Genomic DNA, 143,303 nt, shown 5'->3' on the forward strand with positions numbered 1-143,303 from the left:
TTCACAGTCCAACTCTCACATCCATACGTGACCACTGGAAAAACCATAGCCTTGACTAGACGGACCTTAGTCGGCAAAGTAATGTCTCTGCTTTTCAATATGCTATCTAGGTTGGTCATAACTTTTCTTCCAAGGAGTAAGTGTCTTTTAATTTCATGGCTGCAGTCACCATCTGCAGTGGTTTTGGAGCCCAAAAAATAAAGTCTGACACTGTTTCCACTGTTTCCCCATCTATTTCCCATGAAGTGATGGGACCAGATGCCATGATCTTTGTTTTCTGAATGTTGAGCTTTAAGCCAATTTTTTCACCCTCCTCTTTCACTTTCATCAAGAGGCTTTTTAGTTCCTCTTCACTTTCTGCCATAAGGGTGGTGTCATCTGCATATCTCAGGTTATTGATATTTCTCCCAGCAATCTTGATTCCAGTGTGCTTCTTCCAGCCCAGCGTTTCTCACAATGTACTCTGCATATAAGTTAAATAAGCAGGGTGACAGTATACAGCCTTGACGTACTCCTTTTCCTATTTGGAACCAACCTGTTGTTCCATGTCCAGGTTGAACTGTTGTCTCCTGACATGCATATAGGTTTCTCAAGAGGCAGGTCAGGTGGTCTGGTATTCCCATCTCTGGAAGAATAGAAATTGATAAGAGGCCAGACCAGGAATTCAGGCAAGGCTTTACTGGGACACAAGGGAGAGAAAACAAGTAGTAGATTCCCTTGCTCACTCTCTGAAGGGGGCCGAGCTTGTCCCTTAAATGGGGTGAGGGTAGGGGCAGATTAGTGGGTGGTGGGTGGAAGGGGAGGGGGTGGCTTAGGTGGTTGGCTCACCCCTCTGGTGGTGCTGTTGCAAGGATCATGTAGTACCTGCTTTTGTTTCTGGCACCTCCTGCCAGTTTTGGTCTTACTGTATCTTGTTGTTCATATGGAACCCTGTACCAAGGTCACTGGATAACAATCTCTGGAAATGACCAAACCCCATAGCAACTGTTGCCATCAGCCTCCAGATCTAAACCAGCCAGTTCTCTGACCCCATATTATGTAATATGTGCACCCTATTAACCAGTCTATAGCATCGTAACCAACCACCTAATGCCACCATTCCAGTGTGAATTTTCTCTGTCTTGAGGCTATAAAAGTTGGCTGCTAAGCTGTAAAAGGGTTCGGTTCTCCCTTGAGCCAGCCCACTGTTCTCACAGCGTCTCCCACTCTAATAAACTTTATTCTCCTCTCATTCTGCCTCCTCATATCTGGAAATTCTTTTCCAACCCATGCACGGACCATAATTTGCCCAGCAGTTCATAATTTGCCCAAAGTGCCCAAACATGCAGTTATGTTTAGTCCCTTCTAGTCTCTGTGCATTCTGCTGCTCGGGGAGACATCTGTCCAGGTCTAGGCACTACAGTTAAGGGTCCAGGTCCCAGCCTATCTCAGTACTGATTGCATTCTGATATATATTGTTTACTTATGATGTTTAGTGTCGGCTTCTCCTTGTAAACTGTAAGTTCAATGATGACAGACCTTTGTTTCGTTCACTAACATAGCCTCAAGTCTTACAATGCAACTCTTTGATGTCCCCTGAACACTGCAAACTTAACATTGCCCCAAATTGGAATCTTTTGTCCATTGAAACTCCTTCTCCACTAACAGCCTCCCAGTTGCCTAATTACAAAATCCACATATCATCCCTAAGTCCTCCTTGCTCTCCCTACATCCAGTCATTCATCAAGTCTCTGGAGTCCAAGAAACACATATCTTTCATCTTAATCTCTGCTCCATCAAAGTTCAAGCCCCATCTTCTCTCTCCAACTATTTTGAGGACAGTTTCCCATCTCTCTCTCTCCATCCAATCCCATGTGACAGTTTAAGTAATGTATCTAAAACATATATTTGATTATATTACTCTCTTGCCTACCATCTTTCCATTTCATTTTATAAGGTACTGTGATTTTAATCAGCTTAAGGTGAGGCCCTGTGGGCTTTTAGACTTTGGTTACATGAATTAGTCTTGCAACACAGAAAAACAGATTGAAGGGAGTTTCATGGAGAACTCATGTACCCACGATTTAGTTTCATCTTACCTGGGGTTTCAGTCAGCTCAGTTCAGTCGCTCAGTCGTGTCTGACTCTTTGCGACCCCATGAACCGCAGCACGCCAGGCCTCCCTGTCCAACACGAACTCCCAGAGCCAACCCAAACTCATGTCCATTGAGTTGGTGATGCCAAACCTGATGTTTGGTCCTGCTTAAAACTCTTGTCCTAAAGGAAATCAACACTGAATATTCATTGGCAGGGCTGATGTTGAAGCTGAAGTTCCAATACTTTGGCCACCTGATGTAAAGAACGAACTCAATAGAAAAGACCCAGATGCTGGGAAAGACTGAAGGCAGGAGGAGCAGGGGATGACAGAGGATGAGATGGTTGGATGGCATCACCAACTCAATGGACATGAGTTTAAGCAAACTCTGGGAGATGGTGAAGGACAGGGAAGCCTGGAGTGCTGCAGTCCATGGGGTCACAGAGTCGGACACAAGAGCCACTGAACAAGAGTAACAAAAACTCTTGTCAACTTGTAACTTCATATCTCTACTTGCATCCTGCTTTTGGCCAGAAAACACAAAGTTAAGAGTTTTAGCACTCCCTCGCTTCCCTGTTACAAGGATCCTGTAAGAAACATTCCCTTCTTTCAATTTTAAATTCCACAGAGGAAATGCTTTCAAGATAAAATCAAGGATTCTGGCATAGAATAAAAATTCCCTCATCATTTGGCACCTAAATTCCCTTTGGATTTCAGCCTCCTATTCAGTCACTTGACTACTTTGAAACCTTTTTTGGAGCTTTTTTGAAGCTCCCTGGCCTGTCTGTTCTTCAGGTTTAACAAGCATCCATTAAACACCAACAACGTGGCCCATACTGCGAATAATGAAGACAAGGTGGATGAGGTTCTACCCCAAAGACAGAGAGGCGGAAGAATTCCAGTCCAGAGTAAGAGACAGATGTGTCTGATGTAATGTTGCTGTTCTCTAGACACACCTGGAGCCTCATCCAGTTCCCCCAGTCTGATCCAGGTGCCCAACCAGAAACAGTATGGACAAATGGACAGTGGCCAGACCAAATAAAAGAATTCTCACCCACAACCTCTGCACTAGTCGGCCTGAAATGGTCAGGACTTGACCAATTACTTCTCAATTGTTTGTCCCTGCTTCCAACTCAGGACCAACCACAGAAAGCCAAATATACTCCCCAAACCGGTCACACAAGACACCCCCACTTCTAGTTAGCTTGCTTCCATCCCCTTGCCAACCTCCTACCATCAGAGCAAAATGATGATTTTTTTTTTTTTTTTTTTTTGGACTATAAAGTCTTCCCACTCCCTGCCTGCCTGAGTTTCAGCCACATGCCAGTGATGGGGGCTAAGGCCCTCGCTATAGCAAGCTCTGAATAAAAAGCCTCATTTGCTTTTTTTTATTCCGGTGGACTTTTCTATTTCCACAAACCTCATTACTTCAATCTTGTTTACTGGTTTCTCTCATCCTGAACTTTATGCTAATTATCCTTTGTCTGACTCTTCACCTCACCTTGAACCCCTCAAGGTCAGGCACTGTGTCTAAACAGGGCACCTGGCACAGTACTTGCCACGTAACACGTCTCCAGTACTTTTTATTGAATACCAAGGCTTGAAATAAGAGACTGTATTGGAACTTATAGACCACGGATAGGCAGTCACTTGGCCTCCACCCTGACACATAAAGCACTTTTTCGTAACCTACTAAAATGTTTCCAACACTCTGTTGTAACAAGCTGACCTCCTCCTACTAGTGTAGAAGTTTGCTTGTCTTGTTTATCATTGTATTTCCAGACCTAGCATTTAGGAGGCACTTACGAAATAATAACTGGGGACTCTTTATCCCTTCTCAGTGTCTATCCTGAGAGATTTGTACTTTCCTTTTCTTTAATAAATCCTATTCACTTGCTACCATGGGTGTCTGCGTGTTCATGACGTTCATTTTTCAGCTCTGTGAACAAGAACTCGGATTCTCCTTTCATCTTTTGGGGGCTCATCCAGGATCCTTCAACACCTATGTAAGATCTGAAAAGTCAAGTCTAGGCAATGGCTGATTCCACTCCTCCTTTCGGGACCATCTTATGGAACTGGGTATCAACTTTCACCTGGTAGAAACCCCTGGTCCTGAATGGAAGTCTTATTTTGCTCATATTGTTTTCTGGCCCTTGTATTCTAAATTGTCTCTCTCGCTTTGTAATGTCTCACATTGAAGCTATCAAGCTTCAGATGGTTACAGAAATAGAGCCTAAGATGACATACCGAGGTTCACTAGATCTTCCCTTCATGATGCCCCTACACAGCTTGGAGAAGCCAGATTGGTCACTGCCCCTTTCTCCATAATGGCATTGAGAGTCTCCATCTCTAGAGGTGGGGATTGAGGTAGAAACTGCCAGGCCGTCAGTGTAGGGCTCTGACACCTCGGTCTTGTTTTCAATAAACATCTCACTCCGTTAGCCTAAATTCTGTCCTGAATTCTTGGAATGCGTCCTTTTGTTGTTCAGTCGCTCAGGCATGTCTCTTTGTGACCCCATGGACTGCAGCACTCCAGGCTTCCCTGTCCTTCACCATCTCCCATAGTTTGCCCAAACTCATGTCCATTGAGTTGGTGATGCCTTCCAACCATCTCATCCTCTGTCATTCCCTTCTCCTCCTGCGTTCAGGGTCTTTTTCAGTGAGTCGGTTCTTGGCATCACGTGGCCAAAGTACTGGACCTTCCAGCTTCAGCATCAGTCCTTCCAATAAATATTCAGGGTTGATTTCCTTTAGGATTGACTGGTTTGATCTCTTTGCTTTCCAAGAGACTCTCAAGAGTCTTCTCCAGCACCACAGTTCAAAGGCATCAATTCTTCAGAACTAAGCCTTTTTTATTGTCTAACTCTCACATCTGTACATGACTACTGGAAAGGCCATAGCCTTGACTATATGGACCTTTGTAGGCAAAGTGATTTCTCTGCTTTTTAGTACGCTGTCTAGGGTTGTCACTGCTTTTCAATGTGTCTTTGGCCTGATAAATGATCAGCAATCAGATCCAGGGAAGCAACCAAAAATGTAATTAATACTAGTAAAGATATAAAACTGCTATAATCCCCACCTTTTGGGGGACTCTTTACCCCCCTCAGTGTCCATGCTGAGAGCTTTGTACTTTCCTTCTCTTTAATAAATTCCTATTCACTTGTCAAAAAATTTAAAAAGAAAAAGAAAGAAACAATTATTGAATGGCTAAGGCCACTGAGAAGAGACTCTTGAGAGTCCCCTGGACTGCAAGGAGATCCAACCAGTCAATCCTAAAGCAAATAAGTCCTAAATATTCATTGGAAGGACTGATGCTGAAGCTGAAACTCCAATACTTTGGCCACCTGATGTGAAAAACTGACTCACTGGAAAAGACCCTGATGCTGGGAAAGACTGAAGGCAGGAGGAGAAGGGGACAGCAGAGGATGAGATGGTTGGATGGCATCATGGACTTGATGAAAATGAGTTTGAGTAAACTCCGGGAGTTGGTGATGGACAGGGAAGCCTGGTGTGCTACAGTCCATGGGGTCACAAAGAGTCAGACACGACTGAGCGACTGAACTGAAGGCCACTGAAGCCTCACATTAAATGCCAAGCTTTTTACAATGCCAATCATCATGAAACTCCAGCTCTTAAGTAAATCTTTTCCCTAACACCTGCAGACTCCAAATATCTCACCTCTTACTTCTAAGTGAAACTTGGACTCCCCACCGCTCACCTGCAGCCTGTCAAGCAAAGCCTTGCCTCACATCCAACAGGCACACGGGCCACAGGGGTCATTCCCACTGTTCACCCCACCCTGGCCTAGCAGGTTCTGCAGCACCATCTTCTCTCATCCTCAGGCCGCCTCTCCTGGCTCTTCCTTTCCTCCTCGCAGAACTAACCTGAGACTCTCTGCCAAGAAGCTCCTGCCAGGATGAATGAGCAGAGAGGGCGCGGCAGCCAAGTTTTCTGTGCTTCTGTTTCTTTCATGTCTCTGCTTCCCTGTCACCTCCACATGGAACCCAGTCCAGGCAGTTCTGCTGAAGAACTGACTATGTGGTCATCAGCCTTCACAACTCAGCTACTAGATGCCACTATTTTCCTCATTACAGACTGAAGTCAGAGAGATGCTAAGTCAGTTCCTGAGAGGACAGAGTAGACGGAGAATTACTCTCCCAGGTTTCGCTCTATAAACTTCTATGTGGCTTGAATTTTAACAACTTTAATGATAAAATAAGGAATCTCCTTTGCCCTCTTGGCTTTCTACCATTCACACCCTGACAACCTTCCACTGCGGGTTCATCCAGCATAGCTCTTCTTTTTGACCCTAAGCTACAGAGACTGCTGGACAAGGTCAGGAAGTGGAGCAACTACTCTGGTCTCCAGCATGGTTCCACAACCTTCCCTTGAGCTCTAACTTCCCCTCACAGCTGTTACAAAAGCTCCCTAACTCCTACTCTGCGCCTCAAAAGACCTCACCTCCCACTCATTTTCTCCGTGTCTGTTTTGCTTTTCCGACTCGAGCCCAGGCTTCTCTATATGCTGGCACTGGTATTTCCCTTCATCCTGGTTTCCCCCTCACCCAATCATATACACATCCTCACATCACTTCCGTCTGTGACCCTCTTTCTCATTTCCTTCAGGGACCACCTTCTTGAAGAGTGGGGCTCCCCCACAGCTCACTGGGCTCCCACCCAGTCCTCAGCCCCTACAGACTGGCTGCCATTCTGCACAACTGGCTCTCGAAGGTCATGACCTCAAATTTGCCCTACTGTCAAATGCAGAGGCCTCTTCTCTGTTGTGTGCACCACTGGCTGCCCCCAAAGTTCTCTCCTCCTGTTCCATCTGATCCCCAGTTGGCTTCTGTCATCTCTTGCTTCTTCTACAAAAGATCTTAAGGCTCTCCTGTGACCTCCATCCTTCTCAGGCCACACGAGTACCCTTGTTAACCTTCTTGAACTGACCCTCAGCTCTAAGGAAAGCTCCCAAATCCATGTCTGCAAGCCTGCACTGGCAGTGAGCTTCCTGACTGTTGTCCTCCTGCTTAGGTACAGGTACCCCATGGAACCTGCTCAGTTCCCCGACTTTCTACCTCAAGGGCAAGGTGGGCATGGCTTCCTCGACCTCTCAGCTGCCAGGCCTCAGCCATCCTCAGCCCCTCCCCAGCTGTGTTTCCACACAGCCAGTCAGCTGACATCCATCACCATGGTGACCCTCCCATCTCCCCTCCTTTCCACTTCCAAGGCTGTTTCTAGTTCTGTGGCTTCTTTTCTCAACAACTGCCAACAGCATTTTCCCTTTTCTATTAATCTCAGTGAATGTCCACTCACATGCAGGCTGTGATGTCTGCCCAGCCCAGCCCTTCTTGTACTCCAGCCCCTCACAGACACTGACTTATAGGAAATGGCCTGTGTGGATACCACCTTGGCTCCCAGCCAGTGCCTGCCATCAAATGGCTTTCCCCACCCCACCGTGGGCGACTCAGTGACTTCAGGCAGACAAGAGTAAAGAGCGCATGGCTGCCCTCCTCCCAGCCCCGCTCCTTGTAAGTAGACCCACCTGGCCAACTCAACACGTCTCACACAGTGCCTTCACAAAGAGCTCAGTTACTTTCGGTGAAAGAATCTTTCCAGCCAAATAAAGATGACAGCACAAAGTGATGAACAGCTTTATTTCCGTGTCCTGGTTTCTTCGAGGTTTCGCTAACAACTTTGATCCCTGTACTGATGAGCATGTCAATAGTCACAAATGCATCACCTTGGGGAGGAAACAAGCAGGTTGTTTTTATTTTTTTTTCCTATAACCCACTGGACACACCAGGAAGGTGGCCAGCTCCCTGATCCTGTCTCTCCTTTTTCTCCTGGTGTCTCTGTCCCACGGGAAGGGTCCAATCGGGAGGCTAAATTCGAGCACTACTCTCCTGTTACTTCCTCCTCAGCCCTGGATCCCTCTTGGGGAAAAAAGAAGAATAATAATTCCCTTTTCCTGGTTCTCAAATGGAGGATCTTAACTGCAGCCAGTGTTTCAAAACCAAAACCAAACCAAATAAAACATCTGCAAGGCAGTGCTGGGCCTGGCTGTCTCCCACTGGCTCTCATTTTCTCTGCCACACTGTCGTTTCGGGAGGTCTTCCCTAAAGTGCCACTGTGACTTGTCTCATCTTTCAAAATGGGGATCAGATAGAAGAATTAACCAAAACTAGCAGAGAACAAAATCGAACTTCGTGAAAACTGCCTTAGACTGAACTCCAGTGAGATGGACATCAATAGTACTCGCATCCCAACCACCCAATTCCTGTGCCCAGTCCCAATCTCTGCCCACACCTCTGTCTGCAATGCTCAGGCATCACAGTCCCTTTGGGGCAAAGCTCCATGTAGAAGGAGGCTGGACGCTTTAGGAGGGCTGCACCTGCTTGGGCTCTTCTGCTGACAACCTGGGCTGGCACTGGGGGCACCACCACGTGAGCCTCTGGAAGCCCCCTGGGGGCCCCAGGGACTCTTTCACCACCTGGTGCCCAGCAGGGCACTGCTCCTTCTGGTAGATCTGCGTGTGCTGCTGTGTGCCCTGGAATTTGCCCTGCAGCCAGTCTGCACTGAAGGCCACCACATGGTCCACGAGGGCCTCGAGGCGTGGAAGACCCAGGAGGGAGCCTGGAGAAAGCGGGTGGATCCTGGCTCTGAACAGGGCCTCGTTCTTAATGATGTTCCCTGCAAGAAGGTGGGGAGGGGACGAGGGAAGGCAAAAGGACACGTCCATAAGAAAAGCTGGCCACAGAATTAATAAAACGGAGCAAAGCTAGCATAAGGAGCGCCTCAGGAGGAACCATGCGTCCTTGGGGCTCTCAAGGGAGTCCCTGCACTGAGCTGGTCACCCCATTTGCAAAGGATCTGCTAACACCCATCTGGTGGATCACAGTCCACAGAGTTGCAAAGAGCTAGACACAATTGAGGACTTAGCATGCACATACCCCAGAGGTGGTTGTAAAGATGAAGTGACATAAAACTCACATGTGGCCCATGTTATAGCAAAGAGATTAACAAAAGGGGCTTGGATCTGAGTGCCTGGCTGGGAATCCTGGCCCAACCAGACCCAGCTACCTGACCCTACCGAGTTCCCTGCCCTCCTTCAGCTTCTGTCTCCTTCTCTCTAAAATGGGGGTGGGTTACCTGGTTTTCGTGGGCATAAAATGGACACATGCAAACAAATGCTGAGCACTATGCTGGTATGTGGAGAGTAATAATAAATACTAGCTGCTATTATTATTTAAAATGTCAAGCTTAATGCCTGAAATATAGAAAGTGTTCAGAAGGTGTTATTTTTTGCAATTTTAAAAAATATTTACTTATTTTTAATTGATGACTGCTTTACAATATTGATTAGAAGGTGTTATTTCATTATTTTTCTACTCCTGTCTCATCTGCTGTGAAGTCAACTTTGACCTTTCCTTTCAGAATCAGTAAGTTTCTTCAAAATGTCCCAACAGTGTATTTTCTTTAACCTCCACTAGGCATTTATCGCAGTCTATCTTAAGTTCCAGGAAGTTGAGTCCCAGTCTGCTGGGTTATTAACACTCTCCTCCAGGAGAGACAGTGGCTTAGTGGCGGGCAGACGTTTAGCATGTGTGGAGCGATGGATGGGTGAAAAGACTGCTCTTTCCAAGCACTTCACAGTCAGACAAAATTTCTAATTCACCGGTGGACTACCTGATTCATATCTCAGCTGAGCCCTTAGAGCAAAGGGTCTTTTGCTTTAATTTTTTCATCTGAATGAAGGAAAAACTGGTAAGTGGCCATCCTGCAGAACAGCAGTAAGGATGGACCCGTGTGCCCGGCAAGGTGGAGTCAGTCACCTGAAAAACGTCAGCTGTTATGATTACTGTCCGCACTAGCAGCTAGCTGTAGAGTATTTCTCTTGCTAAATCACCCTAAACACTGCTCTTAGAAGTCCGTGACAATTAAAAACTAAAATTTTTTTTTTAAAAAAAGGATGGAGATGCGACCCCTGCTCTCTAGAAGGTCATACTCCAGGAGGCTGCCAGGCCAACTATGACTAACAATATAATCAGGTAGGAGACAGGTCAGAAAAGCCTGATCTACTCCCTCATTTTAAAAAACAGGGAAGGGACTTTCTGTGGTTGCCCAGTGGTTAAGATGCTGCACTTCCAATGCGGGGGACATGGGTTCAATCCCTGGTCAGACAACTACGACACCACATGCCACAAGGCAAAAAAAGAGAGGGAAGCAGGGCCAAGGAGCCCTGACAGGTGCTGTGGGTCCCAGTGTCCCACCTCCCAGACAAGGGACTTTCTCACTAGTTCCGTCAGGCGGCCCACCCTCTGCCATCAGCCGTACCTAAGCCTGAGAAGTATCGCTGGTCCAACAGCGTATAGCAGACAGGCAGCTCCCGGCCCAGAGCCTCCAGGGCCTGTCCTCGGTGGAACTTTTCCGATAAGATGTCAGAGGTGGGACTGACCACAGGGGAAGAGAAGCGCCATGCCATCTGACAGTTATAGAAGGCCAGGAAGCCGCTCCCGCTGAAATGCAGGACCAGCCTGGGAAGAGAGCAGAGGCCACAGTGCACAGGGTGATGCCAGAAGCATCTGGTCCTACGTGCACACATGGCTCCCACTCCACGCAGGACAAACCTGGGGAAGCTCAGGTCCCTCAGGACAAAAGGGATGGCTCTGCCAGAACCGTCAAACTCTCACAGCCAAATGGAGTAATTAAAAGAAAACATATATACTCTTTTTCCTGATCAAAACAATACTTAGACGACAACTTGGGACTTACAGAAGAGTCTCAAGTTCAGGAGGCGTGGCTACGGCACAAAGCAGGGCTTGTTAGGAAGGAGGGCAGAGAGCCGATGCTAAGGAGGCACCTCTCCCATCCTGGGCAAGATCACACTCACTCCCCTGGGCTTCCTGAATTGCAGGCACAGAGGAGAAACCTCCATGAACCCCGATAAGCAACAGTGGGTCACTCTGTGAGGGGAGAGACTCAGCCTGCAGCTGGACTCCAAGTCTCATGCATCTTATGTGAAAGTTAAGGGACAATTTGAGAGGAACAGGACTCAGAAAAACACCTATGCATGGTATCTGAGGTAATTACTCAAGGAAAAATACATCCCCAATGGAAATGAAATCAGCAGGATTCAAGGTGGAGGAAGATGGAAAGGATGGATGAAGAGATCAGCACAGGACCCTGCAACATCTCCTGTGTGATCTGAGGCCTAGAGGCATGCAGAGCACCTGAGAATGTGAACCAAACGTGAGGCAAGGAGGCGCCCAACAAAGGACACCCTTCATACGTTTTTAATATCACTTAATTATACATAACAATTGAGTTAATTAGCAATCTGGAACTAAAATTCTAAACTAGCTCAGCAGACACAGAAGATGGGGTAGAAATGACAGAAAAAGATAGAAGTAGAAATACCAATATTTTAAAAGTCTCAACTAGGAGGGAGGGGTGGCAAGAGAGTGAGTGAAACACCAGTGTTAATAAGGGAGAAGATTATTAATTTAATGCTATCAAAAAAATTGATAGCTATTAACCCGGGGGGGGAAAACAGATATCATTTAAAGATAAGATTACCACCAATAGGATGAAGATGAATAGCAGTACTTCCAAATTAACAGGGGCTTAAAAAAAAAGGGGGGGAAGAAAAGAAACATGATAAATCCTGATAAATCCAACAGAAGAAAACAAGAGACAGTAAGACTGCAAATGAAAGAAAATCCAAACAGCCTAGTTACCCAATTTCAAAACAAGGAGTTTCAGTTTGAGTTTAAAGAGATACAAAAGCCTACTATTCACTGTTGATAACAAACATACCTAAAAAAAGTGAAAAAAAAAAAAAGAACTTATAAACAAGTGGAAAAAAAAAGTACAGGGAGTGAGCCAACCAAACATGGAACAGCACTGTTAATATCAAGAGAAACAGAATTAGGGCTAAAGGCAGACAGAGGGAACAGGATTATTTAATAATGAAGCTCCAAAGAAACTGTGAGAGTCAGGGACCCTGATGCCCGCGACCCAGGGCAGCAAAACAAAGCCACTAAAGTGCTTAGAAAGACAAAGAGAAACTATAAACACACAACTACTGTTAGGGATTTCAATGCTCCTCTTCCCAAGTTTGGCATATTAAATAAGCAAAAAATAAGCAATAACGGAGAAAATCTGAGCGATCAAAACAACTACCTGTTCTTAACATTTACAGGGTGTTTTACTTTTTTTGTTTGGTTGGTTTTTATCAGAATGTTTTACTTTTAGTGAACATTTTTTCTTCATTTATGTATATATAATGTAAGCAAAGATCAATTATGTGTTTGGCTGCAAACTTTGATGCCAAAAGTAGAAAACGTACAGGCTGTTGTCCTGATCATAATCCAACAAAAAAATTAAAAACAATGACCCCAAACACTCAAAGAAAGTAGATATAACTCAGGCCATGTTCGTTGGGAAAATTATCCCTGCTCTCCAAGCTGCCAGGTGGTTCCCGTCCCTCTCCTGGTGTAGACCACAGTCTCCCTGCCATCACAGTGGCCAGGGAAGTGGGTTCTCTCTCCCAGAAATGGGCTGCCAGAGGGCAGGTGGAAACCACCGAGCGTGCCTGCAGAGCCTGGCCCAGGCAAAGCCCAGAGGCCCTGCACAGTCACAGACAGTCACAGCCCATGGCCTGCTCGACTATGCCTCACCTGGGAACAGGGTCCCTCCAGTCACCCCTCTTGTTTGCCTTCTTCGCTCTGGAGAACTCGTTCACCCAAATGCTGCCAAACAAACCAAAGCTGACCTGCAGCCACCTCTCAGCACCTCCTGCAGGGGTGTCTCCCCCCAAACACTGCAGACCATCGTCTCCACTGGGGACAGCACTGTCTCCTCCCGGGGACCGGGAGGACGGGTCAGAGGCTTCCTGGTGGTGCCTGGCTTTGTCCTTTTGCTCTCCTTTTCGCAGAGGCTCTGACAGTGGGGAACTGCGGAGGGACAAAGTTTCTTCATCTGGATCAAATCTAAGGAATAATTTCTTTCCCTGGACCTAGAAAAAGATGAACATGATCTAAGGCTTGGTATAGAATTATCTGTGTCTTCCCAAAACTCATTATGTTGAATTCTACCCTCAATATGATAGTGTCTGGAGGTGGGGCCTCCAGGAGATGATCAGGTCATGGGGATAGAGCCCTCCTACATGGGATTAGTGCCCGTATAAAAGAGACTGCAGAGGGCTCCCCCACCCCTTCCTCCACATGAGGACACAGCAAGACAGCTGTCTACAAACCAGGAAGTTGGTCCTCACTAGACAGTGAATCTGCTGACACCTTGACCTTGGACTTCCCAAGCTCCAGACTGTGAGAAATAAATGTCTGTTGCTTATAAGCCACCTGCTATGAGGTGTTCTGTTACTGCAGTCCACAAAGACTGAGCCTTTTAGACCCAGAGAGGGGAAGACAGGAAGAGGTGCATCCAGCCATTTATCCTAATATAAATGTCTCCCCTCCTGCCTCTTCTATGAAGCTTTCGCAGCTTGAGTATTCGGGACTTGCCTTTTGCTTTTTGCTCCAGTCATATGAGCACTTAGTATACAGTTTTCAAAATGAATAGAAGCAAGCGGAACAATCGTATCAGCAATGAAAGAGATGCACGCTGGATGCAGAGCCACTCTAGAATGCCCAAGAGGAAATGCTTCCAATTTTTTCATGGATGAGCCAGTCTTCTGAGTCTGTTATGAAAAATTATTTTCTATGAGCCAGCTCTGTGACAGCAGGTGCTAAGATGCAGGCCTCGGGGATCCAGAGACAAAGGGACATTCATCGTGTCCTCCAAACTTTGCAGGACAGTGTGGACAAAGAGTACAGGTGCTCTCGTGCAGACCTGGAGGTTAGAGGGCCTGGGCTCCAGTCTCTGCCCCTTGCCAGCCTATGTCAGCTTGGGCTAACCACTCTCCCTTCCCTGAGCGCCTCCTGCAAATGCAGAAAACACATGCGAAGGCCTAGCAGACCTCTCACAGACATCTTTCGGTTCTAACTGAGGTTTTATAGCCTGGGATGTGTGTGTGAGACAGAGAAAGGAAAGAGAGAGAGAAGGGCAAGGTGGAAGATAGACAACTAGTATTTACTGAGCGCCTATTATGTGCCAGGCATAAAATCTACTTAACTCAATTTTAACTGGTAGGTGGTTTACCCCATTTTACAACTCAAGCAGACACTGGAGCTGAGATGTTGAGTACCTTGCTTAGGAGCACACAGGTAAGAAGCAGCAGAGCTCATCAGTTTCTCTACCATCAATGACTATAAGTCTCCTAAGTACCAGACACTCAGTTAAGTGCTAGGAATACAATAATGCTGAGGCCACAGCCCCTGTCCTGTTTGTTTGTCCCCTCCAATCAAAAGGCAGGACAAATTCAGGAATGAGGGGCCAACAGGAGGACATATAAGGTCCCCTGGAAGCACATCAGGGTCTCTCGCCCAACCCAGACCAGGTAGAAAAGGAGGTTAGAGGGCTTGGGCTCCAAAGGATGTGATGGCAAGGCTGAATCCAAAGGAGACTAGGAATTACCATGGTAACCTGAAGGTACAGGAATGGGGGTGGAGTAGGGAGAAAAAGGAAGATCAGCATGTCAAACCATGAGCAAGAAGGGCTGTGAAAGGAGCTCCAAATAGCTCAACATGACTGGGGAGAAATCTAAGGCAGGATGAGCTGCAGGCCAGAGGGGAAGGCATGAATCAGACTGGCAAGCAGCCACATGAGCACTTTAGGGAATACTGACTGATGTTGAGGGCAAAGATGAGCCAGGCTGAAACCCAGAACAAAAGGCTACGCTCAATTCTCCACCAATTAAAAAGTAAATTAAAAAAAAATTTTTTTAAGACTATGCTCTTTCCTCACCCCCTTGCTGGTCCCAGAGAATTACATACTGATCCCAACCAAAGGTGCACAGTGGACTCAGCTAGAGTCACCAGAATCACTTCAGACCCTGAATGTGAATATTCAGCTCATGCACAGTTCCATGGGCCACTGCCGCTGACCTGAGGCTGAGAAACGTCAGAGGCGGAGTTGCATGGAGTCCCAGCGTGGCTGCCCTCAGGAAAAAGGAAACAACAGCATGGAAAGTCCTAAGAGAAACTGAGGGGAGGGACAAGCTGTGTTGATGGAGCTGGCTCACTGTGGTGAGGTGTGGAATGAACCTGCTGGAAGACAGTGAACTCACCTGGGTATCCTGCAGCCAGAGGGACTGGAAACTTGTGGGGTTTAGCTTCTTGCTGCTGCCTCCTGTCTTGACCACCTGCTGCCCCACAAAGGGGGAGACCAGATGGTGAAACTTCCTCACCAACGGCCCCTCTGGCATCCCTGCAGGCAGAAACAGGGAAAGAGGCTGCTGGCTTAGCTGTTTCCTCCATCATTTCTGGTGGGTTCCAAGCTTTCAAGTCGCCACTGTTTTTGCCATCAACTTTACGAGCATATACAGCCAAAAAGGGAATGTGGTTGGGGAGGGAGGTGGTCAGATGAAAGAGAAACCCCAGGAATTCCCTGGTGGTGCAGTGGATAAGAATCCCCCTGCCAATGCAGGGAACATGGGTTTGATCCCTGGTCTGGGAGGCTCCCATAGGCCACGGAGCATATGTGAATCCCGTGAATCACAACTACTGAGCCCCAGAGCTGCAACTACTAATGTACAAGTGCCTAGAACCTGTACTCTGTAACAAGAGAAGCTCCGGCTCACTGCAAATAGAGAAAGCCCACGCAGAGCAAGGACCCAGCACAGCCAAAAAAATAATAAAAATAAATAATATGTCCCCAAAAAATTTTTAAAAAGAAAGTCCAGCTGCAGCAGGGTGTAAGCCAGTTTCCCAAGGATGGTTGCCTCAACCAGACTCTCACCTTTCTCCAAGCAGCACCAACAACATGCCAGGCACCACACGACAAGCGCCCTCCGCTGTGACCCTGCAGCCTGAACAGGAGCCAGCCCTTGTTAACTTTTTTCCTGGACTGCGGCCCTAACTCCTCTCCACATTTCCTCTGTCCTCCTCCGTCTGCCCTCCCAAATCATCCCAGCCCACTGCTGGTACTTTGTCTCCCCTCTTTCAGTGGAGAGATGGCTGGGACAGAGAAAGCTGTAAGCGACACAGACATAGATGCCGATTCAGCCTGCCCGGACCGTCCTGCTGGCAGGAGCACTGTGTATGCGACCACCACGCAGAAAAGTGACAAGGAAAGTGACAAGTCTCAGGGTCATGTCAGGTCAGATCAGGGAGAGGCCACATCCAGCTTAACTAGAGAAAATTACCCCTGGTAACTGAGAAACAGTTGGGGTTTCATGTTAACCCTGATGTAGCTCACCTGGGACCCCCATCTCTTCCTGCCCCAAATCATCGCACTCCACTGGGGCCTTGTGTGGGGGGCATTCACATGTTTGAGTCCAAGTGCTCAGCACCTCAGCTTCTAAGACACTGAAGGCATCCCCCCCACTATTATACTACTTATTCACCGGCTTCCTCAACTGCACAAGCCTGCAAATGATGATGAAAACCCAAGGAACTAAGCAGCTTCCTGGCATGGTGGTAGCTACTGCATTTCAGTAACTCTGAAAAGAATTTTAAAAAATCTCAGAATGGGCGTGCCTCTTACAATCCATGTTTTCTCGCTGTTTAATTAGTACCACATTCCAAAACATTAACGTGTATTGTTATTTTGATGGTGCTTTAGACTCACTAAAATGTAGTGTGGTTGCCCCTAATCAGACCTTCAAGACACTCGACAGAGTATCCTGACAAACCTGCACGACTGCAGGGAGACCGGCCGCAGTTAAGTCGACCTGAACTTCTGCCAGCTCTCAGCCCTAGTCCTCTCCAACAGACGAAGCTTCTGGAAAAGCTCCCACCTGAAATGCATCTGATCCTTAAGATCTTGCGACACAAGGGCATGTGTTTTTTAGGTTTACTTATGGAGATGGAGCTTCCCTGGTGGCTCAGACGGTAAAGCGTCTGCCTGCAGTGCAGGAGACCCGGGTTCGATCCCTGGGTTGGGAAGATCCCCTGGAGAAGGAAATGGCAACCCACTCCAGTACTCTTGCCTGGAAAATTCCATGTACTGAGGAGCCTGGTAGGCTACAGTCCATGGGATCGCAAAGAGTCGGACACGACTGAGCGACTTCACTTCACTTTATGGAGATGGAAAGCTGAGCCCAGTTACAGCCTTAAGAGACAAGAAGCCAAAGGGACACCGGTTCGAGGGGACACCCCGCCCACCCTCAGCCCCTCCCCCGAACGGTGAACCGCGCGGCTTGTGGACCACAAAGAAAGGAGGAGAGGAAGGAGCGTCGCCGGCGTCCCCTTTCCTCTGCAGATCGACCCGCCCCCACTCCCCAGAAGTCTAAAATGGCTGCCTTCCCCAACGCCTCCTCCGGCTGATGTGCGGGAGAGGCGGGTGCAAAGACGCAGCCGAGGGTCACTGCAGGAGCGTGAGGGTGGGGGGTGGGGTGGGGTGGGGGGAGGGGGTAGGTTAAAAAGTGGTAAACAGCCGAAAAGGAAGAAAAATTCGACCCGGGGTACGGGTTTTCATGAGGTATGCTTCTAAAATGTTCAGTAACTGAGTTTTCATGCGGTTAACAGGTGATGAGAGTAAAGCTGGGAAAGCCCTGCATTTCCAACTGGGGGTGGGGAGGCCGCTACCCGCGCAGGTCCTGCGACGCCGCTGGTGGGGCTCGCGGCTGGACTCACCGGCTCTGGGCCCCGAGACCCTCAAAGGCCCGCAGCGCAGCCTCTGGGAGAGGCGGACGCGAGGCGGGGGACCAGGACGCGTAGGGCGAGGCTCCGCCCTCGGGGGTGGAGTCGCTCGGGGCTCCGCCCCCTGCTGAGCGTAGGAGGCGGGGCTCATGCCTGGGGTGGTTAGGGTTCCGGGCTCCTCAGTCCAAACGGGTGCAGTGAAAGAGCTGGGGCTCCTGAACCACATCGAGGAGGTTCCATGTGTCTCCAGGGGCACCTGGGAAACCTGGAGGGCGGAGAGTGAGGCTCCAGGCAGGGGCCTCTTCCTGTTGTCCCTGTCTTTGGACTTGAGCCGTCGACAGTGAGCCGTATTCCCCAGTGGTTCTAGGACCTCCTCTCATCGTGTCTCAGTTGCAGAATTTGGAACCAAGGATTCTCCCCCGCTTTTGAAGAGAAGTTGAAAGACTTCATCTTGGAGTGGTACCTAGACCCAGGTTGTGCGGGGTTTCCAGCTCTTAGGTTTCCACTCTTTGGGAGTGGCGGGGGTGGGCTGTAATCAATGTCCAGATTCTGGAGTCAGATTTGAATCCTGGTTCTGCCTGTAGTAGTTCTGTACTGAGCAAGCTACTTAAAATCCTTGGGCTGAGGAATTCCAAGGCTGGCCGTCCAGCCTTATGCGGTGCGGGTTCGATCCCTGCTCAGGGAGTTAAGATCCCACATGCCTCGCAGCCAAAAAGCCATAACATAAAATAGAAACAATATATTGTAACAAATTCAATAAAGTGTTTTAAAATGATCCATGTTAAAAATATATATATGTAAGAAAGTCCATCTCTATCTTCTTCATGTGTAAAACGTACTTATAAGGATTTCGGAAAACTTGAATAAGTATATACAGCTGCTAGAGTGTCTGACGTGCAGGACTGCTCAATAAGTGGCAGGTACTTTTTAAAGTCGAATTTCTGGGCTGGTCTCAGATGGCATGTTCGAAAATCAGGCTGTTGCATCCTGGAGGCCACAAGAGAGAGAACGCTGGCGCCCCCACATGGTGAGTATGTTAACTGCAAGGGCGGTAACCTTTATGCCTACTGAGAGTGGGTGCTCAGGAAGCACCCCTCTTCATGCCGGCTCTGTGACCTTGGGTGAGTTTTTTTTTTTTTGATGATGGTGGGACAAAAAGGTTTGCACCAAATGATCTCTCAGATCCCCTCATGATCTGTAAGTGCATCAGACATGGTCTCCCAATCCAGGTATCCTTGTTTCTAGCTGGGTTGTTTTCCTTCCATTTGACTCTCCCTAACCAAACTTCACTTTCACTTTTCACTTTCACGCACTGGAGAAGGAAATGGCAACCCACTCCAGTATTCTTGCCTGGAGAATCCCAGGGACGGGGGAGCCTGGTGGGCTGCCGTCTATGGGGTCGCACAGAGTCGGACACGACTGAAGTGACTTAGTAGCAGCAGCAACCAAATTACTTTGGCCACCTCATGCGAAGAGTTGACTCACTGGGAAAGACCCTGATGCTGGGAGGGATTGGGGGCAGGAGGAGAAGGGGACAACAGAGGATGCGATGGCTTGATGGCATCACCGACTCGATGCACATGAGTTTGGGTGAACTCCGGGTGTTGGTGATGGACAGGGGAGGCCTGGCGTGCTGCGATTCATGGGGTTGCAGAGTCGGACACGACTGAGTGACTGAACTGAACTGAACCAGCTACTGGAAGGAAACCTTAGCTATACTATCCCTATTCTTTAGCAGCTTGTGTCTTGTACTCCCACAGACCCCAGACTCTAATCCTCCTAGTAAGGAAGGGGCTACCAGGAATTCCTCACACTTCCCCTTGTGTGATCTGGTAGTACTTGTCAGCAGAGGTGAGCAGTTATGCTTTTTGTTCTTTAAAAATTGAAGTGTAATTTATATGTGGTTATGGTTTTGATCTAAAGTGAGGAGAAACCCAATAACTATGCAGGCAAAATAATTTCAAAACATGGGCACTATTGCAGTGGTAGGGTGGAATGAGGAACTAGCTGTGGTCAGGCTGGAAGCCACATTAAGGAATTCTGCAAGGATGTCATTGAGGGGGGCTGGACCAGAAGACTTCCTGAAAGTGTTTCCAGGTCACATCCCTACAGCAAAGTCTGGGGATTCTTTGAATAACGAAGCGACAACGTTACATTCTAAAGCACATTAGCTGGCATCACTCATCGCTTTGTTCAGCAGAGAACAACAATCTTATTTAGGATTCTGTTATTTCAGTCTTACCGTTTTTGTCCAGCATCCCCGCCCCAAAGTCTTAAGAACCGTACAAGTAATGAAATTTTCATTTCATGAGTTGTAAAGGAAAGGGACAGAGGAATGAAAAATCTAAATGTTTCACATCTCTAATTACAACCCATTTCATTGGACTAAATCTTTTTTAGCAGGGACTAAACCTATCTTAAAGAGAAGCAGCACCAGAGACTACAGTATCTTTGTGGTGAGAGGGGTCTATTTGTATTGTCCACTGGTATCATTTACTAGTATTGAACTTCATCTGGATGAACTCCTTGCTGTCAGAGATTCAGTGATTTGGAAACTGAAACCACCCAGTGATTTGAAGTTCAGGTGCATCTGGTTAGAAATCTATGCGGTCATGTTTATTGCTCAGGTGAAGCATGGCCACCACAGCTGTAAGACAGAAGGCAGTCACCACACAGCTCGGGGATGCAGTGTGAGTGTGTGTTGTGGGGGGCGATGGGGATTCTCTTTTATCAGCCTTCACTGGAGATGCCATCTCTTTGGATCCTTCTGAAGACCTCCTGACACCACCTCTAAGTCAGGGCCTAAGAGCACCAGCAGGCACCTTACAGGATTTTTCTGTGTCCTCTGTTCCTGTGAACCCAGAGCACAGCTGTATGTGGTTGCCCCTCTCTCTGTACAGCTGAGCCCACAATTTCCCAGGCTTCAGCCAGTGTTCTAGCCATGCACAGACCCAAAGAAAACTGGACTTTGAGAACCTCGGTCTGCTTTAGTGCCATCTTGGCACTCCTTGTCACTGATGCCTTTTTTTTTTTTTTACTTTATTTTACTTTACAATACTGTATAGGTTTTGCCATACATTGACATGAATCCAGCACGGGTGTATATGCGTTCCCAAACATGAACCCCCGTCACTGATGCCTTTTTGCAAATTGGACTGCCGCAGCTACTGGAGGGGAGATAATAATCGCACAGGAGCCAGGGTGGCACAGAGCAGCTGTGCTCCCAGGAGGCTACGAACAGAGGCTCAGTTACTGAACAGAAAGGAACAGTGTCCAGGGCCCGGAGTCCCCAGGAGCACAGATTCCACTTCCCGGGCTACACTTGGAAGCTCTGAGCCTCGTCCTTGGTTCTGCAAAGATACCTATTTGTGTTGTTAAGGATGGAGGCCTGTTTGTGTTCCAGCTTCAAGCAAAGCAAGGATGCAATCTGAAGAGTAGTCTCCAATGTCAGAAAATGATTTTTAAAACTGAAAACCAGTCACCTCCACTCCACCAGCAGCTTGCCAAATGACCGAATTTCTCGTGCACTAGAGTCCACATCAGTAAGTTCTGGGGGCTTGGAAGAGGGGGCATCAAATAACCCCCAGCCCAGGTCTAATTGGTGCACGTACAGTGAATATAAACTCATGTTCACTACTCTCATCCCAAGCCAAACATCTGGGGTGAAGCACAAAACAATGGCTAAATCTGCTGCTGCTGCTGCTGCTAAGTTGCTTCAGTCGTGTCCAACTCTGTGCAGCCCCACAGACGGCAGCCCACCGGGCTCCCCCATCCCTGGGATTCTCTAGGCAAGAATACTGTAGTGGGTTGCCATTTCCTTCTCCAATCCATGAAAGTGAAAAGTCAAAGTGAAGTCTCTCAGTCATGTCTCTTTACCCCCTAAAGGTATCGAAAAGTCAAATATTAAGGACTGATGCTCCTGAGTGTTAAAATGATTTGATCTGCACTTCAAAATTTTTGTCATAGTGAGGGGTGAGCCTGAAAGGGACCGTGAGGGATGTCTCAGCCTGAACAAACACCCCCCAGGGGCTGCACTCACCATATTAGGGCAGAGACTTATTCTAAGGACGCCATCGTCGTGAGTCCATCTCCCACCCCCACCTCCCCATCCTTCTTCTAGCCACTTTCCAACCATCTGGGAACTGCCTCCTTTCAAATATCCTGACTGGTAGCAACTTGACCTCCTCTTGACCTCCTGGGGCCTCCCTGGTGGCTCAGATGGTAAAAGAACCTGCCTGCAATGCAGGAGACCCAGGTTGGGAAGATCCCCTGGAGAAGGGAATGGCAACCCACTCCAGTACTCTTGCCTGGAGAATTCTATGGACAGAGGAGCCTGACAGGCTACAGACATTGGGGTCACAAAAAGTCGGACACAACTGAGCAACTAACATTATTATTGACCTCTTCTAAGGATACATTTGATTTGAAAAATCAACCCAGTCTGGTGAGCAAGGAGGATGAAATAAAGCTGGATTTTACCATCTGGGGTGAAGCACAAGTTATGACCATATAAGGAATGAGGTCAATCTTCTGGAACTGTGTGTGAAGGTATATATATATATCCATCCTCTGAAAGCCATTCCTAAAGGGAAGTGGCAAATGTGTTTTCAGCTAAGACTTCATCATCAGAAAACACATCTTCCCCAAGGCTAATATAAATCCTGGTAGGTTTATTTTTGCTTCTGAATCGTTTTTGCTACTCTTTGCCAGAGTTATCAATTACTCATCTTTCTGGATGGTAGATGCATTGAATAGCTTTGGCTATTTCATAGCCAGTTTAAAGGCTTTTCCAATTTTATATCGAATGCTTGTTATAGTTTTTTATCCTCACTTGCTCAAAAAATAACGCGGGTGCTGTGAAGGGTCAAAGACCTTCAGTTACCAACTGGGTATAAGCCATCTGAGAGGCAGGAAGCTGTTGCCAACAGTTCTGAGTGGGAGCGGATTTGCCTGTCTGGGTTCTTTTCCACAAACCTTAGAGTCACCCCCCTCAACCCCACTCCAGAGTCACCCCCCTCAACCCCACTCCACTTTTAAGATGAAGCAAGTAAGCAAGTCTGTAAGCCTAAGTGAAGACAAAATGGACAAAGGAAAGGTTTTTCCCCTCCTCTCCTACTGGTATGGAACCCTTGGGGGGCTTGTTTGGATTAAACCTTAATGGAGAAGATGGCAAACAACTCAGTGTGACCCTCCAGTACATAGTGTAAAAAAAGGTGGACTGGTGAGTACTACCTCGAAGCTCTCCTTCACACTTCAGCTACCAGTGATTGCCAGCAGCTCTAGAAACGGCCCCCTTCCTGGGGCAGCAACTTCTAAAAGGCCACAGAACTTCAGTTAAGGGCTGGTTCAACCCGCCCTAGGAAACCAAACCTAGAGATTACCTGTCGAGTCACAGACTAGTCAGTAGCAGGGCTCGGATGCATGTCCTTGTCACTAACCCCCGGCACCTACAGAGGAAGTCTCGGCCAACTGCCAAAAGGAATGGACAGAGAAGTGATTCAGCAAAGGGGCCTCGGTGGCTCAGGATTGCTTTGCAAGGGGCAGCAGTGAACCTCTTAGAAAACACCGCGGAGGGAGGAGGAGAAGGGAAAGAGGAATACAGATAAATTTATTAGTTAAATACTGATTTTACAGCCATTTCACCTTAAGACAACGTTAGCAGTTTTGTGGGTTAGGGAAGGGTATACAAGGGGTGGAGGGCGGCTTTCGTAAAAGAAAGCCGATGTAAATGATGATTAAAACAGATCTTGGGTTTAAAGATAACCCTGCTACCGCCGGGAGGATTGCGGGGCGGGGGCTGGGTGTTTGTGGAGTAGCACAGAGGAAGGCCAGTCAGCTACACTCTGCGGGCAGCCAGGGCACGGAAGGCAGCAACTTCGCGAGCCCCGGGTCACGGGGAGAAGAGTAGAGATAGGAACGCCGAGAGGAGGCCGATTGCCGAATCGAGGGAGCGGCAGGCGCCCCCTCGCGCCTTTGTATCTTCTCTCATCGCTCGTCGTCTTTCTTCCATGAGTTGTGTTGTGTTTGTTTAAATATATATTGGAAAATCACTAGCATTTTTGCCTCCTGGACAGACGCCTTTCTGCTGGAGAAAGGACGCGGGTGCAGGCAGCGCGCGCCCCTCAGATGGACTCGGCCCGCAGCCCAGGCAACAAGTGCGTTTCCAGGGAACCACAGCGCATCCCCAAGTTCCAGGCCAACAACTCCGCCCCACGCAGCGCAGCCCCAGCCTGGTTGGGGGAGGCCGTCCACCAGACAACCTGTCCAGAAGGATCTCAAGTCTTAGATGACTGCTAGTCAAATTCGCTTCAGCAGCAGAACCTTTTTTGTTCTTAGGAACCCCCCTGAGCGTGATCGGGCGGAAGCAGGATTCGGGGACTAGTTCAAACTGCAGGCTGAGCAGAATCACCGAGAGCAGCGGAGGGGCGTTTCTTTGCAGAGGCCTCGAGGAGGGAGGGGGTGAAGAGAAGGAGCAATTTGAGCCGAGGAAGGAACTTGCAGGGAGACGAGGTTGCCAGGTAGCGAGTTTACGGAAGCCACTCTCCCCACGCAGCATCTGGTAACACTGGCCCTACACGCAGTGTTTCTGGAGTCAAGATTCAATATGAGGGATGCGGGCGCACTGAGCCCGAAGGGGAGTGTTGGCCGAGGGCAGGACCGGCCGCGGGGCGGTTCAACAACAGATGCCCGCTCTACCTGCCCTGGGATCCCCGGTGCCCGCAGCACCGTGGAAAGGCCACCAGCTTGGGTGCAGTGGTGGAAACGGGAGAAGGACTTCTCGTCTCTTGTCGGGGGTGACAGGGCAGGAAAATGAGAAAAGTCTGCAGCTCCGTGGGAGGGGATGAGGTGTGCTCCTAGTGAAGGGGGTGGTGGGCTCCTCCTGATCAGAGTCTGAGCTCTCCAGTCCCCCATCTTAAAAAGGTATGCGCTAAAATCCCCTAAGCAAATCATTGACTTCAAGTTTCTTCCCAGTTGTTGTCTGGAGTCATTCCCAGACAGAGCAGGCCGGCACCCTGGAGCCCAGAGCCTCATCTCTGCTGTCCCCCGTGTCCCCAAGTCCGGGCAGGAATCCGAAGAGGGAAGGGGTGATATTATGCAGTGATTATGTCCCCATGACTGTCAGCCAAGGCCAGGCTGTTCCAAGGGTCCTGCTTGGAGCTGGCCTGTGGTGACTGGCTGACAGAGGACGCGTAGCCTTGCGGGGAGAGCTTCAGAGCGGAGAGGACCGGGTGGATGGAGGACCCATGGCCAGACATCGCACTGACCGAGAACGTCTGAAAGTGAAAGGTATAAGATACTATCAGTGGGATCCTTCCTACCGGAGAGGGGAGCCCTACTCTGTAGCTGTGCCCAGGCTGACTCCCACCCCAGGAAGGGGACCAGAGGACAGGGTCAAAAGACAAGGGCGGGAGAGGTACCATGCCGCACTGCTGGCCCCCTGACCCCTGAGGTATGAGAGGCAAGGGATCCTCCTGACTGACCAGCAGCTTCTGAGCACTGACCCGGTAACTCTGTGACTATTCTGGTTTCTCAGACGCCTTTGATGACTGCATCAGACATTTTCTATAATCTTAGCACCATCAGTGTCTATTTTCCAAATAGAAGCCATTCCCCCCTGCCCAGAAGGGGCTCCTGGTTCTCTCGGTCCCACAGGACCAGTTTCTCTTCACTCAGACAGCAGAAAGCTCATTAGGACATGCTCACGTCAAGTACAGGAGGAGAAGAGATCAGTTAATGGGAGCCTATGACCAAGTTTGGAGGGATTCTGGTCCCAAATTGGGGAGCCACAGAGGGAAGAGGGTGGAGGAGTAGGGTTGCCATCATATCTGACAGAGGGACATGAGGGTCCCGCTGGCCCATCTCTGGACACGTGTGTGAAGCTGGACCTGCAGCCAGCTCTCATTACAATAGCATCCTGCCTGTGACCCCTCATCAACCCCAAGCCTCCCACCCTGCCCGCTGCAGCTTCCACAGGCCAGGAGGGACCTCATCCTCCTGTTAAAATCTACCTACCGTCAAGGTCAAGCCACCCTCACTGAGGAGAAAGACTTGCTTAGAAAGCCCCATTCTGCTTCCCACAGCCTGGGATGGGTTCGCCACTTCCCCCAGCGAGCCCACAGTCTAATTCAGGTTGCAGTCATGCTGTGTGCCAGCCCGTCTTCACTGGCCCTGGCACAGGTGTTGCTGTTTAGTCACTAAGTCGTGTGTGACTCTTAGCAACTCCTTGGACAGGCTCCTCTGTCCATGGGGATTTCCCAGGCAAGAGTACTGGAGTGGGTTGCCATTTCCTTCTCCAGGGGTTCTTCCCAACCTAGGGATCGAACCTGCATCTTCAGCACTGGCAGGCGTGTTCTTTACCATTAAGCTACCAGGGAAGCATGGCACAGAGTGTATCACGGTGTGTATCCAAATCGTTGCAGCTTGATCAGATATGCTGAAATATACCCCTGTGTGGACAGCCCCTTGCCTCAGCTGGGGGCCTGGCCACCTGGAGTCTACTTCCCCACGGGCAGTACCTGCGACAGGGAGCTGCTGGGCCCGTAGTGGGATGACAGCCCGGGCTCTGTTTTGATGGGGCGCATCTCCTCACTGCTGCTGGCGGCCACACTGCTGGAGCTGCTGGAAGCGCTGGTGGTGGGAGGGAGGCTCTCACTGCCGGAGGGACCTGGAACAAGGCAGAGTCAGGACACCCAGCCTAGGGCCCGGGACACATGGATGGTGGCCCTTGGAGCCAGCTGGGGCAGATCAGCGCTAATGGCTCTGTGTATACTTGCTGGGGAGAGAAGAAGCAGGGCCCTTCATCAGGGCAGGGTGGTCGTTCTCATGATGAAGCAGGAGCAGCAGAATTTCAAGGGAACTTCTTCAGATGACTGGCTCATCCCCCCTTATCCCAGATCCTTGGGGCCACATATGTCTCAGGATTCAAAACTTTTGGATTTTAAATGGGGCAAGACCTGTATATTATAGAATATCTGCGGCAGGGTCTGGGACAACACCCAGTAATTAAATACATTAATAGTTCTCCAGCAAAATGTGAATACTCACACATGGGATAAATAAAGATTATAAATAGCCTGTGTCAGTTCAGATTACCTCTTGCTGCCAAATCTAGCTCCCTGGGTTTGGAGTTTCTGATGGGGGATCGTACACCTGATCCTCCAGGACTCCACCATGTAAAGAGATGAAGTTCCCAGGGGAAGGTGCTGGACATACACACAGTGTGCAAGGAGGGGGAAAGGCCGAGGACCAGCTATGAGACACTGCACGTTCTAATAATACGTGACTGCCAGAAGGGGTAAGCCACTGTGGAATCTGGAAAAGGAGCACTTCGGTCACGTTCTCAGTAGTGGAACAGGGAAAGTCATCCGAACTTGTCAGGCCTTACATTAGAAGATAAAATTTCCATCAGGTCAGCTGACTTATTTTCTCTGCCCCTGCCACATTTTCCAGTAAAATCTTTGACAGTGGTACTGACTGAGAAGGAAGTGCTCTTTTTTTAGACTTTTTATTTCGTATTAGAGTTTAGTTGATTAACAATGTTGTGATAGTTTCAGATGGACAGCAAAGGGACTCAATCATACATATATATGTGTCCATTCTCCCCCAAACTTCCCTCCCATCCAGGCTGCCACATGACATTGAGCAGAGTCCCCTGTGCTACACAGTGGGTCCTTGTTGGTTACCCATTTTAAATATAGCTGTGTGTACATGTCAGTCAAGCAGGGAATGCTCTTGGTAGGGGACCCAAGTAGTCCTCATCTTGAAATCTAGAAATGGAGAGGCAGAATATATATTGAACAGAATATCCATATTTCCTAAGTGAAACCACAGGGGTTTTAATCCCAGCTATGTGACCCTTGTTAAGTCACTGCCCTCTCTGAGCCTCAGCTTGCTCATTAGTAAAATGGGGATCATAAATGGGGTCTAGTGAGGGTCTTTAAGGATCAAGGAGACAGTATTTGTGAAGGAGGTTTATAGAGCACAAAGTACACACAATGTCAATCATACACTAGCTTTCAAATCAATATCCAAATCTAACTGAACACAACTCAAGGCCCCTGTGTTTCTTGACCCCAAAGCGAACCAAAGCGAACCAGAAGGACTTGAGTTCTTGAGTAGCTGCTGCACTAAAGATGGAGGGACTGAGGAATTTTCCTTTTTCCTCTGAGACCAGTCTAGCTGGACCTCTTCGATCTTTGCAACTGGCAAAAATCAGGCCATGACAAGAACTGAGCTTGCTTTAAAAGCTCCCAATACGTTCCAATACAGTGTTACTTTTGCACTAAGTTATTCATCCTGTCCTCAAAGGCGAGAAATGGACGATGCTATCATTACACCTCTGCAGCCTGGGCTGGCCCACCTGAGCATACACGATGCTCATTCACTCTGAGGGCTACTGAGTTATTCATAGAATTACACAGAGATCTTTTTCTCACCTGCCGGTGTCTTTGATTTGTTAAGGTTCTTGGGCTTCCGTTTTCTGGTTTGAATCCCCTCTTTCCGCATTGCAAGAGGCCTGGGGACCTAGGAGGTTGCAAATCAACACACATGGTTTTCCAGTTGTACATGATCTGTGACAGTATTTACACAACACACACACACACACAAATACACACTAGGAAGGCCAGATCTGTACAATTCCTCTACAAACTCTGGGACTGAGTCTAAGTGAATCAGGCCTGGAATTCCTTTTGAGCAAGAAATCAATTCTATTAAAAAGATGAGTTGAACACTTACATTTTGGGATACCGTACTAGACCCTGGGGAAACAGACTTAAAGACACAGTTCCTTGCCTGTAGAGTTCACAGTGTGTTGGGAAAGACAGACAAATAGAAAATAACCAGATTTATAGGTGATGTGGGAAAACAGAAAAATAAAAACACAACTCTGCCTTGGATTGGGGGAGGGAAAGTGGCAGACTGGCAGGGTCCTCTTTCTAGTATTTTAAAATAGTGTGCCTTGCCTACATCTGGGTTCTTTCAGGCCTGGCCAACCAAATCGTTCAGTCCCTGGTCTATGCTAGTCTCTCCTATGGGACTAATACAGGCCACAGCTGCAAATACCAAAGGAAAAGCCACAACCACTTTTGAGATATGAACATGGAATTGTTAAAGAAAGAAGTGTGGGGGACTCCCTGACAGTCCAGTGGTCACGACTCTGCGCTCTCACTACCAAGGGCCCAGGTTCATTCTGTGGTCAGAGAACTAAGCCACCAGAGTGGCTGAGAAATAAAAGGGGGCAGCAGCATACGTGAACCTGAACTGCCTTCCAGTCAGCCTAGTCAGATGAGACAGCACCTCCACCTCTGGAGGAAAGCGTCCTTCCCTCCCAGCCCTCCTCCCCTCTGCCCACGTTGAGCCTTCTTGAACACCATCCTGACTTCAGAAGAATCCTGCCCTCATGTGCACCCCCACCCACATTAGTACTTTAAAAACACTGTCATAAAATGCACACCACATAAAACTTACCACCTTAAGCATTATTAAATGTTTAGTTCAACACTCAAGCATATTCACGCTGCTATGCAACCGTCTCCGCCATTCATCTCCAGAACACTTTCATCTTGCAAAACTGAACTCTCTGCTCATTAAACAGGAACTCCTCATTCTCCTCTCCCCTTACCCCCTGGTTGTACTTTCTTGGGGTATCTTTTCCCATATACTAATATGAGTCGGTATACAATCAAATATATCTTTTTCTTTTATGGCTTAAGAGTTCTGAAAATTTGCTGAAGAAGAGTTCTCCTCCCATCCCCAAGGTTATATAACCTCTCTCTCTACATTTTCTTCTAGTATTTTTACTGTCCCTTTTTAAAGAGGTTTTACATTTTATATCTTTAATACACCCAAGTTTATTTTTGGTTTTGGTAGGAGGTAGAGGCCAAGTTTCATTTTTGTGTTCCAGACTGTGTCAGTACAAGCATTCTTAAAAACCTATTCTTTATCCATTGAATTTTTACCTTTGTTATATATCATACTACCACATATACAGACTACTTTTGAGTCTCTCCATCGGTAAAACGGGAATTAGACTTATGTAGTATTAAAGATGGAAGTGATGTTCCCTAGCAATGTCTCTGCTATGGTCTGAATGTGTATCCTCCTCAAACTGATATGTTCACAAACCTATAATCCAAGGTGACTGTTTGGAAGATGATGAGGTCATGAGGTTGAGCCCTGATGAATGGGATTAGTGGCCTTATATAGGAGACCCCACAGCATCCTTGCCCCTTCCACCATGTAAGGACACAGTAAGAAGTCTGCCACCAGACAAGGGGTCCTCCCTTGATCTGGCCTCTGATCTCAGACCTCCAGCTTCTAGAACCACAGAAATTAATTCTTGTTGGTTAAGCTGCTCAGGAGGGCTTCCCTGGTGGCTCAGACAGTAAAGAATCCACTTGGAATGTAGGAGGCCTGGGTTAGATCTCTGGGTAGGGAAGATCCCCTGAAGAAGGGAATGGCTACCCACTCCAGAGAACTTGCCTGGAGAATTCTTGCCTGGAGAATCTCCCTTGGACAGAGGAGCCTGGCAGGCTCCAGTCCCTGGGGTTGCAAAGAGTCGGACGTGACTGAATGACTAACACACACACGTACACACGTGCGTACACACACACACACACACACACACACACACACACACACACACACACACACACACACACACACACACACACACACGCTGCCCTCTGGGCCTCCCGGGGGCTCAGTCAGTAAAGAATCCACCTGCAATGCAGGAGACCCCAGCTGCCCAGGCTATGGCATTGTTTCAGCAGCCTTAATAGATTGCTGTAAGACAGTCTCTGGACCTTCCAGATTGAAGTATATGTAAGAAGGAGACAATGAATTACAATCTGTGGGGAAGAAGAGGGATGAGACCCAAGCTGTGGAGTACAGGACGTGGTGTGGAGGGAGCCTTACGCCATGGAGCTTCATGTAGAGGCCGCAGGCATTACACACTGGCTCGCCCTCGGCGTTGCGGCGCCACAGCGTGGTGGTGGTGGTCTGGCAGTTGGCGCAGGAGAGGCCCACTCGGCGCGAGGCAGACTGCAACACAGGAGACAGACCCTTCAGGCCCAAGGCAGGTGCCGCGGCATCTGCTTCACCAGGAGCAACCGCGGGGCGGGGCCACGTGAGTCTCAGGCTCGCCGCCACCGCAAGGGATGCTCCGATGCTGCGATGCCCGGATGCTGGGAATCGGGTGCCCCAGCCTTTCACGGGTGCATGGGACCGAGGGCTGGGCTGCCCGAGACAGCAAATCCTGGTCATTCCTGCTGCGTCAGCGACATTATCAGTCACTCACGTCAGGGAAGAGCCCAGCAACCACTGGGCACGCAGTAAAACTTCTCCCCAAAGTGGAATTAACCTGGGCCTCAGGGGTGGGAGTTGACAATCACTGTATCCCAGAGACTTCAGACACTGACTTCAAGAGAGGGAAGCAAGCACCACGGTTTATTCCCCTCTGTTCTTCCTTCCCTAGTATATGTGAAAGCTATTGGTCAAAATTAAATCGTGGTGGAAATGACCAGGAAATTAGGAGCCAAAACTTGCTTCTATCTCCTCCCCAGCCACAGGGCCCAGCACACCCTCACATAATCTTTGGGTCTGTCAGCAGATCAACTGAAAACGGAGGAAGTCACAACATAAAAAGGAAGAGTCAGCCTTCCTCACGGGGTTGACGTGAGCACAGGAGACACACCACACAACGCCGGCAAGGCGCAGCCTCACTTTTCGCTTCTGCGTAATTAAGGGGTTGAACTAAACGGGCTGGACCATCCTCACAGCTCAAACTAACACTGAAGGTGGAAGAAACGCCTCTTTGCCACCCATCCAATCCTTCAACCTGCACCTTCTTTGAAATATAACTTGAAACCCCCAGATTGGAAACCAGGAGCTTCCCACCGAGGCTGAGCCCGAAGCCAGGAACTGAGAGAAGCAGAGACGCAAGCCCCCTGCCCCCTGCCCTGGCCACGCGGCACCAGGCCCTGGCTTACCAGGCGGCGCTGGGGCTTGATGAGGGGCCGGTTGATGCCGTTCATCTTGTGGTAGAGGCCGCAGGCGTTGCACAGGTAGTGTCCTGTCCCGTCCCGCCGCCACAGAGGGGTGGACATGGCCCCACAGTTGACACACTCTCTGCCTTCCGAGAAGTCATCAAGCATATCTACTGGGTGGGAAGCAACACAGAGGATTAGCTCTCCGCTTACGCCCGGAAATCTCACGTCGGACAACCCGGAGACCACAGCAACGATGGCCTTTCCTTGCAAGGAGGGGCAGACGCGTCACCTTGGGCTGCCATGTTCTTCCTCACTCTGCCCTCACCCTGGAGAACCGGCTCCAAGGCCTGTCCTGGGGAGTGGACATTTTACCGCCGACATCACAGACACAGCAGGGCTCTCCCCGGTTGTGACAACAGGAAGGGAGGGCGGCAGAAACCACCAGCACCTGGACCTCCCGCTCCTTCAGAGCTGGGGTCTCACCCGACACTGAGTTCCACTCAAGACCTTCTTTCTCTCTTTTTTCCCTTTCAGAATTGAGATTTCAGTTCCTTTTCAGTAAAAAGATAATAAATATTTACTTCAAGAAAGTTAAATGCTGAAATGTGTAAAAAGAATATAGGAAACACATGTAATTCTATAACTCAAAGATCACCATGTTATTAAGTTTGTTCTATTATTAAGTTTGTTCTATACTTTATATATTGACATAGGTTTGCCTACTTGAGGTCAGGCCATGTCATTTTGAGCCTGTCTTTTCAGTTCATATCAAAGCATTTTCCCATATTAGAAATTCTTCAGAAACTTTAGTGTATATTATTCCATCACAGAAATGCACCATCCTTTATTCTCATTGAATTTTTACTAAGCCATTACCCAGCTTCCGATTTTTGTAGACACAGCTCATTCGGTAAACCACTCTTAGCATTTCTGGTTATTTCTCAGGATATTCCCCTAGATATAGAATTACTGAGCCAAAGGGACTCTCTTTTTTGAAAGCTCTTGAAATTTTCAAACTTCCCTGCATGAGAAGGTTGTAATTCATTTTTCTCATTTCAATATCTGTATGATTATGCTATGTCCAAGTCTGACATTTTTCTTGCTTACTGGAACAAAGAAATAAAGGTGCATATTATGAGCAATGATGCCTTAGAGTGGAACCCATCCACAGGAACGTGGCCATCCCTGCCACTCCCCTGCACTCGATCACATGCCCCTCCCTCCCCCACATGCCCCTCCTTCCCCATCCCCTTTGTCTTCCATGGTCTATAGAAATTTTTTAATATTTACTTATCAATTGATTGATTGACTGATTTGGCCATACTGGGTCTTAGTTGTAGCATGTGGGATCTAGTTCATGGACCAGGGATCGAACTCAAGCTCCCTACATCGGGAGCTCAAAGTCTTAACCACTGGACCACCAAGGAAGTCCTAATATCTATAGAATGTAACAACTGACATATTTCACTCATGTCATCCTGCTGGGATAGGTTGGGCCAGTTTTCTTATTCCCGGATATCTATATAAAGCCTGGTTGAGAACTCCCAGAAGTCTCTCTGACTCCACAGTATTGCTTCCTATTATGACAAATTTTACATACTTTCTAATTTTCTGTCCCTAAATACAGCCACTCTGGTGTCCCGATTGTTCTCATCCTACTACGAGAAGCAAGAGTGGATTTTTCTCTAGTTCACGGGGAGACTTGAGGAGGAGGGTAACACCTTTCTCTGCCATCAGGACTTAGCCCCCTTGCCCTGGGGGTTAAGGTCTCACATTCTGCCAGTTCTGTGGGCCCACTACCTGCTCTAAGGGAACATGAGCTAAGAAAGAAAAGGATGGTGGGGGGCCCTCCCCTCAAGTCTGGGTACACAAACAGTCATTTGCACCTGCAAACAAGTAACTGTGAGTCAATAGTGTGCAGGTGTGAGGGGCTGTTTGCTCAGTCTGGGGAGCTGAGCACACACAGTCACAAGAGAGGCTATTTTTGCACCCAGGTCACACTGAGAACCCTCCAGCAAGGTCACTGGCCTTCAGAGCCCCACATGGCATGACGACTCCTGTACTCAGCTTTCTTTCCCAAACCTGGGGGAGGCGTCAACAACCTGCACGTCACCCTCCACCCACCACTGCCACCCCATGCTTACCTGTTTGCCCTGCTGCCCTGGCCCAGCCTTTTGGTGAGAGGGCTGGAAAGGCCAAGGGAGTTCATAAAAGGCCCTCAGACCAAGAAGAGGCGCTTGCAATGTCCTCATTTGTAGCGTGTTTGCAATCAACACTAGATGGCGCTACAGCCTCAAAATACATACTCGTCATTCGTGTCTAACTCTGGACAGAGGGCTTTCCACAACACCTTCCCATTCCAAACCCAGTACAACTCAATTCTTCTTCTTTTTTTTTTTCAGGCCCAAATGGGAAAACGAACTCTTATTTAATTACCATCCAGCTTTCAACATTTTGTGGCCAATCTTGTCTCATGTATATACCTCCACCCACTTTCCCTACCTGATTTTTTTTTTAAACAAACTCTCAGACTTTCTGCCATTTCACTCATAAATATTTCAGAATGTGCCTCTCACAGATAAAGATTCACAGTCTTGTCCTTTTAAAGATGAGCAAACCAACCTCTTTCCTATGTTCCGGTTCATCTAAAGAAGGCTGCACAGAGGTCTCTCAATCCATTCCTCTTTTTTTGGAGGGGACATTCCCTTTTCTCTTCACACTTACTGTTTTACATCCCAGACAAGGTCTCATCCTGGGACCCTCCCCAGCAGTTCCAGTCTCTCTGCTGGTTACTAGCCTGACGCGTTGAGAACCCAACACCAAGGTTTGTGTTAGAAACACCTTCTCACCTGCCACACAGGTTACACAGTCAAGCAACTATTTTACAGGCTGGGGAAAGGCACTGGAGGTCGGCAAGTATGTATTTGTCACTGACAAATATTTACTGAGTACCTGCTATTTAAGCACTCTGATAGAGGTCATAGGAGCTATGAACACCAATGCCCTGGTTGGGCAAACTGGGCCAGAGTACAGCAATGAATAACAGTATAAATGAACTCATTTGGGTGATGTATCTTTTAAAAAAAAAATGGGGGGGGGGCTGTGCTGGGTCTTCATCGCTGCACAAGGGCCTTCTCTAGTTGCGGCAAGTGGGGGCTACTCCCTAGTTGCAGTGCTCTGGGTATACAGGGGCTTCTCATCGCGGTGGCCTCTCTTGTTGCTGAACATGAGCTCAGTTGCTCCACGGCATGAGGTCGTCTCAGACCAGGGATGGAACCCGTGTCTCCTGCGTTGGCAGGTGGATTCTTTACCATGGGGCTACCAGGGAGGCCCTGGGACACATATCTTAAGCAAGTTGGGTATTATGGTGGCAGAGACTGCTTGTCTAAGGTAGAAGGCGCCGAAGTCTGACCCAGATTGAAGAGTCAGGGATTACAACAGCAGCCAAAAGAAAGCTGTTAAGGACGAGCTTCCTAAAAGCATCGTAAATGTACCGCGTCTGCCTACAACCTACCCCACCTCCAAATGGGTAAAGTCTTCAAGTCTTCTACCAGATCTTGTCACCTGACCTACTCAATGGAATGTTACACAAATGTAAATGATTATGACGAAGACAACCTAATGACAGAGAAAAATGCCTACCTCCCATGTTAAATAAAAAATGCAACCTGCAAAACATCCTATACACTGTGAGGGCAGCTGAGACCGCCAGGAAGGGGCTTCTTAAATTAGGCTAATAAATTGTGTGGCTTGTTCATTTTTCAAAGCATCATTCTGAAATGTTATAATTGCTTAGCTTTTAAATATGATAAAAAAAATAAGAAAACAAAAATTTTTGATCATTTGCAGCAACTCTCACTATGCCATGGGGGAAGAGACCTTTTATTCTCTTACATCTGACACAAGCAGGATCCTGATGGGCCGAAGAAGGGAAAGCAAGTTCAAACACTGCTGCTGAGCTCCCGCTCTGGGGGAGGTGGGAGGCGACAGGCTGGGAGCCCCAAACCAGCACTAACATCTGTGTGAACCTTGGTAACAACCGTCTCACTACATAGAGGAACTTCCCGAGGGCAAGTGGGCAGCAGCCTGATTTCTAATGAGGAAGGCCATGGCCATCAAAAGCCCCACCCACCCAGCGCCGGGCATCTTGGGATCTGGACCAACTACCTAGGCAATGGGAATCCAGCTCTCGAAGTGGGTCAGTGTTACCCCATATTCAGAGGAAAGACTTGTAATAAAGGTTGTAAAGTACTTTGCAAATAAAAGGAAAAAAAAACCCTCACAATGGCTGTAAAGAGGTCTGCAAACACCCAATGAGATAACAGTGATGGGTTATTGTCAGGGCTGGAGGGGTTGGGAGAGAGTGGGAACAACCAGGGAGAAACTGGGAGCTGGGATTTGGGGAGAGGGAACAGATAGAAGAGCTAGATTTGGAAATCTGACCTTTTCTCAATTGTAAGGTGTATCGCTCTCAGACTTGACCCAGTTTGAGACTCATAGGCAGAGTGAACTTGCAGGCAGGTTGACTGGTCTGGGGCTGCTCCTCACGGGAACTCTTAATTCATGATCATTTTAGCAACCAAAAGCAGAAAATGAATTGAGCCCTCACCCCAGGACTGGGGATTTAACTCCTCACTTCCATCCATGCCCAATTAAAAAAATCTTTTAAAGGAGGGGCACAAACCCAGCTTGGTTTGTTCTGTGTCCAATTTATTAATAGTACGGATATGCCTAGGAATTAAGGCAGACTACGCCCACCCAAGTGCCTGCAAGAAAAATGTGGGCCAGGAGGTTGAAGGATCCCACCCTGACTTCCCCCATGACTAGCTGACGCAAACACGGGCTGGGAGCTGACCTCTCCCAGCCGGCTCCATCAATCTTGGGGAACCCACCCACAGGCTGGCCAGCAAGTCAGGGCTGGGAGAGGGGCTGATGGGAGAGGAAGAGAGGGGAGGTGGTGGGGGAGAAGTGAGAGGACTCAGAGACCGGGATCACAGTTGGCAGCATCCACTGGGTACTGCGAGAAAGCTGTTTTGTCTCCCTACAGACAGAGAGCGCGAGCTCAGGCTGATGGACTTGGCCACGTTCATGCCAGCCGCTGGGTTGGAGCAGCAAAGCTGGCTCTGCTCTGCTGCAAAGGTGCCCCTCATGCCTTCCCTCTTTAGGGGAGCTACCACTTGCTGGGTCTTGAGCCAGAGCTGGGAGGGAAGAGACCCTCCTCTCCCCCAGTCCTCAGATGCTGAGTGCACCAGGTGCCTGTGCTTCTGGTGGGGGCACCAGAGCCCAGATACCTGCCGTGTGTGTGTCTGCTCTGCCTGCCTTTGAAGCAAGTGCTGGACATAGAGATATACTAGGCAAAGCATAAAACGTGTAAGTGTTAGTTGCTCAGTCGTTTCCAAGTCTTTGTGACCCCAAGAACTGTAGCCCACCAGGCTCTTCTGTCCATGGCAAGAATTCTCCAGGCAAGAATACTGGAGTGGGTTGCCATTCCCTTCTCCAGAGGATCTTTTCCACCCAGGTCTCTTGCATTGTAGACAGATTCTTTACTGTCTGAGCCACCAGGGAAGCCCATATTAGGCAAAACTGGGGCAAAAATCTCTGCCCTAAGTTGTCTTGATCTAGCTGGGGATGCACAACTCAAAGCAAATAATTTTATTAAATGCGGCAAATTGCCATGAAGCCTGGGCTTCATCACCAAGCCCCACCCCTCAAGCCCACCCCCAGCACATCCTCAGCTGTCCCAGGTCACTCTGCAGTCTATCTGGGGAGGGAAGACACACAAACACAATGGAAATTACCCATGCCCAGAGCACTAATTCAGTGGTGCAAAATCAAGGCCAGAGTGAGTGCAAGGCCAGGCCGGGTGAACAGAGTAGAGGGGCTGCCCAGAGATGGGACAGAGCCAAAGGGGCTTCAGGACGTCCAGCCCCACTCAGACGTCCCCTGCTGAAGCCCAGCCCCGAGTCCCATCCAAAGTTCAGCGGACACTGTGCTTGGATTTCCCGACAGGCCAGGCTCTGTCCCTGGGCTGGCGCCTCGGTTTGAGGCACGAGCAGCAAACAAATCCCAAGGTTTTTGGGCAGCGACTGAGCCTTCCGTCTTCTGGGCTTCGTCAGGCCCGGCCGGTGACAGGCAGCTGGGCGGGGAGGGCAGACACAGCTCAGGCAGCAACCGGCTGGCTGGCAGGATTAGAGCACCTATTTTGGAAGCTCCTGCTAAACAGAAGCGGTTCTTGCTGGGCCGGGCTGGAGCTGCCCTGCGGAGCGGGAGCTGGGGGCCTGCCTCTGAGCGCCTGGCAGGGCACGTGGGAGATGCACAGAGAGTACCCACTACATCCCAACCCTGACCCACGAGGGGTGGGATAGCTTTAGAAATTTACAAACAAGGAAGCTGAGAAGAATCTGCGTGAAACATGAGACCCACTACATTTCTTTTTCTTTCTTTCCTTTCTTCCTACTTTTTTTTGCCACACCATGTGGCTTATAGGATCTTAGCTCCTGGACCAGGGATCGAACCCATGTCCCCTGCAATGGAAGCACAGAGCCGTAACCACTGGACCCCCAGGGAAGTCCCTGAACTACATTTCTTAATATCGACTGAGCGATATGAGAGACCTTTAAACTTTTCTTCAGATGAATATTGTAATTGTACTGGAAATAGATGTCCACCAACACACATACACACTCCAGTAGCATTTACCGAGCAGCCTGGCTTTGGACTTGAGGTGAGAGTTAAAGAATGAGTCAGGTTAAGAAAATAATCACAAGTAAGCAAGGACATCCTAAAAGGACATCATGCTGCCAAGAATTAATACCACCTCATATGCTTTGGCCACCTGATGTGAAGAACTGACTAATTGGAAAAGACCCTGATGCTGGGAAAGATTGAAGGCAGGAGGAGAGGGGGATGACAAAGGATGAGATGGATGGAATCAGCGACTCGATGGACTTGAGTTTGAGCAAGCTCTGGGAGTTGGTGATGGACAGGGAGGCCTGGCATGCTGCAGTCCATGGGGTTGCAAAGGGTCAGACACAACTGAGGTACTGAACTGAATATGTTAAGAAAAATGACACGTCACACAGAGAAAGACTCCGTGGGGCAACCAGTGATGACACAGAAGCAGCTGTGGGAAGAAACAAGCCTTTCCATTCTGTGGACCAACTGATCCTTTCTTGAAGCTCCACAAGCTCCCAAGCATCTGCCTCCATTCCTGTTTGGTCTGCATTCACAGCAGGGACAGAGTGGGAGGGAGGCCCGAAAGAGGTATGTTAGTGGGGTTCAGAGAAGTTAAGTCTTGTCCAGTAAATAGAGGAGCTCAGATTTCAACCCAGACAGACTGGCCAGTCTCTTAACTGTGGGCCCAGAGTTCCACCAGGTCCTGCCAGCAGATGGATGGCTTGACCATCTTGCCGGGGGCCTGATTCTCCTCCCAGTAGCAGACAGTGATTTTTGAACATGAGCAATTCAAAAATCACTATGTGCAAGGCAGTTGTGACATGACATGTTAGCAGCAAGGACCACAAGAAGTCCAGCACCGACGTATGCCTGTTTACCCAGCTCACCTGCATCACAGAAGCATCTCAAGGCACGTGCATTTCAATGCCGTTCAGCACACCAGCTTGGGAAATGCCTCCTGGCCTGCCTCTTTGTGACCCTCAAGAGTCCCCAGGTATAGGGATATAATTAGAGTGTAAAGATTTCCCCATGACTGAAGGGGTAGTCACTGACGTGGGAGAAATTTCTGGGAGCGTTAGGTTTGTATTTGTTTACTTGGCTGTGTCTTTGCTGCTGTGCGAGTTTCCCTCTAGTTTCGGCGCGGGGGCTGCTGTCTAGTTGCAGTGCTCAGGGCTCTCACCGCGGCGGCTGCTCTGGTTTCGGAACACGGGCTCTAGGGCGCGAGGGCTCACCTAGCTGCGGTACACGGGCTCAGCAGTTGTCTCCTGGGCCCTGGAGCACAAGCTAAGTAGTTACAGCTCGTGGGCTCAGGTGCTCCATGGCCTGCGGGATCTTTCTGGATCAGGAATCAAACCTGCACCACCTGCACTGGCAGGTGGGTTCTTTACCACTGAACAACCAGGGAAGCCCTCTGGGTGCTTTAGAACTCACAGTTGATCCTTGGTGAGCATGATGTCCTGAGCCTCCCGCACTGTGCACGGTTAAGTCCATGAAGGATACAGACCGCCTCATGATTATCCGCGGCGTTAGGTTCTGAGCATATTACTTGGCTTGCTGTATCTATAAGCAAAACACATGTAGACTCCTGGGAGAGGGTCCCCATGGCCCCTTTCCACTTGTGATGCACGGGCTTGGGAAACTGTCTTCAAAGTAGACAAATAAACAAAGAAAGAGACACTCAAAAGATTGTGTTGTGTTTTTAATTTTGATTTTAAAACTCTTCCTAATGTTGATATTTTATCCTTCTAACAATAAATGTTTTTACAAACACTGTTTTGCCAAGTGGTCTCCTGGTCCTCTGTGGGCTCCCCCTTCCCACATCCTGTCCATTTGTACCCAGTGGGTGAGCTGCCCAGAGGCTTCCCCAAGGGGCCTGGGGAAGAACCCTGCAGACATGAGTGAGAATAACCTGGGTCTCTGTCAGCTGCGGCATCCAAGAGACACCCTGTCCTGCAGCCCCCCGCCTCTAAACCTGGAACCAGCGGCTCCTCCTCTTTGCACCACCCCCCCGCCCACTCCATTGGACTGGCTAGGATACCACATAACTCATCATTTACAGTAGAACACTTCTGAGGGAAAGGTGCTTGTTACTAATTATTCTGGGTTACTGTTTTGTTGTTGTTCAGTTGCTAAGTCATGTCCAGCTCTTCCCCACCCCATGGACTGCAGCACGCCAGGCCTCCCTGTCCCTCACTCTCTCCCGAGATTGTCCAGGTTCACGTCCACTGGATCAGTGATGCCATCCAACCATCTCATCCTCTGCCACCCTCTTCTTTCGTCTTCAGTCTTTCCCAGCATCAGCATCTTTTCCAATAAGTTGGCTGTTCACATCAGGTAACTGGCTCAGCATCAGACGTATGGCCACTCTTGGCAGAAGTCAGGTATAAGACCTACAACCCTGACACTTACTCCCCCGGGGGCCCCCGGACACTCGTTCCTCCCCAGTGTCACCACCTCCCAGACAAGGTGTATGCAGAATGCAAGGAGAGAGGTGCCCCAAACTGCTCTGAATGCTGGGTTCTCTAGTTGGCCACTGACGTCTCCCAGCTCCCCGGGTTCAGGCTGGGTTTAGCTTTTGGCTCAGCTACAGCCACAGGAGCCCTGGGTGGGCATCGGCCACAGAAAATATTTGCTGCTTTCTGGACTCTGGGTACTGAGCCCAAAACACACCCCCATTCCTTCTCTGTTTCTGGTAAGCTCTGAGCAGCCCCTCATCCTGGTGCTGGCTCCTGGAGGGTGGGCACACAAGTCTTGAAAACTAGAAGAGATGTCTGGGTGACTATGTGGACATTTGGTGGAGGAAACCAAGGTCCAAAGATGGTGAGTAAGTCATCTAAGTTTCCAGAACATTCTGTGACCTGATCTTTGCCCTCCCCAGCCCCATGCTGCTCTGAGGCCGGTTCACTTCATCTGCAGTGCTCCGCACACAACAGAAACTCAGAACATTTTGACTGAACAGATTTCAAAATCCAGCGCCCTAAAGCACTCAGTGAGGCAGCGGTCACACCAGTAGGACAGTGTACATCTGAAGGCTCCGCTCCTGCCCTGCCTGATTGCCTGGCCACTGAGATCCATGTTCCTGGACACACATCATAATTCAGGTGAGGGAATTATCTACACAGGGCCACAAGTTCTCCTAGCTATAAACACACATATACACATAGTGTACATATACACCCATCTGTGTGTGTGTGTATATATATATATATTATACACCCATCTGGGTGTGTGGATGGATGGATACGCGAAAGTACTCCATGAAATGCATTAAAAATCAGCCAACTCTAGTGATAAAATTGCTCTAATAATTCATTAAGATACATGAAAAAGACTCCCCAGAGACAGAGAGAGAGACAGACAAGGGAGAAATATTTATATGTTAGGTGTTAATGGCAAAACACTAGCAACAACTCAAATATTCACTGGTAGGGGAATGAGTAAGAAAACTAAGATACAGTAAAAAAATAAAAAAAGAAAATGAGTTGATTTTTTAAATGACAATTAGTAGACTATGTCAAGAATTTTCTCTTCCTATAACACAGTTCAAAATTCATTAAATCAGCAGCTAATTAAGCAAGCATCTTTGTATTTGGGGGAACGGCATTGGAGGCAGGGGGAACAGCAGTGTGAAATCCCTGAGCTCAGGGGAAATGGATGGTTAAAAATAACATTAATACTGTGAAAGAAGCCGGCCACAAAGATCAGAGGGCGTGGTTCCATTCATATGAAATGTTCAGAATCCACGGGCAAATCCACAGAGAGTAGATTAGCGGTTGCAAGGGGCTGGGGGAGAAGGAATGGGAATGTCTGTTGATAGGTACAGGGTTCTTCATGGAGTGATGCAAGTGTTCTCAAGTTGACTGTGAGACAGACACACAACTCTGTGAACACACTACCATCCACTGTCGTGTACACTTTCAATGAGTGAAATTTACAGCCTGTACATTACATATTACTTGCATAATGCATATTAATAAGGCTGTTGCAAAATAACTAATATCATGTTTAATTTTCAAAAGCATCTCTGCCTAGGCACCAGGGGATTGGAGATGTCGACTTCATTCCTTCGGTTTCCCAGGATCCTCCCATTCCAATGACCAAATGCCTTCTGCACACGGACCTCAGGGCTCAGATATCCCTCTCAGGACTCAGGTAGCCACTAAGGCACAGGCTAGTCTTCCCACCCCACAGAAGGGGGAGGAAGGTCCTTTCCACAGTGGGCAGGACCAGTAAGTGCAGGCATGTACGTGACAAGCTACTCAAAAGCTGCCTGCCAATCCCGCTGTGGACAAAGTCCGGCGCTGGTTCTGGCTCTGCAGAGTCCAGGCCTCCCACCAGCCTGCCTCAGTCACCTAATTGTGCCCTGGGAGAGGACTGTGGGTAAACACACAGACCGGACATTGATGGAGAGCAGCAGATGGGGACAGGGAGGTGGGCAATATGAGGATATCTTGGCAAGAGGATAAACACAAGTGCATCTGATCCAGAAACCCCACTTCCAGGAATTTACCCTGTGGATGCGCTGGCACTTTCATAAAATGCTGCACGTGCAAGCATAGTTAAAGTGGCATTTTTTTTTTCTGCAACAGCAGAGGATTCGGAAAACAACTTATGTGTTCATCAATATGGAACTGTTATTAACTCAATGAGGGTGTGCTGTGTAGCCATGAAGAATGAAAACCTTTTATACACTGATAAGGAATTCTTTCGGAGAAGGCACTGGTACCTTCTCAGTACCCACTCAGTACTCTTGCCTGGAAAATCCCATGGACGGAGGAGCCTGGTGGGCTGCAGTCCACGGGGTCACTAAGAGTCCAACACGACTGAGCGACTTCACTTTCACTTTTCACTTTCATGCATTGGAGAAGGAAATGGCAACCCACTCCGGTGTTCTTGCCTGGAGAATCCCAGGGACAGCGGAGCCTGGTGGGCTGCCATCTATGGGGTCGCATAGAGTCGGACATGATTGATGTGACTTAGCAGCAGCAGCAGCAAGGAATTCTTTACAAAATATGCTATGAAATATTAGAAGGTAAGAACAGGGTATAGAAGACTCTTTAAAAAAGAAGAGGCATCTGACACTGCTCTATCTAAAATGGATAACCAACAAGGACCTACTGTATAGTACAGGGAGCTATGCTCAGTGTTATGTGGCAGCCTGGATGGGAGGGGAGTCTGGGGGAGAATGGATACATGTATATGCAATGCAGAGGCCCTTCCCTGTTCACCTGAAACTATCACAACATTTGCTTGTACACACACCAAGTATCTCTAGGAGGACAGACAAGAAACTGATAATACTGACTGCTTCTAGGGAGACTATAATCTGGTGGCTCAGAAGTACTTTTCAACTGTATTCCCTTGCGAACCTTTTGAATAGTGAACTATGTTAACTTACCTCCTCATTCCAATTAAATAATTCTTTTATAGGTTAAATAAAGCAATAAAGCAAATAATAAGCCCCCACCAGTGTCACCACTGTTTCATGTAGTGATGTTTTTAATTTAGAGCAGGGAAGATTCCTTTTTCTGATTTCCCATCAGAGCATCTTATCTCCCACCACTTCCCAAGTAGGTTCTCAGTCTAACTGACCCACTGTCATCTCTCAGAGCACCCCAGTTCTTATCCCGAGGTGCCCCCAAGTCCAGTCTTCTCGACCAGCTCAGGTCCCAGCCTCTGGCGAATCCTGCTTGGTTTCTAATGCTAGGCTATACCCACGCACACTGCCTGTTTAGATCCTGTTCCTTTTATTAATTAGGAAGACTGAGAAGGTGCTATGGCCAGGCCCTTTATCAGGGCCGTTGGAGGAGACTTATACCAGGCCAGTCTGGGCCCGTTTGACTCTGCAACCTCTCTTCAAGTTTGTGACAGGTTGGAAGGACGGAAAGGAAATACTGAACAAATTGCCAGACCAGCTCCCTCAGGGATCCAGACAATGGGTCTGGAGGGAAAAGCCTTTTCCTTCCAGCCCAGTGGCGGTCAAAAGGAAACAACTTCCCTTTCACCTCCTGGAATGGCAGCAGCCAGCCAGCCAGCCGGGGAGATTTATGGAGATATAATGTGACCTCTTTATTGCTCTGAATGCTAGGGAGGCATTTCAAGGAGATTTACGCCTTTTGGAAGGGGAGGGGAGCTAAGGTGTAGCATTGTATACATGGGACTACTTTCCTCCTCTGGGGGTTTCTTAGGGATTATTTAATCAAACCCAGGTTAAATTCAATCACCAGCAGTTTACATTTTCTTCTGCCGCTAATCCACCTAGTTATCCTGCAAGCTTTTTGCATGAAACGTGGATTCTAAGGAGAGTCAGGAGGGCTCTGTTTAGCTTTACGTTCACTTAACATAAAACAAAAAGAAGGATGAAGATCACTTACAGTAGGGCCAGGAGACTGTTCCTCCCAGGCAATGGACCCGGAGAGCACACATTTTATGCACCTATGTTTAGGACCTTCTTCGTAAAATGGGAGTGTTAGACCACATATCAAGGTCCTTCCTAGTTCAAAAATTATCCAGATTAATATCAGATCAAATGTATAAATGACTGTCAGTGATTTTTCTGTCATTTGGGTTTTTTTAATTCGCATAACCCCTTCTTCAATGAAAATTTTATTTAGGATTGTGAAATAAAAAGACAGACAAGTGCAGCTGACTGAGTGAAAGGATGGCCCAGACTTTTCCCAAATCCCCCTTGATATATTTAAATTCACACAGTGGCCTTGCGGGGGTCCTCCAACCACCAGAGTACGCAGAAGTATAGCTGCAGGAGTGTTACCCAGGACTCTCTACCAATGATGTGAATGAGAGCCATCTACTGCTTCAATACCACAAACTACATTTACCAAACTTATATGCTGGGAGCAATGAGGACCAGCTCCAGAAGCGTTACAAGCCAAAACATTCACCAACAGCAGCTTTACCTCTCTTGCTTTGGTCTCCAAAACTCAAAAATAAAATATTTGGAAAAGATGATTTCAAACTCCCTAGGTTGTTTGTTGTTTTTTTTTTTAATGTGGACCACTTTTAAAGTCTTTATTGAGTTTGTTACAATATTGCTTCTGTTTTATATTTTGCTTTTTTGGCCACGAAGCATGTGGAATCTTTGCTCCCTGACCAGGCACTGAACCTGTACCCCAAGCACTGGAAGGTGAAGTCTTAACCACTGGGCCACCAGGGAAGCCCCTTGCACTCCCTACTTTTTGAATCATCTGACTTGGCACTACATTGGAACTCTTCCCATTCACGTATATATGTATTGCATTTATCCCTATATTTATGTTTAACTTGTATAAATCATTATCGCTTTAATACAAACAGTACAGAAAGATGGCATATGAAAGATAAAAGTCTCCACCATTACCACCATCCTGCTCCCTAGAAGCAACGGAGGTTAACAATTTTTCTATTTCCAGACATTTTCTATATTCTTAATTATAATTTTCATATTTAGAAATTACAAAAAGTATCAAAAATAACAACAATCCTTTTATTCTTTATCACCATCCCTTATCCAATCACGGTTTTGAATTCACTGTATATTCTTCCAATTCCTGTTTATCCCTTACACACATAGATATGCATCTCTGAATATTATAGGCATGGCTTTGTATAAATTGAAATTTTACTTTACATGAATACCCTCATACTGTACATCATGTTTACAAATTTGCTGTTTTAAAAATGCGGAATATTTCAGTAATTGAGAAGAAAAGACTATGACACCACTTTTGAAGCCGGCACCTGGGTTTGCTAAGTCTTAACATTTTATCATATTTCCTTCCCGTTTTTTAGAGAAATAAAGCGCTGCAGATTGTTAATTCCTATCATCCCAGTCTCCTCTTTCCCTCAGTGGATCTTGAATATGTTTACAATTCATGTGAATGCTTTTACTTTGGTAAATACATGTGCACAGTTTTTCAAAAAAGTACATAGTATTTTGGCATGTCTTAAGCTTCATAGAAATAACATGATATTTGTAGCTTTCTGTAAGTTTTATTTTTGCCTGTTACTATGTTTCTGAGTTTTAATTATGTTGACACATATGGAGCTACTTTATTTGAGTTGCTTTGTAGTTTTTCTTTATATTAACAAGGTATATTTAATTTGTCAATTTCATTATTGATGCATATTTAGGTAGTTTTCAATTTTTGCCACAATAATCACTGCAACAGGAATCTTTGTACTTATCTACAGGATGTATTGCTGCTAAGCCGCTTTAGTCATGTCTGACCTTGTGCGACCCCATAGACGGCAGCCTACCAGGCTCCCCTGTCCCTGGGAGTCTCCAGGCAAGAACACTGGAGTGGGTTGCCATTTCCTTCTCCAATGCATGAAAGTGAAAAGTGAAAGTGAAGGCGTTCAGTCGTGTCCGACTCTGTGCGACCCCATAGACGGCAGTCCACCAGGCTCTCCCGTCCATGGGATTTTCCAGGCAAGAGTACTGGAGTGGGGTGCGATTGCCTTCTCTGACAGGATGTATTAGGCTGGTTCAAAACTGTCTATCCCCTGTACTTATCCACTGCATGTGTCAGACCTCTAGAAATTAGCATGTTAAACTGAACCAACTTGATGGGAGTAACTTTCCACAGGACTTATTTTCCAAAGAAAACATTGCTTCAGTTCAGTTCAGTTCAGTTCAGTCGCTCAGTCCTGTCCAACTCTTTGAGACCCTATGAATCGCAGCACGCCAGGCCTCCCTGTCCATCACCAACTCCCAGAGTTCACTCAGACTCACGTCCATCGAGTCAGTGATGCCATCCAGCTATCTCATCCTCTGTCGTCCCCTTCTTCTCCTGCCCCCAATCCCTCCCAGCATCAGAGTCTTTTCCAATGAGTCAACTCTTCACATGAGGTGGCCAAAGTACTGGAGTTTCAGCTTTAGCACCATTCCTTCCAAAGAAATCCCAGAGCTGATCTCCTTCAGAATGGACTGGTTGGATCTCCTTGCAGTCCAAGGGACTCTCAAGAGCCTTCTCCAACACCACAGTTCAAAAGCATCAATTCTTCGGCGCTCAGCCTTCTTCACAGTCCAACTCCCACATCCATACATGACCACAGGAAAAACCATAGACTTGACTAGACAGAACTTTGTTGGCAAAGTAATGTCTCTGCTTTTGAATATGCTATCTAGGTTGGTCATAACTTTTTTTCCAAGGAGTAAGTGTTTTTTAATTTCATGGCTGCAATCACCATCTGCAGTGATTTTGGAGCCCACAAAAATAAAGTCTGACACTGTTTCCACTGTTTCCCCATCTATTTCCCATGAAGTCATGGGACCAGATGCCATGTCTTAGTTTTCTGAATGTTGAGCTTTAAGCCAACTTTTTCACTCTCCTCTTTCACTTTCATCAAGAGGCTTTTTAGCGCCTCTTCACTTTCTGCCATAAGGGTGGTGTCATCTGCATATCTCAGGTTATTGATATTTCTCCCGGCAATCTTGATTCCAGCTTCTACTTCTTCCAGCCCAGCGTTTCTCATGATGTACTCTGCACAGAAGTTAAATAAGTAGGGTGACAATATACAGCTTTGACGTACTCCTTTTCCTATTTGGAACCAGTCTGTTGTTCCATGTGCAGTTCTAACTGTTGCTTCCTGACCTGCATGCAGATTTCTCAAGAGGCTGGTCAGGTGGTCTGGTGTTCCCATCTCTTTCAGAATTTTCCACAGTTTATTGTTAGCCACACAGTCAAAGGCTTTGGCATAGTCAATAAAGCAGAAATAGATGTTTTTCTGGAACTCTCTTGTTTTTTCCATGATCCAGCGGATGTTGGCAATTTGATCTCTGGTTCCTCTGCCTTTTCTAAAACCATCTTGAACATCTGGAAGTTCACAGTTCACGTATTGCATGAAGCCTGGCTTGGAGAATTTTGAGCATTATTTTACTAGCGTGTGAGATGAGTGCAATTGTGCAGTAGTTTGAGCATTCTTTGGCATTGCCTTTCTTCGGGATTGGAATGAAAACTGCCCTTTTCCAGTCCTGTGGCCACTGCTGAGTTTTCCAAATTTGCTGGCATATTGAGTGCAGCACTTTCACAGCATCATCTTTCAGGATTTGAAATAGAGTAGCAAAATTATAAGCCTACTAAGGCACATTGTAAAACCTTTGAAAAGTAACCCAGCAAGTTTTGTGAATGGAAATGTAGTACTCAAATCACATCTGCTCTAAAAGTTGTAACAAATATAGATGCATTAAAGAGAAATATATATATTCAACAAACACTTATGTTTGGCTTGGGTGCTGTTTAACAATGTAGCAAACATCTTTTGCTAGGTGATGCTGTAATAAACAACCCCAGAGTCTCAGTGGTTTACTATGTTGAAGTGTTACTTTCTGATATTCACATTACATCTCAGTTGGCTGCAGTTCTGTTGTATGCGTGTGCTTCGATTCAGTCTGAGATCCAGGCTGACAGTGCAACCTCTACCTGAGTCACGCTGGTCTCATGGCAGGAGCAAAACAGTGATGCCAATGCTACATAATGACTCTTAAAACTTGTGCTTGGAATCTGCACAAGTGACTTGTAGTCACATGGCCTTGATCAAAGCAAGTCTCACAGGCAAGCCTATGTTATCAGGGTGGGAGATGTAATCCTCCCCCTGCAAGAACAGTGCCATCTGCCCTGAACACAAATGGGATCACACCATACAGACCTTTCTGCAGCCTAGTTTCTTCACGGAAGCACATGTATTTGGACACTCCCTCCACCCTCCCCCCAAAACAGGCCTAAAAATATTAGATCTTTATTGACATAGGATAGGAAAATGGACTGAAGTTCGCTTATGCCCAGGACTTTCTCCTATAATCAACAGTCTGGGGCTGATCACACTCAGATCCCCACTCCCCCAGAGGGACAATCCCTGCTGGAATCAATCTGCCCTTGTTATCAGAGCCAATTTGAGCACTGTCTGGTCTAAATTTTGGTTATAAAACTATGCCCCCTGAAAAATAAGGTTTTCAACAGTGTGGTCACAATATTCTTTAGACTCCAGAGAAAGCTTGAAAAAAATTCTCTTTAAGAATCCTTGCCCTGAGGAAATAACTCCTCCTGTGCTTTAAGAGGGGCTTCCCTGGCGGCTCAGACGGTAAAGAATCTGTCTGCAATGCGGGAGACATGCGTTCAGTCCCTGGGTCGGTCAGATCCCCTGGAGGAAGGCATGGCAACCTACTCCAGCATTCGTGCCTGCAGAATCCCCATGGACAGAGGAGACTTGTGGGCTACAGTCCATGGGGTTGCAAAGAGTCAGACACGACTGCCCAACTAAGCACACACCGTCAGCAAAGACCTATCTCACTCTTTGAAGAGTATTTATTAGTTTTACATGGTGAAAGTACATTTGCATTTTAATCCATAATCCCCACAGTTGTTTAGCTGCACTTGGATATCTGAAAGGATGCACTGCTCACTGCCAGTCTTTTTAGACCATGGGTTCCCCTTTCCCAATGCCTTGGCTGTCTTTCAGCAAGTAATTTTTCACTGCAAATACAGCAGGGCTGTAATGAACATCACGGCCTTAATTTCTGTGCCAGTACCTGTTTAATCTGTTTTGATTTCTGGCAGGACAAGTTCTCTCTTCTTATATCTTATTCATAAAAGCTATCTTGGCTATTCTTGCACAATAACTCATCCATATAAATTTTATAATCATCTTGATAAGTTGTATTTAAGAAATCCTGTTGGGATGTTTGCTGGGACCGCATTAAATTTATAGATTTTCTTTGAGGAGGAATCTGAAAGAAAGGATACTGCTAAGCTTTCCAATCCAAGAACACAATATCTTTTCCCATTTATTCATATCTTTTTTATATGTCTTTAAGTTTTATAGCTTTCTCCACAGTGATCTTACATGTTTGTTTACCAAAGCTGACCTTTCATCAAATAATGAAAATAATGAAAACGTTGCCTCTTCCCTTCCAATCTCATTTATTTTATTACCAAGTAAATAAATTTATACCGGCCAGAGATCTCAGGGGTATGGACCAGTTCTCAAAGTCTTTCCCTCAACGTGGTTTGAATTTCCATCATATTTGAGAGTATTTCTAAAGGTGGGGCAATGAGTTTTTTCCCACTTTTCACTACAGGTGAAGACATTTTGTTCCTAAACCAAGATATAAGCACATGGATATCAGACTATATTTTATATTCACTTATTGCATTAGTTTTCTTTTCTTTTTCCTTTTTTCACTCTCAGACTGTCTGCTGGGCCTCAGCGCCACCAATAAATGTCACAACTTCTTCCAAATGGCTCACCAACTGGACAGATTGGACATGGATGAGGATGGGGACCCAGGCTTCACATTCCTGCTCACTGCCTGTTGTCCTCAGACCCTAAGGAAAGGGAAAAAGACCCCTGCTTTTGCCACTAGCTGCATAAATCATCCTTCAGAGGTTCCTATTTTTTTCACTCTATTTCTATTTGTGCTAAAGTCATTAAAATCCACCCCCTCCTACACACACCCCAAGACTTCACCCTCACTGACTTTCAGAGGGTCAGAGCTGGACATGAGGCATATGGTTCCAATCCACTTGTTTTTACAAAGGAATCAGACGCTGAGGGAAGCCCGTATGGACAATGTAGTTTTCACCTTACAGACAGCCTGATCACCTCCTCTGAGAGGGACACCAAGGCCACACCACTCCCATAATAGAGACAGAGGTACAGAGAACCCTGGACCCCAATTCCAGCCCCCCAAACCAGTCAGAGGGAGGAATGTCCAGGAAGATGCATATATTGGGTTACTTAAATAAATTAAAAAAAAAAAAAAAACACAATTCCTCCTTTTCCTCATATTCTTATCCAAATCCACTGAGAATCCAGCAGCCACCATGGGATAGGTACACTTCCTGGCAGAAATCCACCATGCAGGCGACCTGCCCCCTGCTTTCTGGTGAACACAACTTAGCACCATGATGGTATGAACCAAGTGATGCTGGACTTGAACTCTAGGGAAGAGTCCACTGAAGAGGCTCAGTGAGGAAGGGGGTCTCACTTACTCCCAGATTCCCAGAGACAGACCCTGTCTGGGCCTCCTCAGGGCATGTGCTCTCTCCCTTTTGAAGTGCAACCCAAAGGGTTTCTTTGTTTTTCCCTTTTTTTCAGCTCTCGATGGAGGCAGACAACTGGCTTCAACTTCCTTAGAAGGATTTTTAAAACATTCCAAAGTTATGACGAGAGTCATTCTCCAAGTACCTACAACCCCAATTAACATCTGCATATGTACATACGTCTTCCCTGGTAGCTCAGTTGGTAAAGAATCCGCCTGCAGTGCAGGAGACCCTGGTTTGATTCCTGGGTCAGGAAGATCCCCTGGAGAAGGGATAGGCAACCCACTCCAGTATTCTTGGGCTTCCCTTGTGGCTCAGCTGGTTAAGAATTTGCCTGCAATGTGGCAGACCTGGGTTCAATCCCTGGGTTGGGAAGATCTCCTGGAGAAGGGAAAGGCTACCCACTCCAGTATTCTAGCCTGGAGAATTCCATGGACTGTATAGTCCATGGGGTCGCAAGAGTCAGACACGACTGAGCAACTTTCACTTCACTTCACTACATACATGTGCCCCCATATGTAGAAAAAAATCAGATGTTAAGCTGGATATGTCCAACTATATCCCTAAATGTACACTAATACTGAGAAAGAAGGTAACTCCTAACAAATATTTACAAAACCCCCATGTAATTCCACCTGGCAACCTAATCTTTCATTAGTAGAACTGAAAATTTCCTATTTGAAATAATATCTGCTTAGTGATAATAGTGAATATTTATTAATGGGTGACTGATCCCTAACACTTAAGGGTGCTATGCTTTTAAGAGCATTATTCCTGTTACTCTCAATAACCTGATGACGTGGCTTCTATGCACAATGGGCGTGAAAAGTGGAGAACACTGCAGTCAGCAGCGAAGAAGTGAAGTGAGTGAAGTCACTCAGTCGTGTCCGACTCTGCGACCCGTGGACTGTAGCCCACCAAGCTCCTCCGTCCATGGGATTCTCCAGGCAAGAATACTGGAGAGGATTGCCATTTCCTTCTCCATAGCAGTGAGCAGTAGAGCTGGAATTTTAAATCAGGTGTCTTGACTCCAGACTCGTGCCCTCAACCACAAGCCTCTTCTGCCGCTCTGTTATCAGCTGCCAAATAATAAAAAGATGGAGGTCCCAACACGAAATATAAGCAAGAGTTCCGAACATGCCAAAAAAAGGTCTGGCTAATGGGCTCTGCCTTCACCGGGAACAGCTGGTCAGACGGTGCATTCGGCCAGCTCTCCCTGGCCCAGCAGATCCGTCCTCCCAGTCCGTCTCCCCCCACTGCCCCTTCTGCTTTGTCTTGCGAAAAGGGTCCCCTTTATTAATGCCATTCCTGGAGATGTGTTTACACAGGGCAGGAAACTTAATATCAACATTCCCTGAAGGAGAGTGTCTTGTCACTTCTGTGAAGCACTTCAGGCAGGCAGAGACCAGCCTTCCAAATCAACAGGCACTTACGCCCTTTAAACAGAGTCTGATGGGAGAGTTTGTTTCTACAGAGAATCTTGGAGTTCCTGAGCCCGTTTGTTATGATGAGGTTGAGAGGCGGTTACCCGTATACACAAAACCCTCCTGGGTGCCTTAAGAGGCTCTCTAAAAAGGATCTCAAGGAATCTATTTGCAGTGAGGAGGAGGGAGAAGCACAGATTCAGACACTCAGTGAGTTGCAAAGGACAAGTCCGCCGAGGGAAATGCTGCCAGTCTCCATACGCTGGCAGGGGAGATGGTATGGTTCTGGCTCCAGGGCCCGAGTCCTGAGAGGTTGCGAAGGCTTGGTGTGCGGTGGGGCGGGGGGGGCGGCAGTTTAGAAAGTCAAAGAGGGCACCACCAGGGCCCAGCAGAGCATCACAAGATCAAGGAATGAGGTCGCGTGAATCTTACAAGGTGAATGTGGAGAACACTGCTGCTGCTGCTGCCAAGTCACTTCAGTCGTGTCCGACTCTGTGCAACCCCATGGACGGCAGCCCACCAGGCTCCCCCGTCCCTGGGATTCTCCAGGCAAGAACACCAGAGTGGGTTGCCATTTCCTTCTCCAATGCATGAAAGTGAAAAGTGAAAGTGAAGTCGCTCAGTCATGTCAGACTCTTCTCGATCCCATGGACTGCAGCCCACCAGGCTCCTCCGTCCATGGGATTTTCCAGGCAAGAGGACTGGAGTGGGGTGCCATCGCCTTCTCTGCACATAACTATCGATTTTTTTTCCAGCTTCCTTCCTTGGTTCCTCTTGCTAGGCATCTCTTTACCTGTTATCACTCCCACCTCCACTAGAGGCCAGTGCTGCCTAGCCACCCCCCCCACCCCCAGTCTCCCACCAACTCTCCCCACAACCTGGGGGCTCTCTCCTGTTCTCAAGGCTTCAAAGAGAGTGATGATCCCAGACTGGCTCGTCTGCCTCCTGCCACCTACCTGTCCCTCCCCCATGCCTCAGGACCACCGTGTCCAATACGCTGACCACCCCTAGGTCCCCTGTTGCCTCGTTACCTCTGAGAGCACATCACCAGAGTTTTCTACACTCTCCTCTCTCCCCTGGCCTGCTAGGTTTGGGCTGCCTGAGCCTGATTCTTTTTTTTTTGTTTTAATCTTTATTTGGCTGCTTTGGGTCTTAGTTGCAGCATGTAGGCTGTAACTCCCTGACCTGGCCCCCTGCATCGGAAGTGCACTCTTGGCCACTGGACCAACAGGGGAGCCCCTGAGCATGGCTCTTACAACTCCTCAGCCTCCTCCCCTCCCACACTCAGTCCCACCAGGTCCTTCTCCTTGTCAAACTGATCATGCTCCTCCCTGGACCTCTGCCTCTCAGGTTCCAAGGATGATCCCCTCCTCCCAGTCAAAGTCTCAGTGGGGCCAGACTGCAGGTATGAAAATGTGAGCCGAAGGGGCCACAGACTCTGATGAATTCCTGATTTTATCTTTTCAGATAATGAACGCTCTCTTAGTATCTTCCCTGTAATTGTATCATGTACGGCAAAATGAGTGAGGTGGGATTCTTACCCTGGAAACACTTCCTATGTAGTAGAACTATAATCCAGATTAAAGGGCAGCACCAAGGATAGACAGGTGTGTACAGGTTGAGAACGCTGGTCGTGTACAAGTCTCAGGAATCCTGTCTGCGGGCGAGTCGTGCATTCATGACAAGACCAGCGCTGCTCCCTCTGGGCCACCGAGAGGCAGCATGAACCTGATTTCTTTCATTCTTCCTTGTTTGCTTCTGGTCTTCCACGGTCAGGTGAGTGAGAAGAAACAAAGGTGTTTGCATTAAAAAGCCAGAATGGAATGACTAGGGTAGAAGGAAAAATGAGGCCATGCATGCCTAGTCGCCCAGTCGTGTCCGACTCTTTTGCGATGCCATAGATTGCAGCCCGCCAGGCTCCTCAGTCCATGGGGATTCTCCAGGCAAGCATACTCGAGTGGGTTGCCATGCCCTCCTCCAAGGGATTTTCCCGACCCAGGAAACAAAGCCGCATCTACTGTGTCTCCTGCGTTGAACATGGATTCTTTACCACTGAGCCTACCTGGGAAGCCCTACGTCTGTGTATATGTGTTCTCAGTTTACTGTTTTTCAGTCATGTTTTCCCTGTTCACAAAGCCCTGAACTCCTCTGCCTGATTTTCAAGGCCCCCCACATGTGGCCCCAAGGTGTCGACCTGGGCAACCCCAAAAGGAGAACCAGGCTGCAGGAGCACCTGGAAAAGTCCAAGATGTGTGTGTGGGGGGAATATCCAAGATAACCCAGGTGGTCCTGCAGGGTGGAGAACTGTATCAGGGAGCAAGAGGCCGGGGACGTCGCTGTGAGCAACCAGCTCACGTACTTGCTCAAGAGCCCAGAGCCCAGGGCTGGAAACACTGGAGGTAAACCCCAAATCAAAACAGACAGAGCAGGTCTCAGTAACCAAGCTTCAGTGTTAGCATCGATACTGCTTTGCTCAGACTCTACGGATGGCATAAAGCAAACGAGGAATTCTGTTGGGGTTTTCTGAGAATGAGATTCTTGATGTGGATGAAAGGATTTAAAGATGTAAAGATGCATGAGAGATGTAAAATGGTGCAGTTGTCATGGAAATCAGTATAGTAGTACCTCAAAAGCCACTCACAATTACCACATGACCAAGCAATTCCACTTCTGGGTATATTTCCAAAAGAAATGGAAGCAGGAACTTGAATAGATATTGGTGCATCTGTGGGCAAACGGCATGATTCACAACAGTCGAAAGGCAGAATAACCCAAGTGTCCATCAACAGGTGAACAGATAAATAAAATGTGGCCTATCCGTGCAATGGAATATTATTCAGTATTTAAAATGAAGGAAAGAGACTTCATTGGTTGTCTGTGGTTAAGACTCTGTATTTCCCATGTGGAGGTGAGGTGAGGTGAGGTGAAGTTGCTCAGTCGTGTCCGACTCTTTGCGACCCCATGGACTGTAGCCTACCAGGCTCCTCTGTCCAGGGGATTCTCCAGGCAAGAATACTGGAGTGGGTTGCCATTTCCTTCTCCAGAGGATCTTCCCAACCCAGGGATTGAACCTAGGTCTCCTGCATTGGAGGCAGACGCTTTAACCTCTGAGCCACCAGGGCAATCCAATGTGGAGGCATGGGTTCAATCCCTGGTCAAGGAACTAAGACCCAATGTGCCATGTGGTGCTGCCAAAAAAGGAAGGAAATTCTGACACAGGTTTACAACATGAATGGGCCCTGTGGTCATATGCTATGTGAAACAATCCAGACACAAAAGGACAAACACTGTATGATTCCACTTACATGAGGTAACTAGAATGGTCAAATTACTAGAGACAGAGAGGAGAATGGTGGTTGCCAGGGGCTGGGAGGAGGAGGAAAAATGTATAGAGAGTTTCATTTGGGGGGGATGAAAAAGTTCTGGAGATGGAAGTGGTGATGGACGTGTGAACATGTAGACACACTTAGTGCCACTGAAATGATAGCTAAAAATTGTTAAAATGGCCAATCTTATGCTATGTGTATTTTACAACAGTTAATACGAAAGGTGGATAAAGGGAAGTGAAAGCCTTTCAGTCCTAAATTTGAGTTGGAAGTATTAGCTTCACCACACGATGTATTTTATCTTATCTTCAGGTGGACAGGGGAAGTATTTGCTATCTTTCTATTTTGAATGACTCATCCAATAGCAAAGAGCTCAACTAGCAGAGCCAACTCTAAGAGTGGTGTCCAAACACCATTTCTCATTAAATGGAGCCAGTGTTTCTTGGAGACATGGCCAAACCCAGGTCTGGGAGGAGGAGGTGCATAAGAACTTGGAACATTTTATAGTATGCAAATCAGGAAAGGATCAAGCCAAGATTTTGTCAAAAGAACTCAGGAGACAATTTGAACAAGTTCCCTCTGGCAAAGACGGGACAGTGTGAGCATCAATTAGGATAGTAAGGAAATAGACTAAAACACATCAAGTATGTTTAAATCCATGAGTTCTTAATTATACTAGAAAGCTTTTATTTCACTGGTAATCTTGGAAAGGATGCTAGTGAATGAATTCATTATTTTGAACACTGAAAAGTAAAGTGAAAGAAGCAAGCATTTATCCTACTTTTCTTATATAAACTGTATCTCAGAGTAACCAAATATTTGATAAATTAAACAGTCTTTTTGCTGTCATAGATTATTTCAGCTAATAAATGAAGAAGGAATGAGAGTATTAGAATGTCACCATTTGCAACCCCCAATGAAATAACAGATCTAGGCAAGGACCATCAGCTGCTGAACATAATCTAGTCAATTTTTCCAATCACAGATTTACACAAAAAACCCGGGATGGGGGTCCTCTCTCATGGTGCAGTGGCTAAGAATCCGCCTGCCAATGCAGGGAACACGGGTTCAATCCCTGGTCCAGGAAGATCCCACATGCCTCGGAGCAGCTAAGCCCAAGCGCCACAACCACTAAGCCTTCAGGCTACAACTATAGACGCCTGTGTGCTCTAGAGCCTGTGCACTGCAAAAATGAGTGGCCCCCACTCTCCGCAATTAGAGAAAGCCTGCTCGCTGCAACGAAGATCCAGCACAAACAAACAATTAGTTAGTTTTAAAAGAAAAAAAAAAACATGGGACAGAGAAACTCATTAGATGAAGGGAATGTAATCAATAAAATCCAGGTTGTGGGGAAACCTAACGGAAAAGTCTAGTTTCTTTAGCAAATATTGCTGCTGTTCATTGGCTAAGTCGTGTCCAACTCTTTGTGACCCCATGGACTCATTTCACCACGTTCCTCAGTCTATGGGATTCCCCAGGTAAGAATACTGGAGTGGTTGCCGTTTCCTTCTCCAGGGATCTTCCCAGACCAGGAATTGAACCTGCATCTCCTGCGTTGGCAGGCAGATTCTTTATCACTGAGCTACCAGGGAAGCCTAGCAAATATATTCCAAGAAAAAAGAAGAGTGAAAGAGGGAACTCAGGTTAAAAGAGACTTAAGAGACATAGTAACAGAGGAAGCGAATGGACCTTATTTAGATCCGGATTTCAACAAACTGTTAAAGAAAATTAGACAAATGGGAAATCTGAACACCAATTGGATATTTAATATTAAGGTGTGATGGTTAATTTGTATCAGAGTGATGCTGATCCTCAGGCTACCTTTTTTTCAGGATCCCCATATCTTTTAGAGATATATACAAAGTATTTAGAGATAAAATGATAAGTTGTCTAGAATTTCCCTCAAAATAACATAGTATGAGGGATGGAGGAGGTACAGATGAATTACAGCTGGTCTTGAGTCAACATTTGTTGAAGCTAGAGGAATGAGTAGTTACTCTCAATTTTGCATATGTTTGGAAATTAACATATTTTTAAAAATGTGTATGAAAGGCAAGAAGTGAGCTTAAAATCTTCATCTTCACCTCTAACCGCCCTGGGAAGTAGGTGCTACGGCATCTGGCTTTGCACACCTGCATAAACAGTAATTTCCCCTGTCCTTATCTGTATTCCTATTCAGGACACTCCTGGTCCCTACATCTCACTTTGAGAGACAGAATCACTAAGAAGGAAGTGGGGTTACAAAAGAGGGTGGGACTCCACCTCTGAGGTCAGATTAGCCACACCCCATCCTTCCCAGGGCAGGGAATCTGGGTTTGGGAACTAGAATCAACCTGGATTTTTGCCCCGTCTTCCACCTCGGCATGGACTCAAGCCACACAGCCGCACTGTGCCCTACTCTAAAGCACGCATAAACAGACAACAGCTCCTCAACATCCTATACTGCGTCTCCTCCTTTCCATATGAGATCTTTCTCTAATTGGGAACAGCTGGGTGGCTCAGGCGTCAAGCATCTGCCTGTCAATGCAGAAGACACAGGAAACTCAGGTTGGAGTCCTGGGTCGGGAAGATCTCCTGGAGGAGGGCATGGCAACCTGCTCCAGGATTCTTGCCTGGAAATCCCACGGAGAGAGGAGTCTGGCGGGCTACAGTCCATGAGATCCCAAAGACTCAGACACGACTGAGCACGCATACACACAGAAATGCAGAGGGAAAGTTGTCATCACCTTCTAAGAGGGAGGCAAAAACAAAACAAACAAGAGCCACAAATTTAAACCTGTCTACACTATAACCAAAGTGATGGATCCAAAATGCTACTTGAATCCTGCCCCTCCACGAAGTCTTGCCTTCACGAGGCCAAGTCTGAACTCTCCAAATGCTTCTGCTGGCCGCATGCTCCCCACACTTCACCCCCAACACTGCAGGAACGCCAGCTCAAGAGCCTCAGCTTACCATGTCTTTCCCCCATAGGCAGCAAACTCCTAAACTTCTTTTCAGACCCCCTGTAGGAGTCCAGGCCTGCAGGAAGCAGGCCTCTACCAGTTTAAGCATCCTGGGCTCTCGAGGAACCCAGATTTACCCCGCAGAGTAAATCTGAGTAAATCTCAGTGTGCTCTCCACACACTGAGACCCTCACTTTTTTAACTCCCCTGCCAGATGGTAAGCTGTCGGGATGAAGAGACAACCTTGTTCATTTTCAATCTCCAAAGCCTAACAAGTGCTCAGCTCCCAGGAAGCAGGGAAAAAAAAAATCTGTTGGCTGGTTGGCTGAGATGAATGATGCGTCTGTACTGGTATCGGTAACAGAGCTCTCCCCTCTGCAGGTCTCCAAGAACCTCAGGCACTGAATGGGTTTAGTTAACAACAGAAAAACAAAACCAAAGGGACAACACACTGAGACCCCAACACTGGAGTCATTTAACCCATGCTTCCCCACAGATGTTTTTACCTTTTCCTAAAGTATTTTATTTTGTACAAGGAAAAAATAAAAAGTAACCCATCAAACCTGAAATTTCAGATACCATTGCTCAAAATGGGATTCTCAGGTGGTGCTAGTGGTAAAGAACCTGACTGCCAAAGCAGGAGAACCTAAGAGAATGTAAGGGAACTTTCGGTCCCTGGGTCAGGAAGATACCCTGGAGGTGGGTATGGCAACCCACTCCAGTATTCTTGCCTGGAGAATCCCATGGACAGAGTAGCCTGGTGGGTTATGATGCATGGGGTCACAAAGAGTGGGACACGATTGAGGCTACTTAGCACACACACATGCAGTCATGGAAACCTACACTACCCAGAATGAATGAAATCGAATGGATGCCCAGCAAGCTCAGAACCATTACATTACATGTACCATTGCCATGAGGAAAGACAAAGCCAGCGAACTACTGTCATGGGCGATGCCATCAGACCCTGGGTTTTTAAAGTTTATTGATTTATTTCCAGCCTGCGGCTTGCAGGGTCTTAGCTCCCTGACGAGGGTTTCTTTGCCTTTTTGATTTGGCTGTGCTGGGTCTTAGCTGTGGCACGTGGGCTTTTAGCTGCAGTGTGCAGAAGCTAGTTCACTGACCAGGGACTGAATCTGGGCCCCACGCGTTGGGAGCATGGAGTCCGAAACACTGGACTGCCAGGGAATTCCCCAGACCCTGGATTTTTTAAATGCCCTTTTCTCACTATTTCTCTGCCTGGCCTGATTTCTTCACCTTGACAGTGAAGATGCTCAAACTAAGAGAGGCTTAGTAAGTTGTGCAAAGCCACAGAGCAGGAAGACGAGAGCATGAGGCAGGACCACGGAGACTCTTGGCGCCAGACTGTGCTTCCTCCTCAGTGACCTCCCCTTCTAAAGAGTGGGTCGAGAGCAGCACACTCCTAATTCCCGCATGTCAGAGCCTCAAAAATCAACACATCCTCTAGCTGGTCGCCTCCCTTCAAGAGGGCAACCACTTAAAACTTAGAAAAATGCCCTAGCTTTAAAATGGCTATGCATAACATACTGTAAGATTTGAAAACAATGCTCCCATTTGATCCGCTATTTATTACTGCCCATTCTTTCAGTCATTTCCCTAGTTTTCCTCTATTTAAGGCGGTGGTCCCCAAACTTTTTGGCACCAGGGTCTGTTTTCGTGGAAGACAGTCTTTCCACGGACGGTGCAGGGGGATGGTTTTAGGATGATTCAATCGCATTATTACATTTGTTGTGCACTTTATTTCTATTCTTATGGAAATAATAATTTCTGTTATTATTATATCAGTTCCACCTTAGATCATCAGGTATGAGATCCCAGAGGTTGGGGACCCCTGATTTAAGGGATCAGTCTTTAGGAGCCAGTCTGGGTCACTAATCTTATAAAAACTTTCTTCAATGTTTAAATAACTAAACAGTAACTTTTTATGACTGTTTAAATATATAGATATGCACATGCCTGTATATGGTAACTAAGAAGTCAAGGATTAATGCCTAACAGTGGTTATCTTTGGACGGTAAGATTACAAACTCTGTGCACTGGTTTATAACAGTTTTTCATTTCTCCATAGTAAATACACACTGTTTAATAAAATAAAAATAATTAAGTTTTATTGATACTATTTGGAAAAAAAAAATTTTTTTTCTGAAGCCATCTTTGACCTGGAAAATATTTTCTTTTCTCAAATAAGCAGTATTTCCCTATTAAATGTACACTCGGTGAGAACCACATTCTTTATTTAGGGTCAAGTTAAGTTCTCTCTATATGCTAGGGAAAGGTTTTATTTGTTGTTTGTTTTCCCCGCCTACTCAATTTTGATGGGTAACCTGTATTATTGCCTCTCTTTACCTGGTTTGATTTATGATCTTGGAAGTCAGGTCATTCTCTGCTGGGTCGAAGAAAGAAGTAAAAAAAAAAAAAGGTCTCCCCAGCTAATACCTGATAAAATATCTGAAAAGGTCATGGCAGACCTTGACAGAAACACATACAACTTCAACCCAATCTGATAAAACAGCAACTTGAAAACTTTTATCAGAAGAAAATGTAACTTGCCATTTCCCAGCTCAGTTGACTGAACTGTTTTTTAAATCTGAAATGACAGACATCATAAGATAGGAAAAGCTGCAGATAAGAAGCCAAATTGGGTTGTCTTGAATCAGATCGGATTGTCCGCCTGGGTTCAGACTCCCACACCTGCTCTGAATGTGTCAATGAGTCTCCTGGCATGGTCCCCGAGGGGTTTGGAAACAGTGCGAAAGTGGTGAACTTTGAGACTTCAGCGTTTATTCTGCGATTATAATTAACCTGCTCACCAGTTGCTATCGATCAATGCTGAATGGCGCTGATAAAGTCTGACTGGATTTCTAGAAGTAGAAATAGAGCTTTAAACTAGGAAGCAAAAAAAGGAAGATCAAAAAAATATGTTAAGGACCAAATTCAATTTTAAGAAGCAAAACTGGATCTGTGACTGAGGAATCTCAAAGCTTGTAGCTTAGTAATCCGCAAAACTTCCCACCAAATTCTGGTGGGAACTCCTTGATTTCTCATCCTCAAAAAATAAAGTCAGTCTATGACGATTCAACACAGAGTGACAGCCTTACGTTCTTTGCTCATTCCACTTGCAAAGGGTGAACCAAATGGAATGGGTTACTTGTCTGGATTATATGCCTCCTTTGGCAGAAAAAAAAAAAACAAAAAAAAAGATTATTTAAAGACATGAAGGCAATTCGAGGGCTCTTGCAAAGTACTGAAGGCCAGAAAATCCAATTCCCTTCATTCAGATAAGAGGCTTGAATATTCTGGCTCAGTTCTGATTACAGAGCAGTAATAGATAAACCCGTAGGCCCCCTGCCAGAAACGAGAAAGCTTCCACTGATGGCTTCTGTGATCAGCTCAGACCAAGTCCATGGGCTTTTCCAGCCTAGGGTTTTATCCACTATCTTGATCCAGGCCTCTATTCACATATTCACTAAACAATATAATTACTGTAATTTCCCTATTTCTTTCTCAGCTCTGACCTTCAAAGAAAAGGCAATACAGAGAATACAAAGAAAAAGCAATACAGAAAACTCTAGAAAAGGATTTTTGTGAGAGGCATATGGTTTTGCCCTTCTTCTGTTAGCCAACAATCCCCAGGGATAAGAAGAATTTTCTAGTTTGGAGGGTCTCAATTCTGGGCAATCTCTCTTTTAATTCTCTACACCCAAATACAAGATGCTGAAAGGAAGCTTCTGTGAGGCAGGGACTCCTGGCACAGTGAGTTCTGCAGCATCAAAGTGAGATGGAGAGACACTGGTAGGAAAACAGGAAAACACAGAATAGAAACCACAGTGGGGAGAGAGAACAGGTGGAGAACAAAGTAATACACACACTCCTGAAGTTCACATGAGACCTTTGCCCACGACAGACCTTCTGGATCTGAAAGGATGAGTGCCCTTAAACTTGGCAAGTGAAAGGGTGGCAAACGAGGAGAAAGCATGTTCCTGGAAATGGAGACTTACCTGGGTTCTAAGTCGGACCTACTGTTTGCTACCAGAGAGAACTGGGACAGGTTAATCTTTCTGAGCACCAGTTTCCTCTTCTGCAAAATGGAGGTCACAGTATCTAATTCTCAAGAAGAACTTACAAGTCCCTCTGACCTGACAACTTCCTCATGGAGTGGATTCAGCTTATTTGCATATGTGCACGACGTGTTGTGTGCTGTGCTTAGTCACTCAATCATGTCCAACTCTTTGCAACCCCATGGACTGTAGCCTGCCAGGCTCCTCTGTCCATGGGGATTCTCCAGGCAAGAATACTGGAGCGGGTTGCCATGTCTGCTTCCAGGGGATCTTCCCAACTCAGGGATCGAACCAGGGTCTCCTTCATTACAGGTGGATTCTTTACCAGCTGAGCTACAAGGGAAGCCCCATATGCATGATACAGGCATTGTGTGTGTTTGTGTGTATTACAAGATATAGGTTCCTATCCCTAAAATGTTGTTAGCTGGTTTCAAAACATTGATGTACCCAAACTTGTAAACTTCTTTTGTATAAATTAAAATACTTCAGAGGTTACTCTTATTATAACCCCACTCATATTATCTTCCCTTACGTTCTTTAGAAAGAAACAGAACAGCTCTAAACAGAAGACTAGTTTCATTAGCCAATAAAACATTTAAATAATCCTGCCTGGAGAGTGTTACCTGAGACCACTTCATGGGCCATGGCGGGGCAATATAACAGAGTGACACTTTCCAAGCCATGAGAGAGACGTATCACCTGCAACTTTTGCAGGACTGCAGGTCAGAGAAGTCACCAGCAGACAAGTACTTTCGGATGTCAAAAAGGCCCCTTCAAGATCTTAAAACAGCAGTATCCCGGGACCTGGAAGAATTGCCCACTTCTAGAGCAAAGCAGTGGAAAAACCAGGGGTCCTTTCTCTTTCTTAAGCAAACAGAAGCAACAACATTTGCAACCTGCTTCAGCTCTAAGTTCAGTACACCTTAAAGGTCTTAAAAGGACAGGCTGAAAAGAAGTGGTTAAAAGACTTACTTACCTTGCTCTGGAGGAAGGTAATTTGGTTTTCTAACACAATCCCATCACTGCCCTGGGTTATTAGTTTTTCTGGTTCTAGCCCCATATAATCTGAGTGAGAAGTACCCACACCAAGAATGGCGGCCAGTGTAAGTACCAGTGAGGGCATCTTAGGAAGTCACGTCAGTCGCGGGGGGCGGGGAGTGGCATCTGACAATTGCAGGCTGAGATCTGCTTCCAGAAGACATTACTGAGGGTCAGATAAGGGGTTTTGGACCCCTCAATAAAGCAATCTCCTATTGGATAAGCAAAAATCAAAAGCCACATTCAATAAACAACAATTTATGTTTTAAAGTGCTTTTCCTGTGCATCCATAAACTCTAAATATAGCACCCTATTTTTTTTTAAAGAAAGGAGACTTTCAGGAAGTTAATTCATGAATACTTATGTGTCTTTAAAATTTTAACTGGTTTCATGTTTTTTTAAACTGGTAATATAGTCATATGACTCAAAATTAAAAATGTTCCACGTGTATACCCATATCCACAGCAGCACTATTCACAAGTCAAGAGGAGGAGACAACTTGTGTCCCTGACAGATGAAAAAACAAAACACAGTACATACAATGGAATGTTGTTCAGCATTAAAAAGAAAGGAAATTATCACAGGCTACAACATAGGTGAAACTGGAGGACATTCCCTTGTTGCTGCTGTTAGTTACTCAGGGTTCAACTCTTTGTGATCCCATAGATTTTATAACTTGCCATGGGATTTTCCAGGCAAGAATACTGGAGAGGGTAGCCATTCCCTTCTCCAGGGATCGAAACCCGCATCTCCTGCATTACAGGACGATTCTTTACCGCTGAGCCATCAGGGAAGACCATAAGTGAAGTTAGCCAGTCACACAAAGATGAATACTGTTTGATTTCCACTTACATGAGGGATCTAAACTAGTCAAAATCATGGAGACAAAAAGGCAGTTACCAAGGGCTGGTAGGGAGGTGAAATTTGGAGCTGCTGTTTAATGGGTATAGAGTTTCAGTTTTGCAAGACAAAGAAAATTCTGAAAATCTGTTTTACAACAATCTAAAAACAACTTAGACTTTCCACGTGGCTCAGTGGTAAAGAATCCGCCTGTCAGTGTAGGAGATGAGGGTTCAAACCCTGGGTTCCGAAGATCCCCTGGAGGAAGAAATGGCAATTCACTCTAGTACTCTTGCCTGGGAACTTCCATAGACAGACGAGCCTGGTGGGTTGAAGTCCATGGGGTCAAGAAGAGTTGGACATGACTGAGCATTCACACACAACAACACTGTTGAACTGTACACTTAAAAATGATTCAGATGGTAAAGGAAATCAACTCTGAAGATTCATTGGAAGGGCTGTTGCTGAAGCTGAAGCTCCAATACTTTGACCACCTGATGTGAAGAGCCAACTCATTGGAAAAGACCCTGATGCTGGGGAAGACTGAGGACATGAGAAGGGGCAACAGAGGATGAGATGGTTAGATAGCATCACCAACTCAATGCACATGAATTTGAGCAAATTTGGGGAGATAGTGGAGGATAGAGGAGCCTGGTGTGCTCCAGTCCATGGTGTCGGAAAGAGACATGACCTAGCCACTGAACAACAATAAAATGGTAAAAAAACAAAACAAATAAACTTTCACTTTAACCTCCCTGGATGTTAAATGTATTTTCTTGTTATTTAATGGGTTAATAAAGAAGCACAAAAATGACAATGAAAAACGGTTAGGATGGTTAAAAACTCAAAAAGTTCCAAAGCATATATGGTGAAAGTCCTTTTCCCCTCACCCCCCATCCCAACGGGCAAGCATTGTTACAAATTCCTTGTGAATAGTTCCAAAGAGGAATTCAACATTTTCAAACATACATAATATTTTCTTGTCCTTTTTTTTAAAAAATGCAAATACACATCCTGCACTTATAAATGTCTTGGAGAGGATTCCAAGATTATTCTAAGTTTGTTGCATAATGAACTTTCTTACTTTTTCTGGACAGTTTTTGCATATTCAAAGAATATCAATTCTTTTTTTTTCTCAACTGTTAATTTTTTTGAACTTCCTAAATTTTTACGCTGACAAGATATCCTATTGTTTGTATGCACCATATGTAGGTAAAGAGTCCCCTAATAATGCACATTTAGATTATTTCCGATTTTGGTTGGAATAATTGTTTCCAATGACAAACAGCGCTGCAACTAACACATGCCCTTATATTTGCAGAATCAATTCCTAGAAGTTAAATTTCCAGGTCAAGGGTATCAGTTTTGTAATTTGTCAGACTTCACAAAGGGCTCTCCATAAAGGTTGTACCAATTTTCACTTCTATCCACAGGTATCAGAGTTCCTGTTTCCCTACCTCAGAGTATGTTTGTTTTCTTAGCTCATTTAAGGTTAAAAAAAAAAAAAATAGGGAGGGATACCAAAGAAAGTGTTATCTAAAACCATCTCCCGTGCATCATTCTACCTGAGTGCTTAGAAAGTACCTAGCAAATGCGGCTTGACCTTTCGATGGGATATAATTGGGCAGGTGACACACCCCTGGCTCCCCCCACACACCTTCCCCATTTAATTTGTTCTCCAGCCAGCACCACAGTCCAGCCCCAGCTCTGACTGACCTACTCGGGTGGTCACCGGAAAGTTAAACAACTTTGGTTTCTCAAAGACTGACGAATCACTCTCTAGCCAAACAAGCTACTCACGAGTCTATCTCACAAAGCTCCCTACATAAATGAACTGGCTCAGAAAGCAACTGGCTTTGTTGATAAGCAGTTACCAAAAGATTCTAAGGGTTTGTTTATGGTGTAGGTTGGTCACCTACACCAGAAGCAAACCCTTAGAATACAGTGACTAAGACAAAGCTTTCAAAGAAACCTCTGGCTAACACTGAGTGTTATACATGCATTTTGTTGTATTGTTACTTTTTTAAATCAACGCTTAAAATGATTCTAAATTGTTAAGGTTCTTTAAAAATATAATCACTTATTTGTCTATTACACAAAATAATTATTATTTCATCATAAAATATATTTCCATAGCTTTCCAGTAACATCTATCACAATGTTATTTTCTTTAAGATATATTTACATATAATTTCCAGTTTCCTGTTCAGCCTTAAGTATTTACAAGCATTAACTGGTACGAAAATCAACTTTATTGTGGTGTAATGTACACACAATGAAATACTCCCATTTTACTCAATTTTTCATTCAAGGCCTCACAGCTTGCAGGATCTTAGTTCCCCGACCAGGGACTGAAGCCACACACTCTGGCAGTGAAAGTACGGGGTCCTAGCCACGGGACCACCAAGGAATTCTCGATGCTCCCACTCTATTAGTACACGTCCATGAGTTCTGACAAATGGATGTGCCTACTTCACAGCTGTGAGTGGGTTCTCTACAAGGAGACAGCTATATCATCCTGCACAGCTGACTCACATGCACCCCTACGTGGACCTGAGCCCTTGAACACAGCTCCACGGGCAGATGGTCACGCAGTGTATCCTTAAGAACTTTCAGCATCCACATTCCATTTCAACAACTACCATCTCATGTGTGAAAGTGTTCTTCTCAAGCCTAGTTAGTATCTGCTCACATAGAGCAACACGTTCAAAGGCCACAGATACTTTGTTTTAAACCTTCTGGCCATGTTGTGTGTCGTGTGGGATCTTATTCCCTGACCAGGTATCAAACCGATGCCCTCTGCAATGGAAGTTCAGAGTCTGGACCAACGGACCACGAGAGAAGTTCTTAAAGGCCATAGGCTCTTGCGTTTTAGATACCTGTACACAGTCACTCTCTCTCTGTCTTGCCTTCTCTTACCCACCCTGTGACTTCTTCCCCCGAAACTGTTTCAGTGGTTTCCCAAGGTTTCCGGAACCCTCTCCCACCTGACTCACTCCTTCCCATGGCCCTCCAGTTGGCCTCTTCAGCAGCCAAAGTGTGTGGTTTGTCCCGGGCAGAGGACTGTGGCAACTCCCTCTTGGATTTCCACTGAAATATTTGCTAAGTGCCCAGCCTCTGCCAGGCACTTAAACATGAGTGACACTCTGTACCTGGCCTCAGTAAGGTCACATAATTCCATTAGTGCAGCCTAATTCACGAATTCAATGGTGTGTCACGCACATATTGAACTTGGAATGAATTAACGTTTATATACGTTGCAGTCAAGGCAGAGTAATTCCTTCCACCTGAAGTCCAGAGCTCTACAAAGGCCCTTGTTTGCTTTTTATTACTTTGGGTTTTCCCTTATTCCAATAACCAAAAAAAAAAAAAAAAGAGAGAGAACTCTGGCAAGATGTGAACTATTGTTAATATTAACACTTAATACTTCATAGAAAATAAAAGTATTTGCTTCTTTCTCCTCACTGAAATTAAAAACAGTTTCTGAGTGAAGGGTGAGTTAGTCTGTGTGGTTTTACCTAGAGTGACAAATAGATTATTTAAACAAAAACCAAACTGGGTTGCATTATTTCATGGTACCAGGCTATGTGACTTGTAAATGAGGGCATATGTTTTCTTAATCTTTTTTTTTTCAAATTGCAGGCACTTCTCCTGGTAAAGTTCTATTTACCCTTCAGTGCCAAGTGCAGACAGTACCACCCTGGTGAGGCTCCCAGGCTCCTAGACAGAAGGGAGGCACACCTCTGTCACCTCTCCTCTGCTATCAGTTCACGGCCATAGCTCCCTGCTGAGGCGCTCACTGGCCTTCATGTGTTTTTAGGGTGATCAACCATCCCCATTTGTTGGGGCCTCTCCTAGGTTTAGCATGAAACATTACCAATCCTAAAAAAAAAAAAAAAAAAACCCAATCTTTAGAAAATCAGAACTGGTCACTCTGCATTGATAGCGAGGGACTGTTTAATAAAATAGCCATCATTTCTGAGATGCCAAAGCCAAGTAGTTCACAAACATTATAGTATTTTTCTACTTTAAGACAACATTAAAAGTAGTTACAATCATCTCACTTTACAGAAAAAGAGAGGAGACTTAGAGAGGTAAGCACCTTGCCCGAGATCACAGGGGCACCTGGACTCGAATCTAGGCCTGCTTTTGTCACACCCCCACGCCGTACTGGGTCTTAGGTGCTGCTGTTGCCCACCAGGCTCCTCTGTCCATTGGATTTCCCAGGTGAGAATACTGGAGTGGGTTGCCATTCCCTTCTCCAGGGGATCTTTTCCACCCAGGGATTGAACCTGTCTCCTTCATTGGCAGACAGCTTGTCTACTGCTGGGCTACCAGGGAAGCCCTTCACTGGGTCTTAGGACCTGGTGTTCATTCCACACAGCAAGCCCACAAAAAATACAGAATCAGTCTTCATCCTTCTACCACTCAGCATCAGTTAACATGCCAGTGATGGTCCTTGATAAAGCTGTGAGGCATTTACAAGAGGGCTCATGTGACGGGAGGAACATGTAAAATGCACATGTACATATGCTGCTTTTAACTGGCTTTGATATGAGTGCCACTGGAGAACATACTGGAGATGTGAATGCTGACAAACTCAACATGCCTCCTCCCCTCACGTAGATAACACGGAACCTTTCATAACCTGACCACTTAGAACACTTGGCTGTGCACAGAAGAGAACATCCAACTGCTTGGCCAGACCCAACGGCTGTCTTCAGGCGGGGCTTGCTGAACTAGGAGGACCCAGAACAGAGCACACTTCTCAGCAACACCATACTTCTCAGCAAGGATGCCATCCTTAAAGGTCAGCTTGCTAACACTGGAATGCGGGGAACTTTACTGACTCCAATCCCCTCCTGCCTGGTAGGGGTTACGTTTTTTAATCTAAATACTCACTGAGTGCACGTCTCAAATGGTACTTTTTTAATTTTTTTTTAACATTGCTGTGGCTGTAACTCTCATGACCACAAACCGTCCCCCATCTTTGGATTTCAGACTTCTCTTTCTTCCTCTAACACCAAACTCTCAGTCCAGGATTGCAGGAGTTTAGGAAGCAATCTCCCCAGCCCACTCCCAAGTTAAAAGAAGTAAAATTTTGTGAACCATTCCTATTTTAAAATGGAAGTTCTAGAGTGAGTTCTAGAGAGAATTCAGGAGAGTTCCAAGAACAGGAGGCCTGAGGGCCCCACCCCTAGTACGCCCACCTGCAACTGCCATTGTATGGAGATGCTGTCCAGCTATCTCTCGAGGTCCTCCCAAAGGTTAGCAGCCTGGGGGAGGGGGGTCCTCCTCCCTGCGGATGGGGGTGGGTGTGCCGTCTGGCTCCCCCATGAGCGGGAGGGGGAAACTGGGCGCCACATCCACAGTTAATCAGTTTACCTAAGATGTGTATTTGGTCCGACACCCCTAAGGACCTTCCTAGGCCACCCAGGGTCAGAGAATAATTTAAAAACCTTCAAAGCCTGGATCCTTCTTGGAGCCAGCCCGAGACTGGAAACCTGGGAGGGACAAAGCTTTCCTCTTCAAAGTGAGAACAAATGCGAAAGGATTTAGCACTTAGTAGGCAGTCAATAAATGTTAACGTTATTTCTCAAGTCTGGGCTTCCCCTCCTCCTCTAAAGCCACTTCCATCCAAACCTGATTCTGTCCCTTCCTGAAATTCCACAGGACCAAAGGACATTTGAATTCTGAATTAATGGTGCCACTTTCTTTTCCTCTCAGCACGGAAGCCCTTCCTGGGACTTCATTTTGTTCATCTGTAAATCAGGCCAAGGGGTACACGCATGCTGTCCTTCTCAGGTCTGACATTCAAAGGAACTATAACATTGTGCCTGTTACAATTATAACTTCTAACCCCAGCGCTAGGGACAGGAGGAGGCTGAACACGTGGACCTGCGCCACAGTCCCCACAGGTGGGCATTAGAAAGAAGCACCTCTGTGCCAGGACACCTACCTGGAGAGTGCTTCTAACGTAGCCCTGGGCATCCGGGTCTGGCTGACCAGCCCAAGGTCACAATACGCTCTGGCCCTGAGATATGACCCAGAGACACACCCCTGGCACTGGTCCCAACTCAACCCATCTCCATTGCTGTGCTTAGTCGCTCAGTCCTGTCTGACTCTTTGGGACCCCATGGACTGTAGCCCACCAGGCTCCTCTGTCCATGAGGGTTCTCCAGGCAAGAATACTGGAGTGGCTTGCCATGCCCTCCTCCAGGGCATCTTCCCAACCCAGGGATCGAACCCAGGTCTTACTCATTGCAGGCGGATTCTTTACTGTCTGAGCCACCAGGGAAGCCCTCTCCATTGCTAGGGTCCCTCATTTGTTCCCGGTGTGAAATACCCAACAGGAAAATCTACCGCCCAGAGGGATCCTCCAGCTGAGCCACCATATGGGGCCAGAAGATGTTGGGCCCAAGCCATGGAAGGAGTTCTCTGCGGAGGACGGAGAGGAGGTGAGGAGGTGGACTCGGCTGCACACCAGGGGCGCCCGGTGGCCTCCCCAGTCACCCAAAAATGGGCGCTGCCTGGGTGCACGTTGGCCCAGACCCATCCTACGTCTGGGGCCTCGCGGAGGGCTCCCCCAGCCCCCGCCACCCTGCAGTCGCCTCTCCCGCTCACAGGATGTAGAGGGCAGGCCCAATCTCACTGAGCAGAATCTGGGCTCCGTGGAGCTGTGGCCTTCACCGCCACCATCACCCTGGCCGCCGGGTTCGGTCTCCCAGTCTGCTTTCCTTGGAAATTCACGCATCCCTTCTATCTTCTGCCCTCACCCCCACATATTTGTGAAAATTAAATGCCCCAAACGGGGCTCCGGGCTGCCTCTGTTCCGGCCCCGGGCACTCGCACTCGGCATGCAGCACTCACCGAAATTGGGGTGTCGCGCGGCGGGGTTGGCTCGGCCGGGCAGGCTGTGCAGGACCGGGCTGTCGAAGGGTCCGGCGGAGGCGGCGGCGGCCGCGGCCCAGGACGCGCCCACGTCGGCCATGTAGGCGGGGTAGGGGCTGGAGTAGGAGCCCGCGAAGCCGGCTCGCCCGTACTGCTCGCGGCCCGCCAGGCCCGCGCCGGCAGCCCCGCCGCCACTGCTGTAGGCCGCGGCTTCCCGGGCCGCGGCGGCGGCGGCGGCGGCGGCCAGGGACCCAGTGGTGCCCGGGAAGGAGAAGCGCGGCGACACGGGCGGCGGGGTGTAGGCGGCTCCCTCGGCTCCCGCCTGGCTCCAGCCTGGGCTGCCCTGCTGCGTCCCGGGCCCCGCGCCCGACGGCGCGGCTCCCGAGCTGCCGCCCGAGGCGGCCCCGGAGGCCGCGCCCCCGCCTCCGCCCTGGAGGTAGGACAGGCCGAGCACCGAGGAGGGCACCCGCGGCGTGGGCACGTAGACAGGCGAGGACGCGGCGCCCGCGCCGTGCATGAAGGCACCCGGGCCGCCCGCCTCGTAGGGCCCGGGAGGGGGCCCGTGGTTGGCGGCCATGGCCAGGCTCTGGTACATCGCCCCGCGCGCGCTCGCAGCGTCCGAGTCCTCGGGCCAAGCAGTAATGCGGTGAGACAAAATAGTAACACAAAAATTAAAAAAAAAAAAAGCGAATAACGTACAGGGGAGGGGCTGTCAAAAAACCCGAAGATCAAAAATCAAGGGTTAAAAACAAACACAAATCCTTCAAAATTATATACATATTAAATCCAGCGTTGAGCAAAGAGACTGAGGTTCTGGTTTACTCAGGAAAATCCCAGATTGAATTTGCGGTTGTTCCCCTTGGTGGTGGAGCTGAGAGGTGTGGGGCGAGTCCACTAAAGGTCCTACAGGATCCGAAGGCGCGGGATGGCGCCGGGGCGCGGAGCTCCTGCAGGGCGACGCCGGCCGGCCCGTCGTCAGAACCCCCGGGCCTCGGGCACAGAGTGCGGTAGGCTGGCTCCAAGGCTGAGGCCCGGGCCGGCTCCTTTCCTCCGAGATGCAGCCGCGTCTGAAGAGAGAACGACAGAGGGAAGCAAGGTCATCCAGTGCTTTCAGGGTCCATCTCCCCTAAGCTTGGTTGCTTCTCTCGCCCTACAAACAACATCGCCACTCTCAGGGGCCCAGCTCCGCGGAAAGCTGATCTGCAGAGGCCCCTGGGGTCTGACTGCTGCAAGGAAGCCTCGGGGAGGGGCGCCGTAGAGACGTAGGGCTCTGCATTTACTGGACGTGTAAATTACTGGTTGTGATCTTGATCAGCGTTTTTCTTTTTTGTAATGCTTGTCAGGAAGGACTTTAATTTTACCTTATTTCTAGCATATTCTTATCACAGTATTTTAAAAGACCAAGGGTTTTGGGTTTCCACGAAGAACCTAGAAATCTAAGAAATCTCTCCCCAACTCTTTTCTTCCCCCACCTATCCCCAACTGATCCTGACTGTGAAAGAACTTTAGATTGTCCGTGGAAGACAAGGACAAACTTTATAAAATAAAAAACCCCAGCAACCTAAGAAAATTTTGTTTGCAATCTTTTTTGTTTGTTTGGGTTTTTTTTTTTTTTTTTTTGCTTTTAAACTAGAGGCAGATTCTAAATATTTATAAATGAACACAGCGCCTGGTAAATCTCAGTGAAAAGGTTTGTGAACTCTTATCTATACAACTATACAATGTGGACATCAAATTAGACAAGATACACATTTCTTACAAATAGTTTTATTTTGGAGGTTTTGCAGACTGGATACTAAGATGAGAAGTGAGAGAAATGTACAATCACTTTACGGAACCACAGAACTCACTGGATCTCCATTTCATTGAGTGGGTTTTTCACATGGAATCACAGGTCCAGCCACGTATAGAATCAGAACACCAATGAGACTGCTTGGGGGACAGAAACAGTTTGTAGGACTTGATTATTTCCTTGCATCCTGTGTTTGATTTCACCAGGCAATTTTTCTGATAAAAACTAAGCATGCTACGTTCTGAAGCACCTGCTTGGTTCCAGGTCATTTTCTTTACAATTCCACTAAGTAGAAGTTTCTCTCCTCGTTTTACAAAAGGCAGAACTGAAGCATCCAAAAGTTTTAAAACTCCTCTAAGATCAAAGTACAATTAAAAGAGGTGGGGGACAAGATCTGAAGGACTCCAGAGTTTAAGTTTATCCAGTCCATGCCCACCTTTCTCCTTAAGAAAATGCAGCTAGTCGGTTATTGCAATAGCAAACTTATAGAGTTATTAACTGAATTATGTACTAGATCCAGGCTCTGCCACTTACTAAATGAATGACTGTAGACACATTACTTAACCCCCATGCTTCAGTTTCTTCATTTGCAAAAATTCAAATATTAAAGGTAATTATCTTGTAGGGTCACTGTGAGGATTATAAATTCTATATACTTGGCTATTATTACTATTACAAATTTCTAATGTATCAAAAGAAAGTGCTTCTGATGTATTATGTACTATAATAAATGGGGCATCTTTATTCCAGTAAAAGTTCTGGAAATGGAATTTCTAATATCATATATAATGCTTTTCATCACTTTTACAACATCACTAATAATAACTGGACAGCACTATATTATATAGTCATATGTTAACTCTTAAATGGTTTATTATTTGCTTTCAAAACGCCGATAAATTATTGGTTTGGTGAACATTTCCTTCCAATAAGTTTAGTTAGAGGATGGATATTAAAAAATTTGACCTGAAATCATCAACTTTCCCCTTCAAAAATGAACACAAAAAATTAATACCTAAAGAAATACCTAGGCTTCAATAAGTAAATTACACAGATTTACCTTAATAAAATATTCAGTATTTAATTTTAAAATCCAATAGTTGACCTATTTCACTGAATTTTTCTGGAATACTCCCCTCAGTTCTAAAACAAATGTTATACATTTCTTTTCTCACATAGTTGCAGGAAAGGAAGATTTATAATTTTGTAATCCAATTTCCAATATACATACAGATGCGAACTTAACAAGCTTTAAAATGTAAACGATGAAAATGCCGTAAGTCTAACTTGTCTTTACTGCATTCTCTGCCTTTTTTAAATGGCTGATACATTACCTAAGAGTTGGATTACTGAACAATAGAAGGTGGAGAAAATACCACGAGAGACCTTTCTGTTAAGACAAGAAATTAACTACTCCCTTTAAAAGACTGTTGCTCGTTTCTGTAATTGAGACTCCGGCGCAGGCCACCCAAAGAAGATACAGACAGAACTCCCGAGAATGGCAGAAAAGGTCTGGCCTCTGGAGATTCGGACTTGCGCCCAGTTTCCCCTCTCCTCCTGATCACTCATCCCAGTTCACCTCCCATTCACAGGCCGGACAGGAATGCCTTTTCCCTTCCTGAGTTAGGGCACAGCCCCTTTCTGATAAATTTCTGCCAGCGGGAGGATGGAGAGCGCCCTAACCTTCCCGTCCATTTACAGTCGCTCCTGCTCCTTCGGTTCTGCTGGCGCCTTCGCCCGCGGCCTGCTGCCTAGAAAACTGTCACACCGAACACTAGCCGGCAATCAACGAGCCTGATCGCGGAGTGGGACGTGGAGATCCAGAGGTGGGGGTGGGTGGGTAGGGGTCACCCCGTCACTCTCATAAAAACTTTCTCTCGTTCAACCCTCTAACCTGCTCTAGGCTGCAGTTCCTTTTCTGAGAAACACAGGAAATACTTCCCCGAGGCGCTTCCCCAACCTTCCCGGCAGCGCTGGCCTGGACTCCCACGAGCCCTGGGTCCCTCCCCACCCTCTGCGACCAACCCCAAGGCCCCTCGTTTTCTCAGCCTGGAGGCAGCTCACCACCTGGGCATCCTCTGATCCCCTAGATGACCCCCCACCCCCAGCCCAAGGTCAAGCGACAGAATTTCGCGGACGGGGTAGCTAGCCCTGGCCAGTTGAGGGACATCGCTGCTCTCCGCCGGGTTCCCGCCCTTCCCTACCACCCCGCCCACCCAGCTAATCTCAGCCAGAAGCACCGTGGGTGGGTGGGGTTGCTAGCTGCGCGAGGGGCGTTTAGTTCCCTGGACCCCGGATGGGAAGACTGGGAGGCACAGAAAGAGCGGGCGCTCCGCAGCCATTCCCGACTTCTGAGCGCCTCCCCGGGGCCCTGAGGCCCAGCTGCGCCGCCTCCCACCGCCACTCTGTCGCCCATGGGCGACAGTCCTCCGTCTGAGTCTCTCCGTATTCGAGCCGCTGGGCGGCCGGTCCCGCGTCAGTTGGTCAGGGTGATTTCTCACGGCCATCATCGCCACCAAGGCCCAGTCCTGCGAGGTGCAGCCAAGGGCTGGGAAATCCGCACGAGGGGCGGGGATTTAAAACGTCCAAGTTCACACAGAAAGAATCCAGAAGCCCGTAGAAGATCCCTCTCCACTTTCCCCCTAAATCTCACTTAGCTTTAAAGAAACTGTTAAGCCAAAGGAAAGCCGGCTGTGGGCAAGGTTAGGGACCCGGGAAGACCGACGTCTCCTTTCCACTCGCTAGTTGCCTCTCTCTACTCCCAGGCAAGCCCGCACGGAGGAGATCGGGGTTCCGCGACTAGGGAGAAAGAGCCGGGAGAGGGATGGGAAAAGCCGTACCTGCCGGGGCTCGAGTTTCCTGGAGGCCAGCGCGCGCTCCCCCGGGCGCCGCGGCAGCTTAGGCGGCGGCAGAGCTCCCGCAGCCTCCCCGCCGGCCGCCGCGGAGTCCCCCGGCTCGCGGCGCGGAGCCCCTGGCCCCTGCGCCCGGCTCGCCGGCGTTGACTGGCCCGCGGGAGTCACGTGCAAGGGAAGGGGGCGGAGGGTGCGCCAGGCGGCTGCACCTCCACCGGGCGCCGGGCTGCGGGGCTGTTCAAAAAAACTCCCCCAGCAGGCAAAGTCCAGGCTCTGGGATCTCCTCGGAAAACGGCAAAGCGCTTCCGCCCGGGTGCGGGGCTTCACCCCACCTCACGCCCTGCTTGAGGTCGATTCGATTTTTGCGGTTTTGCCCTGGATCAGCTTTATTAATGAGACCTCCCCTGCCTTTCACCTCTTCCCTCCTCCCCACGCCTCCTGGTGGTCGGGTTCCAGCCGAGGCTAGGGACGCGGTGGGCGAGGGGCGGGGCTGATAAGGGGAAGGTGACCTCTTGGGAGCGACCCTGGCTCGGGTGTGGGGCACTAGGTCACTGGGGAGTGCCCCGGCTGGCTGCAAGGCTCCGGGTGATAGTGGGTAGTGGGGATCCTCGTAGTCCAAGATCCCGGGTAAGTGGAAGAGACACCGAACTTTGATGGGCCTCCTCAGTCGGAGCGCGGAGACCTAACCCGCCCTCCCTTTTCCCTTTGCAGTAGCCCAGGGAGTCCGTGAGGCTCCTGCCTACAGTTTTGTGTTTGTGCAAAAAGTCCACGCTTTCATGGCGAAGCTCCCAGCCCCTGCGGCCTCCTGCCTTCCGATTTTTCCGTTTTCTCTGAAGCCTGCGGCGCCGCCGCACTAATCTAAGAGACTTAGCAGGGGCTCGGGGAGCTCGGCAACCCAGCGGGGCCTCTCCGATGAGATGACTCTTCCCGGGGCTCAGCACCGAGCCGGGCGAGAAGGGTGGCAGGCCTGAGTTTGGAGTCGGCGTCAGTGCCTAGAGGCCCCAGCGCAGCGGGGCTGCGAGCCGGAGAGTCCCTCAGACAGGTCTAAAGGTTAATAGAGCAATCACAGGGCCCTATTACCGCGTAAAAATAACCCATCGATTACCGCAGCCTTCAGCTCCAGATAACAGCTGGCCGGTGGCTCTCAAGCTTTCGGTTAAACACCCCCCACCCGCCAAAGGTCGTGTTTCTATCCCAAGCGCAGGTTTCTCAGGCCAGATTGGAGGGGTCGGGAGGGGGCCAGGATACCTCCCTGCAAGAAACCTGTGCACCTCCGAAGTAAGGGTACAAGGCGAGACCCGCTTCCGCAGTCGGTAATCGGTTTTGAATTCCCGGCCTGCGCAAGGGCGATCCGGGCGCCGAGAACCAGGCTAGGATTCGGGGCTGGCTGGAAGGAAACCCCCCAATGGGATCGTGGCCAACTCGTGGGGATTCTCAGGAAAATCCCGGAGGAAGGACTGAGCGCGGCTGCGCGGGGAAGTCTCTTCCCTGAGCGAAAGGTGCGGAGATCTAGAGGGGCTCAGGCGAAAGAGAGAAAACTGAGGTGCCCCGCAGAGGGGCGGAAGGGCTGCGCGGTGGTTGGATGAACCGACGCCGCTCCCTGGGCTGCTGCCCGCCGGGTCCCTTCGCGCCCCGGAAGCTGAGGGTGGCGTGCTGGTGTCAGTCCCTTCTCCAGCTTCCCCCAACTCCTCGCCAGCGCCTTGCAGAGTTTGGCGCTGCAGATCCCAGGCCTGGGAACTCAAGCCGGGGGGGGGGGGGCGGGGGAGGGTCCTGGGGATCCCCGAGGCTGGACCTGGGAAAAGGCGCTTTCGCGGGGACACTCCGACCAGCGGCACTTTCAGATGCAGCCGAGAAGGGTACACGGCCCCTGCGCTCTTTGAAACGGGTCCTCCTTCCCACTGGAGTGAGCGAGAAAGCCACGAAGAAAAAGGCCTGCGTCAGGGGCCTACGAGGGCTTTCTCAGGAGTTGAAAGGCTGAGCTCAGCCGAACAGGAAGCTGCGTCGGCATCTCTCTTCTCCCTGGAAATTTGTGGCTCTAGCGATGCCCCAAGTCTCAGAGCTGCCTCCCGTTCTCGCGACCCCCAGAGGGCGAAAAGGGATGAACCTGGAGACTGGACCTTGGAGCTCAGCATCTGGCGGAGCGGCCATTTGGGCGTCCTCCCCAAAGCCAAGGACACGGCCGCTCCCACGCAGGCTACCTCCACAGTGCCGGGTCGGCCGCGGCGCGAGGGCGCGCGCTGCGGGTCGCATTAGCCGGGTAACCGGCGGCGAGCCTCGCCCCACTCCCCCCACCCCCAGTCTCCAGTGCAATGGAGGGGTCACTTAGCAGTCCCTGCTGTATGTGGCTGTAGTGAGATCCCTGATGGAAAAGCCTGCTTTTTCTAAGCGCTTCCTTTCGAGGCAGCCGGGATTCACTAGGGGGCCGCTCCAGGCAAGGCCTGCGACAGAGCTCCTTTACCACCCCCAACACCCACCCCACACCTCACCGCCCCCAACCCCCAACCCCCGGGCTCTCCTGTGTACTGAAGCCCAGGAGTCCATGAAAGATTCCTTGCTTCTACGAGGGCTACTGGGACCGAGAATTTTGTGTCGATGTATTCTGTGTGCTCCCACCTTTGGGCCCAGAGCCCCAAGTTTCTTCCCAAAGGGCCCCCAGCTCAAGGACAGTCCAGAGGGTGGTTGGCGAGCCGCCCGCTCTTTTAGGGTGTTTCTTTTTCCCTCGCTCTCTCCCTCCTTCCTTCGCTCGCCCCCTCCCTCCCTTGGGCGAGGCGGGAGCCGCCAGGGCCGGCTCGCCGTTGCCAGGAGCAGAGAGCATTTCAAGGCCTCACTTGCCCGCGGGCTGGAGGAGGTTTATCGGCTGCCGCTAAGTTCCCAGGCTTCTCCCACGTTCAGGAGGCCGCTAGGAAGGGGGGCCGGGGGAGGGGGGCGGTTGTGCTTGGAGGTTCGGACTCCTGGCTATTTTTAAGGAGAAGGCTCTGAATTGGCCTGGGATATGGCCCAACCCCATTCACGTCCTCTTTCCGCTTTTCTTTCCCATAGTCTGCAAGGAAAATGTAATACTGTGAAATTCTTTGACCTCTTTTACTAGGAGTCTGGGTCTAATGAAGAGTCAAGTGGTGAGATTTTTAGAGAAACAAGAATGACTAAGATGTGCTTTACGCTTAAAAAAAAAAAATCTCCAAGACACAAGAATAAGATGCGTTTTCTTGCTCCATTAAGACCTCTGGGACTTGAGCCGGTCCATACCTTAGAGACAGGTTTGTAGGCAGGACACGTTGGACAAAGGGATCGGAACTCTAGTTCCCTGAAAAAGAAGTTAATAAGCAGTGGACGATGGGATTCACAGTGACACCAGCGAGGGTCTCTCCGTGTGGGGTTCTCCGGATTTCCTGATGGGACCGGAGCGGGCTTGCTTTAAGCCGAGCCCAAGGCGGTGCCACAATCTCGTTTCTGGCTGGTGCAGTCGTTGGGGACCCCGCGGAAATCTGCCTCAGCGGCCGCCAGCCCTAAAAACCAACGACGCCTGAAAGAACAGTGGGCCCCCAAAGTCTTCTAATCAAGAAACCCGCAAAGAGAGAACTGGGGAGGGGACCGGAAAAGTCACCCCTTGTCCTGTGTAACCAATTCCTCCGAGGTGTGGACGATACTCTGCGAGCCTGTGCACAAGGACTCCGGGCAGACGGGCGAAGGGACCCGCGCTGGAGCGTTTGCCGGCTCCAGTCCCCGCGCCGCCCTCCAATTCCCCAGCCGGGCCTCGCGCTGCTGGCGATTCCGTCCCCCTCTCCGACAGTCGGTCCTCACTCGCGGAACCCGTACTGAGAGCAGCGCAGCCCTCCGCGAGTGGAGCACCGAGGAGCACCGTGCGGAGCAGGGCCGATCCCCTGGACGGAAAGATGCAGAACGAGCTAAGCTAGGCTCCCTCCTGAGCCTTGTGCCTTGGCACTGCGGATTCCTGGTGGGAGGGGGGCATAAGACCCTCGCCCCCTTTCTGCGGGTACAGTGCTCTGCACCCCGGAAAAGAATTGCCAGCCTTGAGGCCGGCAGACGTGCGGGGAGAAGGCAGCTCGGCTTCTTAATTCTCAAACTTGTAAAAATTCTCGGTGTTGCAAGGCGAAGCCATGCTCTCACTCACAGACCGCAAACGCTTCCTCCTGCTTCCGGCCCTGAGGACTAGAGTTTTTGGCACACCCTACCATATTTTAGAGTCATTTCCAGATTACAGAACACTTTCGAATTCCTTTGTTTTTCCTTCGAGGAAACAACAGCATCGCCGTGCTAGAGGGAGAGATATTCGAGTCCTCGAACAAACCGGAACTCAGAGACCCAGAGCGGTTAAGACCCTTGATGGAGGTGGCAAAGCCAGTGATCTCTGAAATAGGTCGCGAATTTAGATTTCTGAGTCTTAATTCTTTTATCTAGTCTACTTAATGGAGAAGGAAATGGCAACCCACTCCAGTATTCTTGCCTAGAGAATCCCAGGGACAGAGGAGCCTGGTGGGCTGCCGTCTATGGGGTCGCACAGAGTCGGAGAGGACTGAAGCGACTTAGCAGCAGCAGCATTCTATTTAATATCGAGTTTCTACAACGAAACGCTTTTTAAAACCCTCGTTTTGCTTTTCAAATATTCTAAATTTCATTGAATATGTCTCACATTTAAAAATTAAAATCAAGGTTAAATAAAACAGCTCCTGCCTCATAATCTAAGAGCCCATGGGAAGGGAAAGAACGGCTAAAACGAGTCTACGCTTTCATTAATTTCGGGAAGGATGCCAAAAGTTTTTTGAATGGGGAGAGTGATCCTCAGGTCCCGGGGCAGCAGAGGCCAGAACTGAAACCCGGTCCAGGCGCCCGCAAGTCCCGGCTTTGTCGCCAGCGGGGCGCGGAGCGTGGAGCACCGGGCGCCTTGCGGCCAGGCTGACGCCCTCTCATGCCTCCTTTTCCTTCTCCCAGCCTGGCTCCCTCTCCCCTTCCTCACAGAGGACTTCGGTGGGGGTTGGGGCCGGAGGGCAAGGGAACAGTCGCTAGCGCTAGCGGAAGCTTCTGGCACCCACTGCCCTGGCTGCCCTGAGCCTGCAGAACCTTTGAGCTGACTGGAGGGGCCCTACTCTTCGGGACCTAAGCTGCCGCCTCTGGGCTCTCTCTTGGCGATGTGGGCACCATTCTTTCACTGTGGACTCTCCCTCCCTCCTCCTCTGTCAGGGACTATTGAAGTTGCAGCACTGGCTGTGCCCAGTACAACGGAAGAGCACAATAAGTGTTCCTGGAATACAAAAAACCCTGAATTTGCTTAATCCCCAGGCCTTCTGTTCCCCAAAGTTAGAAATTCGTTTATCTGTGGTTGTTTGTACACACCCCTTCCTCCCCCACACATGCCAGAATGCAGGATGTATAAGGGCAGCAGGGGCTGGCACAGAGTAGCTGCCCAGTAAATGTTTGTTGAATGATTACAACTACAAAAGGAATTGCTAATAGAATCTCTCAGGGTTGCTGGGAATTGGAGCACAGAACACTCTCTCAAAAGGGAGTGAGTCTCCCGGCACACAGTAGGTGCTCAGGCACCATGATTTCTCTAAGTAGAACCCTGAGGCCCAGGCCAGACATGGGGAGAGGAAGGCCCACTCTGAATCTCTGGGGAGTGTTTATCTGTGCGGCTGCCTACAAATCTCCCACCAAAATCTAGGCTGTCTCTAAGGAAACCCAGAGACCAAGGACTCTGGGATCTGTAGGAAGAAGGGATTTCCAGGCGCAGTCAGGATTTTAGAGGTTGAGTTCTGCTGGGAACCGGGTTAGGCGTTGAGGCTACAGCGGCTGGAGACTGAAGCTGCCAGGCTCCTTGGGACAAAGGCCGACAAGCGAAGCCAGGTGTGTTGTCTCCCGGTAGGGAGGGTGGAGGGCCCAGACCCCTACATTTTGGAAAGCTGGAGGAACCCTGTCAGTTAGTAGGACCAAGAAAAAAATTCTTCCTGGGAAGCTTACATTCTATAAGAGGAAGACAGAGAAGAAGTCAAATACAGAGGCCGTGTGGCATGTTAGGGAAAAAAACAGCTGGGAAAGGACTGGCGGTGGGCACAGAGTAACCGAGACCCCGGAAAAGAGGGGTTATCGACAGGAGAGGGAAACACAGACTCAGAGAAAGAAGAGATAGGAGTCAAGAGACCAGGCGACAGAAATAGAGAGTGCGACCCCCAGGGAGAGGGGAGGCCAAGGAGAGAACTGGGAAATAAAGGCCAGGGCTCCGGATGGGGGAGAGGGGACCCCGCAGGGCGACTTTAATTCCAAACCGTGCCCCCACCGCCCCTCGCACCCGCTCCCAGGAGGACAGAAGTAGTGACGGGGTTCCAGCGCCTGGAGAGCTGCCAGTCCAAGACCCCGACACGCATATCGGGACCTGTGAGGCCACCGGAGACGCGGTGTTCCCAGCACCAGCCTGGGCCGGTTTCCGCACAGGCCTCCCCCTGCACCCTTCCTGGGGCCACTGATCCCGAGGTGACCCGGAGCTGGAGAAGACGCCCAGGCAGGCGCCGCAACGTGGCGGCAGAGCGAGAGACAGGAAAGTGTCAAGGAAGCGCGAAGCTCAAGTGCAAAAACAGCATCTCCTCCCTGCCCCCCATTCCCTGGAAGTCTCTCCGCCCTGGGCAGGCGGCTCCCAGAGCCAAGGCCGCAGGGCTGAGCTGAGGACCTGGGGGCTGGTGCCTGGAAGCCCGGTGATCCCGCATGTGGGGGAGGAGCTTCTCTGCTCAGGCCTGGGCTTCCCTGTAATGGACCAGAGGCCACCACTCCTCAAAGGCAGCAGGTGCCTGAAGAGAGTGGGCTGCCCTCTCTCACACACCCCTGGGCACTTGGAGGTAATTTTTTATTGTTGTTGTTGTTTAGTCACTCAGTTGTGTCCAACACTTTGTGACCCCATGGACTGCAACACGCCAGGCTTCCCTGTCCTTCATCATCTCCTAGAGCTTGCTCAGACTCATGTCCATTGAGTCAATGATGCCATCCAACCATCTCGACCTCTGTCATTCCCTTTTCCTCCTGCCCTCAGTCTTTCCCAGCATCAGGGTCTTTTCTAATCAGTCAGCTCTTGGCATCAGGTGGCCAGAGGAGCTTCCCACACAGCTCGACCTACCTATTTCAGTCAAAAGAGTATTTGTTGTATTTTGGCCTGAGTGAAGAGAAAGACTGGAAGATCCCTGATGTTCCATTCTCTCGGCTAGTTTCAGCTCCCTTGGTATTCATTCTCCTGCATCTGCCTGTTTGACTGAAAGACTGAAAGACTTTACCTTTAAAGTCTGCTTTCTCCCACAGCCTAAGCCCTTTGTAGCAGAGGTGCTAATCAACAGCAAGATGCCAAAGGGCCAGAAACTAAAGGGTGGGAGGGAATAGAGAGGCAAGGGTCCAAACGAAGAAATGGAATAATCAGCACCTAGATGGGGAAGAGTTGTCAGGGTTTTGTTCTGGGAGGTGCAGAGCCTAAGGCAGGAGCCTCTGCACACAGAGCCTGTCTCCCCGCCCCCACCTCATACCACCGCTCACAGAGGCTGGAATCTTTCCCCTGTGAGGGCAAGAATCTTTGCACCTCTACCCCAGGAAGTCTCTGGAGATGCCCTGTTCCCATCGCCCACACACTTCTTGGTGTGGGGTAAGGATGGGATGGAGTATTCAGAGCAGACAGAATAAGACACAGCCTTACTTGACAAGAGCAATCAAATTCTCCATCTCTAGGTGAGTAATTGGTGTTTATTCCTCTTCAAAAGCCCTGAACTCTCTTTCCTCTTCTCTTCCTTCCCAACTTCCCCACCTCCACATACTGTGACATCCCCTCCCCAGACTTCCTGAACATGGCTGTTCAGCAGGTGAATTATTTGCATCCTGCTTCAGGATAAGACAAGCTCAATGTAAGTTGCGTTTTAACCTATAAAAGAGGATTGCTGGCATCTTTAAACTTACAGTTTTATTCATAATTGTCCCAAACTGGAAGCCACAGAAATGATCCTCAACTGGAAAATAGATAAATAGAGGGACAACCATGCAAGGGAATACTACTCAGGAACAAAAAAGAATGGACAACAAATACACCTGACAACATGAGAGAATGTCAGGTGCACTAGGGTTGCATCAAAGAGGTGGAACTCCAAAGACTAAATGAACCCATTTATCTGACATTGTCACAAAGGCAAAACCATAGGGATAGAAAAGAGGTTGGCAGGGGCAGGAGAGGAGAGGAGAGGAGACAGCGAAGGAGGAGGAAATTTGGGGGTGTGTTGGAACTAGTCTATATCTTGATTGTGGTGGTGGTTACACCATTTGTATGTTTGACAAAACTGTACTCTAAAAAGGGTGAATTTACTGGATGGAAGTTTTACCTCAATAAATCAGAAAGAGGGGATTTGAAAAAGTATCTTTGAAAAACCAGGGGGTTGAAGAGTATTTCTGGGGCAGGATAAAATTCTACTCCCTGTTCTGTCTGTCTCCACACACACACACACACCCACACACCCACACACCCCTCCCCCCCCACACACACACACCCCTCCAGTCTTTAGTGAGACTTCACATCCCTGGTACACGTTTCACTCCCACCTAAGATACTTCAGAAAAGTGATTTATATACAGAATACAGCCTTGCACCTCTCTTTGGCCCTCCTTATTTCAGGAGGGTGATGGTTCTCTCATCCTGACAGTCCCCGGAACCAGGTAGCAGAAGCTCAGAAATTGCTAAGTCACTTTCAGTCACACTGCTGCTCCCCAAGGCAACCAGCTGGCAGGAAATGAAGGGTGGAGAGACCCAGCTAGCCAGAACCTAGTCAGTCAGAGGAGACTGGATTTTCTCCGGCTGGTCCCATGAGGTAAGAGTAAGCCAAAGTGTGTCCTTGAGAGCATGAGTTTGGCCCCAAGAAGAGAACTGTATTTCCCTTTCCATTTGGTGAAACACGACCTTTTCTGTAAACGCTCATATTCAACCCTCACAACAGTTCTGCAGGATAAGTTGTTCTGACTCTGATTCTCATATCTATTTTCATTACACTTAGCTACAGTTCATGACCTGCCTGTGGAAGGACTACCATGTAGGTAGATAGTAACCAGAAAAAAAGTGCACATTATTGCAGATAAAATTACACTTTTTACCTGTATCTACAGAAATCATGGTCTAGTGGGCATCACAAGCCAGCCCAAAGCCACTGACTACCTGGACCACAGGATGGCTCTGATGCCTTTCCCGCTCAACAAAAGTGGTGTCAGTGTGTGTGCACTCTAGTCAAGCCCTTCCAAGAGTTGCTGATATCATTGTTTCTAACTCCAATCAAACGAATGCTGACATTAACAGACACCCATTGGTCTTTGGTTTTAATCTCATCCTGTTCACGTGAATTAAAAAACCAATAGCACCAACAATCACAAAACACCACCATCTACAAAGACAGAACAAAACCCCACAAAATACTGTTTCCTGTTAGAAATAAAGCCAACAGATTGGCTCTGTCGATTTCTCTGATTCTCCTCCCCACCCTTTGAAAGTTTGCTAATTTGGCAGTGGAAGATCCAAAAGGTGAGAAGGAAAGGGAAGTAAAAAGCTTGCAGGAAGCCACAACTGGGAGAGCCTGCGACCGTAGCATATCCTGGGGGAAAAAAACTCTGGGGGCCAAGAGAGATTTGATCCTACCCCCAGGCAACCTTGAGTAAATCAAGAGTCAATCTCTGTCTCTCCTGAAATGAGACAAAACACCATAATCTGAGAGTTCTTTCAGCTTCAGTGTCCAATGAACTTGTATTACTTGGATTCCCTTACAAGTATTGCAATTTACATAGCAAACATGAATTTAAGGCTTGCTGTATGCCAGGCATCAGGCAAACTGGAGATCTAAGGATGAACACAAGTCTCCACCTCCAAACTGGTTCAGACCAGTGAGGAAAAAGAGCCCTGCAAACAGGCAACGGGAAAAGTGCTGCAACAGAGAAATTAGAAGAGAAACCACCTTAATGCCTGGAGGGGCGGAGAGTGGGGGAGTAGGTGGGAAGAGGAAGTAAATAATTCAAGGAACTCTATTATTTTTATATGTAGGTGTCCCCCCCCATACATTTGCCTCACTCACTCTTCTCTTTCTAGACCTCAGCACGCGCGCACACACACACACACACACACACACACACACACACACGCAGGCGGCTATCTGACTTCGGGGCAAGAGATTGTGTGGACCTTGTAGAGTTCATGCACTAGCGGGCACACCGAGAACCTACAACACTCATAACTTCGTTCATTCCACATATTTGATGACAATCATGCGTGTGGGTCGTGGGTCCCGCCCAGTGCCCAAGTGGCCGGCGCGTGGGCTGGGAATCCGGGGTCAGGAGACTTAGGCGGTCGTTTTCATCGCCACCAGGTTGCGTGACCTCAGGCATGCCCGCTCCCCACTGTCTCAGTTTCCTCATCTGTGAAATGGGAGGGCTGTGTTAGATCATTTCTAAGCTCCCTTATGGCTCTTTAAAAACAAATGAGCATGTCCTTATAAGACTCTGAAATTAAGAACTGGAATAAAGTCAAATATTTGTTGATGGATAGAAAACGCTGCTTCCGAGCTGCGCGGGGCTGTTTTCGAACTACGTGGAGTCGGTCCGGCTCCTCGGTGGCCGCTGGACTTTCCTGCCCCGCTCTCCCGAGGGGCCGTCGGCTCCCGGCCAGCGCCCGCCCCCCGCGCGGGGTGCCCTGCGCCTCGGGCCGCGCGGGCGGGTGATGGATGGCCGCGGAGCCGGCGGCCTGTCAGGCCTTATTGATGAGGTGCGCGCCGACAGCCGCCGCGTAACCCGAGGCGGCGGGCGGCGAGCGCGGGGCGGCAGGCGGGCGCAGACTCTGCGGCGCTCGGGGTCAGCCCCCGGCCGGCCGCCCCCGCCCCGCGGCGCGCCCCGGATCGGCTCCGCGGAGGGGGCGGCGGGCGCAGAAGCACCTCCCCAGCCCGGCGCCCGGCGCGCGGCCCGGCTTCCTCCAGGCTGGGGCCCGGCTTCCCGCCGCCGCTCGCCCGCGCCACTTCCCCCGGGCCGACGCCGCCGCCCCGCGCCCGGGCCTCGGCTCTTACCGGCCGCCGCGGTCCGCGCCAGGGTCCCAGCCCGGAGCCCGCCCCCTCCAGCCGCGCACCCGGGGAGAGGAGCGCCTTTCCCAGCGGCGGGGCCGCGTAGTATCTCCGGCCACACAGCTCGGGACGGGAGTCGTCAGTCTCTCAGGCCCGCGAGAGCGCAGCAAGATCAGGACCCCGGCGCACATTCCGTTTGAGTTCACCGCATTTTTAGATAATGAGAGAAACCAAGACAGGTAGATAAATGAAAGTGAGTTCACCTACATGTAAAGACGGCAAGTTTCCAGCTTGGAATCCGCCCCCCTTCCATTTCTGTACATTTCTAATGTTCCAATTGCGCTTTTATAATAGCGAATACACGTTACTTTCGTGAGAAAATACGATCCACCTTAGTTCCCGCGCAACCTCTCGCTCGCTCTCTCGTTTCCACCCTCCTCCATCTTGTTTTTGGTCAGTTTTCCCTCCCGTTGTCTTTCAGACCAGAAAAGCGGGCACTCTGACCTCCTGACAGGTTTTGGAACTAGGGCAAGCTGCCTTCTTCCTCTGACTTTCCACTGAAAGCCCCCAGGGTCACCTTCTCCGTTGGTGACACTCATGTGGGCGGAGGGGTCATGATCACAGCACCTGCAAAGCACTTCCGGTGAGAAGTGAAGGAGTAAGTCCGCTCTGGAGGCAACTTAACAGGAAGTGCTAAAGGGCTCCCCCCACCCCGCCCCGCCCCTCACCCCAGTCTGAGTTGAGGGCTAGCTCCGACAAGTAAGGGCCTTCATTCTACCTTAGATGTGACCTAAGAACTGGGAACAGGTAGTCTCTTCTTTGGGACACAGTAGGGAGAGTGGGAGGAGGCGGTGTGGCCCAAGAGACTCACAGCAAAAAGCAGCCTTGGCCAGGGAGTCGGATCTAGGGGTCAGGTGTCTGATGGAAACTCATTGGTGTGGAGCTGGAAGTTTTGGGCTCTAATCCTGACTCTGCAGGACCACAGGCAAATCGCTTCTTTGTGCTTTTGTTTTCTGTCTGTAAGTAGCAGAAGCTGGACCCTTCCCTACACCAACACTTTGTGGCTCTAAAGCTCCCCAAGTGGGCATCTCCAAATGGTGCCATTCTGTCCCTCTAAAGGTTCTATAACAAGGGGCTCACTGCTGGTCCCACACAGAGGGAAGGTAGGAACGCCAGACCTTTTAGTCTGAACTCAATTTTAGCCACAGATAATGAGTGTGTTCAGCAAGGAACCCAAAATGTCTATAGCATGTCTATGATAGAAGGCTCAGACTGCAGACAAACTTCCATTTCCTAGACAAATGCATGTTGAGTAACACCTACCACTGGGCACTTACTATATCCAGGCATGGTGCCAGCGACGTCGGACAGATTGACTATCTCATTTATCTAGGCAATCACTTTATTCTCCCATTTTACAGATGAAGAAACTGAGACACAGCATTATTAAATAACTTGCCTAGCTTACTAGCTGACAGGGCCAAGATTTACAAGCAAGTAGTTTGATTCCAGAACCCAAACGCTGCTACTATGAGCAAAGCACTGGTACTGTGAGGGATGAAAAAGGGAAAAAAACAAGAGCTTTATTCTTACATTGTTGCTTTTTAGTGGCTGAGTCCTGTCCAACTCTTTTGTGACCCCACAGACCAGATTCTTCTGTCCATGGAATTTCCCAGGCAATAATACTGGAGTGGGTTGCCATTTCTTACTCCAGGGGATCTTCCCAGGGATTGAACCCATGTCTCCTGCATTGGCAAGTGAATGAAAATCCATTTTTAAAGACTTCAGTTCCCAGAATCGACCCCTTCCCCCCTCCTTATCCACAGATTTTACCACATTAGTTCCTTTTAATCTCTCCACATGTCTGCCTGTCTCCATAACCCTCTCTTCCAAATTTCAGCTTTATCAAGGGAAGAAATCCTATTTGGTATCTCTGTATTTGCCATAGCTTCTAATATGTAATAGATGTTTTTAAAAGTTTGTTGAATTGAGCTCAGAAAATGGAAGTTTTCAGTTTGTCTTCATACAGTATAAACCCCTATCGTTTATGACTGAAGATGAGGTACCATGTTACGTGCGAGCTAAGTCGCTTCAGTCACATCTGACTCTCTGCAACCCCATGGACTGTAGTCCACCAGGCTCTTCTCTCCATGGGGATTCTCCAGGGAAGAAAGCTGGAGTAGGTTGCCATGCCCGCCTTCAGGGGATCTTCCTGACCCAGGGATTGAACCCGTGTCTCCTGTGGCTCCTGCACTGCAGGCAGATTCTTCACTGCTGAGCCACTGGTGGGATACGGCAAAACGTGTGCTGTGGTCCCTTCCATTGTGCAAACACAGAAAAGCTCACATGCAGAAGAGGCCTAATGAGGCCTCACAAGCATCTTAGCCTGAGTGCCCCTATTGTGGGAATGACTGTGACCCATGTGCCTTTGGTCTCTTATTTTGACATTGACACTGATATGGAGAGCTGGAGTTGCAAGGGGCCTTGGGGATTCTGGTCCAATCCACTCATTCAACAGATGAGGCGATTAGGACCCAGAAAAAGGCTACAGGCTTGTGCAGAGTCACACAGCCATTGAATGGCAGAGCCAGGAGTAGGTGCCTTTAGAGCTGGTTGTACCCTATTCTTCCATTTCAGTATGCTGCTGTAGGAACTGATAGCTCCCCTCTATAAATCTGAATCCCAAGGCCAAGCTTTCCTCACCCTGATGCTATCACCAGGGTGAGAGGATTAGAGATAAGGCACACTGAGCTCTGGGGTAGCCAGAGTACATGGTGAGCCCTGCCACCCCCACCCTTTGCAGGAAGGTGAGGATGGTGACCAGGCTCAGCCCCAGTGGGGGTGGGAGGGGGAACGAGGCTGCAGTAAAGGGTCTCAGGGAGTCAGAGACATTCAAAACAACAGTCATTCCTTGCACCTCCTAGACAGAGGATAAACCAAGCCAAAAGGAGCACTGGGTACATAATATGTTTCTGGACAATGGCTTTCAATTGTCCTCATAAACATTCCAGCCTTCAAAATGAAATAAGATAGCAAAGTTGTGGGCAGGTTGAGAGGTATAATAGGGTTCTGGGCTTGGTCCTTGTCATGACCCTTATTGTTTCATGGGATGAGCCCATGTCCCAGTTTATGCCCCCACGTCCTGCGTGACTATTTGTAATACACAAGTCACTCATCATTTCACATATATATAATGGTCACCTTTTGCCACTTGGACTATCTGAGCTTTGGGTCCCCATCTACAAATTGAAGTCTGATACTGTTGTGCTCAGTCATGTCTGACTCTGTGACCCCATGGACTATAGCCCACCAGGCTCCTCTGTCCATGGGATTCTTCAGGCAAGAATGCTGGAGTGGGTTGCCATTTCCTCCTCCACGGGACTCTTCCTGATCCAGGCATAGAACCCACGTCTCCTGTGTCTCTTGCATCAGCTAGAGAATTCTTTACCACTGAACCACCAGGAAAGCCCCATAAATTAAAGGGTTTTGAGTAGATATCTTGGAAAATGCTTGCATTTTATGAGAGTGGGGCTCCAAGAGGAGCCTCACAGTGGCTTTTGTCTGGGCAGCTGAGAGCAAAGTCACTATGGATCCGTGACTGCCCTGTTATTGGCATTGACCTTTGGGCCTCAAGGCTCACCCTTAGGGTACTGGGATTGACTTTTTAAAAATAATAAAATAAGCCAGTCCTCCTGGAGAACAACATGAGAATTCATTAGAGCTCACCTTCCAAATAAGCAAATCAACTGTTAAGTTTATTCATCATCAGCATATGTTACAAATATTCTAACATCTGTTCACATCCTAGGGGACACCCTCCATCTCTTCACCAGTTTGTTTGTATTTAACATGGAGCTGAGTGGAGGAAATGTGGTTTTTTGGATTCCTTCTTAACTGGGGCAGTCAATTCACAGCCTTTTTTTTCTTTTTTCTGCCCGTGATGGTTCCCAGCACTGTGCTTATGATAAAGAAGTGTTGTTGGGGACAAGGCTGTGGCAAGGACACCTCCTCAGTGTGCTTCTTGTTGTGGCTTCCCCAGCAGTCACAGCAGTCTCTCTTTCCTCCTTTATACCCACTAACTGAGGTTCAAGTGTGTGTGTGTGTTTTATTTTGACACTTTATTAAGCATAAAATGTCCTTGATGGCTGGAATAGTATTTAATCATTCTCTATACCTTCCACAGTGCCCTGCATTCAGTAGGTGCTCAATACACACTCCAAAGGATGAATTAGGATGGGATGCATCTGGAAGCTAAATATGGAAGTCTGTATGACAAAAGTGTCTATTTGTGAAATGCACAAATTTCTTTCACTTTTTTTCACATTTCAGGAGACCTGGGAGCCAAGCCACATTGTAAATGTATGGCTTCCTGAACCACTTTATTTTCACTGTTTTGATCTCCCATGTGTGGGGGCTCTTAAACTGCTATTTGCTCCACTTTATAACTTGCACCTTGGAGAGGCTGGATGATAAATGAGAGATGAATAATTCCTTATTGCTACTTATCTGTTGAATCTATAAACTAGTGTCAGCATTTACTCAGTTGGGTTTAAAGCTATGCCTGGTATACTTATTAACCTGCTTAAAATAAGCCATAAAAATGGGCTTGGTAGGAAATTGTTTTAACTAATTTTTAAAAATGACATTGGTCATTTCCCACCAACTTGTGGGGTGACCTTTGGCAAATCACTTAACCTCCCTGAGCCTCACCTGTAAAATGAAAGGGAGGGGGGTAGTTAAATAAGCTTTAAGAGGCTTGCAGCTCTGTCATTCCTTCCTCCAGATTTTCAGATGAGTAAATTACGGGATCCTGATGAGACCTTTTACAAATCAGTTCGTCCAGACCATCTCAGGAGTCCTTGGCATACTCCTGGAGGGTGGAGGAGGCAGCACTAGCTAGACAGAGCAGGGCATTTTGAATTTTATTCTGTTACTTATTAGCGATGTGACCTTTGGCAATGCAACATCTCCAAGTCTCAGTTTCCTCACCTATAAAACGGGCATAATTCTATTAATATCCACACTGATTGCCCCAGAGAGCAATCAAACGTGAGGATCAAATGTAATATGTACATGAAAGGACTCCAATAAATGCTACTCCTTGTCCCCAATTTACAAATCGGGCAATCGATTGAGGCAGTTTGCTTAATCAGTTTGTAGTGGGGTCAAGGGAAGGCTTGTTTGACCTCTCTCGTTCTATTTTGATTACATGTGGAAATTATTTTAAAATTATATAAAGATTGAGTACTTAAGGATACTTCCATGGGGTCAGTGTGTGTTCAAGAAAACCTTGCCTGAAGAGACATTTATGAGAATGCTAAATGGCACAGTCATAAGAAAATCAGCCTGTATCTACTGGCCCACAGATCTAGGAAATCCTAGTTAACAGAAAAATAAAGCATTTTGTAAAGGCTTTGGAAATATGCACCTTCGTAACTCTGGTTGTCCTTACTTCTTTATACCCCTTGCTTTGGGATGTATCCTGGCCAGGTGGAGGGTAGATATGGTCTGTCCAAGGCTTAAGTTTGTTCCCTTCCGAGACAAGGGAAACCAGTGGTTGATAAGGATTTTTGTTGTAGAGAATTCAGTCAGCAAAGATGTCTAGAATGTGCTCCTGTGAGATCACGCTTTAAGACATCACCTGCTACCATGACTGTGCCGTGAAGGGGGCCTGCAAATGTTGCATGAAGATAAATATGGTGCCTTACTAGAGCCCAGCTTGCCTCAGAGATGGAGCAGGATGGAGAGAAACTCACTCCAGTTTACAAAAAACTTAAATTCTGCAGTTCTACCAACATTCTATTCCTATGCCTTTATTACCAAACCAACCAACCAAAGGCTGACCTCAAAGTTAAACAAATAAACAAAAAGTATAGAGCTTGGAGAGAGAGGATAGGAGGGGTATTTTAAGTCTCTATCCCCTACTGTATTCAGACTCCAGTTTTTAAAATTTGCTTGTTTGTTCCATAATTAATATCAATGAAATCAGCCTTTAGCTCCATGCTACTTTTATCTTCTGTTGACCCAATATGTTACATTAAATTAAAAATCTCAGTACAAGACCTTTGAAGGCTCCCTAAGTTTATGATGGGGTTTCCATTTCTTTGTGTTACCACTTTCCCCTGCAACCCCATCACACACTGCACATATAAAGTGGAAGGAAGGCAGCCTTCTTTATAAACTGCTACTTAATCCTCTACAAATTAAAACTATTTCACTAAATACTTGTAACTTATTTTGTCCTACATTGTGTTCTCAGTGGTTAACTTTCTTGCTTTCACAAAGGTCTTCCATTCTGAAAACGCTCTCCGGTTTTTAGGCCACCACTAACTGTCTGCCTTCCCTCCTGCTTTTCTCCTGGGTCTGAATAAGCAGCTTTTATTTGCAGCTGGACCAGCACCTGGCCTCACATTCCAGCACATCCTTCTGCCAGCAAAGGGAGTTTTGAGAAGAAAAAGTTACAAGAACTTAGACTGTTGTTTTCAATTTCAGAAACACTCAAGGTTGCAAGTGAAATTCTGAGACAATCTGGATGACTTTGAAAAGATTTTCTAAAGGAGGAGGGGGGATCTGTGTGGAAAAATCACTTCCACCAAGTGTAAATGTCTCTAGAGTCCAGGACTGTTTTTGGAATTTGAGTCCATTGAGTTTTGGAAACTTTAAAGCTGAATTCTCTAAAATGAGTAAGTGTTTGTCATAAGCACGATAGTCATGAAATCTTAGGAAGCTAGAGAATTGGTCTTGGAGCTGACCAATTATCCCCACCCCGCTCAAAGAATTTATTTTTCTAGTTTCAAGGAAACAGGAGCTCATTGTAGTTCATTTGGAAAATACAAATGAGTATAACACAGGAAAACACAACCTATCCTTAACCACATCACCTAGAAGAAAAACAGAGAACATTAATGTTCTCCCTCTATCTGATTCTCTCTCCCCTCCACCCCACCCAGCCAGTTTCACACTGTATAAAGTATTCCATAATCTGGTTTTTATTTTTAAAAAATATATTATGAGATTTCCCACGAGTTAAATATTTTAAGAAAAAATAGTTTGATGGCTACATTATGGATTTTGCACAGTTTATATAACTTATTTTTCAGAGTTTATATTATTTTCTATTTTTCACTAAACTAAATATGTGTTTGAAGGGTCCTTGTCAAGTTCACACAAATATTGGCAAGCAAAGCATCTCATAAACCTCCGATTACTTCCTTGGGGTTAATTGCTACTACTGGAAAAAGTGGGTCAAAAAATATGAATATTTGTGGTGTTTTGGATACGTATTGCTAAATTGCCTTCCAGAAAGGCTGCACCCAAAATTCCCACCAGCAACACTCAATTTTGGGTGAGATAATTTTAAAACATAGTTATCAATTTTGGAGTAAATGTCTACCCCTTAGCAGACAAATTAACTGTGGAAGTGTTTTAAAACCAAACCCACGAGGGATATTGATGCTAATGAACTACAGTATGGAGATTATTTTAGGGACTGGGAGAGGTCCTCTCTGCCCTCTAAGGTCTGTGAAGATTTCAGAATACGAGAAACAGAAGCACAGAAATGGTAAGTAATTTGCCCAAGACAACATAGCCAGCGGGGGGCTTCCCAGGTGGCTCAATTCTAAAGAATCTGACTGCCAATGCAGGAGACATGGGTGTGGGCTCAATCCCTGAGTTGGGGAGATTCCCTGGAGAAGGAAATGGCAACCCACTCCAGTATTCTTGCCTGGAGAATCCCATGGACAGAAGAACTTGGCGGGCTACAGTCCGTGCGCTTGCAAAGAGTTGAACACAACTTGGCCAGTAAGTAGTGGAGGTGGGATTCAAATCACATTATTCTAACACAGCCTAAATTCTCACACTCACCCAGTGACAGTGTGCACCTAGTTTCTCATCAGTTCTAAAGTTTCCAGAATGTTCTCTGTGATGAGGTCATTGTCCAGAAGTTGCCTTTTGTAACTTTGAAGTTTTTAAATAGCAAATGACAACAATCTCATTATTAATGATGGGGTATTTTATCTTTGAAGAAGGTGGTATCCTCCAGTACTGAGAAGCACATTCATGTATCTTATTTCTAGAATATCCAGAAACAGAAGTGAAATAACTTGCTCCAGGTCACCCAGCTTGTAGGTAGTTGTGTTGAGACAAAAATCCAAGCTCTGAAGATTCTTTGGCTACTGCTGACCCAGCAGCAAATACCCACTATGGGAGGGGGAGGCAGGCCAGCTGGACTAAGGCCCATAGTGCCCAAACATCACCCGGGGGTTGGTATCCTGTACTTGCAGATTCCATTCCCAGGGGAAGTCTGAGAGGAAGGTAGCCCAGCTGGTTAGCAGGACACCTAGGGGTTCACAGTAGCTGGAGGGGCTTAGCATCCTGAGCTTAGGTGAAGGCAGGCAGAGGCTGATTTCTCCCAGAACAGACTTTCCAGTCCTGGGAGCCTCATTCAAGCCCACGCAGGCCTCGTTGCCTGCCTTCTGAGGAGGGGGTTCCTGCATTGAATGGTAGGCTGGACCGGATAACCCCTGAGGCCCTTGCAACTCCCTGTGTTTCTGATTTGTGTGTTTTAGGGGAAAGAAGTGAGCAGTCACAGGGCTGGAATAGTTGATCTAGGGTTCCGCCTCTGTCGCCAGCATAGCCCTCATCTTGGGCAAATAATTTAACCTGTCAGAATGAAGCACAATGCCTGGCGGAGAGAAGCTTTGTCAATGTTTGCCGAATGACTGAATGAAAGAATGGGTGGATGGATTTAGCTCTCCCAGGTCCTGGGAATCCTGGTGAAAATTGGAATCTTACAGTGCCCTGCAATTGGGGTGGAGTATGAATGAGACATTGTGAAGTGTATACTGAACTGCCTAAGATAAAACGTATAATACTCCAAACCCAAAGGGATCCTAATTCGTCCTTACACTGATAATGGGTAACTTGTAATTCACCAGCATCAGAAGTACACCAAGCAAGGGTACATTGTGAGTCCACACAAACTCTGCTTCACCGGTTCCCCCAGCCCCCACCCACACCCCATCCAGGCTCCAATGGGCCAGCTCAGTGCCTCTTAGTCCTGGTGGGGCACGCCAGCCCCTATCCCTCCTTCCTCCCCCGCCCCAGATAAATGCCGAGGTCTAATGGATTGTTCATGCTGCTGTCCAGATTAGATAGCCGGCCCCTTCGTTATCGCAGCTGGAGCAAACCCGGGCAGCCACCACGCTGAGAGCTTTCTAAGGCAGCCCCGTGCCAAGCCTAGGGAAACGGCAGGCCCGGGAGAGCTGACAAATCCTGTGGCTTCCAGGCTGTTTCCTCCTAGAACTTCTTCTCAGAACTTGCCCTGAACCCTAACTCCTGCCGCTACTCCCATAGCATTTTAGGAAGCAGGTATCTGATGTGCTCAGTAGCTACTATCTGCTGAATTCTAGGGAGAAGTTCTAAGACTTGTAGATTCGGCTTGTCAAATTTCCAGAAGCTAGGAGCACTTTGAACACCCTTCCCAGGCACTCCGCTCCCCTTCTCTTCAACTAATACTAGAGAGATACTTTTGCAGTAACAGGGTGACCGGTGGGGTAGTACTTTTCCCAGTTTTTGTTGTTTTTGAATCATTGCAGAGGAAGCATAGCTTCCTCTATGTTTTCTGACCTCCACTCTGAATTCCCTGTGGCCGAGTTTTATCTGATAATGATCTTGTTTCTTTAGAGTTTCTTTATTAAAGTTTCTTGAAGAAATAAACCTCAACACATTTTCCCCTGGTATGAGCTATCTTTTCGTGATCTCCAGTCATTTTCCGAAAATGAAAAGGATCTATTATTAATCAGCACTGTTATAGGAAACCACATTTCCAAGTAGGCTCTAACAACAAATTCGGCAGAAAACATATAATAAATGCTCAAAATAATGACTTATCTGCAAGGAGAGACTAATTGTTCTATCATTATTACACTAGAACTACTCTGATATAACAGAAAGCAAACAAAATCTTAGCTGATGAACAACTGAAATTTATCTATTTATACCATATCAGTTTCCTGCTAAATCTTTGGAGTTAGTGGAAAGCCATAATAAGTCGTGTGGTAGGACAAATCAACTGGCTCAGTAGTAAATGTTTCTACAACATCAAAAAACAACAATATCAACACCGCTGCATGATTTTGAGAGAATCAGTCTTGTTAGACATCCAACTCGAAGCTGGAAAATAATTTGTAGGGTGCTATTTATTTAGAGGTGGGAATTTAAGAAATTCCTTAAAGGCAAGAAAAACCCGCTACCATGTAGTTCAATATTCATGAATTAAAATAAGTCGCGAACAGGAAGGCTCCTGATTCATCCAACAGGACATCATCGGGTAATTTCTGGGTGCGAACTGGACACGCGAATTAATAAAAACGAATTCATCATAAGGAGTAAGGATCTTGGGCTGGGATGCGGAAAGATCAAGCCAGACGCGGAGGAAAATTTAAAGGCGGGGCGTCTAAGTTAAGAAGACAATATTAAACGAATAAAGAAAACCCCTAAGAACGACGATTGGGGTGGATGAAGGAGACATCACACCTCTCAGTAGCTAAAGAAGCAGCAGCAGCCATTCCAACCCCAGCCCCACGCCGACGCACGCCCACGTCTCACCGGAGCCTGGACCCCGGCCCCCTCTCCCCCTCCCACCGCCACGCGGGCATCTGCGCGGGCTTTGCAGCCTCTGCCCCCGGGTTTAGGGACGGGCCGTACGGGAAGGATCTGCCAGGAGTTTTTATTCAAGACTAGGAGGAGGTTCGCTGGGGAACGGTCGAGTTTGGGGCGCGGGCTAAGAAGTGATTAAAACACTGCCCCCCAGAAACCCGCGTGTCCAGGCCCGGGAACCCTTTATCCTCTGTAAGTTCCAAGTTCAGAAGCTGCGCAAAATCTACCTCCAGCCCCCGCGCGGGCAGGGAACGTGCCTGAAGTACTACGGGCTGAGCGAGACTCCCTGAACCCGGTGTCCGCGGCCACTAAGCCTGCGAGCCCGGGGTGTCACTCATTCCCTTCCCCAGTCCCATAATCCTCCAAACCAGGCCCAAGAAATGACTGATCAGTGCCATTCGGAGCCTGCGGAGGTTCGCTGCGACCCTCGACCCTGGGGATAGGGGCGAGTGGATGCTCCGCGCGGGATGCTGAGATGCGGAACAGCCTAACTGGGGAGTTGTGCGTAAGAATAACCTTTCTGATTAAACTCCTACTGTGATTCTTGGCCTGTTTAGGGACCTCACAGGGCTGTCGCGACCGGAAAGACACCAGGGGGACGGGGCTGCTCTACAAGCCTTGCCACTCCGACCATGGGGGCAACGGCGTCTGGGGCCGCTGGGGCTCAGCTCACAGAGGGAGAAGCGGAGGCGGCAGGCGAAGTTAGCACACCTCCTGCCCGCCACCCAACCCGTACCGCGCCCCCCCCCCGCCCCCGCCATGAGTGTGTCCTGAATCCTGCATCCCCAGACCCCTAAAGGGGTCTCCCTTGTAGAGGGCAGCTAGGGCGGCGTTCTGATCAGCGCCGGACTCAGGCCCGAGGTCACACGACTGACTGCGCCTGCGGCCTGGGCTTTCTCGCCTACCAGCCCTGCTGCGCTCAGGAAGTTCGGTTGCGCGGGCTTCCCAGGGCCTGAGACCCGACCCTGGAGACCTCGGATTCGACACCCGTCCGAGGTGGCCTGGCCTACATAGCACCACAACAGTTGAAATAAGTTCAAACCAAATCAGCTTCGCCCGCGCCAGGAATGCGAGTAAGCTGGAGCCCCGCAGCCTCGGGGGCCAAACGCGGGAGAGTGGAAAGAACTCAAGGGGGGTGGTGTTTATTTGCGGAAATCCGTCGGTTCTAGGCGCTGTGTCAGCCGGGATCCTGCGAGCCTCCAGGGCAGACCCTCCAGCAGCAGCAGCAGCAGCTCACGCGCATCTGCTCTCGTCCGGGCTCTGCACTAGACTGCTCAGCGGGAGGGACCAGATCGCGGATATTAACTACCCCAATCTCTGGTCCAGGCTTCCATGCACCGGTTTTCCGCAGGGCTGCGTACTTATCCGGGCTCCCTCCTGGAAAGACCTTCTCTGATAACGAGGAGTGACTTAGCAACCGGTTCGAGGCCCTTCGCGGGGAATCCTGGCGACACGCTGTAACTTTGGGCAGAATAACTACTTCCAATCTTTCCTCTCGCCATGCGAGGAGTGGGAGAAACAAGAACTCTGTGTAAAAGGACTTTGTAAACTTTTAAACGCCATACAAAAGAGATTAAAATGGATGACTAATGATGAACACTGTCATCCTTCTCCTAGTTTCTCTCATTTTGGAACAATTCCCTGGTTCTTTCAGGCATCCCAGAAGTTTTATTGAGTGTTCTCATTATTTGAGAGTCTCCACCTCACCCCTCCTCCGTTTCTTAAAAAAAATTTTTTTTTGTTTTCCCCCCAAACTTTTCGTTTCCTTCCTCAAACTCTCGGCGAAGTGACGATTGATCGCTGGGGATACGGTTTACTTTTGGAGGTCGCCGCCTTCACTGCCCGTCAGGGGGCCTCGCCGCGGGGACCCACCCAGCCCGGCCGCCCGACTCCCTTCTGCCGGCCGCGCGCTCCGCACCGCGGCCCAGTCTCGGCCCCGCGCGCCCCACGCCGACGCCCGGACCGGAACCTCCTCGGTCCTCCGTTCCTTTCCATTTCGCTGGCAGCCTCAAGATTGCTGTCTTCCCTTCCCGCCCCTGTCCTTCCCGACCCTGCGCCGGAGCCTGACGCCGCCTGGTTTATTGACCTTAGATCGGCTTCGGGGCTTTATCAGACCCGGCGGGGGCGTCCCGCGGCGCAGGCCCGGCGGGCTGGGGGCCCACCCTCCGCCTTGCCCGGTGGTGCGACGGGAGCCCCTTATAAGCTTTTTCTGGGAAGCTTTCTTTGCCATTACTAATTCTAATTAGGAGAATTTAAAGAAAAACCATCCGAATTCGCTTGATCCCGGAAAAAGCCGAAGCAGGGCCCTCCCCGTGCTAGGAGTTTTTTCCTGTGTCGCCCGCCCCTTTATCCAGACAGTTCAGGTGAAAGTGCCTCCCCACCCCACCCCCAATTATTCGGATAATTGTCTCAAATCTCCACTTGGTGCTGTGTTTAGACAGTTGGAGATTGATAGCTTGAATTTCTTCAGGCTCTGCGCTGCCCCAGCCCTAAACCCCCTCCTTTCTACTGTCCCCAGCGCTAAACCATCTCTGCACTTACACAAGCTGAACTACAATTTCCCGCCCCATAAATCACTTGGCAAATATAACAAAGCATTAGAAAGTCATTTGAAATGGATATTTTATTGGGCTTGAGAAATAGAACGGGATAAAGAGCAACTTATTAATATTTCCTCAGTACCAACCGCAGGAAACAGATTCTCGCCTCCCTGCCAATTGAATTCACAAATGCAAAGTCACTTTCAGGAATGAATTCTTTAGAAGAAGCAGGATATATCTATTTTGCTAAAAATGAACTCTAATGAATTATGTTTAAGAAGTTTATAAAGTAGGACTTTTATGTACCCTTTTATGCTAGGCTTATTTATTCAAATAAGACTAACAGTAATAAACAAGCAAACAAAAACAAATGCATTACTACTAATAATAAAAAAGTCAAATCAATTTTGTGATGATAAATCATGGGATTCTAGTAGCCTTTCACAGTAAGATTTTCATTCACTTCAGAGGGGCACTTTCTTGATTTTGCCGAGCTAGAAACCTCTCAAATTCCCTTAATTTTGGAGAACACACAGAAGCCCGAAAATAACAACCTTTGGGGAAAATGGGGAAGGTGAAGGGACTCAGAGTTGGGCAGGGCAAAGATAAGTCAGGCAGAACTTTTGAACCACCTGGCTGGAAGACTGCGAGAGGGAAACACAGGAAAAGTTTCCATTCTCTGCTTTGCAGAGCTAATATTTGTAGTAACTGTACAGACACCAAGACTTTGCACTAACTCCTTCCCAGTTCCCAAAGAACACTGCTTAGTCCTTGAAGGGCTACAGAGTTAAAATCTGCCATTATCTATTTCCAACCTTTGGGCCAGCGGAAAAAGTTCAACCTGCCTGGTTTCAAACCCCGCAGAGCCTTTATTTTTAAGCACTGATTTGCCATTCTCAACCCTCTCAAAGCTATCCCTCTGTCCTTACCACTGTATCTCCCTTTCATTGCGGCTCAGCCCTTTTCTCAGCTACTAATAAGATCCAAAGCTCATTTGTCCAAGGAATGGGTTTATAGGGAGCAGAGGTAATTTTGATGTGTTTGCAAAAACCATATGCAACCAAGCTCTTGCAAGTACAAACTGAACTCAGAAAAGAAAAGCCTAATAAATGAGGTACACCTGCAAGACCCACCCTCACCCCCTCCTTCCCATCACAAGTCTGGCTCCAGAATTAATGAAAAATTAAGCCGGACACCAACCTGGGCTGACTTTCGACCTGTTAATAGGTAAAGAAAATGATCAGATCCTGAAGGCCATGAGGCCTGTTCACTAACTCATCAATGGAACCAACGAAAAATGCCAGTGAGATTTTTTTCTGCCCTGAAAGCATCCTGAGCAGGTCTGATCTGGGTGAGGAAAGGTTCTAAGCTTTCCAACCAGGTTCTCAAGACAGAGCATCCACAGCAGGGACGCCAGGGGAAAGAAAAGCCATCTGGGTGTGTTGGAGGAAGCAGAGGCAAGAGGCCCAGGGACAACTGGTCAGATCCCTTGATATTTTTGCATGGTGCATATTCATTTATTTTTTTCTTGAGAGACTGCTCATTCCCATCAACTTCTGATTGTTCAAGCAGGAAGCCGAATCAGGAAATGGAGAAACTAAAATGCCACCCGATTGTAAGAAAGAGAAACCAAGAAAATGAACCAGAGAGCGAAAGTGGGAAAGGAAGCCTTGCCTCTGTGACTTGGCCTGCAAAGAATCTCATCCTTCCTGTCCCCAAGGCCCAAGAGCCCCGGTGCACCCTCACTCCACACTGGCTGGTCCTCTCCCTGACCTCCTCCCCCCACCGACCGTCTCTGCTCCAGCCCCCCCTGCTCCTGGCCCTCCCGACTCCCTCGGTGCATCTCCTGCTCTGCCCTGGTGAAGGGATCACCAAGGGGGCCAGGTGGGGACTCACCCGGAATGGAAGCGATGTTCCTGCAGCTCCTCGAAGCGTCCTTCAGTCCCGGGGACTCCAGGCTGTTCTCAGCGGGTGGGAGGGAGGCGTTGTGAGCTGTCTCCCAGCTCCCTCGGAGCTCCCAGCTTTCCCCTCGGAATTAGATAACAGGAAAAATAGATAAGAGAAGTGGTTCATTAATTCAGCAAGCCCTTTTTTTTTTTTGGTATGTGTGCAAGTGGAAGGAAACCCTCCTAGGAACAGAAGCCCTAGTTGGACATTAAAAAAATAATAGTGTTCACATGGTTCCAGAGATGCTTTTGAAAGTTCGCCCGCTCAGATGGACCAGAGATCAACAGGAAAGAAACAGAAGGAATCACTGTTCTTGGGGACAAATGCTGATTCAGAGCATGGCTCCTCTACCCCAAGTCCATCTCAGACTCTAGTCTTGTCCTTCTGAGCGGGGAGGGCTGCCCTGTGGCATTTGACTGGCTTGTGCAGTCGTCCTCTGAGGGCAGGAGTAATAACAGCAGCACAATTCTTCCCAGCGTGGCAATGAAAAAAAATAAGGTCTTCAAAGCACTTGCTCTGTAGCATTTTCTGGGCTCCTCAGGCTAGGATCAGGGAGGCAGATTACATAATAATAAGCGATAATTGAGACAACTGAGCTCAGAGAGGTTAGGAACATGCCTGTGGTCCAGTCACTCAGCAAGGAAGGGGATGGAGCCCATACAAGAACAGATTAATTGACTCCTATTTTGGGGGGCTCTAAAATCACTGCAGATGGTGACTGCAGCCATGAAATTAAAAGACACTTGCTCCTTGGAAGAAAAGTTATGACCAACCTTGACAGCATATTAAAAAGCAGAGACATTACTTTGCCAACAAAGGTCTGTCTAGTCAAAGCTATGGTTTTTCCAGTAGTCATGTATGGATGTGAGAGTTGGACCATAAAGAAAGCTGAGTGCCAAAGAATTGATGCTTTTTTAAGACTCTTGAGAGTCACTTAGACAGCAAAGAGATCCAACCAGTCCATCCTTTTTTAAAAAATATAAATGTATTTATTTTAATTGGAGGCTAATTACTTTACAATATTGTATTGATTTTGCCATACATTGACATGAGTCCACCACGGGTATACATGTGTTCCCCATCCCAAACCCCTCTCCTACCTCCCTCCCCTAACCAGTCCATCCTAAAGGAAATCAGTCCTGAATATTCATTGGAAGGACTGACGCTGAAGCTGAAACTCCAATACTTTGCCCACCTGATGTGAATAACTGACTCATTGGAAAAGACCCTGATGTGGAAAAGATTGAAGGTGGGAGAAGGGGACAACAGAGGATGAGATGGTTGGATGGCATCACCAACTCAATGGGCATGAGTTTGAGCAGGCTCTGGAAGTTGGTGATGGACAGGGAAGCCTGGCGTGCTGCAGTCCATGGTGTCGCACAGAGTCAGACACAACTGAGCTAATGAACTGAATCCAGTAATAAAGAAATCAATGGGTTCTTAAAATTGAAAGAGACCTCAGAATTCAGTCCCTTTCACAAAGCAGGAATTCCCTGTGATGTGATCAGTTGCACTCTAATTGAATACCCTTTGTGATGGGGAGCTCATCCCTTTACATTGCGTGGAGGTGCAGCTCTACTGGCCACCACACTTCCCTGTCCCCCAGGTGACCCAGAATTGCGGGCTATGCCAGGCACACAGAAAGAGACAGGAAGAGGCAGCTGCAGCATGATTTGAGGAAGCAGGCAAACCAGGTCTCTTGACAGGTCTGCTGTGGAATTCTCTGCTGTCACGTCTGGCAATGTTTAGGTTAAGTTTCTCCTGTGGAGTCAGTGTCGCCCAAAGGCAATTCTTAATAATAATAAGAAGAAACAGAATGCCTTTATGGTTTTAACATATCTCCCTCTTCTCGGTCTCCAGAATTCTTACAACAATCTCTGGACGGAAAGGAAAGAACACGTTATAAGTAATACAAGTTATTACTTATTTCCAAATGTAGTCCGGAAACCCAGAACAGAAAAGGTAAAAGAACTGCCAGAAATTAAAGAACAAATGTTTGGTGGAAAAGCAACTAGAGAGATGAAGGCCTGGGAAAAAAGGGAAACCATAAGGGAAGATAAATATTTTTTCCTTCCAAGAATTTTTAGTTATGAATATTTTTGGAAGTGATAAATAAGGTGTCTACTATTGTTATCTGCCTCTATACTCTTCCCCTGCCAAATAACTTGTAGAAACTATGCCACAGGAAGATTTTAGTGTACAACTGCCTGTGATGTCAGATCATTAAAATTCCTAGTGTGTGGGCTGAGCAGGACAAGACGGTGATGCAGAAGCAGGGTCATACCTGCTTTCTCTTTTGGGGGGATCTCTTAATTTTACGAGAGGACTGCCCTTTTCCCTGTAGCCTCTCTTCATGAAGTTTAAGCAATTATTATGGTAGATGCGTATATTTATACATATACAGTATGTGGAGACAAGCACAGTGATAAAGAATCCGCCTGTCAGTGCAGAAGATGCAAGACATGTGGGTTTGATCCCTGGGTCAGGAAGATCCCCTGGATTGGGAAATGGCAACCCACTCCAGTATTCTTGCCTGGAAAACTCAATGGACAGAGGAGCCTGGCGGGCTATAGTCCGTGGGGTCACAGGGTCAGACATGAGTGACAGAGCACACACGTATACATATAACATAAAATTCACCATCTTGACCACTTTTCGGAGTTCAGTTCAGTGACACTAATTGTATTCAGACTGCTGTACAGCCATCACCACCATTCGCCTCCAGAACATTTTCATCTTCTCCAACCAGAACTCTGTCCCCATTAAATAACACTTCCCCGTTTCTCCTCACTGCAGGCCCTGTTACTCATCATTCTACTTCCTGTCTCTTTAAATTCGACTACTCTAAGTACCTCATAAAAAGTGGAATCATGCAGTATTTGTTCTTTGGTGACCGGCTTATTTCACTGAGCACAGTGTCTTCACGGTGTATCCATTGCTGTAGCCTATGTCAGAATCTCCTTTCTTTGGAATATTACTCAGCCATAAAAATATATGAATTTGAGTCAGTTGTACTGAGGTGGATGAAAGTAGGGCCCATTACACAGAGTGAAGTAAATCAGAAAGAAAAAAACACGTATTGTATATCAACATATATGTATGGAACCTAGAAACGTGGTACCGATGAAGCTATTTGCTGGGAAGGAACGGAGACGCAGATGCAGAGAATGGACTTGTAGGTGCGATGGAGGAAGGAGAGGGTAGGACCGATGGAGAAAGTAGCATCGACTTATATGCACGATCAAGTGCAAAACAGATAGCAAGGGGAAAATCGCTGTATAGCACAAGCAGCCCAGCCTGGCGCTCTACGATGACCTAGAAAGGTGGGCTGGGAAGAGGGGAGGGAGGCTCAAGATGGAGGGGTGTGCTGTGTGCTAAGTCGCTCCAGTCATGCCTGGCTCTGTGCAACACTGTGGACTGTAGCCTGCCAGGCTCCTCTGTCCACTGAATTTTCCAGGCAAGAATACTGGAGTGGGTTGTCAGTTCCTTCTCCAGGGGATCTTCCCAACCCAGGGATCAAACCCGCGTCTCCTGCATTGCAGGCAGATTCTTTACCGTCTGAGCCAATGGAGGGGATATATGTATTAATGTAATTATGACCGATTTCCATTGTTGTATGGTAGAAACCAACACAACACCATGAAGCAATTTTCCACCAATTAAAAAAAATAAAAAGAAGAATTTCCTTCCTTTTTAAGGCTGAATAATATTCTATTGCACGTGTATAATGCTTTTGTTTACCATCATCCATGGATGGCCGTTCTGCCTATTGAGAATGATGCTGCTATGAACAGGGGTGTGCAAACATCTGTTCTAGTTCTGTTTTCAGCTCTTTTGCATTATATCCACAGAAGTGGAATTGCGGGATCGTGTGGCCCAGTGTAAGCTAAATTTTTTGAGGAGCTGCCGTACTGTTTTTGTTTGGTTGTTTTGTTTTCGGCCCTGCAGTATGTGGGAACTTAGTTCCCCCAGCAGGGATCGAACCCATGACTCTTGCAGTGGAAGCACAGAGCCTTAACGGCAAGACTGCCAGGGAAGTCCCCGTCAGGCTGTTTCCTCCCACCCCTTGTGGAGTTCTGATTTAAAATGGGTAGAGGATGCCTCCATCCCCCTAAAAAAATGAAGAGCTGAGGTAGCTGCACCCACTTACTCCAGCTGGGGTTCTATCCAGGCAGACCGACGCCTGCTCAGAGGCTCCCAACATCAGCTCTGCTGTCTACTACCTCCATCTTCCACACGTGACCACAGGTTGGGGTCCTCACAGCTTCACTGTCCAGCCAACAAGGTCAAGGAAAGAAACACAAGTCAGAGACAGCATGCTTTTATGTTCAGAAATTTAAAAAGCAAAAATAATCACGGGAGCATTAATGAAATCTCCTGTATTTTTTGTTTCTTCCCATGTTACTGAACTTTTTTGTGAGGTAGAGGCAAGCCCATTTTTGTCCCCTGTGGTTTCAAACTTTCCAGAGGTTTTGTGTATTTTGGGGAACCTGAAACTCTGTTGTCCTGAGGCCTAGCCTGGGGCTCTGGCCATACAGCCCAGGTCAGGGCCGGTCTTTCCTGGGAGGGTGGGAGCCGTTGCTCCCTTACAGCCCATGGGTGGGGAGTTGGGTGGTGAGAGGTGCCCAGGAACTCAGGTTAGGAGAGAGGTAAGGAAGCCCCCTGCCAGCTGCTCCTTCGTGTGTTGGTTCGACAAAGAACTTACTATCATCTACACACCCCTGCTTGTTCTGTATTAGGGCAGAGGGTAAAACCCAGGGGTGATGAAGATGTGTTAACTGCTGATGAAACCAGCCAGAACTCTCTAAAAACCACTCAAACCCCTCCCCAGGGAGAAGATCAGAGAGAAGACTTCTGAGGAATATTCAATACAGATCTGCTCGCCCTGACCTTCAAACATACACACACGCGCGCGTGCGCACACACACACACTTTTTTTTAAACTAGTTTTTATAATGAAAGTGTGGCATAGCCACTGCTAAAATTAAAAGTACTGTAGAAGGTGAAAAGTGACAGTCTTTCTCACCGCCGTCACCTCCCCCTTCATCAGATCCCTCTGAAATTCTGACTTTTCTTCTGAAGACTTTTTTTTTCTCCCCCCTGGGTGGTTTGACATTGAACATGTGATTAAGAGATAGCCTCCAGAAATTACATTTCTTACTCTTGTGTGAGCAAATTAATGGATATTTTTCAAGCCTCAGCCTTCAAATGTGTGAAATGGGTATGCACATAATTTTTATCTCATAGGGTTCCTATGAACCTGAGATTCCTGAGATGGGAATCACTTAGTATGTTGCCTGGCACACAGATGAATGAATGGATAGATGAACAAATAAATAAAATATTACTAACTGTGGACAGAAGGGGAAGCTTGAATTCAGCCCAGTGGCCCTGTTCAGGCTACCTATGCTGACCTGTGTCCAGGCAGGAGCTCTGTGGACAGCTGCTTGACAAGTATTGACCGTCGGTGAACGCTCCGCCTGGCCCTGGAGCTCGTGGCTGTGCTGTGTTTGGCAGGTGGCCCCCCTACATTGTTGTGACAGGACTATTGGTAAGTGTGTCCCCTGGGGCCGGGAGGTCCCTGTGATGTGGGCAGAGGTAAGGACAGTTTGAAGACAAGTAGCTTCTGCACCAGGCTCTGGCTTGGCTCTGTATATCCACTCTGTTCTGACCTTTTTTCTCTGTCCCAGCCTGTCAAGCTTTGATTGAGATACATTTTGCATATCATAAAATTCATTCTTTTAATTTAAAACAAAATTAAGTATTGTTTTGTTATGGTAGAAATCACATGATACAAAACATGCTATTCTAATCTTATTTAACTATAAAGTTCAACGGTGCTTAATACATTCACATTGCTGTGCGACACTCAACTTTCACCATCATCCATCTCCCCAATTTTTCACCTTCCTAATGGAAACTCTGTCCCTCTTAATAACAACACTAGCTCCCCATTCCCGTCTCCCCAACTCACCTCACACTCTGCATCTGGCCCCTGGCCAATTTGAAGATGTACTCAGAATTTTCCTGAGACTTTCTAACCGGAGATGCTTGTACTTTCTGACTCTATGAATTGGACTATTCTAGGTACCTTGTATAAGTGGAATCAAACAGTAAAATTCATCCTTTTAAAATGTACAGTTCAGGGGCTTTTAGTATAATCACGAGGCTGTGCAAACCATCACCACCATCTAAACTCAGAATGTTTTCAGGTCATAATTTGATTGGATTTAGCAGGTTTATTCGGAGAAGGCAATGGCACCCCACTCCAGTACTCTTGCCTGGAAAATCCCATGGATGGAGGAGCCTGGTAGGCTGCAGTCCATGGGGTCGCTTAGAGTCGGACATGACTGAGGGACTTCACTTTCACTTTTCACTTTCGTGCATTGGAGAAGGAAATGGCAGCCCACTCCAGTGTTCTTGCCCGGAGAATCCCAGGGACGGGGGAGCCTGGTGGGCTGCCATCTATGGGGTCGCACAGAGTCGGACACGACTGAAGCGACTTAGCAGCACCAGCAGCAGCAGCAGCAGGATTATTGAAAATTTCTTAGAGAAAGTCCCAGACTTTTTAGTTCTAGTGGCCCTTGGGGTTCTGTTGGTCTAACCCCATTCCAGCTTCACCTTCTGCGTCTGCCTCCCACCTGATCATACCCAGTCCTTCCTGCTCTTCATGTTGACTTGGTGAACCAGGACCGTGGCTTTGAATGGTGGCTCTGCGCTGGGTTCTCACCCTCACCAGGCGCCACCCTGAGCTCTCCGTGTTCACGTTTTCTTATCCTTTTATTTATTTTTTAAACATATTTTTGAAGTATAGTTGCTTTACAATGTATTATTCTTTTCTGCTGTACCACAAAGCGAACCAGCCATATATACACTAATACACATATGTGGAATCTAGAAAAAATGGTGCACATGAACCTATTTTCAAAGCAGAAATGAGACATGGGCGTAGAGAACAAACGTATCCTTTTATTTATCGAGGTTCACAGAAATCCCTTGAACCCTGACATATTCCTCACTGTGCCGCTGACTCTCTGAACTGGCTGACTCTGATACCGTGTCCTCCTCAGCTTGGGGATGTCCTCCTATCCTCCCTGCTAAATCACGCCAACAGCCAACTGTGTCACAGGTGACAGTCACCAAGTGTTCACATTGTTCTCACTGGACCTTCCCATTAATCCTGTGTGTTCAAGAGGCAAAGCCCTCTCCCTCCTTTGAAACTGCTCCTGGGCATTTCCCCCCATGAGAGCCGTCTGAGTCCTGCCCCTCAGGACACTCCAGCTCAGCACTTCATTATTAACGCTTTACTGGCCTTTTACTCAACCCATGTCTTCATAAAGCTGAGATTCAACGTGCGCATATGTGCAATCTTCTGCTGCTATGCTAAGTCACTTCAGCTGTGTCCAACTCTTTTCGATCCCATGGACTGTAGCCTGCTAGACTCCTCTGTCCATGGGATTCTCCAGGCAAGAATACTGGAGTGGGGTGCCAATGCCCATCTCCAGGGGATCTTCCCGACCCAGGGATAGAGCCCATGTCTCTTATGTCGCCTGCATTGGCAGGTGGCGCCACCCGATCTCCTATCTCTCGTGCTTATGTGTGAATTGTGCATTTGGGTTCATCTTGTTTCTCTTTTTGGAAAGTGAAGTCTGCAGGGGTGGGGACCACTTGGTAATTTCCCTTTCAAGGGCAGAGAGGACTCCTTTGGAGGGCTGGTCCTGGGTCTTGACTTCTCTCATCCCTTCTTCAAGTGGCAGAATCCTCTTTCCTATGGGATACTTGTTACTTGTGGCTTAGTTGGAGCAGGTATCCCAAGCTGGCCAATTTGAAGATGTACTCAGAATTTTCCTGAGACTTTCTAACCTGAAAAATCCATCTGTCTATTCCAGCTGGGTTCCAAAGTTGGTGGGATGTATGTCTTCAGGCCGCGCATTTGGAAGAGAGCCTGCTGGATCATGAAGACTCTTATGACATATTTTAATCCCCTAGATTCAACTCTGCCTTTATTAAGCTAATCTGAATTATTTTAGACTCTTGGAACTGAAGAAGTCCTAGGCTGCACAAACAGAATAATCCATGATTCTGTTGACTTGATCAGTCTTTACAAATGTGGAGACTGTGGAATCAAATAAACTAAATTTCCTTTCTTCTTATGGTTTGACAAGCAATTTATATCAAATTCAAAATGATCACGCCTTGCTTGGACATTCCATGTTTTAAAAGAAAGACGGTGCAGTCATTGTTCTCATCCCAGACCGGCATCTCTGCTTAATTGAAAGAGAGACATGGTACTGACGTGGGAGGAAACTCATTACAGCCCCACAGCTCTTCTCTTTACAGGTTTTTCTCACAGGAAAGTCCCTTGGCTGCTGATACACCACGGATTTACATACATATATAATCATAGGAAGACGCAAAGACAGCGCAGAGTATGTGTACTCTTTACCTGTTTCCCCCAATGATTACATCTGACATCAGGCACAATATCAAAACCAGGAAACTGACATAGTGCCATGTGTATAGTTCTATGTCATTTTATGACATGTAATTAATGGTTGATCTTGTATTCTGTAGCCATACAGAACTCATTTATGCCTTCCAGAGTGCTTTCTTTCGTAGGTTCTTCAGGGTTTTCCATTTATGTGATCGTATCTGCGAATAGCCATGCTTTTTATTTCTCCCTGCATTGCTTTTATTTCTTTTACTTGCTTTATTATTTCGGCTAGAACTTCTGGTAACACTATGTTGAACGGAAGGGTTGGGAGTGGAAATCCTCATCTTAGTCTCAATTTTATGGAGAAACATTAAGTATGACGTTAGCTGTAGGTCTCTTGTAAATGCTGTCTGTCAGGACAAGAAAATGTTCCTCTGTTTCTGGTTTACAGAGAGTTTCATCATGAATGGATGTCAAATTTTGTGGGAAGCTTTTTTCTGTACCGATTGATATGATCTCATGACTTACCTTTTTTTAGCCTATTAATGTGGTGAATTACACTGAATAGTTTTCAACTACTGAACCAACTTTGCATCTCTGGAATAAATCTCTTAGTCATGGTATGTAATTCTTTTGAGCTGTTGTTGTATTCTATTTGCTAACATTTTGTTAAGATCTTTGCATCTATATAAAAGAGAGACATTGGTCTGTCATATTCGTTTTGTGTATTTCTTAGCTTTCTTTTGGTACCACTAGCCTCATAAAATGCCTTGGGAAATGTCTCTCCCATGTATATTTTCTGGAGGAGATTGTGTGGAGCTGGTGAGATTTCTTCATAACGCTTGGTAGAATTCTCCAATAAAATCCTCTGGGCCTGGATGTTTCTTTGTGGGGGTTGGAATAAAATTATAAATTCAGCTTTCTTAATAGTTACAGGGCTATTCAAATGGTCTATTTTATATTAAATAGGTTGTGAGGAACTGGATTTCTTTAGATTTATCCTGTTTGAGCTTCATTAAACTTTTTGAATCTCCAAGTTTATATCTTTTGTCAAATTTGGAAATTTTAAGTATTTTTAATTTTTGTTTTTTAAATTTTTAAAATTTATTCTCAGCCTTACCCATTCCTTTTCTCTTCTGGAGCTCCAGTGACTTGAATGTTAATTCTTTTGTTATTAGACTAAAACAGAATTTGTTATTTGTCTGAAATTCACATTTAACTGGGTGTCCAGAGTTTTTATTTGCAAATGTGGCAACTCTGAATGTGGAGAAAACTTGCAACAATTTTGGGGTCAGTGGATGGAGGGGTGTGTTGATGGGAATGGTGTGTGTATGCGTGCGTGTGAGCTAGGTCACTTCAGTCGTGTCCGACTCTTTGCAACCTCATGGGCTGTAGCCCACCAGGCTGCCCTGTGCATGGGATTCTCCAGGCAAGAATGCTGGAGTGGGTTTCCATGCCCTCCTCCAGGGGATCTTCCTGACCCAGGGATCAAACCCGTATCTCTTCTATCTCCTGCATTTCAGGCTGGTTCTTTACCATTAGCGCCACCTGTGTGTGAATGGGGGGTGGGTTCCTCATACTTGGGGGTTACTGGGGCACCTGCTCATAAAAGAAACCTGTTCTAAGGTTTGGATTAGTCCATTATGAGCACCCAGAGCTCAGCATAAATGAGTGTGCTATGAAGGTGGTGTTTGAATTGGGTCCTGGTGGATTTCCCGGGAAGATAACCCACATACAGACCGCATGGTGCTGGCTCGTCGCACCTGCTGTCCTCAGGGTGCTTCTTCTATGATTTGTTTCTCTCAGGTCACTCACGCACACTGACTTACAGCTGCCTCTGAGTCCTCCCTTCGTCCAGCTGGCCTCTGACTCATCAGTGGTGGCTGAGTCCACAGGCCAACACACTTGGGTGCTTTTGGGCTAAAGGGGAAGAAACCGAGCCAGGAGGAACCAGGCTGAGTCAGGGAGTAAAGTCTCCCCTTAGGAAGGTGAATGAACTGTTCTCACCTCGGTCCACAGTCACATTTTCCTGGTCTCAGTGGAGAGTACATTCTCCCCCGTCCTCCACGCTCCCCGCCGCCCCCCGCACACACTGTTGTGTCCCAGGACAGGTTGTTCCTGGTTGTTGAGTAGTGAGACTTGAGGATCTCATCCCCTTTTCAATGAAAAAAAAAATCAATACAAACATTCAGAGTCAGGTTTGTAGCTAGGAAAGGTCTGGAAATACATGTCTAACTTAAAGCTAGTTCACCGGGGAGAGCAAGATTAAGAGACTGGGGAGTCACGGTGGGGTACACTTTTACACTTCTGCATAAAAACACTTTGGCAAAGAGGCTGTCACAATTTAAGAGGCCAGTGCCAATGCAGTGACATTAGAGACTAAAATGTAAACTAAAACACACCCTCAGGCATGACTATTTCCATTCATTTTGAAATACTGCTCTCCCCAGGCACACAGGCAGCACAACTGCAATCGTAGTATAGGTGCTGGTTTTTTTTTTTGTTTGTTTTAATTTTTATTGGAGTATAGTTGCTTTCCAATGTTGTGTCAGTTTCTGCTGTATTGCAAAGTGAATCAGCCTATACGTATACATATGTCCCCCTTTTTTTGCGTTTCCTTCCCATTTAGGTCACCACAGAGCATTGAGCAGAGTTCCATGTGCTTTACAGTAGATTCCTACTAGCCATCCACTTTATACATAGTCGTGTATATATGTCAACCCCCATTGTATTCTGCTAGGTTGCTTAACATTGTATCCTTGCTGATTCTCTGCCTCGCTAAAAATTCTAAGTATCACTCTTCAGGAGAGAAGGATGGACTTTGAGCTACCAGTGACTTGCAGCTCGAACTTATCGTCCCTGGATACTGACCTGACCAGCAGAGGGAAAGTGGGGAGGGGAGTATGTGTGGTGTTTTTTTTTTTTTTTTTCCCCATTTGGTAAATGAGCCACTGGAAGTAGTTTCTCTCTGGCGATCTCTCCAGGCATCATCTATCACCATCCCGAAGCACATCATACATAACAATCATTTAGACATAATTCTTTGTAAATCTTTATTTAATCCACCAGCCTTCCTGTTTTAAGATCACTTGGTGAAACACAGCTCATTTATCCTGATGATAGCTACATGGTGGTACATACAGTTTTCCCTTTCATAGGTGGAGAAACTGAGTCTGGAGGTGTGGGTGATTTATCCCAGCATCAGCCTCTTATCAGGGCAGCCCTGAGTTTGGCTTCCCCATGTTATGGTTGATGGATTGCGGATATCTTCATGGAGCAGACAATATGGGAAGGCTTAGGTATGATTATTAAATAGATTCATCATCTTTCTGCCACCTTCCTTTTTTTCCCCCCTCTTTGGATTCCAATCACTAATTCTCTGATGCATTTCTTTGGGACGTATTCATGAATAGGTCCTTGGAACACACACACACACACACACACACACACACACACATACACACACGATAATTTGGTCGCACCTACAAAGCAGATAAAGCCAAAGAGAGCCTGCAAAAGAATCTATAGATAAAAAGTCTGGTATCTGAGCAGGTAACACCCAATTACAACAGAGCTGTGTTGACTTACACTTTTCCTTATCAGGGGAATCAGGGATTCATGTAAATCAGAAAAGGATTTGATGGATGCTACTTCATTGGGGTTTCCAGCCAAAGGACAGGTCTGGTTAAACAAAATATATATCCTCCTTATCTACAGTGGCAAGTCTCATGCAACTCCCAGCCTCTCTTCCACTCCTCCAAGCCTTATAAAGACCAGGGCCTTATCTGGAGTTTGTAAGAGCCTCATGTCTAGCAGAGTCTGTGCTAAAATCACTCTGACAATGCTGCAACTCTGGCCCAACCCAAGGCGTTTGGGCAGACAGACAATCTTGTCTTATCTTCAACTGTCTAGGCAATAAATGTCTTTTTCTTCAGATGCATGTTTAGACTACCCCAGGGGAGAGGACAGGTAATGTCTTGCTTGATGGAAGAAGACTTGTAGATTTGAGGGACTTAAAAATTGGTCCATGAGGTTCAAGGGCCCTGGTGGGAAAGAACAGGCTTGAAGGGAGAAGTTTCTGCCTCATACCAGCAACAAATTGGTGCAGAAAAGAGCGCACCCCTAACAATCATGGAGAAGGCTCCTCGGGGGAGCACGAAGCCTGAGTTTTGGAGATAAAGAAACAGGGATGGATTGAAGCAGAGAGGTGAAGGTGGTGAGGGAGGGTGGCTGAAATTAGATATGAAGGGGTGGCTGAGATTTTGCTGACCTCTAAAGTCTGTTGGTGTCAGGAAGGCGGTTGGGGGTGGTGAGTGAATGTGGGAGGTGGAGTCAGAGACCTGGGTGGGGCTCTGCCTTTTACCTGCAGGGAGGCCTGGACCAAGCCCCTCCCACCCCGGCTCCTGAGTTGGTCCTTGGCGAGTGTGCCCAAGGATGCAGGAGGGCAGCAAGAGTGCCAGCTTTGCCTGAGCTCAAGTTCATGGCCCCAGAACTTCCACAGGGTGATCTCATCTCATCTCATGCTTCAAACACCACAGTGAAACAGCCTCACGCTTCCTGGATAAAGCACTTCAAAATGCCATAGGTCTGCTGGCACTTTTTCACCAGCTGTTTAGTGTAAATTTATTTTCATTTTTTAGTTCTGATTTGCATGTCCCTAATGATTCGTGACATTACTTTGCCAACAAAGGTCCGTCTAGTCAAGGCTATGGTTTTTCCAGTGGTCATGTATGGATGTGACAGTTGAACTATAAAGAAAGCTGAGCACTGAAGAATTGATGCTTTTGAACTGTGGTGTTGGAGAAGACTCTTGAGAGTCCCTTGGACTGCAAGGAGATTGGACCAGTCCATCCTAAAGGAGACCAGTCCTGGGTGTTCATTGGAGGGACTGATGTTGAAGCTGAAACTCCAATACTTTGTCCACCTGATGCGAAGAAATGACTCATTGGAAAAGACTCTGATGCTGGGAAAGATTGAGGGCAGGATGAGAAGGGGATGACAGAGGATGAGATGGTTGGATGGCATCACCGACTCAATGGACATGGGTTTGGGTAGACTCCGGGAGTTGGTGATGGACAGGGAAGCCTGGTGTGCTGCGGTTCATGGGATCACAAAGAGCTGGACATGACTGAGTGAGTGAACTGAAATGAACTGAACTGAACTGAATGATTCATGAAAGCACCTTTCATGCACTTACTGGTTCTTTGTGTGTTTTCTTTGGAGAAATGTCTGTTCAAGTCCTTTGCTCATTTTAAATGGGGTGATCTGATTTTTCTGTTGTTGAGTTGTAGGACTCTTGAGAATCCCTTGGACTGCAAGGAGATCCAAAGAGTCCATCCTAAAGGAAATCAGTCCTGAATATTCATTGAAAGGACTGATGCTGAAGCTGAAACTCCAATACTTTGGCCACCTGTTGTGAAGAAATGACTCATTGGAAAAGACCCTGGTGCTGGGAAAGATTGAAGGCAGGAGGAGAAGGAGGCGACAGAGGATGAGATGGTTGGATGGCATCACCGACTTAATGCACATGAGTTTGAGTAAACTTCAGGAGTTGGTGATGGTCAGGGAGGCCTGGCATGCTGTAGTCCAAGGGGTTGCAAACAGTTGGACATGACTGAGTGAGTAAACTGAACTGAACTGAGTTGTAGGAGTTCTTAACATAGTCTGGATGTTAACTCCTAATCAGGAATAGAATTGGCAAATATTTGATGTCATTCTGAAAGATGCCTTTTCACTTCATTGATTGTATCTTAAAAAAAAAAAAAAATTTTTTTTTGGCCACTCCCTACATGGCTTTGCAGGATCTCAGTTCCCCCACCAGAGATGGAACCTGGGCCAGGGTAGTAAAAGCCTAGAATCCCAGTCTTCAGACGCACCTAGGTTTGATGTATTCCAGCGGATTTTTTGTTTTTCTTGTCTGTGCTTTCACGTTACCCTGTCTTAGTTTTAAGCCATTCTTGGTCTGTGGGGCAACCAGGGCTTGTAACATTACACTAGCCTGAGAGAGGCATTTTGTCGAGTGTCTTTGAGGTGTTTGCTGCCTTCTCCCTTCAACTGACTCTAGTTTAAGATCCTCCTAAGTTATTTTCTAAGGTGACCATTTTGTCTGCTTCAGATGCCAGCCTGTGATTCATTTTATTTTTGTCGCTAAAAATTATATTTTAACTGTAAAATTAATTCACACTCACTGGATATGTTTTGGAAAACATATGCAAAGAAGAAAGCAGGAACCCCTCAGAAACACGTGTTCAGATAGAGCCTCATATCACCTTCTGATGTATTTCTCTCCAGGCTTCACAGCGGGAGAGGGGGCTGGTGTGTAGGCAGAGAAAAAGAGCTACACAGATGTAGATGTGTATTTTCATAGTTGCTGTCATCCTGTGTTTCATTCCTTGTCTCCTCCTAGACCTCCAACATCCACCCTGTCTGTCTCAGCCTCTTATGTCACTGAGAAAACAGGGGCCACCCATGTGCTGCCAGCCCCTGCCTGTCTCTGGGCTTGTCTGCCTCTCCTTCTCGTCTGGGCACACCCACACTGTCCTTGCTGTTACACGAGCCGCTGTCTCCCTGCCTTGTGGGCTGACTTCATTCCTTCCCCATGTCCAAGGACGTGGCTCTAGCAAACCTTCCTTCTCTCTTTAGACTCACCTGTTCTTTGCTGGATTGTTCCCACCACCATCAGACACAGTATGGTAACTCCCTTCTTTAAAACGAAATTCTTCCTTCCTTAAGTCCATATTCCCCTGAAAAAAGTGAAGACCATACACATATTCTCTGAGGGATGAGCAGGGGCTCTTGGTTGTAGCATGAGGTGCTTATACCGAGGTCATGGAGGAAGTGCTGGAAGGCACGGCTGGGGTCAGCGTGCTCAGGGCTTCGAGCGCACCGTTCTGTGTAAGGTGGGGAATCTTTTAGGACTTCTGGGCATGAAGCCCTGGGGGCCCCTGGTGTTGCCCAGCGAGGTAACTACGCAGGAGCGAGGAGGGTGGGGACGTCAGCGTCCCGGCCCAGACGGGAGGGGATGACAGCGGCATGCGTGACTACCTATGAAAAGAGGGTTTCCTCACTTTTTACAAATGGGCCAGAGAGGAAGATGCAAAGGCAGGCGGTTTCTACAATGCAGAGTTGGGACGTCGTCCTGGAAGAGAGGCTTCCACCACAGAGAGAGGTGATGAGGTTTGTCACCTGGGTCTTCCAGAGAGTCAGGATGACTGATGAGGGTGTGAGAGGTCCAAGGCTCCCTGGGAACAAGGGCAGGCTGGTCCTGCTGCTCCCTCCAAGCCCCTTGGGGCGAGTGGTCCACAGTTCCCCACCCCCGGGCTTGGAAGGAGATGAGAAGGATGCTTCTGGGGATGGTCTCTTGGCTTTATTCTCCACCAGTTATTAATAGTAACAAGATGAGAGAGGCTCCGTAGAATGGATTTCCTGGGAAAGCAAGAAAAGGGAGGACTTTGGCATCTGGGATCCAGGAAGGAAAATGGGGTGGTGGTGAAGGTTTGGGGTGAAGCCCAGAGCTGCTCCCACTCCGTTGTTACAAGTAACAAGATCGCGGGGATACGGATAGGCTGGGAGATGGGGTGAGGCAGGAGAGGCAGAGGAGTCATAAAGGCGACTTGGCTTGGGGAGAAGGGCCTTTCGGAAGCAGACAGGACCGGGCTCAGAGGGGACCTGGCGAGCTTCGCAAGGTCTCCTGGGCTCCTCACCTTGTTGAGGTGAAAGGTGACATTTTCACTTCTGGACTTGGAAAGGAGGACCCTCCCAACCTCTCCCCTGTTAAAGGGAGCACCAACGGCCAATTGGTTATTTATTTCTTTCTAATCCTGTCGTTTTATGGGGCCGTAAACGAGGGCAGCAGGGAATTAATGAAAAAGGTGTAGCCAAGACAAATAGCAGAGTCCTTGCCCATGTGGCACCAGCAGTCTAAAGGTGTGCGTGATGCAATCCCAGGCCTGTGCTCCCAGGAGGGCAGGGTGGAGCTGCCCGGGCAGTCTGGGCAGCCAGAGGGTGGGCAGGAGGGACGAGTGACCTTGACCCTCAAGGCATGGCCAACAGAGGTTCTTTCCCCGAGCAGTGAGGTGGGCACAGGCAGGTAGCCAGATGGTGGGGCAGCCAGCATGAGGCGGGGTGGGGAGGCCCCAGGAGTCATCTTCATTCTGGAAAAGTGAAGCAAGGGGTGTGTGTTTCAGTGGATGGCTCAAGCAGGCACTAGTATAAGGGCCGCAACCGCCCAGCTCTACAGAAAGCGACCAAGAACCTCCAGATCCAGGAGTTGCTAATTAAGGATGTTTGCCCCAAGGGAACCCCCACCCCTCCTCCCTGTGGCGGTGGTGGTTGTTTATTTGCTAAGTTGCTTCTGACTCTTTAGTGACCCCATGGACAGTAGCCCAACAGGCTCCTCTCTCCATGGGATTTCCCAGGTAAGGGTACGGGAGTGAGTTGCCTTTTCCTTCTCCAGGGGATCTTCCCCACCCAGGGATGGAACCTCAGTCTCCTGCTTGGCAGGCAGCTTTTATACCACTGAGTCACCTGGGAAGCCCCTCTGTGGTTGGGGATATATTTAGTCCTGATGAGATTAAGGGACCCATGAAGCCCTCATGGGAAGCATCCTCCAAAGCAAGTTAGTGAAGAGTAATCCGGGGGACTTCACTGTGGGTCCAGTGGTTAAGACTGTGCTTCCATTGCAGCGGACATGGGTTCAAGCCCTGGTCAGGGAAATAAGATCCTGCGTGCTGCAAGGATTAATAATAATATTTTTTTTAATGCTTAAATAATAGAAAAGTAATCTGGACACTTGGGGGCTTTAGCGAGGTTTGGAAGGGTGCAGACGCAAAAAGCAGAGCTGCTGTCACGGCACAGCTCTATTGGAGGTGTGGTGCACAGGGCCAGGCCGGTGTGGGCTCTTGGGTGGTTATCTAGTGCAGGCCAATTAGTGTGGGATCCCGCAGCAGAGCGGGTGACTCACCAGGCTGAAGCACTTGATGCAAAGGATTCTTAAAATTCCTAAGTTCGACCTTGAACACGTTATGTGAAGTGAAATAAGCCAGCCACAAAGGGGTGAATGCTGGATGATTCCGCATACACGAGGTTCCTAGAGAAGTCAGATTCACAGTGACAGAAAGTAGAAGGGTGGGTGCCGGGGGCTGAGGAGAAGCGGGGGGAGTTAGGGTTTAACGGGGATGGAGTTTCAGTTTGGGAAAATGAAAACCTCCTGGAGATGGACTGGGGCGGTGGCGGCACAGTAGTGTGTGTCCTTAACACCACTGAGCTGTGCACTTGAAAATAGTTAAGATGGTCCATCTTGGGTGTATTTTATCACAACAAAAAATCCTGATTTGGGGCTTTCCTGGAAGCTCAGTGGTAAAGAATCTGCCTGCCAACATAGGGGACACGGATTCAATCTCTGACCCGGGAAAATCCCACACGCCGTGGCGGCAGCTAAACCCAAGCACCACAGCTACTGAGCCTGCGCTCTAGACCCCAGGAACCCCAGCTGCTGACGCCCGCTCACCGTGGAAAGGTGCTCCACAACAAGAGAAGCTGCCACAGTGAGAAACCTGTGCCTTGGAACTAGAGAGCAGCCCCTACTCTGCAACTAAACAGAAGCCCACGTAGCAGTGAAGACCAAGCGCAGTCAAGAATAAATAAAAAATTTCAAAATGCCGATTTCACTTTGCATGGACTCTGCAGATCCGTCTGACTCTGACCTTGATTTCACTTCCTGAGCCAGGAGATGGTGACTGATTGGAAGCCAGGCATCCTGTCACCATCTGGTCATAATACATGTATAAACACCACCCTGCTTTCAAGTCAGTCTCCTCTGAGTGGAGGTCAGACCTCTAGAGACTGCTCACTTGGAGGGGAAGGTGAATGTCAGCCCTGGGCCTGCAAAGCTCTGGTCTATGGTCTGAAGTCTCAGCACCCATACCCTCCCCTCCCCCCACTCACACCCCCTGCCCTCTTTAGCATCACAGCAGAGAGGCGGGGAAACCGAAGTCGGCACAGCTGGCTGTTTGGAAGAAGCAGGATTTGGGGTTATGGGTACATCTGAGCTTACATCCCCATCATTAACAAGCAAGCTGCTAACTCCTTGCAAACCTTGGCTTGCTGATCTGTGAAAGGGCTAATATTGCATATTCTTCAGCAATGTGAGAGTTCTATCATGGAGAATATGTTAAACATAGAGCGCAGTGCTTGCCCAGAGGAACTATTCAATAGGTGCTGATTACCTTTCCCTAGCCTCACCACCCACACTTTTTGTTTTCCAGAGGCAGGTGTCTTTTTCTTTTTGAAGTATAGTTGATTTACACTGTTGTGCCAATTTCTGTTGTACAGCAAAGTGACTCAATTCTATACACATATGCATTTAAAAAATATTCTTTTCCACTATCACGGTATCATAGGAAATTGAATACAGTTCCTGGAGCCTGGCAAGGCACAATGTATGGGGTTGCAAAGAGTCAGACATGATTTAGCGACTAAACCACGACCACCTAAATAAAATACTGAACACACAGAACCCTATAGAAATTGGGAGTTTTGGAGGAAAAATACATTGGAAGAGTGAATATTTCCTCTTATCACTTTTGCAGTAAGTCGAGAGAGGTTGAGACCTGTAGTGAGGAAGAAAGAGCTGAACAGGGGACTTCCCTGGTGGTCCAAGGGCTAAGACTCTGCGTTCCCAACGCAGAAGGTCCGGTTCAAGCCCTGGCCAGGGATCTAGATCCTGCATGCCACAACGAAACCCAGCTCAGCTAAATAAATAAATACTTCTTAAAAAGAGCTGAGGAAACAGGAAGTAACAAGTGTGGGGAAGATGTGGAGAAATTGGAACCCTTGTGTATGGCCGGTGGGACTATAAGATGGGGCAGCTGCTGTGACAGACAGCATGGTGGTTCTACAAAAAATTAAAGAGAATTGCCAGATGACCCAGCAATTCCACTTTGGAGTATAAATCCAAAAGAACTGTAAGCAAGATTTTGAAAATAAGTATTTTGACATCCCTGTTCATAGCAGCATTATTCGCAGAAGCCAAAAAAGGGAAAGTGTCCATCAGTGGATGAACAGATAAACCAAATACAGTCCATCCATACAATGGAATACTATCTAGCCTTAAAAAGGAAGGAAATTCTGATCCAGGCTACAGCATGGAGGAATCTTGAGAACATTATGGTCATTGAAGAATCTGGTCACAGACTGACAAATACTGTAGATTTCACTTGTACGAGGTATCCAGAGTGGCCCAACTCACAGAGACAGAAAGTAAAATAGGGGATTGCCCGGGGCTGCGAGGAGGGGAAACGGGGACTTAGTGTTTACTGGGTACGGAGTTTCAGTTTCAACTACTGCGGTTAATTTTGAAAAAGAGCTGAGGACATGGATCCAGGCAGAATTGACTCAGGCGTTTGGGAAAGATGGGTGGCCCCCTACTTTCCAGGAATGACTGACAGAAGGGTCGTCTCTCAAACTTGCTGGATGACACTCCTCTTCTTTCACGTCCCAAAGCAGCAAAGATGGACCACATTTGGGTGAGGTTGGCTTTTGCTAAAGGCCTGGGTGATAGGAAAAGGGTGTCACCTCTCAGGACAAAACACAGCCAACACATTTAAATGCAACATTGGAAAAGGAATGCTAATTAAAAGTAATAAAAATATTATAATATAGTTAGTATACAGAGGAAGAATAAAGTTTTGATTTACTTCGTTATTAAAAAAATGCAACACTGGGGGCCTTCCCTAGAGGGTCACTGGTTAAGATTTCCTCCCCCAATGCAGGGGGTTTGTGTTCCATCCCTGGTCAGGGAACTAAGATCCCATGTGCCTCAGGGCCCAAAACCCCCCAAATATAAAACAGAGCAACACTGTAACAAATCCCATGCTTTAAAAAAAATTGTATACGTTTAAAAATAAATGCGGGACTTTCCTGGTGCTTCAGTGGCTGAGACTCCCTGTTCTCAATGCAGGGGGCCCAGGTTCGATCCCTGGTTAGGGAATTAGATCCCTCGTGCCAAAGCTAAGACAAGGCACAGTCAAATAAATAAATATTTAAAAATCTTTAAAATAAATGTGACATTGGGCATATTGTCCAGGGTTCTGTGGCCTGGACAGGAGGATTTGGTGTTGGCAGCTCCCCTGTGCAGGGCACCAGCCACCATGCTCTTCCCTCTCTCCTGACCCTCCTCTTGGTCTCAATTTCCTCCTTCCCAGACTCTTTGTTTCCTCCTTGTCTGGTTGCCCAGAAACTCAAAATTCCTTTCAGTTTATTATGCAGGACAAGGCAGCTCTGTGCATGGCTACTCGGAGTGGTGGGAGGCACTTTCTTCTTCCGAGAGTCCTGGGTCAGGTGTCTCCTGCGAACAAGAGAGAATGTGGGTGCAGCCGAATGTGAGCAGATGACGGCTCAGCCACCGCCACACCCCATCACTTACTCTGACCTGCGGGGTCGGCTCCTGCGGTGAGGGAGTCCAGCAGGCTGTGGCCGTCTGGCCTCGGCTCTGCAGCAGCACAGGAAAGGACACGGGTCTGTCCAAAAGCCTTGGGGATGGTGTTCCCAGACTGCAGGCTGACGCCCCAGATGGGAGGGCCATCATCGAGTGTGCAGATGAGTTCTGCACTTTTTCCATGCTGGTTCTGGGATTCCACCGGAGGGAACCACTCAGGGAGGACCACGAATGCTGGTTCTGCCCCACCTTAGTTGGGTGACTGGGCAAACGGGTCCCTCTGTGCCTTCTGTGAAGAGTGATCATGGCTCATCTTACGCGGTTGTTGCAAGGAGTCAGTGAGATACTGTGTGCAGAAGAGTTTTGTACGTAGCAAGTACTCGACAGAACTCAGCTGCTGGTGTGGTGGTTATCGTGGCGGCTGTGCCAAAGCAGTCGTGGTAATATTAATCGTAATAAGAGTAGCAGCAGAGAGGGCAGTGGCCACCCACTCCAGTCTTCTTGCCTGGGAGATCCCATGGACAGAGGAGTCTGGCAGGCTACAGTCCACGGGGTCGCAAAGAAGTGGGCACAATTGACTCACACGCACACACACACACACACACGCGCACACAAGAGTAGCAGCACAGTTAATAGCAGCAATGGTAGTAGTAACAACCACGGGTAGTGCTGCTGCTGCTGCTGCTAAGTCGCTTCAGTCGTGCCCGACTCTGTGCGACCCCATAGACGGCAGCCCACCAGGCTCCCCCATCCCTGGGATTCTCCAGGCAAGAACACTGGAGTGGGCTGCCATTTCCTTCTCCAATGCAGGAAAGTGAAAAGTGAAAGTGAAGTTGCTCAGTCGTGTCCAACTAGTAGCAACCCCATGGACTGCAGCCCACCAGGCTCCTCCGTCCATGGGATTTTCCAGGCAAGAGCACTGGAGGGGTGCCATAGCCTTCTCCAGGCAGTGCTAGCAGTGGTAATGTTAATGGCAGTACTGGTACTGGCGCTGTTGAGTGGCCGTACTGTTAACGGCAGTAATAGCTAATGTTCACAGAGTACTTAATCCACCCAAGCCACTGTTTCAAGAGTTCCACACGTGTTATTTCAATGGTTAAAAGCAAGTTCTTGCAGTTAGATGTTTGGGTGTGAACTTCACCCCGCCAGTACTGGTGAACACGTGGAGAAATTGGAACCTTTATGCACTGTTGGCGGGAATAAAGCAGCTTCTGTGGAAATCCGTACAGGCAGACCTCATTTTATTGTACTTCATTCACTACATTTTTGTGGGGTGTTTTTTGGGGGGATTACTATTATTTTTTCTTTTTACAAATTGAAGGTTTGCTGCATTGTCAGATGGTGGTAGCATTCTTTAGCTATAAAGTGTTTCCTAATTAAGATATATGTATTTTTTAGACATAATAATATTGCACGCTTAATAGACTCATCAAGAAAAAAAGGGAGAGAGCTTAAATCAATAAAATCAGAAATGACAAAGGAGAAGTTACAACCAATACCACAGAAACACAAAAAATCATAAGTGACTACTATGAAAAACTCTATGCCAATAAAATGGACAACCTAGATGAAAGGGACAAATTCTTAGAGACATGCAACTTTCCAAGACTGAACCAGAAAGAAATAGAAAACATAGACAGACCTATTCTGAGTAATGAAATTGCATCAGTAATCTAAAAACTTCCAACAAACAGAAGTTCAGGCCTGGATGGCTCCATAGGTGAATTCTACCAACGCCAGGAATCAAACCAGCACTTCTTATGCCTGCTGGATTGATAGGGGGGTTCTTTACCACTACGCCATAATTGAAAAAAAGAGGGAGGAAAAAAACCCCGTCTGTTTCAGCTTCCTTACTCCTAAAATGGGGGAAAACCTCTTGTACTTCTGAGGCTGTCAGGGTTGAGAGTGTGAACGGAGCCATCCCTGAGAGAAGTGGCCAGTCCCGAGTGGTGTCCAGTAGCTGGCAGCTATGGCAATGTCATTCTGCTGCCCCTTCCTGTGTGGCCCCGGGCACACCCCTGCACCTCTCTGGGCCGCAGAAAAGCGGGACTGGCACCACCGCCAAGTCCCCTGTCATTCCCCAACCGTGATGCTCCATGCCGGCTGCCTGCTGGAATCCCCTTGCCTGGAATGGACGTCTTGAGGGGGGACCTGACATGTCTATTCTGCCAGCACTGAGGGCTGAGCCCACTACTAGGACAGTCCAGGCTGGGGTGATCTGTGGGGAGAGTCAGGGCAAGTGACTCATGCCCCATCACCCAGAAAACTTGTCTCCAATGGGTTTAGGACAGAAGGTCCCGGCGTGTGCCTGCACATGCAAGTAAATGCTTGTGTCCGCCTGGGGTCAGCTGGAGGTGGGAATGTGCGGGAGAGGGAGTGCTGGGCTGTGCTGAGTGCCATGCCCCTTGGGGACCGGGACAGTAAATCTCTCCACCGAATTTGTAGATGGCTGCATCCCTTTGGCCTTGGCTGCCCACCCGGGAGCCTTATAAAGAATCCGAGAGCCTGAGGTTTGAGTCCCACTCCTGAGGCTCTGATGTCGCTGGTCTGTGGTGGCTTGAGCACCAGGATTTTTCAAAGCTCCTCTGGGGGTTTCCACTAGGCCCTCGGGGCTGAGGAGGGGAGGCCCCGGCCCAGACCTGCCGGGGCTGGGCCCAGTCCAAGGGCCGAGGAAGTTTGTGTGGTGTGTGAGGGAGGCTACCTGTAAGCTGTTTATTGCCTGCTTGAATTACTGGGTAAATATTGACCCGCGGCTCCGGTGGCCCAGGAGCTACCTGTTGTTTCCAAGGGCACATCTCTGGCAAAGTGGGGGCTCTGCCAGGCAAGAGATGGGTGATGCAGAGGCAAAAGTCCCCCCGAGGGACATGGTGCCAGGCCTTGAGCAGCCACCGGGCTTGGTGGGCAGCCAGGCAGATGTGTGGCAGAAGGCAAGGAGCGCCGCTTCTGAACTTGCTTCTGTGAGCTGTGAGAACATGGGCAAGTGTTTTGAGCTCTCTGAACTTCTGTCTCCTAGTCTCTACAACAAGGATGAGAGCAGCTGCCTGCAGCCCCCTGTGAGGAGTAAATGGCACCGCACACGACATACCCATCCATCAGCAGTGGCTCAGTGCATGGCCTGTCTCGTTTTCAGGACTGGAGAGCCTGCTGGCTGCCTGGTCCTAGGGACATCACTACAGTTCTCCTGCTGCTAAGTCAGCATCTTGGAACCAGTGGGACCCTGACCGCTCCCAGGGAAATGTTGGAGGAGACAGCTCAGTCCCTTCCCACTGGGGGCTGATGCCCTCCCAGCCCCCAGGTTCTGACCTCCCAGGACCTTAAATGGGACTGTATCTCAAGATCTTTAAAGAAGCATTAAATAAGAATGAGGTAATTGGCGTGGGCCCTAATCTAGTGTGATGTTATTGTTGTAGGTAATTGTCGTGGGCCCTAATCTAGTGTGATGTTATTGTTGTTCAGTCGCTCAGTTGTGTCTGATTTTTGTGACCGCGTGGACTGCAGCACGCCAGGCTTCCCTGTCCTTCACCATTTCCTGGAGTTTGCTCAAACTCATGTCCATTGAGTTGGTGATGCCATCCAACCATCTCATCCTCTGTCTCCCTCTTCTCCTCCTGCCTTCAATCTTTCCCAGCATCAGGGTCTTTTCCAACAAGTTGGCTCTTCACATCAGGTGGCCAAAGTATTGGAGTTTCATTTTCAGCATCAGTCCTTCCAATGAATATTCAGGGTTGATCTCCTTTAGGATTGACTAGTTTGATCTTGCGGTCCAAGGGACTCTCAAGAGTCTTCTCCAGCACCACAGTTCGAAAGCATTAATTCTTTGATGCTGACTCCTTTATGGTCCAACTCTCACATCCATCCATGACTACTGTAGAAACCACAGCTTTGACTGTATGGACCTTTGTTGGCAAAGTGATGTCTCTGCTTTTTAATATGCTGTCTAGCTTGGTCATAGATTTTCTTCCAAGGAACAGGCACCTTTTAATTTAATTTAATAATTAGTCTTTTAATGAAGTAATTGGGGCGGACCCTAATCCAGGATGGCTGGTGACCTAAGAAGAGTGGATGAGGACACAGACGCATGCAGAGGGATAGCCTCATGGGGACACAGGGAGGAGACAGCCCTCGACAAGCTGGGGAAAGAGGCCTCAGTTCCCTTCTCCTGCAGCTTCTAAATCTTGACCTCTGCCTCGCCCCCCCCCCCCCCCCGCCCCCGACAGAATCAGCCGCTAAGTTGTAAAATATCCCAGCTTTTCCCATCACTGTTGTAACCCCTCCGCCAGCTTCGTCCTCTGCTCTCTTGCCACTGCCCCCTCTCTCACGGGCTGCCTGCTCCAGACCACCCTCCACACACAGTTCATCTTCCAAGTTCAAATGTGACCATGTGACTGGGTTCCTCCCCATCTGCCCAGCCCCTCTTGCCTCCTTCACGACAGGCCGTGCTCTGGCTGCGCAGACTCCTCACGGTTTCTGGAATGCGCGGCGTTACTTGCACACCCCCAGGTCTCTGAGCCTCTGACCCACTGCCTGAGTCCTCTTCCTCTCTTCCCTGCTATCAAACTCCTATTCATCTGTCACAGCCCTTTTCTAATGGTCCTTCCTTGGAAGCCCTCTTGGACCTTCTGGGGGCCAGAATCACCCTTCCCTCTTTTCTCTGCCCCCATGGACTTGTGTGCAGCCCCCATTTACAGGCAGTTTTGAGAGCTCTGTCTCCAGGTCTTTTTTCCCTCACCCAGAGTGTGAGTGGATGAGATCAAGGACCAGGCCTGATTTATCTCACATTCCAAGCATCTAGTTCAGCGTCTGGCCTGGTTGGTGTCCAGTAGCTGCTTCTCAAATGCAAGGGTTAGTTGAATAGTTTAGGCCAGGGTTTGGGGCCAGACAATTCCATCTGGGAGGTGTCTTGCACATTGTAAGACATTTAGCAGCCCTTGCGGCCTCTGCCCACTGGAGGTGGTAGACCCATTGCTCTCAGATTGTAACAACCCATTTACCTCCATGGGATTCTCCAGGCCACAATACTGGAATAGAGTGGGTTGCTATTCCGTTCTCCAGGGATCTTCCTGAAACAGGGATTGAACCTGGGTCTCCTGCATTGCAGGCAGATTCTTTACCATCTGAGCCACCAGGGAAGCCCATTTACCTGCAGTCACGCCCAATCGTCCCTGGGCCCAGAATCGCCCCAGCTGAGAACCACTGGGAGGCCTGCAACGATATTTGAACTTCTCAAGAGCAGCATTGTTTGCACATCCAAGGTTGGAATGATGCTGACCTTGATTTTCTTAGAACACCAATCAGAGAAAAATAGAAATTTTTGGAGGCTCTGTGTGTGAGAAAGTTGTAGCCAGGCAGGGGCCCTTACCCAGCAATAAAGTTGAGGAAACTCTTATTTTCTGAAGTTTTGGCTGGAATTTCCTATTGAATTGGGTACAAAACCAGTGGCAGTGGACATACATGCAGCAAGCAGAGGCTCTGATGGCAGGTGGGATGATGATTTTCAGAAATTGGATCCATACTCATTCCACATCCTTCCAGATTCAGCCTTCTCTTTTCCTTTATGGATTTGTCCCCAAATCGCTTTGGTTCTGAAGCTTCATCAGTCTCCTCAGTAAGTATCAGTGCCCTCTGAGCATTCTGCATAGAGCCCACTTTATTAGATTTGTCCACTAAGCATCTGGTCAGCCCTCTGCATCCCTGTCTACCTCTGTCCCTTGCAGGCCCAGCCTGGTGACTTAAGGGAGGGCAGGTTCCCTCTCAAGATGACCCAGACTGTCTCTGGGGGCCTCTGTCTTGGTGGAGAACTGGGGCCTCTTTTCTGATCTCCCTGCCTTCAGTTTCCTCTTTTGCGAAAATGGGGTCAGAATACCTACCTCACCTTGAATGTCAAGTGCCAGGCACTCAGGAATGTCAGCTTTTACCCATCCCAGGGGCCAAGGTGCAGAGCTTGGTTACTCAGCCACACAGGACAGTGGGCAAAGCTGCTTCTTGGGCAACAAAAACCTCTTCCCTGACACACCAGCACAGGCCCACAAAAATTCTCTTCTAACCCCATCACTGTCTACTCTTGTCCTCTTAAAAATCAAATGCCCTTGAAAAGGTAGCATAGTGAGCCTTACCAAGTAGAGTGGCAAGATAAAATACAGGACAACCCAATTAAATTTGAATTTCAGATCAACAACAAAAAACTTTCAGCATAAGTGGGTCTGAATACTGCACAGGACAGACATACTCAAAATTCACAGTTCATCTGAAATTCAAATCTAACTGGACATGACATATTAAAAAAAATTTTTTTTGTTTTATTTCTTGGCCACATGTGGAATCAGTTCCATGACCAGGAATTGAACCCGCGCCCCATGCATTGGAAGTGTGGAGTCTAACCACTGGACCACCTGGGAAGTCCCAGGATGTTCCGTGTTTTTTACGTGCTCAGTCTGACCACCATACTTAACAGCCATTTACGTCTTGGGTAAATTCGTTTGCTAGGCCCTTTTCAGGAGGCTGGTTTTGGACAGGAAGAGAACATGGAGCTCACGGAACGGCCTCTTGGTGGTACCCAGTGACAAAGACTGCCTGACCAAACGGTAGTCAGGCTCCTGAGCTTTCTCCCAAGCCCATCTGTGTGCTTCCTTGCAAAATTTAGTTTTAGGAAGAACCCTGCTAAGTCAGTTTAACCAAATCTCCCCAACTTCAGTGTCTGATCACCTTTGATATCTGATCAGGTTCCTCATCCCACACCATAGCCCAGTGATGTCTGATTGTCCTGTCTCGCCTTCATCAAGAATCCTGGATGGTCCAGCGGTTGGGAGTCTGCCTGACAGTGCCGAGGACACAGGTTCGATCCCTGGTCTGGGAAGATCCCACACGCCTCAGGGCCACTACCATACTTCTGCAACAAGAAAGCCGCTGTGGTGAGAAGCCTGTGCACTGCAGTAAAAGAGCGGGCCCCCTCCCCGACTCCACCCCCAAACCCCGCCGCTGCAACTCGAGGAAACCTGTGCACAGCAACGCAGGGCTAGCACAGCCTGAATAAATCAGTAAGTGAGAATTAAAAATGAATCCTGTTATGTCAGTTTATGAAGGAACTTCCTCAGCCCTGATGTTTCCTCCCAGGAATTTTCCAGCCACTAGTCCCCACCAGGCTCCTCAGCTATAAATCCCCACTTGTCACTGATATATTCAGAGTTGACCCCATCTATCTCTCTCCCACTGTAAAACCCCATTGCAGCGGTCCCTACACCTGTTCTGAATGTCCTGAATAAAGTCAGCATCCCCACCTTTAACAAGAGCTTTGATTTTTTTTTTTCCTCTTTGCTCACAGTATGGTAGCCCTGATGGATCATTCTGTTTGGATGGGTTCACCACCAGCTGAGTTTTATCTGTCACGAAACAGCTTAAAAAAATAAGGAAGCCTAGTTCCCAATGATTTTGTGGCTTTTACATGAAACATGCATGTAAGGCTTCTGTGCTGGCCCCTTTTCTCAACATTTTTGGCAAAGATGACCAAAAAATAGCTTCTGTGGAAATTATTTATTTAGTATTAATGGGGCAAAGTTAGATCTTGGCTAGACATTTCAAGTAAACAGGATCATTCCGCATGAAGTTGTTTGAAACCAGAGATTTCCTGTGACCCCGAGTTTTAACAAGAGCCAGAGAAGTTATATTTATAGAAATCCCGTTAATTTTACCCCACCCCCTCCCACATTTAATCCCAAATACAACAAATCCCGGAACGTCTGCAGACAGTGGCCTGTTTGATGGATGAGACCAGGAGGTGATCCCTTGATGCGGTTGTGTTGATAAATGGAGGGCTGGGTTGAGGCTGTTACAGTGGGATGGGGGTGGGGGGGTGGATGCCAGTGGGTCAACAATATTTTCAAGAAGCTGCAAACACAACCAATTAATAAAAACATTAACTCCCAACACAGAGTGTCATTCGGTCAAGTTTCTTGGAGGGCTTTGCAAATCGCTTCTGACCTCAGCAGCTTAAAGGAGTTCCCAGGCAGAGCTGGAAGCGCTGTTGTCCTCCATATTTCTTCTTGAGCAATCCACTGTTTCCGTATGTGTGCCTGCATTCTTAGTCACTCAGTAGTGGCTGACTCTTCGTGATCCTGTGGACAGTAGCTCACCAGGCTCCCCTGTCCATGGGATTCTCCAGGCACGAATAACGGAGTGGATTGCCTTGCACTCCTCCAGGGGATCTTCCCAACCCAGGGATCAAACTTGTGTGTCTTAGGTCTCCTGCACTGGTGGCAAGCAGGTTCTTTACCACTAGGCCCACCTGGGAAGCCCCTACTGTCTCTGTATAAATCCTCAATATTTGCTCAAGGGCTTAGTGGAAGCCCCTATTGCAGGCTATCAGTTGGATAGACTGCTGCAAGATGATTATTAGAAATTTCTCCTCCTCAAGGACCTCTCCAGTCTAGTCAGAGCTTAAGAACTAGGAGAGATTTCCCAAGGAAGAGAGAAGATTCCCCTAGTCCCAACAGAGAACCATCAAAATGTTGTGGAAGGGTTGTGGTGGAAAGACCGTCAGAAGACTCAGGTCTCAGCCCTGGCCATAGGTGACCGTGGGCAGGTCACTTGGGCAGTCTGACTTCTATTTTTCTCATTGGTTAAGCAAAGGAAAAACATCACCTATTCTGCTGGGTTGTTCTGAGGGATTTCTAGTGAGTGAAGTATTAACTGTTACTGTAATGAAAGACAGTGCGCAGGCATCTGAGCTGAGGCATGTCCTTGGACCTAGGGCAGTGAGAGGATCCATGGAGGCCGTGGGGACCTCTTGGGGTCAGAACTCCAGCTTCCTGATAAGGACGTTCAGCCACACCTGAGCACAGCCTCACTGCTGACCTGCCATTTCTCCAAGTCCCTCAGGTCACCACAGTCCTCCCTTCAGCTGGTGTTTGTCTGACTGCAAGTAGCTTTACTTTTGAATGATAGAGAAAAGAAGACACCAAATGAGAAAACATCAGAATGCTTTGCAAATAGGATTAGTATCAGTTTGTGTGACCTTTGTTTCAGATATTTTATACACCTCCACGGGTATATGTGTATTGGACTGCAGTGAAAAAGATGCTTTTCACCATGAATTGTGCTTTTTTAAAAAAAACTAAAGTGCTGCTCTGTGTGTGCATGCTCAGTTGCTCACTTGTGTCCGACTCTTTGCGACCCCATGGAATGTAGCCGGCCAGACTCCACTGTCCATGGAATTTTCCAGGCAAGAATACAGTGCTGCTTTAGGCAAAGACAAATATGATTTCATCACTTGGGCAGCTTTGAGTCCAAAATAAAGCCAAGGAAGTGAGTGCTGATGGAGTCACCAAGGTGACCAGTCCAGAAATACCTTCTTGAGTCACAGGATGGGTGTCATGACACCAATGTTGTGCCTGCAGACAGGTTCGAATCCCAGCTCTTGGCTTGGCTCTGAGCCTTTCTAACACCCAGTGCAGTGAGTTGGCTCCCCTGAGCTTCAGGGCCTCTCCCAGTGTGAATATTTTGAGGTTTGTTGCCTCTTTGGCTATTCTCAGGGAACTGTTTGGAGAGAATCTCCTGCTCTCCGTATGCCCTCTTTTCTTTCTTAAAATAATTTTAAATTTTTATTTATTTTTGGCCGTGCTGTTGGCGCAAGGGCTTTTCTCTAGCTATGGGGAGTAGGGGCTACTCTCGAGTTGCAATGCCCAGACTTCTCACCACAGCGGCTTCTCTTGTTGCAAAGCGCAGGCTCTGGGACGCGAGGGACTCAGTAGTTGGAGCACGCGGGCTCAACAGCTGTGGCGCACAGGCCTAGTTGCTCCGTGGCAAGTGAGACCTTCCCAGATCAGGGACCAAACCTGTCCTGCATTGGTAGATAGATTCTTTACCACCGAGGGAAGAATCCACCCTCTTTCCTTAAAGATGCTTTGGCAGGGGCAGGACTTTCTGTTCTGTTGCTAGCTGCAGAGTCTGAGTGAACTCCGGGAGTTGGTGATGGACAGGGAGGCCTGGCATGCTGCGATTCATGGGGTCGCAAAGAGTCGGACACGACTGAGCAACTGAACTGAACTGAACTGAACTGAACTAGCTGCAGAATCCACAGATCAGTTGTGCTGCTTACACCCAGCACATGGACCTCCGCCAGGGTTTGGTTACCAGGTTCGGGTGGTCACAAAAGCCGGCAGCACCGGGGGTGGCTGTGAGTGAGTCAGGCATTATCAACTTCCAATGGGCTGACTCGCCGGTGCCCCGCTGATCATCCTGAGGCCATTCTTGGCTATATGCTCTCAGGGGAGTGTCGGTTACCCCTTGTGAGGATGTATGCACATTTTCGGTGCCATACTGCCTGAGCGGGGAGCCCAGCCCCTGGGACCTCTCTGTTGCTGTCCAGTCGCTAGGTTGTATCTGACTTTTTTGACCCCATGGACCGCAGCCCATCAGGTTCCTCTGTCCATGGGATTTTTCCAGGCAAGAATACTGGAGTGGGTTGCCATTTCCTTCTCCATCTGCCCCTTAGCAATTTAGGTACATTTTTCTCCCCTCCTGTTTCCCAGCCTGGGTAAGCCCTGAGGCCTCCCGAGATTTCTGTGAATGACCAGCCTCACTTCCTTATGGGCCATGGTCTCTGTCCTTGCATTCTGATATACCAGCTCTGTTCACCCTCCTGCCAGCTGATGCCACTTTGGGCCCTGAACTTACATGAGAAATCTAATCACGCTTGTATTTCGTAAGGTTAGTAAGTTGGCTGAGGCGCTAGGTTTTATGGAGAGGGGTCACCACATGGACATCCTTCCACCATCTTTCTTCCCTCCCCCCTCACTTCACATCCTTTCCGCAAACCTGTGTTCTCTGCAGCATCTGGGCCCGTGAGGTCAAACTCAGGTCCTCTGGGGAGGGCAGCCTCCTGAACTCTGCGTTCCTCTCCTGGGTGCTTCCCTACCGTAAGACTGTCTTCTCCTGGGCCCCTGGGTTCTGGCGAGGAAGACGACTCTCCATGTCTTTGTAACTGTTTTTCTGTAGACTTTTTTTTTCCCCCTCTAGTAATAATTTTAAACTTACAAAAGAGTTGCAAAAACAGTACAAAGAACTCCCACATACCCAGATTTCCCAAATATTACCATCTTACAGAACCACTGTACAATGATCAAAATGAAGAAAATGACATGGATGCACTTTCTTATCTAATCTGCAGGTCTTATTCAAATTTTCCAGCTATTTCACTAACGCCCATTTTCTAGTCCGGGATCCAATTCAACAAAGGCTCACGAGCTATATTTAGTGGCTATGTGGCCTTAGTCTCCTTTCATCCAAACTCAAGGTCAGGGGTGAGCAAATATTTTCTGTAAAGGATCAGAGCAGATATTTTAGTCTTTGCAGGTCATGCGCCCTCTCTTACAATTATTTTTATTTGTTCTAAGGGAATAGCTGTCAAATTAAGTTCAATGAATTCGGTAGATGGAAATAAATAATCTCCCATTCACAGTGCCTGCTAACCATCTGCATTTAGTCACTGTCTTTTTTTAATATGTATTTATTTTTAATTAAAGAATAATTTCTTTACAATATCGTGTTGGTTTCTGCCATACATCAGCACGAAAAAGCCGTAGGTGTACATATTTCTCCTCCCTCTTGAATCCCCTTCCGTATTTATTTTTTATATATTTGTTTCTTTGGCTTCACCAGGTCTTAGTTTCGGCATGTGGGATCTAGTCCCCCAACCAGGGGTTGAACCCAGGCCCCCTGCATTTGGAACATGAAGTCTTAGCCATTGGACCACCAGGGAAGTCCTGTGGCTTTTAAGCAAACTGTTCCAGTGAATGATCTGTCTACAGGAGATGCCTGAGTTCTTGCCATCCCTGTTTCTCAGGCCAGGAGGAGCAAGCGTTTTCTGAGACCGACAGCCTCAGCTCAGTTCAGTTCAGTCGCTTAGTCTGGCTCTTTGTGACCCCATGGACTGCGGCACACCAGGCTTCCCTGTCCATCACCAACTCCCGGAGTTTGCTCAAACTCGTGTCCATCAAGTTGGTGATGCCATCCAACCTTCTCATCCTCTGTTGTCCCCTTCTCCTCCTGCCTTCAGTCTTTCCCAGCATCAAGGTCTTTTCCAATGAGTCAGTTCTTCACATCAGGTGGCCAAAGTATGACAGCCGAGGCAGGCGCTGTTGAGCAGCTGCTAAGTCTAGACTGTCTGTTCTCCCCGTTATTTAGACACAGGCTCTGTCCCCAGTGCCCCACTCCCCGCTACATGCCCCACCATCAGAATGCCTGGGGAGCAAGCTGTTCTTCAAGTTTCGCCTGCACACTCAGTTTCTAAGTTGTGCCCGACTCTTCGTGACCCCATGGACTGTAGCTCACCAGGCTCCTCTGTCCATGGAATTCTCCAGGCAAGAATGCTGGAATGTGTTGCCTTTCCCTATTCCAGGGGATCTTCCCAACCCAAGGACTGAACCGTGGTCTCCTAAGTCTCCTGGAAAGGCAGTCGGATTCTTTACCACTGAGCCACCTGGTAAGCCCGTTCTCCAAGTTTCCTCTTCCTCAAAGTGAGACCTTTGGAATCCCAGACAGGCGGAGTCAGCTGAGGATGGTGGGACAGGGCAACGGGAGTAGGGGGGAGGGCTGGAGGGGCAGCCCTGCGTCTCCCTGGCACTCAAAGCCGTCATTGTTCTCAAAGAGTTAACTGCATACCAGGCTTGCAATTAGCAAGGAATAATGGGGTGTGATGGGCGTCCAACAACGGCTGGAACTGATTTTCAGTCCTAGAGTGAGAAACTGCCCCGCTGACTCCCTTTCCTTACTTCCTGGTAACTGGCAGGGAGTGGGCTCAGTGGAGCAGAAATCCTTGGGGTGGGGGAGGGGACGGCAGGGGAGCAAACTGTCTGAATAATTTAAACAATGCAGCCCAGCCAGGCTAAATGGAGCTTATCAAATGTTACACCTCTTAAAGCTGCAATCAGAGGCGGTAGTATATTAACTGTAAAGCCCTCCTTCTGTGCAGAGGGAAACCGAGGAACGGTGAGCTTGCTACTCACTGGAAAGAAAGGGGAGTTTGAGGCCCAGAAGGAGAGAGAATTGGGTCCTTTTTGAGGGTCAGATCAATAGTTCAAAGTGGATATCTGAGGACTGGATAGGACAGCATTTACTGGGCACCTACTGTATGCAAGGGCGGCAGGCTCCTATATTCAGGATGTTTTCTTTAAACTTTGTTCTGGGTCTAAAAGTCACACTCTCTTATTCATTGTTGTTGTCCATTTACTCAGTTGTATATGACTATTTGCGACCCCATGGACTGCAGCACGCTTCCGCTTCAGCATCATTCCTTTCAATGAACGTTCAGGGTTGATTTCCTTTAGGATTGACTGGTTTGATCTCCTTGCTGTCCAAGGGACTCTCAAGAGTCTTCTCCAGCACCACAGTTCAAAAGCATCAATTCTTGGGTGCTCAGCCTTCTTTATGGTCCAACTCACATATCCGTACATGACTACTGGAAAAACCATGGCCTTGACTACACAGACCTTTGTCAGCAAAGTGATGTCTTTGCTTTTTAATATGCTATCTAGGTTTGTCATAGCTTTTCTTCCAAGGAGCAAGTGTCTTTTAATTTCACTGTCTGCAGTGATTGCCATGAAATGATGGAACCAGATGCCACAACCTTAGTTTTCTGAATGTTGCAAGAAAGATACACTCCAGTCCATACACACAAGTGACTTTTCAAATGTGTCTCTTAGTAGTTCTTTTGGATGTTGACTAAATACACCTCGAAGGACTTAAGTGGCTATTAATGATTTTTGATAATGATTAAGAACATTTCTTCATGCTTTGGTTTCCTTTGCACCCAAGAATTGTTGAGTTTTTGAAATGTAGAAAAATAAACAAAGTACATATTTTAACAGCTTTGATTTACCCTGGGAATAAACTCATTCAGACTATTCTATTATAGTCACCTGCAGTTGTGTATCATTTGTTTGTAAAACATGGGCTTCCCTGGTTGCTCAGAGGTAAAGAGTCTGCCTGCCAATGTAGGAGACACTAGTTTGATCCCTGATCCGAGAAGATTCCACATGCCACAGGACAACAAGGCTCACATGCTGCAACTACCTAAGCTTGTGCTCTAGACCCCGGGAGCTGCAACTACTGAGCCTGTGAGCCCTAAAGCCTGTGCTCCACAACATGAGAAGCCATGGCAATGAGACGCCTGTGCACTGCAACTGGAGAAAAGCCCCAGCACAGCCAAAATAAAATAACAAACCCATCACAGGCAACATTTATTTTCACTTCCAGTTCAAGATAGACTATATTGTTTGTATTTTAAAACCAACATATCTTTACTTTCTGCCTTTTTCTAATTCAAAGATTTACTTTCATTTTAATAAGTGAAAGCCGGGTCTCATGTTTTGCTTTTTTTCATACTGCTTAAAAGTGAAGACATCAGAAATAGTGTGACTATTACAAGCTTTTGTGTTTTACAGATATTCAAGAAGAATTTACCTTTTATTTTTAAGTTTATTTTAGTTTTGTTTTAATAATAAATAATGATTTTATGATTTAAATAATTAATTTTAATTATTTTAAAGTTTACATTTTATAGTTGATTTACAGTGTTGTGTTAATTTCTGCAGTATAGCAGAGTGACTCAGTTATACATATATATACATTCTTTTCCATTATGATTTATCCCAGGATATTACATATAGCTCCCTATGCTATACAGTAGGACATGGTTGTTTATTTTATTTATATAAATATATTCAACTTTTATTTCCTTTATTTATTTCTAAACATTTTTATTTCATTTATTTTTATTTTACTTATTTATTTTATTTTTTATTTTTACATTTTTATTTATTTTTATTTTTGGCCACACCAGGTGGCTTGTGGAATCTTAGATCCCCAACCAGGGATTGAACCCACGCTCAATGAAAGCACGGAGTCCTAACCATTGGATTGTCAGGTAATTGCCCCTCCTTTTTCTTTTGGTACCGAAGTCTCCTTGAAGGGCAAGAGGAGCCAGGTGAAAAGCAGTTCCAGGGAGCAGAGGCAAGTCTATCTGACTCTAAACCTGCCTACTCGCCTACCTCAAGGAATTCCACCTGATTTCAGAAGATCTTCTCAGAGAAAGAAGGCAAGTGCTCATGGCTGAACGTGATCACCTATCCTTCAGCTTCTGTACCAGGCTCCACTCTGTCCTCCTTACCCCCCAAGCCACCCCTCTTTCCAAACCCTCCTGCAGTTTACTAAAAGGTATGGGGTTTCCACTAGGTTCCAGGCTTGGTGAGAGATGACAGGGCTATACAACTGGCCTTTTAGCCCATAGACCAGTGGGGAAGATGTTGCTGTAATCAGTAACATCCATTTGGTACAGAAAATGTTTCTCATTTTTAGTTGTGGTCAATTATACATAATGTAAAATTGACATCTTAACCATTTTTAAGTGTATCGTCCAGTAGTGTTAGGCACGTTCACGTGGTTGTGAGTGTTTCTGTGTGGGTGCATCAGGGCACAGAGGATAGTTCATTCAGTCAGGGATCAGAAAGCTTTATTGTTTTTGTTCTGCTTTTTTAATTCGACATTGGAAAAGTGGATTTACAGTGCGGGGAACTACAGAAACGTGGAGAGAGGTGCTCATGTGTGATCGTACATTCAGGCCGCTTTCAGATTTGCCAGCTGAGAGGCTAGCTCACTGGCATCACACAGCCGGGGATGGGAAGGCCTGGATTCAGGACTCTCAATGAACATTACGTCCCCCTCTTTCCCAGTGGCTTTGAGGCTTAGACCCTTAATCCAGGAAAGTGATGACACCTCTGACAGCAGCAGGGGAGTGGAAGTTTCTGTAGAGGATGAAGACGGCTCACAGTGAAAGATTTCAAAGAAATTGAGGGCACTGCCAGTGGCCACATCCAGCGAGTAGTTAGACACTGAGAATGGGAGCCATTTTACCCTGGCTTCCCAGCCTGGGAAAGGGCTCTGGACAAAACGTTTCCATAAGTCCAGCTTTGTGATCAAAGGAAATTGCTTCTCTGTACCCCTGTGAACACATAGGCACATGCAGGCACGTTAACACGTGCATAAGACACACATTGGCACATGCTTACACACACACACACACACACATTGATACACACACTTTGAGATACAAACCAGCGCCCTCATGCAGGTGACGTCCACAGCCCATGGCTGCGAAGGTGTTTCGCGGTGCTTTTCCTTCTTGTCCTCAGCTGGAGTTTACAGCACTTGGAAAATGTCAAGCGTGGGAGGCCTCTTAGTCTTGGGTTAGGTGAAAACTCCCTCTACATATTTGGAGGGCGTCCAGGCCCTGCGAGTGCACTCGCAGAGGAGATAACAGTGACCTTGCTGGCAAGGGAGGACAGCCCCGCTGAGGCCAAGGAGCCGTGCTGGCTGGGCTGAGGTCACCTCCCCTCCCCTGCAGCACCTGGGTTGACTCTGATGGCAAAGATGCTGGTTCAGCGTTGGGTGAGAAGACGTGGCTCTGCTCTCAAGAAGGCCCTGCAGGCTTGGGGGGAGGAGACTCCTCCTCTGCCCCTGGGGGCCCACAACGAAGTGTGTTAGTCGCCCAGTTGTGCCTGATGACTCTTTGCAACCCCATGGATTGTAGCCCGCTAGGCTCCTCTGTCCAGGGGATTTTCCAGGCAAGAAAACTGGAGTGGGTTGTTGCCATGCCCTTCTCTAGGGGATCTTCCCAACCTCAGGATTGAACTCAGGTATCCCACATTGCAGGCAGATTCTTTACCATCTGAGCCGCCAGGGAAGCCCTCGGGGAGGAGAGTTTGGGGGAGGAGACTCTACCTTTCCCCCTGGAGGCCACAGGCTGATGGTCAAATGTCCACCAACCCCCTGTCTTCCCAAAGGCACTCGGCATGCCTCTGCAGAATGGTGACAGGTTCTGGGTCCTACCAGGGCTGCGTCTGGCTCCTCAGCAGCTCGGAGGCTCAGCCTGGCTGGGCCTGACTGGGGCAGCTCAAGTCTCAGCATGACTGGTGTGTAACTGGAAGCCGTAGAGGTTTTCTCATCTAAATGTAATCCCCTCTGTGGTCATCCCTTGAAGGGACCAGCCTGTCATATTCAGTGACCACAGGTGACAGGGTCTTTACTGCCTCCGGTAGCAGCCTATGGCAAAGGGGAGGCCCACCGGGTTCCTGCCCGTCTGTTACTTCCACTTACTTGTTCTGACTGTGCCACTTGGGTTAGGATGAACCCTCCTTCCCCAAGACAGCCCTGTGATATTGGAAAATAGCTGGTATTCATGCATTGGGAAATACTGAGAGGCTTCCTACTGGGTGCTGGGCCAGGCCTGAGAGCTGAGGGCAGACATGTGCTTGGTGGTCTGGTAGAGGCGAGGACAGGAACAAAGCTAGCCCTGTAGGGTGATAGTCTGTAGGCTGGGAGACTCCCTGGGGGCTGGGCACTGCCCAGAGGAGAGGAAGCCACGTGCTGGAGGGCACCTGACGGCTACTCAGGTGGGGTGCTGGAGCTCTGTGTGCTCCAGACAGAGGGGCTGGGACATGGGAGTCCAGGGTGCAGCCTGGCACCTGCAGTGCAAGTGATTCAGAATGTGTGGGGAGACCGACAGCTTACTCCAGGTAGAGCACCAGCTGGACCTGATTCTGAGGCCCTAGCAGGGCCGAGGGGGGGCACAGATCAGGGAGTTTTGATAGGGGAAAGGCAGGATCAGGTGTGGAATTTAGCAATGTCATGCCAGCTGCCAGGTGGAGAAGGCATTTCCAGGGTGTCCTCTGACTGGAGCAGAGAGTCCAGGGGAGGTGGCTGCAGGCAGCTTGGCCAGAGGCACTGGGTGCCTGGGCTAAGGTGGCAGCCGTGGGTGGAGGGCAATGGGTGGGGTTGAGAGACGGTAACACGTGGGTCCAAGGAGAGTTGGCAAACTTCTCTGGACGTGCGACTTCAGGTCTGCACGTACTCACTGGAGATAACCTTGGAGTGCTTCACCAGCCAACTAAGCCCCTTGGGTTGGGCTCCTGTTTACAATTTGAGGTAACTTCAAGCGTGGTGCCCAGAGCAGAACAAAGGATTTCAGCTACTGTCTGGATGGTGTGGATTATCTCAGCCTTTTATCTCTCTCCTTCCAGTCTGTGCCCTCTCTGCCACCAAGGTTGACATCTGAGGTCTGGTAGCTGGAGCCCACACATAGAAACACACTGTCTTCTCAAGGCCATGAACCTTCACTCTGGATCGCTCCAAGCCGTGTGCCCCTGTCTGGAACCCAGGCAGCTGGTTTTTAGAACCTATTAACAGGAACTTGCGTTTATTGTTTTTCTTTGTATTTTTTGTAAGAAATTCACTTTTCTTAGATTCAGTGCTTGGTGCTTGGTGGTCTGGTGGAGGCGAGGACAGGAAGTCAGCTGGCCCGGTAGGGTGATAATCTCCAGCCCTTTACCCTGAAGACACAGCAGCCGTGGGTTAGAAGCTGTGACGCTTGGCCTCTGAGTTGATATGTGACGTTCCACAGTAGTTTCATCCACTGTGTAAGAGAAATTTTATGTTTTCTTAAAAAAAATGTTTTGTTTAAAAAGCTTACTACTTGAAACTTTAAAAAAACTTTAATAATAAGTTGCTTCCCAGGATATTTTTCTTTCCATCTTGAGGAAACAATGAGTTTCCATTTGTATGGAGAAGAGAGGCAGCAAGGTGGTGTTCTGGCTTCTTCTCCTCCGTGGCCCCCAGGAAAACTAGGGGAAAGACATAGCATGCAGACCAGCCCAGCGTGAAACATCCCACTGAGGTGTTTCAGGCTCAGCAGCCAGCTGGGCTTGGCCTTCCAAGACACCATATAAAAGTGCAGTGGCAGTGTGTGCGTATGTGAGTGTGAGTGTGTATGTGTGTGTGGAGTGGGGGCCAGGTTATTGGGGTGGAGGGAAGGGAACTGTTTGATTAATGGGTGTCCTGTGAACCTGCACATTTGGCCAAGGCTGCATTCCTGGGCTTTCAAACCCAGGGCAGTTTGATAAGCTGAGACCAAAGTCCTCTTTCCTCCCAGCAATGAGAGCAAACAGGGCCACTTGCTAATCCCAGCCCTGGCCTCTGGGGCCGTCTCTCGGCAACCAGCCCACGAAGTGGCCTTTCACAGGCCAATCAATGGGGCAGCTCTGGGGTCGGGAGCCCGATAGCCAGCCTGTCTGAGTAGGGTGGGAGGGAGGCCGGGACACACCAACCTCCAGCACGCAGTCGGAGGGCCATGCATGGCCAGGGAGGCCCACCACAGTCATGGCTCCTCTGGAGCTGGACTTCTTCTCTCCTTCCCACCACCCCCTTCCCCACCTGGGCAGCTAATCAGTAGGACTCTCTCCATTCCTCTAGTGCCTGCCTAGAATGTTCTTCCCAATCCCCGCCATCTTCAAAAGTCTGCCCTGGTTTCTCCTCCTCTAGGAAGCTTTCTCTGATCACTCCAGTCTACATGGATTAGTACCACGGTTTAGTACCAGACACCTCTTCAGTGGGTTTGCGTGTGTTGTCTCGCTGTCACCAGCTAGATTGTCAGCACCTTGGGGGTAGGGCTCACACTTTGGGATCATCCCTAGCCCACCCAGTGGAGGGCACACTGGAAGCTTTGGGAGGGTCATACCAG

The 143,303-nt window shown here is 47.9% G+C and overlaps 2 protein-coding genes across 4 annotated transcripts; both read right to left on the bottom strand.

Moving 5' to 3' along the window:
• Positions 1 to 7,752: 7,752 nt before the first annotated feature.
• On the bottom strand, positions 7,753 to 17,798 carry NEIL2 (nei like DNA glycosylase 2). The gene is made up of 5 exons (XM_068974442.1): positions 17,768 to 17,798; positions 15,259 to 15,398; positions 12,752 to 13,089; positions 10,407 to 10,606; positions 7,753 to 8,762 (listed from the first exon to the last, which is right to left on the bottom strand). Exons 2-5 carry the CDS (start codon positions 15,394 to 15,396, stop codon positions 8,449 to 8,451), a joined length of 990 nt encoding a protein of 329 aa, XP_068830543.1. The 5' UTR covers positions 15,397 to 15,398; positions 17,768 to 17,798; the 3' UTR covers positions 7,753 to 8,448.
• A 5,621-nt stretch (positions 17,799 to 23,419) lies between these two features.
• Positions 23,420 to 102,861, bottom strand: GATA4 (GATA binding protein 4). Of its 3 annotated transcripts, none has more exons than XM_068973546.1 (7): positions 102,819 to 102,861; positions 71,999 to 73,086; positions 31,765 to 31,934; positions 30,692 to 30,817; positions 28,210 to 28,297; positions 26,290 to 26,438; positions 23,420 to 25,047 (listed from the first exon to the last, which is right to left on the bottom strand). In XM_068973546.1, exons 2-7 carry the CDS (start codon positions 72,612 to 72,614, stop codon positions 24,865 to 24,867), a joined length of 1,332 nt encoding a protein of 443 aa, XP_068829647.1. In that variant the 5' UTR covers positions 72,615 to 73,086; positions 102,819 to 102,861; the 3' UTR covers positions 23,420 to 24,864. The 3 variants fall into 3 exon arrangements, with proteins under 3 accessions (XP_068829647.1, XP_068829648.1, XP_068829646.1); XM_068973547.1 differs by lacking the exon at positions 102,819 to 102,861 and adding an exon at positions 76,652 to 76,750 and having other exon boundaries at positions 31,765 to 31,931; XM_068973545.1 differs by lacking the exon at positions 102,819 to 102,861 and adding an exon at positions 76,652 to 76,750.
• Positions 102,862 to 143,303: the final 40,442 nt, after the last annotated feature.

Source organism: Capricornis sumatraensis, chromosome 6, assembly GCF_032405125.1.
Source record: "Capricornis sumatraensis isolate serow.1 chromosome 6, serow.2, whole genome shotgun sequence".
NCBI lineage: Eukaryota > Metazoa > Chordata > Mammalia > Artiodactyla > Bovidae > Capricornis > Capricornis sumatraensis.

What these genes read in the sequence shown, in the direction of transcription:
- NEIL2 (XM_068974442.1), bottom strand. Translation starts at nt 15,396, where the DNA reads ATGCCAGAGGGGCCGTTGGTGAGGAAGTTTCACCATCTGGTCTCCCCC. An exon ending in TGGAGGGACCCTGTTCCCAG is followed by an intron (nt 10,607 to 12,751) that starts GTGAGGCATAGT and finishes CTCTCTTCCCAG; the next exon opens with GCTGGTCCTGCATTTCAGCG. An exon ending in GCGATACTTCTCAGGCTTAG is followed by an intron (nt 8,763 to 10,406) that starts GTACGGCTGATG and finishes ACCTTCTTGCAG; the next exon opens with GGAACATCATTAAGAACGAG.
- GATA4 (XM_068973546.1), bottom strand. Translation starts at nt 72,614, where the DNA reads ATGTACCAGAGCCTGGCCATGGCCGCCAACCACGGGCCCCCTCCCGGG. An exon ending in TCAAGCCCCAGCGCCGCCTG is followed by an intron (nt 30,818 to 31,764) that starts GTAAGCCAGGGC and finishes CCTGTGTTGCAG; the next exon opens with TCTGCCTCGCGCCGAGTGGG. An exon ending in CAAATCAAAGACACCGGCAG is followed by an intron (nt 26,439 to 28,209) that starts GTGAGAAAAAGA and finishes GCCTTGTTCCAG; the next exon opens with GTCCCTCCGGCAGTGAGAGC.